Here is a 144,179-nt window from a genome sequence, read left to right as displayed (position 1 = left end):
GACACTCACTCCCTGCACTGACAATCACTCCCTTCCTGCACTGACACGCACTTCCTTCACTGACACTCCCTTCCTGCACTGACACTCCCTTCCTGCACTGACACTCACTCTTTGCACTGATGCTCACTCCCTGCACTGACACTTACTCCCTTTCTACACTGACTGTTGGACAGGCCTCAGGAAGGGCTCGCTCCCTCCCCGCATGACAGAGCCCGGACACCGGCTCTCCAGGTGCTACCCACAGAAGCAACCCGCAACCCGTCCCCTACGGGACGCCTGCCCCCGGACATCTCTGTATCACTTGCCCGGGCCACCGTCAGCACCATTGCCCGGGCCCAGCCGCCATCTTGGACACTGCACCACGAGGCCGTGTGGCCTCAGCTCGACCCCAACCCTGGGCCTGGCCAGGCCCCGACATCCCGGCACCACCATCCACCCAGGAGGTGAACGGACCACTTGGCAGGTCAATGGGAGAGAGGAGTGTCGATGGCTCTCCCCCGCCAGGTGCCGATCGCCCCCAGCCTCCCCGGGCGCTGGCTCCACCCCCCTACTGGGTGTCTGGACTCCCTCATCCCGGACCTCCCGACCTCCAAGTGCGAGGGTCCGGACATCAAAGGGCGCCAGACCTATAACTGAGGCAGCTCCAGAGCAGGAAGGCAGTTGTATCCTGGAGTCGAGAGACACCGTGAAGAACTCATCCTTGACGGACTGCTGGCGTTGCCGCAGCCCTGCCTTGTGAACCGTCGTCCTGCCTGCTGGCGCTGCCGCGGCCTCCTGCAACCTTCATCCTCGTTGGGACCTGCTGGCGCTGCCGCGGCCCTTTGCAACCTACGTCCTCGTCGGGACCTGCTGGCGCTGCCGCGGCCCCTTGCAACCACCATCTTCGTCGGGACCTGCTGGCGCTGCCGCGGCCCGTTGCTACCTACGACCTCCTCGGGACCTGCTGGCGCTGCCGCGGCCCGACCTTCCAGAACGCCGAGCTCGAGGATTGTGAGCTACCCATCATTCCATCTCAATACCAGATTGGTAACAAGACTGTCCCGCTACCCCCTTTCCCTTCCAGAGACTAGAATTGAGAGGATCCTCGTGTCCTGATCTCATTGTACCGTACTACCTTACTTCAAGAACTGCATATAAAAAGCGTTAACCTTATCTTTGTGTGGTGTCCATCTGTGGGGGGGAAGTTACTTGTCTGTACGATCGCTGGAGACGGCTCTCCCCGGAGGCCTCTCCCCTTGTCCTCGGCCGACCCTCCAGGTCCCCGTCTAACATTGGTGGCCAGCGGCGCGATCCGAACCGACGCGTAATCGTACAGAGAGTAACTCACCCCACGACTCAACCACAATGACAATCAAAGAGAGCAGATCCACAGAGAAATTCCAGATGGAAAAACTGGAAGAGTACAGCCATCGAGAGCTAAAACAATTTTGCATAGAACTAGGCATTGCTACCACCGGTCTGAGCACGAAAGAGGACTTCAAACACGCCCTAGAATCTTGGGCAGAAACAGGTGCCACCAGACCCCGGGACCAAAACGTCGAAGCACCAGAGACAAACACCACTCCGACCGAAGAAAGGAGAGCGGGTCTCTCCCGGGAAGAGATCCAAGAACGAGAAAAAAGCAGACTCCACGAATTAGAGTTGGCGCGGCTCAAGTTGGATGGAGAGGTGAAACTGGCGGAACAAAAGATAAACTTGGAACACCTACGGCTCCGAGAAGAGCGGAAAGAAAAGCAAAGACAAAGAGAACTCGAAGAGAAAAGACTGGCATACGAACACGAGCGCAAGCTAGCAGAGATAGAAATGCGGAAACAGAACAAAGAACTAGGGGTGCCCGAGCAATCGCGCACCCCAGGCGCTACAGAACAAAAGGTCCACATCCCCAAAGATGTCGTCCGAGAATATTATCGGAACGACGACATACAACAGTGGTTCAAGGCCTACGAGATCGCCATGACCTCCCACCGGATCGATCGAAGTGACTGGGGAGCCGGTCTATGGGGGAGGTTCGTCAATGAAGGCCGCGATGCCCTGCTACAGCTCCCGGACCATCAGATGACGTCCTATGACCACATGAAGGCCGCCCTCCTCACTCGATATGGGCTCACGCCCGAGATGTACCGCCAGAGGTTCCGCGACTGCACACGGATCCCGGGTACGACTTGGGTAGAATATGTGAACTATTTCAGCCGAGCCTTCGAGGGATGGATCAAGGGTAGCCACGTAACCACCTACGAGCAACTCTTCAACCTCATTGTGTGGGAGCACCTCTCCAACAACTGCTTCGTCGAGCTCAGGCAGCACCTCCTCGACAGTAAATTGACTGACCCTCGGCAGCTCGCCGCTGAGGCTGACCGATGGGAAAGCACCCGAGTGGCCCGGAGTGGGCCCAACGAGCAGAACAGAACCAACCAAGGTCACCATCGTCCCCGAGGAGGAGGAGGAGGCCAGGGCCGGGGCAGAGATGCCGTCCCGGCAGCTCCCGCCAACAACACCCCGCCCCCGGCCGGTTGGGGAAACCCCCCAATGCGCCCAGGGTTCCGAGCCAACGTTACTTGCCACCGGTGCCAGCGAATCGGCCACTATGCCAGCGACCCGAACTGCCCAAAGAACCAGACTCCCGGGCCCCGCCAGGTCGCTGCCGCCGCCCTAGGAGAAGAGCAAATCTCCGAAGAGCATGAAGAGTACGAGCAGGAGCAGCCCGAGTGGGAACCTGCCGCCATGGTCCTGGCTTGCCTAGGGGGAAGAGACATGATCCCGCGGGTCCCCCTACCCACAAGTACCAGAAAATACAGCCAGTGGGTGAACATAAATGGGCGCAAGGCCGAAGCCCTGCGTGACACGGGGGCCAGTGTGACGGCCGTCCGCTGTCACCTGGTGACCCCAGAACAAATCCTGCCAAACGTTCTTTGCCCCGTCCGATCGGCCGACAATTCTGAGAGCCTGTGTCGGATGGCCTGTGTCCCGTTCGAATGGGGAGGAGTGTCCGGCATGCTAAAAGTGACTGTCCGCGATGATTCCCCCATGGACTGCCTCCTGGGAAACGATCTCGAGAGTTCCCCGCGGGCGGCCGTTGAAAGAAGAGAGCACCTGGGGATGTTGGGCCTCCCGGACTGGGCGTGCGTAACAACCCGGTCCATGGCCGCCCGCGCCATCCCCAGACCCGAAGAACCCGAATGGCCAGCACCTCCTCCCCGATCACTCCAGAGGAAGACACCGTCCATACTGACCCCCCAGAACAAACCCAAGAAGGGCCCGCTCAGCCCCTGAAGACCCCTCCAGACGTCTATAAGTACCTCCTGACCCTCCGCAATCAGACCAGGCGATTCAGGGAGATCGCTAAAGCCAATCTTGAGGCCAGTCAGGAGGACATGAAGAAATGGTACGATCAACATGCCTCCTCCATCGAGTTCGAGCCTGGTCAGCAGGTATGGGTGATGTCCCCCATCGAGCCTTGTGCCTTGCAGGACAAATGGACAGGACCCTTCAAGGTGGTCGAGCGCAAGGGTCCCGTCACCTATCTCATCGACATGGAATCCCCCCGGAACCCCCTCCGGGTCCTCCACGCCAACAGACTCAAACCACACTTCGTGCGCTCGGAGCTCAGCCTACTGATGGCTACAGACAGTGGGGCGGAAGAAGACTCCGAGCCCCTCCCTGACCTACTGAGGACCCGTGAAAAAGATGGTTCGGTGGACGGGGTCCGACTCTCCGATGCCCTGACCCCGGAGCAGCGCCAAGACTGTCGGGCCCTCCTGCTGCAATTTGCAAACCTGTTCTCCCTCACCCCCGGGGTCACCCCCTGGTGCCTTCACGACGTGGACACTGGGGACAGTCCCCCTATCCGACACCGGGCGTACCGAGTACCAGATCGGGTGCGCGCCTGCATCCAAGAAGAAGTCTCCAAAATGCTCACGCTCGGAGTCATCGAGCCCTCAGACAGCCCCTGGGCCAGCCCAGTCGTACTGGTCCCCAAAGCTGCTGCCCCGGGCACCACCCCCGAGCTCCGATTCTGCGTCGACTATCGGGGTCTGAACGCTGTCACCCGAACCGACGCTCACCCCATCCCCCGAGCAGATGAACTGGTTGACCGCATGGGGGCTGCCCGCTACCTAAGCATCTTCGACCTGACAGCGGGCTACTGGCAGATCGGCCTCACCCCCAGGGCCCAAGAACGCTCCGCTTTCTCCACCCCGGATGGACACTACCATTTCAAGGTGATGCCATTCGGCATGAAAAACGCTCCAGCCACTTTTCAACGACTTGTGAACCAGGTATTGGCGGGCCTCGAAGAATTCAGCGCCGCCTACCTGGACGATATCGCGGTATACAGCCGCCACTGGTCAGACCACCTCCGCCACCTCCGAGAGGTCCTGCAGGCCCTCCAACAAGCCGGCCTCACAATCAAGGCCAGCAAGTGCCAAATTGGCCAGGGGTCCGTGACCTACCTCGGAAACCAAGTGGGGAGCAGTCTGGTGGCCCCTCTCCAGCTCAAGATCGCTACCATCCAGTCCTGGCAGCCCCCCGTCACCCAAACCGAGGTCCGAGCCTTCTTGGGGCTCACCGGATACTACCGGCGGTTTGTGAAGGACTATGGCAGCATTGTGGGGCCCCTCACGGAACTCACATCCAAGAAACACCCAAAAACAGTCAACTGGACCCCAGACTGTCAAGCGGCCTTCGAGAAGCTGAAGGCCGCCATGTGCACCGCCCCTGTGCTCCAGGCCCCCGACTACAGCCGTGAGTTCATCGTCCAGACTGATGCCTCAGACCATGGCATTGGGGCCGTCCTCTCCCAACTGAACCCCGAGGGAATCGACCAACCAGTGGCCTTCATCAGCCGACGCCTGCTGGCCCGAGAACAGCGCTGGAGTACCATCGAGCGGGAGGCCTTTGCAGTAGTGTGGGCCCTCAAGAAGCTTCGGCCCTACCTCTTCTGTACCCACTTTCGGGTACAAACAGACCATCGCCCCCTGCAATGGTTAATGCAGATGCGGGGGGAGAATCCCAAACTGTTGCGATGGTCCATCTCCCTGCAGGGGATGGACTTCACTGTGGAGCATCGCCCTGGCCAGGACCACGCCAACGCGGATGGCCTGTCACGCTTTTTCCGCCTCGACGAGGAGAGTCCCCAAGAGGATGGGTGACTCTCCCCGCCTTCAGCTGGGGGGGACGCATGTTGGACAGGCCCCAGGAAGGGCTCGCTCCCTCCCCGCATGACAGAGCCCGGACACCGGCTCTCCAGGTGCTACCCACAGAAGCAACCCGCAACCCGTCCCCTACGGGACGCCTGCCCCCGGACATCTCTGTATCACTGGCCCGGGCCACCGTCAGAACCATTGCCCGGGCCCAGCCGCCATCTTGGACACTGCACCACGAGGCCGCGTGGCCTCAGCTCGACCCCAACCCTGCGCCTGGCCAGGCCCCGACATCCCGGCACCACCATCCACCCAGGAGGTGAACGGACCACTTGGCAGGTCAATGGGAGAGAGGAGTGTCGATGGCTCTCCCCCGCCAGATGCCGATCGCCCCCAGCCTCCCCGGGTGCTGGCTCCACCCCCCTGCTGGGTGTCTGGACTCCCTCATCCCGGACCTCCCGACCTCCAAGTGCGAGGGTCCGGACATCAAAGGGCGCCAGACCTATAACTGAGGCAGCTCCAGAGCAGGAAGGCAGTTGTATCCTGGAGTCGAGAGACACCGTGAAGAACTCATCCTTGACGGACTGCTGGCGTTGCCGCAGCCCTGCCTTGTGAACCGTCGTCCTGCCTGCTGGCGCTGCCGCGGCCTCCTGCAACCTTCATCCTCGTTGGAACCTGCTGGTGCTGCCGCGGCCCTTTGCAACCTACGTCCTCGTCGGGACCTGCTGGCGCTGCCGCGGCCCCTTGCAACCACCATCTTCGTCGGGACCTGCTGGCGCTGCCGCGGCCCATTGCTACCTACGACCTCCTCGGGACCTGCTGGCGCTGCCGCGGCCCGACCTTCCAGAACGCCGAGCTCGAGGATTGTGAGCTACCCATCATTCCATCTCAATACCAGATTGGTAACAAGACTGTCCCGCTACCCCCTTTCCCTTCCAGAGACTAGAATTGAGAGGATCCTCGTGTCCTGATCTTATTGTACCGTACTACCTTACTTCAAGAACTGCATATAAAAAGCGTTAACCTTATCTTTGTGTGGTGTCCATCTGTGGGGGGGAAGTTACTTGTCTGTATGATCGCTGGAGACGGCTCTCCCCGGAGGCCTCTCCCCTTGTCCTCGGCCGACCCTCCAGGTCCCCGTCTAACACTGACACTCACTCCCTGCACTGACACTCACTCCCTGCACTGTCACTCACTCCCTGCCCTATCACTGACGCCCTAACAATGTTACTCACTCCCTGCACTGTCGCTCACTCCCTGCACTGTCACTCACTCCCTGCTCTGTCACTCACTCCCTGCACTGTCTCTCACTCCCTGCACTGACACTCACTCCCTGCACTGACACTCACTCCCTGCCCTGTCACTCACTCCCTTCCTGCACTGTCACTCACTCACTCCCTGCACTGACACTCACTCCCTGTACTGTCACTCACTCCGTGCACTTACACTCACTCCCTGCCCTATCACTGATGCCATTACAATGTTACTCACTCCCTGCACTGTCACTCACTCCCTGCACTGACACTCACTCCCTGCCCTGTCACTCACTCCTTTTCTCCACTGACACTCACTCCCTGCACTGTCACTCACTCCCTGCACTGACACTCACTCCCTGCCCTATAACTGACGCCCTAACAATGTTACTCACTACCTGCACTCTCACTCACTCCCTGCACTGTCACTCACTCCCTGCACTGTCACTCCCTCCCTGCACTGACACTCACTCCCTGCACTGACACTCACCCCCTGCCCTGTCACCCACTCCCTTCCTGCACTGTCACTCACTCACTCCCTGCACTGTCACTCACTCCTTGCACTGCCACTCACTCCCTTCCTGCACTGTCACTCACTCTCTGAACTGACACTCACTCCCTGTCCTGTCACTGACGGCCTAATAATGTTACTCACTCCCTGCACTGTCACACCCTCCCTGCACTGACACTCACTCCCTGCACTGACACTCACTCCCTGCCCTGTCACCCACTCCCTTCCTGCACTGTCACTCACTCACTCCCTGCACTGATACTCACTCCCTGTACTGTCACTCACTCCCTGCACTGACACTCACTCCCTGCCCTATCACTGACGCCATAACAATGTTACTCACTCCCTGCACTGTCACTCACTCCCTGCACTGTCACTCACTCCTTGCACTGCCACTCACTCCCTTCCTGCACTGTCACTCACTCCCTGCACTGACACTCACTCCCTGTCCTGTCACTGATGGCCTAATAATGTTACTCACTCCCTGCACTGTCACTCACTCCCTGTACTGTCACTCACTCACTCCCTGCACTGTCACTCACTCCCTCCCTGCACGGTCACTCACTCCCTGCACTGTCACTCACTGCCTGCACTGTCACTCACTCACTCCCTGCACTGTCACTCACTCCCTTCCTGCACTGCCACTCACTCCCTGCACTGTCACTCACTCCCTGCACTGTCACTCACTCCCTGCCCTGTCACTGACGCCCTAACAATGTTACTCACTCCCTGCACTGTCACTCCCTCCCTGCACTGACACTCACTCACTGCACTGACAATCACTCCCTGCACTGACACTCACTCCCTGCACTGACACTCACTCCCTGCACTGACACTCACTCCCTGCACTGACAATCACTCCCTTCCTGCACTGACACGCACTTCCTTCACTGACACTCCCTTCCTGCACTGACACTCACTCCCTGCACTGACACTCACTCCTGCACTGACACTCACTCCCAGCACTGACACTCCCTTCCTGCACTGACACTCACTCTTTGCACTGATGCTCCCTCCCTGCACTGACACCTACTCCCTTTCTACACTGACACTCACTCCCTGCACTGACACTCACTCCCTGCACTGTCACTCACTCCCTGCACTGTCACTCACTCCCTGCACTGACACTCACTCCCTGCACCAACACTCACTCCCTGCACTGTCACTCACTCCTTGCACTGTCACTCACTCCCTGCACTGACACTCACTCCCTGCACTGGCACTTACTCCCTGCACTGTCACTCACTCCCTGCACTGACATTCACTCCCTGAACTGTCACTTACTCCCTGCACTGACACACACTCACTCCCTGCACTGACACTCACTTCCTGCACTGACACTCACTCCCTGCACTGACACTCACTCCCTGCACTGTCACTCACTCCCTGCACTTACACTCACTCCCTGCACTGTCACTCACTCCCTGCACTGACACTCACTCCCTGCACTGACACTCACTCCCTTCCTGCACTGACGCTCACTCCCTGCACTGTCACTCACTCCCGGCACTGTCACTCACTCCCTGCACTGACACTCACTCACTCCCTGCACTGACACTCACTCTCTGTACTGTCACTCACTCCCTGCACTGACACTCACCCCCTGCACTGTCACTCACCCCCTGCACTGTCACTCACTCCCTGCTCTGACACTCACTCCCTGCACCGACACTCACTCCCTTCCTGCACTGACACTCACTCCCTTCCCGCACTGACACTCACTCTCTGCACTGACACTCACTCCCTGCACTGTCACTCACTCCCGTCACTGTCACTCACTCCCGGCACTGTCACTCACTCCCTGCACTGACTCTCACTCCCTGCAGTGACACTCACTCCCTGCACTGTCACTCACTCCCTGCACTGACAATCACTCACTCCCTGCACTGACGCTCACTCCTTGCAGTGACACTCACTCCCGGCACTGTCACTCACTCCCGGCACTGTCACTCACTCCCTGCACTGACACTCACTCACTCCCTGCACTGACACTCACTCCCTGCACTGTCACTCAGTCCCTGCCCTATCACTAGTTGCCCTAACAATGTTACTCACTCCCTGCACTGTCGCTCACTCCCTGCACTGTCACTCACTCCCTGCTCTGTCACTCACTCCCTGCACTGTCTCTCACTCCCTGCACTGACACTCACTCCCTGCACTGACACTCACTCCCTGCCCTGTCACTCAGTCCCTTCCTGCACTGTCACTCACTCACTCCCTGCACTGACACTCACTCCCTGTACTGTCACTCACTCCCTGCACTGACACTCACTCCCTGCCCTATCACTGATGCCATTACAATGTTACTCACTCCCTGCACTGTCACCCACTCCCTGCACTGACACTCACTCCCTGCCCTGTCACTCACTCCTTTTCTCCACTGACACTCACTCCCTGCACTGTCACTCACTCCCTGCACCGACACTCACTCCCTGCCCTATAACTGACGCCCTAACAATGTTACTCACTACCTGCACTGTCACTCACTCCCTGCACTGTCACTCACTCCCTGCACTGTCACTCCCTCCCTGCACTGACACTCACTCCCTGCACTGACACTCACTCCCTGCCCTGTCACCCACTCCCTTCCTGCACTGTCACTCACTCACTCCCTGCACTGTCACTCACTCCTTGCACTGCCACTCACTCCCTTCCTGCACTGTCACTCACTCTCTGCACTGACACTCACTCCCTGTCCTGTCACTGACGGCCTAATAATGTTACTCACTCCCTGCACTGTCACCCACTCCCTTCCTGCACTGTCACTCACTCACTCCCTGCACTGATACTCACTCCCTGTACTGTCACTCACTCCCTGCACTGACACTCACTCCCTGCCCTATCACTGATGCCATAACAATGTTACTCACTCCCTGCACTGTCACTCACTCCCTGCACTGTCACCCACTCCTTGCACTGCCACTCACTCCCTTCCTGCACTGTCACTCACTCCCTGCACTGACACTCACTCCCTGTCCTGTCACTGACGGCCTAATAATGTTACTCACTCCCTGCACTGTCACTCACTCCCTGTACTGTCACTCACTCACTCCCTGCACTGTCACTCACTCCCTTCCTGCACTGTCACTCACTCCATGCACTGTCACTCACTGCCTGCACTGTCACTCACTCACTCCCTTCCTGCACTGCCACTCACTCCCTGCACTGTCACTCACTCCCTGCACTGTCACTCACTCCCTGCCCTGTCACTCACTCCCTGCCCTGTCACTGACGCCCTAACAATGTTACTCACTTCCTGCACTGTCACTCCCTCCCTGCACTGTCACTCACTCCCTGCACTGTCACTCACTCCCTGCACTGACACTCACTCACTGCACTGACAATCACTCCCTGCACTGACACTCACTCCCTGCACTGACACTCACTCCCTGCACTGACACTCACTCCCTGCACTGACAATCACTCCCTTCCTGCACTGACACGCACTTCCTTCACTGACACTCCCTTCCTGCACTGAAACTCACTCCCTGCACTGACACTCACTCCTGCACTGACACTCACTCCCAGCACTGACACTCCCTTCCTGCACTGACACTCACTCTTTGCACTGATGCTCACTCCCTGCACTGACACTTACTCCCTTTCTACACTGACACTCACTCCCTGCACTGACACTCACTCCCTGCACTGTCACTCACTCCCTGCACTGACACTCACTCCCTGCACTGACACTCACTCCCTGCACTGTCACTCACTCCCTGCACCAACACTCACTCCCTGCACTGACACTCACTCCTTGCACTGTCACTCACTCCCTGCACTGACACTCACTCCCTGCACTGGCACTTACTCCCTGCACTGTCACTCACTCCCTGCACTGACATTCACTCCCTGCACTGTCACTTACTCCCTGCACTGACACACACTCACTTCCTGCACTGACACTCACTTCCTGCACTGACACTCACTCCCTGCACTGACACTCACTCCCTGCACTGACACTCACTCCCTGCACTGTCACTCACTCCCTGCATTTACACTCACTCCCTGCACTGACACTCACTCCCTGCACTGACACTCACTCCCTGCACTGACACTCACTCCCTTCCTGCACTGACGCTCACTCCCTGCACTGTCACTCACTCCCGGCACTGTCACTCACTCCCTGCACTGACACTCACTCACTCCCTGCACTGACACTCACTCTCTGTACTGTCACTCACTCCCTGCACTGACACTCACCCTCTGCACTGTCACTCACCCCCTGCACTGTCACTCACTCCCTGCTCTGACACTCACTCCCTGCACCGACACTCACTCCCTTTCTGCACTGACACTCACTCCCTTCCCGCACTGACACTCACTCCCTGCACTGACACTCACTCCCTGCACTGTCACTCACTCCCGGCACTGTCACTCACTCCCGGCACTGTCACTCACTCCCTGCACTGACTCTCACTCCCTGCAGTGACACTCACTCCCTGCACTGTCACTCACTCCCTGCACTGACAATCACTCACTCCCTGCACTGACGCTCACTCCTTGCAGTGACACTCACTCCCGGCACTGTCACTCACTCCCGGCACTGTCACTCACTCCCTGCACTGCCACTCACTCATTCCCTGCACTGACTCTCCCTCCCTGCAGTGACACTCACTCCCTGCACTGTCACTCACTCTCTGCACTGTCACTCAATCCCTGCACTGTCACTCACTCCCTGCACTGTCACTCACTCTCTGCACTGTCACTCACTCTCTGCACTGACACTCACTCCCTGCACTGACACTCACTCCCTGCACTGTAGTAGATCCAGGGCATACGACTGACTTCTTCTGAGCCAACAGTCATTGAGGGAATGTGTTCCCATGCCCCCTTACCTGACCTCCTCCTCAGTTACTGTATCGCCCGAGGTGTGTGAGGTCATGACCAGGGATTGGGTTTTGGAATTGGGAGAGGGGGATTGTTAGACCTGTCAGCCCCAGGGTGGTCTTACCCCGCATTTTTTCCCTTTCTGCCTCTATTTTTACCACTATTTTCTTGTTGGACCGAGGACTCTGGGCGCCTTACTGCTGCTGAACAGTGGTAAGGTGCAGGTGCTCTCTCCGAACAATATGGCTTGCAACGGCCCCTGCTACTGCGGAGTGGCCACTGTCCTATCTGCGCGCTAGTAGTTGGGGACAGGCTGGGACATTGTGACACTCTAACCCGGACCGTCCCGCCTCTTGTCACCAGAAAAGCCACCACAGAGTCCCCAGACCCTTTTGGAATTTTCCAAACCCCCAGGTTGGCGCCAGAACTTTCCGCCTTTTTGCAGGGTCACCTGACCAAGGGGTGTAAAGGTGAGAGAGGGAAAACCTGACAGTTGGTTGGTTCACTACTGAACCTGGGGATCCTCTGCCAGAGTATAGGCTGCTGAGCTGGGGGGAGACTACACTACTGTGGCTGACTGAGCTTAGGTCCTCCTGACCCCAAGATAGCTGAGTGATCCTGCCTGCCTGACTGACCGTGCCCAGTGTGAGGGGAACCAGGGAGACTAACTCCAGTGGGCTTGCCCGGAGCTACCAACCCCCCCACTGCAACTAACCTCTGCAACTATCACCTGCCATCCTCTGCTAGCGCCAAGTCTAGGAAGCGCTGGGACCCCACCCCCAAGGCAAGCGCTGTGTCATCGGAGCACTAGACTGTAAGGACTTGCCACCTGTTGCCAGCGCTGGGGTGCCCAAAAACCGTCACCTGCTGTTAGCGCTATGCCCAGTAAGCACTGGCGGAGAAGGCCGCGCTGGGCCTGGGGCTGCTCGAGCACGCGTTGCCCGGCATCCGGGGTGCCAGCTCCGTTATCGGCCACGCCCCCTCTAAGACGCGCCCTCATTGTCTCCCGCTAGGAAGCTGTGAGCTGATTGGCTCTGGGGCCTCTAGGCGGATAGAGGCCTGGAACTGATTCTGATCGTCACTGGAGGGGCTCTGCTGCCTGTAGGAGCCCCTCGAACTGCTTCTTCGCCAGCGCGAGCGAAAGGAAAGGAGCGGCAGGAGGAGTCTCACCTCCCCCCCAGCAAATTTACCAGCCGGGGAGGGAGGCGAATCCATACCGAGTGATGTGGCTGCGGGGGTGCCGGAGCTGAACAGTAAGGCAGCTCCATGACCGGCCTCAGCCGTCTTCAACCCAGCTTGCTTGAATCCAGTGGCAAAGTGAGCAAGGGACTCACGTCTGAGCATACCCTGCCAACTTATGGCAAACAAAGCGGTACAAAAGGGGGCAGAGTGAGCTAAAGAACGGTTCGGGCTGGACTGTTCCCATGAGGCACAGGGTCAGACTGATTTGCATATGGCCATGTCTGAACTGGGGTGGCAGAGTGGGCTAAAGAACGGTGATGGATTAAACCCTGATCTGTTGACTGGGTGTGAGTGTTTGATTGGTTAGGATGCTCCGTCCATCACCACCCCCTTATGTACCGCTTTGTTTGCCATAAGTTGGCAGGGTATGCTCAGACGTGAGACCCTTGCTCCCTTTGCCACTGAATTCAAGAAAGCAAGGCTGAAGACGGTTGTAATGCCAGAAACCAGTCCTCGGTAGCTTGTTTCCGGTCCAGGGAAGGCATGGCTTGGCAGTTCGGGCTGGACTGTCCCCATGAAGCACAGGGTCAGACTGATTTGCATATGGCCATGTCTGAACTGGGGTGGCAGAGTGGGCTAAATAACAGTGATGGATTAAACCCAGATCTGTTGACTGGGTGTGAGTGTTTGATTGGTTCAGATGCTCCGTCCATCACCACCCCCTTTTGTACCGCTTTGTTTGCCATAAGTTGGCAGGGTATGCTCAGACGTGAGTCCCTTGCTCCCTTTGCCACTAGATTCAAGCAAGCCGGGCTGAAGACGGCTGCAATGCCAGAAACCGGTCCTCTGAAGCTTGTTTCCAGTCCAGGGAAGGCATGGCTTGGCAGTTCGGGCTGGACTGTTCCCATGAGGCACAGGGTCAGGCTGATTTGCATATGGCCATGTCTGAACTAGGGTGGTAGAGTGGGCTAAAGAACGGTGATGGATTAAACCTAGATCTGTTGACTGGGTGTGAGTGTTTGATTGGTTCAGATGCTCCGTCCATCACCACCCCCTTTTGTGCCGCACCAATAGGCTGGCCCTTGGAGTAAGCACACACTCTGATCTTTATATATGGCTCTTACGCTCTTTTGAGTTGGAATAACTTACACTACAGCTTTGCTGAGGAGCTAGGTACATTATTTTCACTTTTTTTGTGCATAGGGTTGGCTCCCCCTCTACTCCTCTGTGATTCTGTGCTTTCCACTACAATATTACATGTATACACCCTTAAGCATTGCATGGCTGAGATATAAGGAGGAGGTGATTTATTCTAAAGGAGTGCAGAAAAGTCTCCTAGAAGAACTTTGTTAACGTTCAGGATATCCCCGTCCTAGAGTCGGTCAACAGGGCCTCAGAAATTACAATCTCTAGCACTGTGTAGCATGCCTTGTTAGCCGTCCATCATTATTATTAACTGAACAAAATCCCTTGGGCATGGATTTCCCCCTAATTCATTCAACCAGGGGGATATTGGTGCATGCATTTGTATCTTGGGTGTTGATATTATTATATTGGCACAACTTTTTATCTTACCTAAGCCTTCCGGTCAAAGGAATGTATATATAAACTTTGTGTCCTTGGTATGCTATACATTCTGTATCCTCGGTATAAGTTGATGTGAAAGAATTTCTGGGGATTCACCTTGATTAAGGAAGGTTACATTTCCTAGCTTTAGGGAACAAATATACAGTGGTCTGTCATCTATAGGAGCTGTAGAATTGGTTCACTTCAATTATACCTTAATAGTTATCTGTATATTCTGAGCTAAGTGGTTTTTACATCAAATCACCACATCGCTTTGGGCATGTACTTTTCTTGTCATTAGTTATGGCAGCTGCAGGGATGAATCAACCTTCCCTGTTTTTAAACTACATTGAGGAACCTAATCTACTGTGGCATAGATGGATACAAATCTTTAATTCCTATTTAATAGCGATAGGAGGGGAAAAAGTTCACTTCTTTGAGAAAGCAACATATTTTACTACTTAATTTGGGAGTTCAAGGCAGGAAAGTGTATGAAGATATTACAGAGAATGACTCGGATGAAGCTAGCGGTGATGACAAGGAAGAGGATGTTTTCCAAACAACGTTAGATACATTAGAATGCCAATGCCAACTGAATTATATTAATTCCTGCTCCTCCTCCCCTGACACGGTGCTTGTGCCCGCTCACACACTTCACGCGCCACACGCCAGGAGAGAGGTGGAGGGCGATCTACAGTCCAGGCTCCCGGTACTTGATGGCTGTTCTCGTGCCTGTACGTGCAGGCTGAAACATGGCCCCTGATGCTTGAACGGGTTGGCTGGGCCAGTGAACGCTGCTAGCCGGAGCCAAGGGCTCTGTAACTGTGACCACTACCGCCATTGCCACGGGCGTTTGTGCGCACTGCTGCCTTGCCTCTGCTCGGCATCACTGTACCTGGCTCACACATGGAGACGGGCAGGTAACGGGTGCACGGCAGGATGGCAGAGGGAGTGAGTAGGGTTGCACGGGTGACCTTGAGGGTTGAGCAGACGTGCAGGTTTGATGATGGCATGGGATGGGAAGGTCCCATGCTCTGCAATGCCATAATGTATGGCCCCCACGTCATACCTGGAACAAGGCCACTGAAGAACATCTCACTGCCTTCCTCAGCACTACCACACTGCATAGCCCTACCAAGACAGAATTAACACCAATGCACACAACAGCAAGAACTCTTTGCCAACATCAAGGAGTTCACCAGGCTCAACAGGGAGACCTCAGACATTACACCCTCCCAAGACCTATGCAACAGACTCAGCACACTCTTCTACCACAAGATCAGGCAAATCTACGACTGCTCCAACACCCAAGACACCATTGCTTGCAACCACGCTGCTCCCCCAACAGATCCTGCTCAACTGGACTCCACTTACTACAGATGATATACTCAATACCATGAAGAGCATGCACTCTGGAGCCCCATCCAATCCTTGCCTGTATCACATCTTCCATAGAGCAGCCACCTCCAGTGCCCCAGAGCTTCGCCGCATCATCAACTGGTCCATCAAAACTGGCACCTTTTCCGACAACTGGAAACATGCTGAGATTAATCCCCTCCTAAATAAGTCATCCACCAGCCCAACAGACCTAAGCTAAAGAGCTTCAGACCCATCTCCCTTCTCCCCTTCCCAGCCAAGGTCATCGAGAAGGTTATCAACGCCCAACTGTCTGAGTTCATCGAGGAGAATCAAGTCCTGGACATCTCTAAATCCGGCTTCTGAAGTAACCACAGCACCGAGACCCCACTCCTCACCACCACTGATGAGATCCACCCTCTCCTCGACCACGGCAAAATGGCAGCTCTCATCCTACTGGACCTCGAAGCCGCCTTCGATGCCGTCTCCCACTGCACCCTAATCACAAGACTCCACGACAACGGCATCCGCAAGAAGGCCCTGGACTGGATCCACACCTTCCTTACTGGTGGAATTCAGAGAGTCAGACTACCTCCATTCCTCTCAGAACCTACAGAAATCAGCTGCAGAGTGCCCCAGGGATCATCCCTGAGCCCACCCTCTTCAACGTTTACATGGCCCTCTTCGTCACCATCATCAGAAACTACGGACTCAACATCGTCTCCTACTCCGACACCCAGCTGATCCTCTACCTCACCCAAGAACCCACAGCCACCAGAATCAACTTTCATAGTGGGATAAAGGCCCTGGCCACCTGGATAAAAGTTACTTACCTCAACCTCAACTCGGACAAGGACCTGCCCCCTCAGCCTGGGACGACTCCTGGTAGCCCACCGCACTGGGAACCAACTCCCACAGACCACACACATAACCTCTGCATCATACTGGATTCCTCGCTCACAATGAACCACCAGATCAACGCTGTATCCTCATCCTGCTTCTTCATGCTCCGCCTGCTTCGAAAGACATTTAGATGGATACCAGCAGACTCGACTACGGCAATGCACTCTACATTGGCATTACCCAGGAACAGCTCAGCAAACTACAGAACATTCAAAAAGCCACAGCCAGACTGGTCCTTAACATCCCCTGCTGCAGCCACATCACACAACACCTCCAACAACTCCACTGGCTCCCAGTCAACAAGAGAATCACCTTCATGCTCCTCACAATATCCTACAAAGCCCTCCACGGTGCAGGATCACCTGAACCACCGCCTCTCACTCTACATACCCGCCAGACAACTTCGCTCCGTACCACTTGTCCTGGCCACCATCCCACGGATTCACAAGACCAGAACATTCCTTGACGACATGCAGCCGGTGTGAAAACACTTGCCAATGGGGACGGTAAAATGGAAGCGGCCAAGGCGCTCCCAGAGACAGTCTGGGCGCAGGGAGAGGCGAGGCTACGCGCGGCCTTACGGGCGCACAGGTCCCTGCTACTGCGTTTCAAGTTATAAACATCTAAAAAGAAATTCCTCCTTGCCCAAAAAGAAAATATTAAGCAACAATAGGACCCCCCAAAGTGATCTAAGTGAGTTTTTCAGCAACAACAACAACAACCCGAGGACATACTCCCACCCCAGCTCGCACGCCAGTAACCTGGGGATCATCAGCAACAAAAAGCTGGACAGGTCTCCCCAGGTCAAGGACGTGTCTGCTTCCACACCCTGAAGATGCTGAAATAACTCTTAAAATGGCTCCTGAGCAACACCAGAAAGCTGTCTCCACTCACTTGGTAATATGGAACACGGTGCAATGGTCACATACCCCCTCATTTATTTAAAACCACTCACAGTGTCAGCAATAAGCAGTGCAGTGTGTGAAAGAGAAACTATATATCCCTCATGGTGTGAGCAAAAAGCAGGGCAAAGTGCACATATGTCTTATAGTGTAAACATCTTTGTACCGTGAGTGATAATCAGTGCACCTTACAGATCTGTTAATACCCCTGACAGGGGTGGGGAATTATGTAAAAAATCTGCTTGTCCAAAGGGCAGATTGATACAGAAATCTACTTGTCCTTTAGATACATCCACTTGTCCTACTTACTACCTAATTAATAGATGGACCATAACAGACACATTCACAGCTCTTTTTGGTAGTAATGTAAATGTAAATGTATAGGCATTTATATAGCGCACTACTTACCGGTAGGGTCCCAAGGCGCTTCGACCGCTGCGAAACCCTGCCTGGCTTCCCTGAGAGATGGTCCCTTAATGGGTATCTCCAGGGTGAGACCAGGCATCCCCGGCGGTCTGGTGGGGCCGTTAGTGAAGATGAGGCAAGCTAATGCCCAGAGTTGCCGAGTGTGATCGCTGATCAGAGTGGGCACCGAGGCGAGAGAATTATCGAGTCCGCTGACCCTGGTCCAAAAACCTGCCGCGCCGGGAATCGAACCCTGGTCCCGGGCCGTCCTCTGCTCTCGGGTCTGCCGCCTCTAACCAGTGAGCCACACTACTTCACTAAACAGGTGTGGAGTTGGGACAGCATGAGAAGGTCTTGGTGCAAACTTGGTTTCATTTAGGAGTACTTTTCAATGTATTTTTATTAAGAATTTATTATTATTGGTACTTGTGATAAAAAGGTAACGCAATCTGTGCAGTATGTGCATTAACCCACTCATACAGGTGGACGGTAGGAACCTGGGACCCCTTAAGTATCTCACTAGAGTTGGAATTGGTAACCCGCAGGAAAATACATGGATCCCTCCAGTTTGCGCATTTACACAGTTTGGTGACTGGAGATTCAAAGCACTAAAGTTGGTTCAAGTATTGGTCCCACTCAACAGCAAACGACACCTATAACTCTTAAAGATTCACATTCACACTTAAATCATATTTTTAGCACTACCAATTCAACTTTTTGGAATTCATAAATAAGGTTCATTCTTTCCCCTTTCCTGCCCTTCTTTTCGAACTCTGGGGAAGAACTAGAACTTCACACGTGACTTTGCTCAGACGTCTGCGGTGTGCCAAGTAGTACCCGACTATTCTGCACAGCGCAGACCTTCTTTTCAGCCAGTGATCCTAAAGATCTCTGTACAAAGAAGAGAGGCCAGGAAGAGTGACTGACAGCCCACAAACATCTGCCAAGACAGACACCCTGCAAAGAGACACACTGCAGACACGCCACATAAAGGCACATACAAAGCCTGCAAAGACAATCCTACCCTAGTCACAGGTACACACACCCAACCTGCAGACACACCTCCTCCTGCAGAGGTACATTAAAAACACAGACACGTAAGTTCCACTGCTTGACAAGCCTGCACCCTGCCAGACCCAAGGTCTGTGCCCACACACACACAATATCTGCAGCAGTTAATGCCACCGGCCAACCTATGCCACAGGAAACTATTGCAGTAATAATAGTAATAGTAATAGGGGCATTTATATAGCGCTGGGTTTTTACGCGCACCGGCGTGTCCCCGCGCTTCGACCGCTGCGAAACCCTTCCTGGCTTCCCTGAGAGATGGTCCCTCAATGGGTATCTCCAGGGTGAGACCAGGCATCCCCGGCGGTCTGATGGGGCCGTTAGTGAAGATAAGGCAAGCTAGTGCCCAGAGTTGCCAAGTGGGATCGCTGATCAGAGTGGGCACCGAGGCGAGAGAATTATCGAGTCCGCTGACCCTGGTCCAGAAACCTGCCGCGTCGGGAATCGAACCCTGGTCCCGGGCCGTCCTCTGCTCTCGGGTCTGCCGCCTCTAACCAGTGAGCCACACTACTTCACTGACTGAAGCCTCTGCCTAGTCTGAGAGATGGAAACATTGGCAAAGGGAGAGAAGAGGCACAGGGTAGCAGGGTAGCCTTGACATTCAACTGACTGCGGGACATACTTCAGACATAAGGATAGGGTTGTGCAAGTCAACAAATTAACAGGAACAGCCGAGCAAAGAGTGCAAAGATTCCACACAGTGCAGTAAGATGCAGCGCAGTGTGTAGATTCCTCACAGTGCAGTAGGATGCAGTGCAGTGTGTAGATTCCTCACAGTGCAGTAAGATGCAGCGCAGTGTGTAGATTCCTCACAGTGCAGTAAGATGCAGTGCAGTGTGTAGATTCCTCACAGTGCAGTAAGATGCAGTGCAGTGTGTAGATTCCTCACAGTGCAGTAAGATGCAGCGCAGTGTGTAGATTCCTCACAGTGCAGTAAGATGCAGTGCAGTGTGTAGATTCCTCATAGTGCAGTAGGATGCAGCGCAGTGTGTAGATTACTCATAGTGCAGTAAGATGCAGCTCAGTGTGTAGATTCCTCACAGTGCAGTAAGATGCAGCGCAGTGTGTAGATTACTCATAGTGCAGTAAGATGCAGTGCAGTGTGTAGGTTCCTCATAGTGCAGTAGGATGCAGCGCAGTGTGTAGATTACTCATAGTGCAGTAAGATGCAGTGCAGTGTGTAGATTCCTCATAGTGCAGTAAGATGCAGTGCAGTGTGTAGATTCCTCACAGTGCAGTAAGATGCAGTGCAGTGTGTAGATTCCTCACAGTGCAGTAAGATGCAGTGCAGTGTGTAGATTCCTCATAGTGCAGTAAGATGCAGCGCAGTGTGTAGATTCCTCACAGTGCAGTAAGATGCAGTGCACAGATCCAGGATTATTCAGACTATTTCTACAAACACAGCAGAAGGTGCTGACAATCTCCTACCTGAGCAGAGACCTGTGCAGACGTGTCCAGCCTCTCTCCTCCCCTGGGGGGCTGGGAGGGGCAGATCTGGGGTCTGAGGGGGGCAAGTTGGGGCTGGGGGGGGCAGAGATGGGGTCTGTGAGGGTCTGCAGATGAAGGTCACTGCTCACCAGACAGGGCTCCTTCCTCCTCTGCAGCAGGCTGCACACACCAGGAGAGGCAGGAAGTGATGTCATCACCGCTGCTGGTGCTGTGTCTGCTGCTGCTGACCCAGAAGAGGAAACCCTTTGTTATGTTTGAGCATTCTAGTAGTCGGGCGTGGGCGTAGTTATGGGGTGGAAGGAAGAGGAGGGGCACGAGCAGGAAAGAGTTAGTTAGAGTAGGGACAGGGATGAAGTAGGAGTACATGAATAAAGCTCCTTTAAATATCAAGTAAGTGTCTGTCATCCCACGACACTACAGCTGGCGACGAGAGTGGGATACAGTGATCCACTATCCCCGCGTGAAGGAGAAGAGCGCGCTGTCCCTAGGCAGCACGAACCGTGGTCGCCGTCGCGACACGTGTGCCCCCAAAGAGATCGTCGCCTGAGGACCCAGGCCAGCGACAACAGAGCCAGCTCTGCGATTCGCTAATCGCGTGGAGCCCTGCCTGGCAAGCGCGATCGAGCGCTGGAAGAGAATTGCCCCGAGCGCTGCTTCGCGCCCAAATTTGGTGAACTCACCCCTGATGCGTGCAAGTCGGCACGGTGGTGAAGGTGACCTGTGAGTGAAGTGGGAGAGTCCGGGAGCCCACCCCGACCCGTCCTGGAGGGTCCAGCAAGTGAGGGTGTGAGGAGAGCCGTTGTTGTGATACCGCCTGCAAAACCGGTGATCCGGTGAGTCCCAGTGATTGCACCGGTGTGAGAGGAATGAATGAAGCCGAGATTTCTCTAGCGGCGGCCATCTTTGAACCAGGCAACCGGCAGGACAAACCCCTGTGCAGTGTGGAGGCGGCCATTTTGAAGTCAGGCAGCACAGGGCCTAAGCAGAATAAATAGTATTATTTCTAAATACTAGAGTATTTTTTCCTTTTAATAATTTTAAAAATTAATAAAACAACTTCACTAAATAAAAATATTTTTTTCTACAATAAATATAAAAAAACACAAATATAATTTAATAATTTTTATACAAAAATTAAAAAAAATAATATAGAAAACATAATACTTGCCTTATAAAGGTACTTACGTTGTAAAGGTACTTGCGTTGTAAAAGCATGCGTTGTAAAAGCAAGCGTTGTAAATCCACTTGCGTTGTAAAAGTTTCATTGTAATGGTAGTGCGTTGAAAAAGTTGCGTTGTAAAGGTTGTTTACCAGAATAAACATTGGTAAATGCAAAAACAAGCATCGGTCAGTGCAAAAACAAGCATTGGTAAATAGAAACAAACATTGGTAAATGGAAACAAACATTGGTAAATGCAAAAACAAGCACTGGCAAATGCAAAACAAGCATTGGAAGATGGAAGCAAGTCTTGGTAAATGCAAAAACAAGCACTGGCAAATGCAGAACAAGCATTGGTAAATGGAAACAAGCCTTAGTAAATGCAAAAGCAAGCACCGGCAAATGCAAATCAAGCATTGATAGACACCAACCATACAGTGGGAAACGCAACCATCATCAGTGAAAAGAGAGGTGACGCCGACAATCACCTGCAGAGATGTCAAATCCACCACAGGAGAATGGTGGCACTGCTACGGTGGCGACCCCGGCTGAGCCTCGAATATCGCACCTGCACCCCTGAACCACTAACGCTGGTGGCTGGTGGAAGCATGGGCCCCCGATGGCAGGAGTGGCTAGAAGATTTTGAGGACTATCTTGAAGGGTCAAATGTCACTGTAGACAGAGAAAAACTTATTGCATTGCGTAATTTGGTTGGCAAGGAAGTCAGCAAAGTGATCAAAGAGCTGCCGACAGACGACAAAGGAATATACGACAAAGTGAAAGAGGCGCTGAATAAAAAATTCATACACAAAAGGAATGTGGACTATGAGACATATGTATTCCATCAGGCTCGTCATGACAAAGAAGAAAGGATGAGCACCTTCATCTCCAGGCTACTTCGGCTATCTCAGTACTGCAATTTTGATGTGTTTTCGACGGAAGACGCTATCCGACTACGAGTGATCGAGGGTTGTTACTCTGAGACACTGCGGAGGAGACTGCTGAGGAAAAGCCACAATCTGGATGAGATAGAAGAAATGACAAGGGTACATGATCAGGGGGAGGAACACGCCAAATTCATGGAGACATAAAGAAGTGAGAGAAAAGAACAAGCATTCTGGACGCAAAACATCAACACTCGCAGGAGATCAGGTGAACAACAGAGAAGGTCCAGACCGGCCTCTCGTCATCAACACAAAGGACGTCGACGCTACGAGACAAGAAGGCCGAACATGCAAGAAAAACAGAACGATGGGTCAACAGTGCCACAAGTGTGGGCGGAAAAAACACTTTGAAGCAATGTGTGGCATATACAACAAAGAAAGAAGAAGTGACACAAACAAGCTGCGGCCTGATCCCAGAAGACATCACGCCAAAGCAGTGCAAGCCAGGGCGATGTCATCCTCCGGATCGTCCCATTCCAGCCGGGATTCTCATGGATCCCATTGGACTAGGAGGTCGCCGAAACGATCACTGTCGAGAGAATCACGATCGACATCCACCGAGTCTGATTACACAGATGAATATGTTTGCATGGTATCAGACCCAGATCCACTAAAAAGATACCCCCCACTGGACATAAGAGTGGGAACCCATGAGACACAATTCATGCTCGACAGTGGGGCATCCCTAAACTACATGCCCGTGACAGAATATAACAAAATGAAATCACCACCTCAACTGAGTCCACCACACGTAAGAGTATTCACCTGGATGGCGAAGAAACCGCTTCCATGTTTGGGCAAGTTTGAAACGACTCTCACCCATGAAGACAAATCTGTGACAGTATACATCCATGTCATTGAAGGTCCTGAGGCTGAGTGCCTCCTCAGTTTGCCGACTGCAGAACTTCTCCGTCTTGTGGAGATCCTCTATAGAGTCAGCGGTGATACAGACATAATCCGTAAATTCCCTAAGCTATTCACTGGGCTCGGAAAGATGAGCAAATGTCAGATCCGTCTGCACATCAACGATAAAGTGCGCCCTGTAGCTCAACACCCCGACGAGTGCCGTTCCATCTTCAGTAAGCGGTGGAAGATGAGATTCAGGAGCTGCTTTGGTTAGTGCCTAGCTGTGTTCTGTACATCTTATACGTACTCTTGTCATGGCTGCTAACCATAAAAATGTCCATAACCTGGGGGAGGGAGTGGTGGGAACAATGGATGCCTTCCTGATTAGGGCGGGATCTGTGCTTCAACGTGAGATATCCTTAGCAGAAAAGCGGCTATCTCAAGGTTTAGCCGAGGCACAGAAAAGGTCCTCTTTGGGTGCAATTAGTAATGCTAGGTCACCCGCAGTGAACCCCCACCCTGTGCCTCTTATCAGTAGGAAGGGCCACGAACAAGGGTCAGGCAGTATACACGATGCTATAAATATATCCTGTGATGACACAAGCGAAGCTGAGCACAGTGGGCTTCCCCCTGCTCCACTAATTCCCTCTTTGGATATAGCTTGTAATCCCCCTCTCAGCCCATTACCGGACTCTCCTAACACTTCACGTTTGTCCAAGACCCCAAGGACTTCCGCAATTACCTCACCTGAGGAAGTCAAACCTAAGTCTACTCCATCTCTGGCAGCAAGACTTCGCTCTTATAGAGCAGCTGCAGAACATAAGGCTCAAGGACACGGCACAAAGAAAAATCGAACAAATCCCACCACCAGGAACAAATCCATCAGTAAGGAAACAGGTGGTGAAAGACCAAAGTCCGCTTATGCCAACATCAGGGGTAAGCAAGGGACCTTAACAGACACCATAGGTACACAAACAGAAAGTGTTATTTCCTCGCTTGACGCAGGGCTGGAGAGAAGGCTTGACACCCTAGAAGCACCACTAAAGGACTCCATAGAATCACTGTTTAGGGGGACAATGGCTGAAATAGAAAAGGATTTGGTAGCAAGCTTATCACAGTTCACTGCGAGAATAGAACACACGTGTAGAAACTTGAGGAACGCGGGAAGAAATCTTAAGTCCCAGGAGAGCAACCCCATTACTACCTACATTAAGAGGAAAGGAAGCAGCATGCCCCTTGCTACTCACAAACCCCTTAGGTAGGGCTGCTAATTCAATAGGAGGGGATAAGGACACAAGCAAGGTGGAACATAACACTGGAAGTGCAGCTAGTTTGTCAGCCCTGGGAAGCCCAAGCAAGGTATTAGGCAAGACCAAAGTCTACAGCCCGAAAGGTACTGACTTGATGCCAAGCTCTGATGTATTGCAACTACCACCGGCATCTTCCCCTTATGTAATCATCTTAACTGGGGTACCTTCACTGAAAAGAAAACAAATCGAATCCTGGCAAAACCTACGAAACAAGGTTGTAGATTGGCTAGCTAAATTTAAAAGGTTTCACCCAGAAAATAGCCAAGATATCCTGATGGTTCGTAGAGTGGGGTGGTTGGGTCACTCTTCAAAGAACATCAGAGGAGACTGTGTGGTTATCAACTTTAGGCGTCCCCAGCAAGCCAGGAGGGTTCTGGAACTCATGGAAGAACCCCAAGGTGAAAATACGCTTATTAGCGTACTTCCCTTGGGTTACTTCTATAACCCAAGGCACACAGGGGCACCAAGACACCAGTTTTCCTTTACCCCCCTAGAGAACAGATTTGAGGGCCTGAATACTCTAGAGGAGGTACACTGACTAACTACTTTAAACATCTCTATACCCTCCCCCACTAATACTAACATGGAGCCCGCTTTGGGCAGAGTGTTAAAGCCTCTGTCTCCTTTAGAAGTGCTAAAAGACCAGGGCAGGACTAACAAAGCCCGTGAGGATGGTACACCAAGAACTATCAATAGTTTTGCCGACGCTTTAATAACTAGTGATAGCAAACATGCAAAAATGGGGACAGGCATAACACCAACTGGTTTAGGGCCCTCTACCACTCAAGTTGGCCAAGTCGATTCGATTTCACCAAAACCAAGTGGGAACCTTGAAATTAAATTGATGTCCTGGAATATCGCAGGCTTATCCAGGAACCTTCGGGACAATATCGGCTGTAATTATCTTGGTGAATACGACATAATATTGTTACAGGAGACTTGGTCTCTGGATATTCCACATAGGTGTGGATACAAAACCTTTTGTTTTGAAGCCATCCCTTCTGGAAGAGGAAGGGCTTCTGGGGGCTTGGTAATTTGGATAAAAATTACTTTGGAAATCAAAGTCACTTCGCTTTCCATTCCATCCCAAGATCGGTTAGGTGTCAAAATAATGACCAGAGAGAAAGAGATAGTCTACCTAATAAATGTATACAATAGGCCTAGCCCACTAAACAAAGAATCCAGGGCGATTGACCAACTTGACTGCTTTCTTAACACACTAGGTCCTAATTTGCAAATTATTATAGGTGCGGATTTTAATTGCAAATATGAGCCAATTTTGGGCCTAGATGGTTTATTTGATGAGCAAGATAAGGCCAACAATATCCCCGCCCTAGACAGTAATGGGGAGGCAAAATGCACGGTTGCGGCAACCCAAATCTTACAACTAACTGTAGGCCACGATTTAAGGGCGTGTAATGGTCGTTTTCAGTCAGATAGACCATCGGCCCCTACATTTTGTAGAGGAAATGCCAAATCTCACATAGACTATATAATGGTCTCTATGTGTTTGTGGCACCTAATCGTAGATTTTAAGGTTGTGCTTAGGACTGAGAGTGATCACTTACCGTTACAACTAATTTTGGACCCTCAGCCCTTTTTAACCGATATATCGAAAGAAGTAGTAACCCAGAGGAATGATGGCGAACCCCAGATAAGCAATAATAGGCGTGCATTAAAATGGCCGTATATCTTAGCCAAGGAAGCAACTATGACATGTATTTATAACATCTTTGCTGATATAGTTGCAACATACCAGGATCTTCCCTTAGCTGATCATGGCGTATTAGACATGCACCATCAGTTGGTCGACGCTCTAACACCCCTCTTGAGTAAAATCTATGAGAAGGAGGATAGATCCCATAATACCAACCTAGAACTTGGCAACCCATGGAATAATAAAGAGTGCCGTGTAGCTAAGTCTCTCCTGATTCAGGCAGTAAAAACAAAGAATTCCAAGGGAATCAGAGATGCTAGACAAACCTACAGAAAAATCCTCTCTCAGTCAAAAGAAGTTTGGGATGAGGAAATCTGGGCTGATCTACTTACGGCAGCCAAAATGAGGGATCAAGGCACCTTTTGGAATTTAATATCCAAAGGGAACAAGTCGGGTAGATCTTCCAAGGACACCTTCCTAGATGAAAATACTTGGATTGACCACTTTTCTAAGTTGTACTCCCTAAGTAAGAAGGGGTTCCCCATAGTAGAACAAGAGGTTGTAATGGCACCAAGGACAGCTAACTTATATTTTAGCTTAGAAGAGACTGTTCAGGCGATACAGGCCATCAACGCAGGGAAAGCCCCAGGACCTGACAAGATTCCTGGCCATTTATTCAAGCATGATACAGAAGTCTGGGGACCGTATATTAATTTTTTATGCAACTCCATAGTAGCAGGTACTCCAATCCCGGAGTCCTGGAAGGTGGCAGAAATCATAACAATTTTCAAAAAAGGGGACCGTTACGACCCAGCAAATTACCGCCCAATCAGTTTAATCGATCTTATCCAAAAAGTGTATGCCAGACACATTTTAAATAGGCTCTTAGAGTGGATGGAAAATTCCCAGATACTATCCAAATATCAGGCAGGATTCAGAGTAAAAGTCAGCACAATAGACCAGGTCTTTAGATTCACATGTATTGTTTGGAAATACATTAATATAAGGAAGGGTAGTCTGTACGTCGCCTTTATGGACTTGAGGGCTGCATTCGACCTTGTACCTCGCACACTTTTATGGGAAACATTAGCAAATATAGGGGTCCCTGGTGAACTACTTATAGAAATAATTAGACTCCACACAGGAAATTACGCCAAAGTAAGATGGGGAAAGGGAGGGGAGGTAACACAGGCCATACCGGTGAGACGGGGCGTACGCCAAGGCTGCGTGTTGGCACCTACGCTCTTCTCACACTATGTTAATGATATTCCCACGTATCTGGGGAACTGGGCTCATGACTCCCCAAAACTTGGAGGTGAACCAATTTCAGCACTACTATTTGCTGACGACACCATCCTCATTTCACAGACCCCAAAGGGACTACAAAATTTGGTGAATTCCTTTCATAGTTACTGTATGGATAAGGGACTGGAAATTAATTCATCAAAAACGAAACACATGTCAATTAACCCTCAAAAAACTTTTAGGAAAAATCTGGCCCTAAACAACCAAAAACTAGAACATGTGAGGAGCTTTAAATATCTGGAAATTATGCTGGATAGCAAGCTATCCTGGAAGGGGCAGCTTGAAAAGAGCAGGATAGTTTTTCGTCAAAATTCAATGCCTGTTCTAAAAGTACATGGTGGCAGTCAATCTAAGGCCATCACTCCAGCACTGGAAGTATTTAAAGCAAAGGCCCAATCAGCCGGACTCTATGGGGATGCCTTCGGGTCACCAGGCGCTCTACAAATCGTTAAATAAATATGGGGCTGAGATTTGGGGGCCATCCTGTAAAAAGAACTTTGAACGGGATGAAAACAATTTCATACAGAGACTTTAAAAAATTCCGTCCAGAACCCCCCTAGTTCCTGTGTTTTTGGATGTTGCCATTAAACGTACAGACCATCAAGCTATTTTAAGGCCCCTACCGTATTGGATCAAGATATGGACCACCCCTGAATTGATCAACTATAGACGTGGCCTGACAGAAATCATGCAAATTGATGGGCACAAAAACATTGCCTGGCTTAATCACATTTCTCTTTGGGCAAACAGACTAGGGCTATCCCATTACTGGGATGTGCCCACGAGTCTGACACCCTCTTGTAAAAAGCTTCTAAAGTCAGCATTTTGGTCTTACGTCAACAACTCATCACTACATAGCTCATCTACTGGTTCATTAACCCAGAAATTTCTAACCTTCAAAGATACTGTCTCCTTTGAACCCTTTATGGACGAGATTGGACCACCGATAGCAAAAACTTTATTCTTGCAGTTTAGACACGGGGTCCTACAGATAAACTCAAACCCATCCTGATGGGGGGAAACACAGGCACTGACCTATGTACTTTTTGCACGCAGAAGGCGAAGGAGGATGACATCCATCTACTCTTTTTTTGCCAGTCATACAAGTTGCCCAGGGTTCGATGGATTAGACCTTAATGCAGGAATATGGGTGTTAGGTCATGTAAAGAAGCCGAACGCATATTGAGGTCAAATTCCACACAGGTGGTGGTGTTCTGTACATCTAGGTTCTTATATAATGTTTTCCTGATGAGAAAGAAGGCTGGGCTAAAATTATAGTGCAATTGTTCTGATTTTATTGACTCTTGATCTGTGTATATTAATTGCTGTGTAATATGTTTTAATAACTGGCTTTTAGATAAATCTTTATTATATTTATGATAGTAGCTCGATGTTTTTAGGGCATATTTTGAAAAGCTGACAAATTGTATATTGCTTCTGCCCCAAATTTTTGTAATCGGCCTATGGAAATAATAGTATGTAATGTTTTACTCTATGCTTTTATGGCTAAAGTTAGCCGAAATAAAGTTGAACCGAGGAGCTGCTACAAACTGACATTATTGAAAAACCAGATGGTCCCACACCATGGGTGTCGCCAGTCGTCATCGTCCCAAAGAAGGGCACTCCGGACAAGGTACGCTTGTGTGTGGACATGAGACTTCCCAACACCCCGGCGATTGTATCTAAAATGTATTCCAATAGCTCTTCTAATTGCTTCCGGTGCCTGCATTATAATCCTGCCAATTGGTCTCATATTATTGCTTTCTGTCCCAAAATAGCATCCTTTTGGGAGGATATCTTTGTTTTTCTTCAAATTTAACAGAAAATCATGATTCCACAGAATGTTAAGTTGATTTTGTTTGGCTTTGATTCAGAGCTGATGTTAACCGGGCAACTAGTCAAACTATTGTATATAGCTATGGCTGTGGCTAGATCATTATTATTTCAGAACTGGCGTTCACAATATTGCCCTACTGTACAAGAATGGCGCCATAAAATGGAAAGAGTTAGAAAATGTGAATAAAATTATGCTCAAAGAATTGGGGCGGTTCGGAAATTTGAGAAAATCTGGGAATCGTATTTTGATTAACGAATATCGGAAATGTTATGGAATGTATTATTATTTATATTATTTTTTCTTGAATTTGTCTGGTTCCGAACTCACTCGGGATATGTTAGTATATTTCTTTGTTGTGGTGCATCCAAGACATCAATAAAAAATATATTTTTTTAAAAATGAGACTTCCCAACACTGCCATAGAGAGGGAGCGCCACCCAGGTCCCCACCTGAGTGACATGATAGCCGCCCTGAATGGAGCCAGAGTATTCTCCAAGCTTGACCTGAATAAAGGCTATCACCAGCTGGAACTCCATGAAAAGTCAAGATATATAACGACTTTCGCTACCCACTTAGGCCTGTTCAGATACAAGAGGCTGAGTTTCAGGCATTTCATCAGCAGCCGAAATATTTCAGGAAATGATTCGTCAAACCATCAGACACATACCCAACTCGCTGAACTACAGTGATGACATTTTGGTATATGGGTCGAATACACAGGAGCACGACAAGGCTCTAGATCGAGTATGCCATGCCCTTCTAGAAGCCAACCTGACCTTAAATAAAGACAAATGTGAGCTCCACCAATCCACTCTCAAGTTCTTTGGCCATGTGTTCGCGGGAGCGGGCATGTGGCCTGACCCGGAAAAAGAGACTGCACTCAATGCGACCCAGAGTCCTCAGGATGTTAGTGACATTCGTTCATTTCTGGGCATGGCGAGCTACTGTGCCAGATACATAAAAGACTACGCCACCACCAGTCAGCGCCTGAGAACGCTCACCAAGCAAGGACAACCGTTTTTGTGGAGCCCCCAGTGTGAGAGGGACTTTCGGGAAATCTAACAGGCCGTGGAGGCTGAGAATAACCTAGCATACTTTAGTCCCAAGAGGAGGACTGAAATAACAGTGGATGCAAGTCCAGTGGGTCTGGGTGCCATCTTAGTCCAGTATGACAAAGACACTGATCAACGGCACATAGTGGCCTATGCCAGTCGCAGCCTATCCGAAACGGAAAGGGCACATTCTCAGCCAGAAAAGGAGAACCTCGCAGTCGTCTGGGCTTGCGAGCACTTTCATGTCTTCATATATGGTAAACATTTCACCATGATAACGGACCACCAGGCGTTGGTCACCATATTTGGCAACCCCAATGCAAAGATGCCACCTAGAATTGAACGATGGGGTCTGCGCCTACAAGAATACACCTACACCATCATACACAAGCCGGGGAAAGGGGAGAACCCTGCGGACTACATGTCCCGACACCCCCAGGCATCTCAGGCTTCGCCTCCGTCAATAGCTGAGGAATACATACACTTTGTAGTAGGATCAGCCCGGCCTCCAGCCATTCCATTAAAGGCTATCCTGGAAGCTACTGCCCAAGATAACATTCTCCAGAAAGTGATGCCCCGGCTGCACTCTCATAGATGGAGGCATGACAGTGAGGAAGAGAATACCGATCCTCAGGTCCGGCAAGAAATGCAAGCGTTTAGGCACGTCAGTGATGAGCTATCTGCCACCTCGGAGGGGCTCCTCCTGAGAGACCATCGGATTGTCATCCCGAGGCTGCTACGACAAGGAGTCATTAACCTGGCTCATGAGGGCCACAGGGGGGGTGGTCGCAACTAAAAGAAATCTCCGTGAGCGAGTCTGGTTCCCGCTGCTTGATTCCATGGTGGAGGTCAGCCTCAAGGATTGCCCCCAGTGTCAACTAGTTAGCCGTGGAACACCCCCGCCCCGCTTCAAATGACTAAGTTACCCAGTGGGATGGAAAGAACTTGCCATGGACTTTTATGGACCCCTTCAATCTGGCAAGTATGTGGTGGCCATCATGGATGAGTACTCGAGGTTTCCGATAGCCCAGTTCGTGCCCTCCACTAATGCTTCTTGCACGATTGCGGTGCTTGATGAGGTGTTCACCGCATGGGGTGTCCCAAAGGAACTCAAAACAGACAATGGTCCTCCTTTCAATGGCCAGGAGTTTCGCGAGTTCGCAAAGCACCTTAATTTTAGACATCGAAAGGTCACGCCTCTGTGGCCACAGGCTAATGGCACCATTGAGCGGTTCATGGCGACTCTGAAGAAAACGTTCAAACAGGCCACGCTCGGGAAGAAAGACTTGCAAGTTGCCCTCAACGAAGTTCTGCGAGCCTACAGAACTAGGCCACATGCTACCACTGGAAAATGCCCGGCCACTCTTATGCTGGGGAGACCCATCCGAACAAGGATTCCGACGTGGGAAGGTGCCCTGCAACCAATGTCTCCGACACAGGTCCACCAAGAAGTGGCCCTGGCTGATCAGACCAGTAAGGACAAAACGAAATTGTATGCGGACACTCGACGGAGAGCCAAGTCTCCCTCACTACAGACAGGGGACTGTGTGGTGGTCAAACAAGAACAATCCTGAAAAACAGATTCTACGTTCAAAGACGAACCCTTGGTTGTCACCCACCAAAAGGGCACCATGGTCACGGCGGCGTCCGAAAATAGACGGATCACCAGGAATGTGTCTCAGTTTCAAAAGTGCACACCTGGGCTGAAAGAGGCGCTTGAACAGGATGAAAAGCCACCGGAAACGCAAGGACCCAATCAAACGGGCACAGCCCAGAGACCTGATCAGAGAACTGAAGCTAAATTGGGTGATGGTGGCATGAACCTGCGACCAAGAAGGAACATTCACAGGCCTCAGAGACTGATCGAAGAGCTCTAATGAAGTCAGTTCATTTCTTTGTTAACAAAGGAGGAGATGTTATGTTTGAGCATTCTAGTAGTCGGGCGTGGGCGGAGTTATGGGGTGGAAGGAAGAGGAGGGGCACGAGCAGGAAAGAGTTAGTTAGAGTCGGAACAGGGACAAAGTAGGAGTACATGAATAAAGCTCCTTTAAATATCAAGTAAGTGTCTGTCATTCTTATGCCCACGATATTACACCCTTCTCCCTTCCATCCACAGACATGGGTGTTTGAGACACTCACAGTCCAAGAACAGGCCTCACCCTTGCATGGTGTGCTCTTAAGGAGCCTCAGATTCAGCCCCTCATGCCAGCTCTGCCCCCTCCCTCAGTGAAATACCAGCAATGTGTTCATTTTTTAAACTTCTGCAAAGGAACAGGCAAGATATTCAGGAGTGAATTGAAATGAGGACTTGTATTTCATTCAATGTGTGCAATGTAGACACAGCTGCTGCAATGAGGCTGAGCAGCGTTTCTAATGTTCCTGTTCCGGGGGTGATTCTTTATATATGACAGGGCCGTGAATCCCCAAACCATAGCTGCCAAGGTTTCAGATTGCTGTGTGTGACATTTTCATAATTTCAGTGAAAGTATTAGGGACCATTTCTCCCTTTTCCGTCTTCATACTGCTTTTCAAACAAGGTTTTTGATTTGTCATTTATAAAAACAGAAGAGTTCAGGTCTTACAAGCAATATTCTGCTTAGGCCGCATGTGGAGAGCAGGGCACATGCACACTCCAGTACGGATGACAGCGCTAGGTCAGGTGTAACATAAAAACGAAGTACAGAACTCCCACGATCGCTTTCAGGTGACCTTGAGACGCCACAATGTACTAAAGAAACAGCCCATGGAAAATAAAATGCATTCGTTTTGACAAAAACGCAGTCATGTAGCTAAGAACCGGAGTACGTGCAAAACAAGAGAGGTTCGGTATTAAATACACTCGTATCACTGCTAAACAATTCCCAAGCAGGCCAGAAGAGGGTTTCGCTGTGAATAAGCAGCACAACCTTTTACTATTTACTACAAACAACTCAGGTCACAAACTGGCACTGAAAGTATTAGGAACGGCAGCACTGGCAGCGCGCTAGCGCTATTAATAAAATGTAAAGTACACTTTGAAGAAAACCGATACCTCTCGAGGAGCAGCAATTATACGGGCCGGACCTCGCCACAATGACTACCTCCGACAATCAACTCTCTCCCGCTGCTTTGCTCCACATCAGGGTTTGCATTTCTCTGCTGCTTTCTTGGTCACCTCCCCCTTCAGGGGCTCACTCATAAAACAAGGAAGGAAGCAGGTTGTGGTCACAATAAAGTCATGAGACAGAACCATCAGGTGTGACCCACACATGGGTCTCTCACTCAGTGGATGGGGTCTGAAGGAGAGGGTATTTCACCCACACAGGGGTCTCTCACTCAGTGGATGGGGTCTGAGGACCGAGGGGGTATTTCACCCACATAGGGGTCTCTCACTCAGTGGATGGGGTCTGAGGATGGAGGGGGTATTTTACCCACACAGGGACGGTGGTGAGGGCGAGGACAAGGTCAGGGGAGCGAAGCTGGCGGTTCGGTGTGTAGAAGCTGAGACGTCGTTAAAGAGCTCTCCAACCCCAACGCCGGAAACAACGACATCACCCCTTCACAAGACCTCTGCAACTCCCTCGCCTCCTACTTCCACAACAAGATTGCGGACATACACAACAGCTTCAGCACTCAACCAACGCACGCCACGACTGAACCACCGCCCCCCACCACCACCCTCCGCGCCTGGACCCCGATCAGCACCGAAGACACTGTCCGCACGATGAACTCCATCCACTCCGGATCTCCGACCGACCCCTGCCCCCACCACGTCTTCAACAAGGCCGACGCTGTCATCGCACCCCACCTGCGGGACATCATCAACACCTACCTCGACACCGCTACCTTCCCGGAGAGCTGGAAGCACGCCAAACTCAGCGCTCTACTAAAGAAGCCATCAGCCGACCCCACCGACCTCAAGAACTACCGCCCCATCTCGCTGCTCCCGTGTCCTGCAAAAGTCATCGAGAAGACCGTCAATAAGCAGCTGGCCGCCTTCCTCGAGATGAACGGATCCCTCAACCTCTCGCAGTCTGGCTTTCGGGCCAACCACAGCACCGAGACCGCCCTGATCGCAGCCACCGATGACATCCGAGTCCTGCTCGACAATGGAGAAACAGCGGCCCTCATCCACCTAGACCTCTCCGCGGCCTTCGACACTGTCTGCCACCGCACCCTAGTGCAGCGCCTCAGCAACGTTGGAATCCAGGAGAAGGTACTGGAATGTATCATCTCCTTCCTCACCGGAAGGACACAGAGAGTCCGCCTCCCCCGTTCAGATCAGAAGCCACCGAAGTCATCTGCGGCGTTCCTCAAGGCTCCTCGCTCAGCCCAACCCTCTTCAACGTCTACATGAGCCCCCTCGCAGCCATCGCACGCCAAAACACAACCTCAACATCATCTCCTACGCCGAAGACACCCAGCTGATCCTCTCCCTCACCAACGACCCCGCCACCGCCAGAGCCAACCTACACAAAGGGATGACAGACGTTGCCAAGTGGATCATGAACAGCCGCCTGAAACTGAACTCGGACAAGACGGAAGTCCTCATCCTGGGATCTTCACCCTCCGCCTGGGAGGACTCCTGGTGGCCCCCCGCCCTGGGCAGCGCACCCAAACCAACAGACCACGCAAGCAACCTGGGCTTCATCCTGGACTCCTCCCTCTCCATGACCAGACAAGTCAACGCCGTCTCCTCGTCGTGCTTCAACATCCTACGCATGCTACGTAAGATCTTCCGGTGGATCCCCACCGAGACCAGGAAGACGGTCACCCAGGCCCTCGTCACCAGCCGTCTGGACTACGGCAACTCCCTCTACGCCGGAACCACCGCCAAACTCCAGAAGAGACTCCAGCGGATTCAGAATGCCTCAGCACGACCCATCCTGGACATCCCCCGTCGCAGCCACATCTCCGGACACCTGAGGGATCTGCACTGGCTCCCGGTCAACAAGAGAATCACCTTCCGTCTCCTCACCCACGCACACAAAGCCCTACACAACCAAGGCCCAGGATACCTCAACTGCCGCCTCAACTTCTACGCTCCCAAACGCCAGCTTCGATCGACCGGCCACGCCCTCGCGGCCGTCCCCCGCATCCGAAGAGCCACCACAGGAGGAAGGTCCTTCTCCTACCTGGCCGCCAAGACTTGGAACTCCCTCCCGACCTACCTCCGCCTGACCCAGGACAACCTTGCCTTCAGGAAGCAGCTCAAGACCTGGCTGTTCGAACAGTAGTGGACCCCCCATCCCCCAGCGCCTTGAGACCCTCCGGGTGAGTAGTGCGCTATATAAATGCTTTGATTGATTGATTGATTGATTGAGACGTCTGCAGAGGTATGCTGGTCCGGTGTTGTGGAGTGCCTTGTATGCGTGGGTGAGGAGCTTGAAGGTGATCCTCTTGTTGAGGGGGAGCCAGTACAGGTCTCTCAGGTGGTATGTGATGTGGCTGTGGCGGGGGATGTCGAGGCTGAGGCGTGCAGAGGCAATCTGTATGCATTGTAGTTGTTTTTGGAGTTTGGCCGAGGTTCCTGCGTAGAGGGCGTTGGCGTAGTCCTGCCTGCTGGTGACGAGGCCTGGGTGACTGTCCTTTTGGTTCCGGTGGGGATCCATCTGTAGATCTTGCGGAGCATGCAGAGAGTGTTGAAGCAGGAGGAGGTTACGGCGTTGACTTGCTGGATCATTGACAGCGATGAGTCCAGGATGGACCCTAGATTGCTCGCGTGGTCAGTGGGAGTTGATGAAGCTCCCAGTGTGGCCGGCCATCAGGTGTTTTCTCAGGCGGACAGGGTGCAGCCGTCTTGTCCGAGTTCAGTTTCAGGCGGCTGTTCTTCATTCATTCGGTGACGGCCTTCATTCCTTCGTGGAGGTTGGTTTTGGCAGTGGTGGGGCCCTTGGTGAGGGAGAGGATCAGCTGGGTGTCGTTGGCATATGAGATGATATTGCGGTCATGCGATCGAGCTATGTGGGTGAGAGGTGCCATGTAGATGTTGAAGAGTGTCGGGCTGAGGGATGATCCTTGGGGTACGCCGCAGATGATCTTGGTGGCTTTAAATCGGAACGGAGGGAGGCGGACACTCTGGGTTCCGCCGGTGACGAAGGAGGTAGTCCAGTCCATGGCTTTGTCGCGGATCCCTGCGTTGTGGAGGCGTGTGCGTAGGGTGTGGTGGCAGACGGTGTTGAAGTCAACCAAAAGGTCCAGGAGTATGAGGGCCGCAGTTTCTCCATTGTCCAACAGTTTACTGATGTCATCGGTGGGGGCGATGAAGGCAGTTTCGATGATGTGGTTGCTGTGGAATCCGGATTGGGATGGGTCCAGGATGTTGTTCTCCTCGAGGAAGAGGGTCAGTTGCCTGTTGACAATCTTCACAATGACTTTTGCTGGGAAAGGGAGTAGGGAGATGGTCCGGAAGTACTTGAGGTTCGCCTTGGATTTCTTGAGTAGGGCGTTGATCTCGGCGTGCTTCCAGCTCTCCGGTAAGGTGGCGGTCTCAAAGGAATTGTTGATGATCTGGCGGAGATGGGGTGCAATGGTGGAGCTTGCTTTGTTGAAGATGTGATGCGGGCAGGGGTCTGATGGTAAGCCGGAGTGGATGGTGTTCATGATTTTGATGGTGTTGTTGTCGTTGACATGGGTACAGGAGAGTAGTTGGTTGTCGTGGCTGGGGGTCGGTGGCTGTTGGGGGGGCCTGGTTGTTGATGCTGTTGTGGATGTCTGCGATCTTACAGTGGAAGAAGGTGGCTAGGGAGTCGCATAGGTCTTGCGATGGCACAATGTTGTCAGGATGTTGTTGGAGTTGGAGCTGGGGTTGGAGAGTTCCTTCATGATGTTGAAGAGCTCTTTGCTGTTGTGTGCGTTGTTGTAAAGCGTTGCTTGAAAGAAGTCCTTTTGGCAGTTCGAATGAGTTGGTGGTGTCTGCGGATGGCACTCTTTTGGGCTGCATTGCTGTCCAGTGTCTGTTCGAGGTGCCACTTCATCTCGACCCTTCAACAGGTCTGCTTGGATGCCTGGAGGTCAGCGGTGAACCAGATGACTTTTCTGTTGGTGCATCTGTTTGAGGGTTTCTTGATCGGGGCGAGAGTGTTGGCACAGTCGTCGATCCATTGCCTGAGGTTGCGGGTAGCAGTATTGGTGTCAGTGGTGTCAGTTGGTGGGTTTCGGGCAAGGGTGGCGTATAGCTGGTCTTTGGTGACATTTGTTCCAGTTTGCTTGTGTGTGGTGGTGCATGGTGGGTTTCTTGAAGGTGAAGTGGATGCAGCAGTGGTCTGTCCAGTGGAGTTTTCTGGTGTGGTTGAAGGTGACATAGTTGCTGGCGGAGAAGATGCTGATGAGCATGTGTCCGGCGGAGTGGGTGGGAGTCGTGACTAGCTGTTACCGTCCGAGGTTGTCGAGCAGGGTGGTAGAGCTGCTGTTGAGGTGGAAGATCAGGTCTCCGAAGCAGATGTAGTCAGTGGATGCAAGGGCGTGCGTGCTGATGAAGTCGGGGATGGAGTCGCTGCACTATGGCCGGGGGGGTCTGTAGATGAGGGTTTCTCTGATGGTGGTATTGGGGTCGATGTGGATCTGGAAGTGCTGGTGTTCGGCGGCGCTGAGAGTGTTGTCGGTGCTGGTCAAGATTCTGAGGGTGTTCCTGTGGATGATGGTAATTCCTCCTCCTTCTCTGTTGGTACGGTCCCTGCAGGTGATCTTGTAGACGACCGGGTTGGCTATGGCGATGTCGGGTGAAGGGGAGGGGTTCATCCAGGTCACCGTCAGGAAGGTATTGTCCGGAGAGAATGAGTCGGGTAGGTCCCAGAGTTCAATGGCATGCTTGTGGGCAGAGCGGGTGTTGAGTAGTATGCATCTGAGGTGGTGGCATATTGGAGGCTGGTGAAGCTGCAGCTCTGGCAGGAGAAGGATCCTTGGGTGTGCTTTGGGGTGGCCAGGAAGCAGGTGTATAATCGGCCGGTGTTGAGTGTGTGGAGGGTGCTGGCGTTGTAGTGGCGTTCGGGGTGGCCAGGAGGTCTGGCGCTGGGTGCGGTCCAGGCACGGACGAGCGCAGGCAGGTTTGCATTTGGCGTGCTTCCGGTACGGCCGCCATTATAAGGGGAGGTGGGAGGGAGCAGCAGGGGAATGCATCAGCGGGAAGGGGAGAGGAAGGCTGGAATGCTGGAGAGCTACAGAGCGAAAAATGGGGACAGAAGCAAAGAATACAAAGAAAAGGAATACAACAGTGGGCACAAAATAATACAGCAGCAGAATACAAAAAAGTAATACAACAGTGGGTAACAGATACCGCAAAAAGTAATACAACAGCAGACAAATAACAGGGAAAAAGGAACAGAGCGAACACACAGATACTTACGGCTCACCACCGGGCCAACAGGGATGAGGCGCAGGAGGGAGCCTGCGGTGGAGGAGGAGCTTGAACTTGCGGCAGCAGTGAGATCAGGGACATGGGCACAGACAGGTAGAGCTGTACGGCGTGGGGAGCGACCTGCCTGGATCAGGGTCAAGGGTCGCTCCTTTATCACACTCTTGATTCATGGCTCTTTAATCCACCACCAGCCACTCTCGGCTCCTTTATCTCACTCTTGGTTCCACCTTATGGCTCTTTAATCCATCCCCAGACACTCCCAGCTCCTTTATCTCAACTTGATACCACCTCATGACTCTTTAATCCACCACCAGACACTCCCAGCTCCTTTATCTCAACTTGATTCCACCTCATGGCTCTTTAATCCATCACCAGCCACTCTCGGCTCCTTTATCTCACTCTTGATTCCACCTCGTGGCTCTTTAATCCACCCCCAGACACTCTCGGCTCCTTTATCTCACTCTTGGTTCCACCTCATGGCTCTTTAATCCACCCCCAGACACTCCCAGCTCCTTTATCTCATCTTGATTCCACCTCATGGCTCTTTAATCCACCCCAGACAATCTGGGCTCCTTTATCTCTTGATTCCACCTCATGGCTCTTTAATCCACCACCAGACACTCTTTAATCCACCCCGAGACACTCTTGGCTCCTTTATCTGACTCTTGATTCCACCTCATGGCTCTTTAATCCACCCCCAGACACTCTCAGCTCCTTTATCTGAATCTTGATTCCACCTCATGGCTCTTTAATCCACTGCAAGACACTCTGGGCTCCTTTATCTCTTGATTCCACCTCATGGCTCTTTAATCCACTGCAAGACACTCTCTGCTCCTTTATCTGACTCTTGATTCCACCTTGTGGCTCTTTAATCCACTGCAAGACACTCTGGGCTCCTTTATCTCTTGATTCCACCTCATGCCTCTTTAATCCACTGCAAGACACTCCCGGCTCCTTTATCTCACTCTTGATTCCACCTCGTGGCTCTTTATCCACCCCAGACACTCTGGGCTCCTTTATCTCTTGATTCCACCTCATGGCTCTTTAATCCACTGCAAGACACTCTTGGCTCCTTTATCTCACTCTTGATTCCACCTCGTGGCTCTTTATCCACCCCCAGACACTCTTTAATACACCCCAGACAATCTTGGCACCTTTATCTCACTCTTGAGTCGATCTCAGAGGGTTACGATGGACCCTTTTGAATCTGAGGATAAAACCCTCCTGTGCGGAGTGCCCCAGGGCTCTGCCTTGAGCCCTTTATTGTTCAATATCTATGTGGCCCCTCTTGCCAAGGTAGTAGAGTCTTGGGGTGTCAGGGTGGTCTCTTATGCTGACGATACTCAGCTTGTTTTTTCCTTTAGAGACCATTCTGACTCCCTTTTTTCCAACTTTAGAAACTGCCTTGGCAATATTTGCACTTGGATGTCAGCCAATCACCTTGCCCTCAACACCGATAAAACGGAGGTTCTCTTTTTCAGCAAGAAATCTCCTCCCCCTGCAATTCTTTGGTGGCCTACCGTTTTGAGTCCTCCTCCCTCTCCTGTACAAGCAGCCCGCAACCTTGGCTTCACCTTTGACAACTCTCTGTCTGGAAGTGTCCAAGTCAACAAAGTTGTAGGGGCTTGTTTTTCCAAATTGCGTATGATCAGGAAAATTTTCCCTTACCTCCCTCAATCATCTCGCAAAACAGTTGTCCAGGCACTTATCACCACCCATCTAGACTATGCTAATAGTCTATATGCAGGTGCCCCCCTATACCTAATTGACCGTCTGCAAATTGTCCAGAACGCGGCAGCTCGGCTCATTGGTAATATCCCTGCTCGCACCTCGGTCAGAGCCTACCGGGATGAGCTTCACTGGCTCCCTATAGCCCGACGGATTGATTTCAAAATACTGACACTGACCTTCCGAGCTATCCATGGAATTGGCCCGGTCTATCTGAGAAAACGTCTCAAGATCTCTTCCTCAGTTAGACACCTGAGATCCAACAGTCTGCGTCTACTGATGGTGCCAAGATTTAGGCTTTCTCGTAGTGGCGGCAGATCTTTCACCGTCACTGCTGCCAGGCTCTGGAATAGCCTTCCTCTTGACCTCAGGTTCACTGAGTCTGAGCCAGCCTTTCGACGCAAACTCAAGACCTGGTTGTTCACTAATCATTAGGTCTTCTGCATTCTCAGGTCTTCAGTATTTCCTTTTCCATCAGTGGGATGTGTTCTTGGTTACTCTCTATGGGGACTCTCATGTAATCTTAGCGCCGGGACACCTCCGCCGGAGGTAGCCGTGCGCTCTACAAGCTTCTAAAATAAAATAAATAGAATTCCACCTCTTGGCTCTGTAGTCCACCCCATACACTCTCTGCATCTTTATCTAACTCCTGTAGGTACCTGCATTCTCCCTTTGGCACTTTTTTCATTTGTCTCTTCCTCTTTCTTCCCGCTCATGTGTTTTTCACTCCCTCGTTATGGGTCAAAGTCTGATGAGGGAAAATAAGTGCCGGCCTCCAAAACGAGAGTGCAGATGGGCCCCTCCTGCGACCACCGGCTCAAACTAAGCTTTAATCAACATCTTACCCCTTGGTTGATAAATGAAAGAATTTAGGGCAATCAGGCGGGGTGAGGGGAAGAAGAAAAACAGGCAGGAAGGAGAAGAATGAAAGGAAAGAAAACACAAAAAAGAGAATGCTAAAGGAAGATAATACACGCAAGTCACTCCATGACCGCATCTCCTCGACCCATCACTGTGGACTTCTGATACAGCAAATGTCTAAGTCTTAGCGGTTGCTTCTTGCTTCAACCTTATGGTGGTCTCATGATCCTACGGGTGGGGTTATCTGGCCTGGCTCATGGTGGTCTCATGATCATACAGGTGAGAGGTAATCTGGCCTGGCTCATCGTGGTCTCATGATCCTACAGGTGGGGGTGTAATCTGGCCTGGCTCATGGTGGTCTCATGATCCTATGGGGCAGTAATCTGGTCTGGCTCATGGTGGTCTCAGGATCCTACGGGTGGGGGGTAATCTGGTCTGGCTCAAGGTGGTCTCATGATCCTACAGGTGGGAGGTAATCTGGCCTGGCTCATGGTGGTCTCAGGATCCTGCGGGTGGGGGTAATCTGGTCTGGCTCATGGTGGTCTTATGATCCTACAGGTGGGAGGTAATCTGGCCTGGCTCATGGTGGTCTCGTGATCCTATGGGGGTAATCTGGCCTGGCTCAGGGTGGTCTCATGGTCCTATGGGTCGGGGGTAATCTGGTCTGGCTCATGATCCTACGGGTGGCCTGGCTCATGGTGTCTCATGATCCTACGGGTGATCAGGCTCATGGTGGTCTCATGATCCTACGGGTGGTGGGGTAATCTGGCCTGGCTCATGGTGGTCTCATGATCCTACGGGTGGTGGGGTAATCTGGCCTGGCTCATAGTGGTTTTATGATCCTATGGGGGTAATCTGACCTGGCTCATGGTGGTCTCAGGATCCTATGGGTCGGGGGTAATCTGGTCAGGCTCATGGTGGTCTCAGGATCCTATGGGTGGGGGGTAATCTGGTCTGGCTCATGGTGGTCTCATGATCCTATGGGTGGGGTAATCTGGTCTGGCTCATGGTAGTCTCATGATCCTACGATGGGGGGGGTTATCTGGCCTGGCTCATGGTGGTCTCATGATCCTATGGGTGGGATAATCTGGTCTAGCTCATGGTGGTCTCATGATCCTACGATGGGGGGGGGGGGTAATCTGGTCTGGCTCATGGTGGTCTCATGATCATACAATGGGGGGGGGGTAATCTGGTCTGGCTCATGATGGTCTCATGATCCTATGAGTGGATTCATCTGGTCTGGCTTTAGGTGGTCTCATGATCCTATGGTGGGGGTAATCTGGTCTGTCTCATGGTCCTACGGTAGGGGGTGAATCTGGTCCGGCTCATGGTGGTCTCATGATCCTATGGGTGGTCTGGCTCATGGTGGTCTCATGATCCTATGGGTGGTCTGGCTCACGGTGGTCTCATGCTCCTACAGGTGGTCTGGCTCTTGGTCGTCTCATGATCCTATGGGTGGGGGGGGGGTAATCTGCTCTGTCTCATGGTGGTCTCATGATCCTACGGGTGGGGGTAATCTGGTCTGGCTCATGGTGGTCTCATGGTCAACGGTAGGGGGTTAATCTGGTCTGGCTCATGGTGGTCTCATGATCCTGTGGGTGGTCTGGCTCATGGTGGTCTCATGATCCTACAGGTGGTCTGGCTCATGGTGGTCTCATGATCCTATGGGTGGGGGGTAATCTGCTCTGGCTCATGGTGGTCTCATGGTCCTACGGTAGGGGGTTAATCTGGTCTGGCTCATGGTGGTCTCATGATCCTATGGGTGGGTGGGGTAATCTGCTCTGGCTCATGGTGGTCTCATGATCCTACCGGTGGGGGGGTAATCTGGTCTGGCTCATGGTGGTCTCATGGTCCTACGGTAGGGGGTGAATCTGGTCTGGCTCATGGTGGTCTCATGATCCTATGGGTGGTCTGGCTCATGGTGGTCTCATGATCCTACGGGTGGTCTGGCTCACGGTGGTCTCATGCTCCTACAGGTGGTCTGGCTCTTGGTCGTCTCATGATCCTATGGGTGGGGGGGGGGTAATCTGCTCTGGCTCATGGTGGTCTCATGATCCTACGGGTGGGGGGGTAATCTGGTCTGGCTCATGGTGGTCTCATGATCCTATGGGTGGTCTGGCTCATGGTGGTCTCATGCTCCTACAGGTGGTCTGGCTCTTGGTCGTCTCATGATCCTATGGGTGGGGGGGGTAATCTGGTCTGGCTCATGGTGGTCTCATGATCCTATGGGTGGTCTGGCTCATGGTGGTCTCATGATCCTACGGGTGGTCTGGCTCACGGTGGTCACATGCTCCTACAGGTGGTCTGGCTCTTGGTCGTCTCATGATCCTATGGGTGGGGGGGGTAATCTGGTCTGGCTCATGGTGGTCTCATGATCCTACGGGTGGGGGGTAATCTGGTCTGGCTCATGGTGGTCTCATGATCCTATGGGTGGTCTGGCTCATGGTGGTCTCATGCTCCTACAGGTGGTCTGGCTCTTGGTCGTCTCATGATCCTATGGGTGGGGGGGTAATCTGGTCTGGCTCATGGTGGTCTCATGATCCTACGGGTGGGGGGTAATCTGGTCTGGCTCATGGTGGTCTCATGATCCTACGGTAGGGGGTTAATCTGGTCTAGCTCATGGTGGTCTCATGATCCTACGGGTGGGGGGTAATCTGGTCTGGCTCATGGTGGTCTCATGATCCTACGGTGGGGGGTTAATCTGGTCTGGCTCATGGTGGTCTCATGGTCAACGGTAGGGGGTAAATCTGGTCTGGCTCATGGTGGTCTCATGATCCTACGGGTGGGCGGTAATCTGGTCTGGCTCATGGTGGTCTCATGATCCTACGGTAGGGGGTTAATCTGGTCTGGCTCATGGTGGTCTCATGATCCTACGGGTGGGGGGTAATCTGGTCTGGCTCATGGTGGTCTCATGATCCTACGGTAGGGGGTTAATCTGGTCTGGCTCATGGTGGTCTCATGGTCAACGGTAGGGGTTTAATCTGGTCTGGCTCATGGTGGTCTCATGATCCTATGGGTGGGTGGGGTAATCTGCTAGATTCTGTGAATAAATGGAATCAAGTGCTATTGTTCTATCTTTGCTTTTTAACTAGATTTCCAAATTGTCGAAGTCATGTCAGCAAATGTCAAAACTGTACATTTCTGGTTAATGGACCGTTCGTGGAGAGCGGCGGCATCCACACAGTCATCGAGTTGGTATTTTTCAGAAATCAGTCTACAGCGAAGCATTGTTACTGGTTACCTGCTGTTCCTCCAGGTTCCTGGTCCACTAGTTTGGGCATACCTTTGTTCTCTTTATTGCATCACTTTGTTTACTGTGCGGTAACATGGGCTTCCCTCCTCCACACCTCCACTAGGCGTTATTGCATGGATTCAGAGGAAAGGAGGGATGGCCAGTTCAGACGTTCAGTGCTTCAGGGTCTTTAACAGCTTTATTCAGCACCGTAATGACTCTTGGTTTGATTCCAGAATCATGCAAGTCTTCCATAACCGTGGTGATTCACAAGAAAGGGGGAGAGACGACCCCTCCAACTATCAGCTAATTTCCTTCATAGGCATCAGGAAAATCTTTGGGAAACTCTTACAGTCACGACTCGAGACATGGACAGAGGAGAACTATATTCTCTCTAACCTTCAGGCCGGATCCTGAAAAGGTCAAAGTAGAATCGACCCGGCTCTGAGGTTGTACATGATCTGTATGAAGTACGTGTCCCTGGAAACTCCCCACTCTTCGTGGTCTTTGGAGACCTAAAAACAGGATTCTATTCTGTCGCCGCTCCGTCCTTCGGAGTCTTCTGGAGGAAGGAAGATCCCAAGCAACTATTTGAGCATCCGAAAGGATCTGCCCCGCGGCAATCATTCCAGAGTAAGATTCAGTGTAAAAGGAGAATGCACAGAGAAGTTTGAAATAAACATTGGCGTTGGGCAGGGTTGTTTACTTGCCCCATCTTTATTCAACATTCACTTCAATGGAATAGATTCTCTCAGGAATCTTGGTCTCCAGGTTCCGATATTGGAGAAGGAGAATATTACGATCCCGCTGGTTGCATATGATGCAGTAATATTAGCGCATACTGAAAAATCAATGCATCAACTTTTGGAAGGCTTCGAGCTATTCTTTAAAGTACAGAAGTTAATAATCAATAAAGAGAAAAATATATGATCATTAATCCTAAATCAAAGTTATTGTTGACATTCAGGATTGATGGTAAACCAACTAAGCTAATTAAAACATGGCTACCTCGGCATACGAATGGATGACCATTTATGTTGGAAAGCTCATCTGGCGAAGTCGGAAACAAACTTGTCGCCACGATTCTACATTTTGCTAACTCAAGCAGAAAGAGAGCATTAAACTAGCACTGACACATTCAAGACAAATGCACGGGTAGCCTGCTCTTATGGTGCAAACTGCGGGATTTTACAAAGGTTCACGCTGTTCAAAAACTGGGAAAATGTTCTTGTGACGTGTACTGATCCTGGGTCCTGGCACCCCAATGACAGTATTAAGAGCTGAGCTGGGGTTCACCGGAGGATCTCACCCTGTAAGACACCAGGTGCGAGTGTGGTCGACTCCAGCTCTTGCCTCATATAGAATGGTCCTGAAGGAACTGCGACGATGCAGGATTACAATAGTTTACCCTGGTTCAAGTACGTTACGAACGTTTAACATACACTAGTTGAGTAGAGCAATAGAATAACCTGGAACTGATGAATAAGGCAACCATAGAACTGGTTAAAAAGAAATATTTCCCAATCATGTGGCGCAAGCAAGAAGCCAGGAAAGGCATCCTTGCGACTAATTACCAGAAAGTAAAATGTGAACCGCGCTGGGAGCAGTTCAAGGACTTGCTGTTCCCTCCTGAGAAAAGGGCTTTATATTTAATGTTCAGATTAGAAACTCTTCTGGTGGGGGCCTTTGCTAAATCATGGAGGCGGATCTAACATGTTTCCCAGTACATAGTCATTTATGTGTTTTATGCTGCTGTGTGATATGTCGTTTAAAATCCAAAGGTACTACCTACGTCCTCTTTTTCTAAAATGTAATATGAGATGCTGCAGTGCAGCACTTTTCTTATGTTATAGAACGGATCGTATGGAGATTTGCCAGGCAGTTGCTTCGTATATGCAGACCTGCTACAGACAGCAGCGAAGGAAGTGAGTGCAAGCCATAAACCAACTGTAGTGATGGTTTTGCCATTTTCCGTTTGTCTCTGGGGGCTGTGGTCGTCCTTTTTTATATCTGCCCTCATAAACTGGAGCGTAGCTCAACTCTGGTATTAAAGGCACTAGGGCACAATGGACGACCTGGAGCCCCTTATTGACTGGACAGAGCATCGAGAGGTATTGTTGCACATTTCTACTCGCACCTGCACTTTATAAAATGCTCGCTTAGGTGTTGGACGTCTATTGGCCCATATCTAAGGGTTCATTTCCATTGAGCAAAACTGTAATTATTTGGTCAACTCCTCGTTTTTGTAACATAATAGATAACGTCTGCGCAGCAGGCTTGTGCTCTTGTTTTTTTCTGTTGTTTGTAAGACAGCTTTAAGGCTTCCTAATAGGTTTAATTGCTCTGAGTAGGCAACAAGCAGACGGAGACGCCGGTGTCTGCACCTCGGTACGCGCTTGTTACTTAGGACGCTTTGTAAGATCTAATGACCGCTCTATCTAACTGATTGGTTTTAATGGTGATGTACGTCATCCGTTTGCACTTGCGCTTCACGTCAGATCATAGATTATGCGCAAAGTGCAGTATTTATATGATCTGTGCTTAAGTCAGAAGACTGAATTTGGATCTGGGAGACTTCATCTTGACCCAGTCTCCCACGTTGACCACTGTTCTCTTCACAGTCCTCCTTTTATCATACAAGATCTTTCTTTTTTTCGTCACCTCTTTTTCTCTTTCCAGTCCTCAATACTGCCCACTGTTAGACCTGGTAGCATTGGCGTGAGACTCCCTTCCACTTCTAGTACTGCCATGTCGACTTGGTAAGTGCAGCCACTGACCAGTCCCTAAACCTTCCCTTTTCTACATGGTAGCCACCCCTAAGGTAGGCCCTAGGGCAGGGTACATTGTATGTGAGCACTGTGCCACTGCTATTCAGTGCCACAGTGCAAGTGCTCCCTATGTTAATTTGATGTCATGGATTAATGACTCCATGATTGGCTTATTTGGTTTACATGTCAGACCCTAGTACAGTGCACTGCGTGTGCCCAGGGCCTGTAAGTCAAATGCTGCTGGTGGGCTTGCCACTGGATTCAAGCAAGCCGGGCTGAAGACGGCTGGAATGCCAGAAACCGGTCTTCGGAAGCTTGTTTCCGGTCCAGGGAAGAGATGGCTTGGCAGTTCGGGCTGGACTGTTCTCATGAGGCACAGGGTCAGACTGATTTGCATATAGCCATGTCTGAACTGGGGTGGCAGAGTGGGCTAAAGAACGGTGATGGATTAAACCCAGATCTTTTGACTGGGTGTGAGTGTTTGAATGATTCAGATGCTCCGTCCATCACCACCCCCTTTTGTACCGCTTTTGGCAGTCATAAGTGTGGCAGGGTATGCTCAGACGTGAGTCCCTTGCTCACTTTGCCACTGGATTCAAGCAAGCCGGACTGAAGTTGGCTGGAATGCCAGAAACCGGTCTTCGGAAGCTTGTTTCCGGTCCAGGGAAGACATGGCTTGGCAGTTCGGGCTTGACTGTTCCCATGAGGTACAGGGTCAGACTGATTTGCATATAGCCATGTCTGAACTGGGGTGGCAGAGTGGGCTAAAGAACGGTGATGGATTAAACCCAGATCTTTTGACTGGGTGTGAGTGTTTGATTGATTCAGATGCTCCGTCCATCATCACCCCCGTTTGTACCGCTTTTGGCCGCCATAAGTGTGGCAGGGTATGCTCAGACGTGAGTCCCTTGCTCACTTTGCCACTGGATTCAAGCAAGCCGGGGTGAAGACGGCTGGAATGCCAGACCCGATCCTCGGAAGCTTGTTTCCGGTCCAGGGAAGACATTGCTTGGCAGTTCGGGCTGGACTGTTCCTAAGAGGCACAGGGTCAGACTGATTTGCATATAGCCATGTCTGAACTGGGGTGGCAGAGTGGGCTAAAGAACGGTGATGGATTAAACCCAGATCTTTTGACTGGGTGTGAGTGTTTGATTGATTCAGATGCTCCGTCCATCACCACCCCCTTTTGTACCGCTTTTGGCGCCATAAGTGTGGCAGGGTATGCTCAGACGTGAGTCCCTTGCTCACTTTGCCACTGGATTCAAACAAGCCGGGCTGAAGATGGCTGGAATGCCAGAAACCGGTCCTCGGAAGCTTGTTTCCGGTGCAGGGAAGACATGGCTTGGCAGTTCGGGCTGGACTGTTCCTAAGAGGCACAGGGTCAGACTGATTTGCATATAGCCATGTCTGAACTGGCGTGGCAGAGTGGGCTAAAGAACGGTGATGGATTAAACCCATATCTTTTGACTGGGTGTGAGTGTTTGATTGATTCAGATGCTCCGTCCATCACCACCCCCTTTTGTACCGCTTTTGGCCGCCATAAGTGTGGCAGGGTATGCTCAGACGTGAGTCCCTTGCTCACTTTGCCACTAGATTCAAGCAAGCCGGGGTGAAGACGGCTGGAATGCCAGACCCGGTCCTCGGAAGCTTGTTTCCGGTCCAGGGAAGACATGGCTTGGCAGTTCGGGCTGGACTGTTCCTAAGAGGCACAGGGTCAGACTGATTTGCATATAGCCATGTCTGAACTGGGGTGGCAGAGTGGGCTAAAGAACGGTGATGGATTAAACCCAGATTTTTTGACTGGGTGTGAGTGTTTGATTGGTTCAGATGCTCAGTCCATCACCACCCCCTTTTGTACCGCTTTAGGCCGCCATAAGTGTGGCAGGGTATGCTCAGACATGAGTCCCTTGCTCACTTTGCCACTGGATTCAAGCAAGCTGGGGTGAAGACGGCTGGAATGCCAGACCCGATCCTCGGAAGCTTGTTTCCGGTCCAGGGAAGACATGGCTTGGCAGTTCGGGCTGGACTGTTCCTAAGAGGCACAGGGTCAGACTGATTTGCATATAGCCATGTCTGAACTGGGGTGGCAGAGTGGGCTAAAGAACGGTGATGGATTAAACCCAGATCTTTTGACTGGGTGTGAGTGTTTGATTGATTCAGATGCTCCGTCCATCACCACCCCCGTTTGTACCGCTTTTGGCCGCCATAAGTGTGGCAGGGTATGCTCACTTTGCCACTGGATTCAAGCAAGCCGGGCTGAAGACGGCTGGAATGCCAGAAACCGGTCCTCGGAAGCTTGTTTCCGGTCCAGGGAAGACATGGCTTGGCAGTTCGGGCTGGACTGTTACCATGAGGCACAGGGTCAGACTGATTTGCATATAGCCATGTCTCAACTGGGGTTGCAGTGTGGGCTAAAGAACGGTGATGGATTAAACCCAGATCTTTTGACTGGGTGTGAGTGTTTGATTGGTTCAGATGCTCAGTCCATCACCACCCCCTTTTGTACCACTTTTGGCGGCATAAGTGTGGCAGGGTATGCTCAGACGTGAGTCCCTTGCTCACTTTGCCACTGGATTCAAACAAGCTGGGCTGAAGACGGCTGGAATGCCAGAAACCGGTCCTCGGAAGCTTGTTTCCGGTGCAGGGAAGACATGGCTTGGCAGTTCGGGCTGGACTGTTCCTAAGAGGCACAGGGTCAGACTGATTTGCATATAGCCATGTCTGAACTGGGGTGGCAGAGTGGGCTAAAGAACGGTGATGGATTAAACCCAGATTTTTTGACTGGGTGTGAGTGTTTGATTGGTTCAGATGCTCAGTCCATCACCACCCCCTTTTGTACCGCTTTTGGCGCCATAAGTTTGGCAGGGTATTCTCAGACGTGAGTCCCTTGCTCCCTTTGCCACTGGATTCAAGCAAGCCGGGCTGAAGACGGCTGGAATGCCAGAAACCGGTCCTTGGAAGCTTGTTTCCGGTCCAGGGAAGACATGGCTTGGCAGTTCGGGCTGGACTGTTCCCATGAGGCACAGGGTCAGACTGATTTGCATATAGCCATGTCTGAACTGGGGTGGCAGAGTGGGCTAAAGAACGGTGATGGATTAAACCCAGATCTTTTGACTGGGTGTTAGTGTTTGAATGATTCAGATGCTCCGTCCATCACCACCACCTTTTGTACCGCTTTAGGCCGCCATAAGTGTGGCAGGGTATGCTCAGACATGAGTCCCTTGCTCACTTTGCCACTGGATTCAAGCAAGCTGGGGTGAAGACGGCTGGAATGCCAGACCCGATCCTCGGAAGCTTGTTTCCGGTCCAGGGAAGACATGGCTTGGCAGTTCGGGCTGGACTGTTCCTAAGAGGCACAGGGTCAGACTGATTTGCATATAGCCATGTCTGAACTGGGGTGGCAGAGTGGGCTAAAGAACGGTGATGGATTAAACCCAGATCTTTTGACTGGGTGTGAGTGTTTGATTGATTTAGATGCTCCGTCCATCACCACCCCCGTTTGTACCGCTTTTGGCCGCCATAAGTGTGGCAGGGTATGCTCAGACGTGAGTCCCTTGCTCACTTTGCCACTGGATTCAAGCAAGCCGGGGTGAAGACGGCTGGAATGCCAGACCCGATCCTCGGAAGCTTGTTTCCGGTCCAGGGAAGACATGGCTTGGCAGTTCGGGCTGGACTGTTCCTAAGAGGCACAGGGTCAGACTGATTTGCATATAGCCATGTCTGAACTGGGGTGGCAGAGTGGGCTAAAGAACGGTGATGGATTAAACCCAGATCTTTTGACTGGGTGTGAGTGTTTGATTGATTCAGATGCTCCGTCCATCACCACCCCCTTTTGTACCGCTTTTGGCCGCCATAAGTGTGGCAGGGTATGCTCAGACGTGAGTCCCTTGCTCACTTTGCCACTGGATTCAAGCAAGCCGGGCTGAAGACGGCTGGAATGCCAGAAACCTGTCCTCGGAAGCTTGTTTCCGGTCCAGGGAAGACATGGCTTGGCAGTTCGGGCTGGACTGTTACCATGAGGCACAGGGTCAGACTGATTTGCATATAGCCATGTCTCAACTGGGGTGGCAGTGTGGGCTAAAGAACGGTGTGGATTAAACCCAGATCTTTTGACTGGGTGTGAGTGTTTGATTGGTTCAGATGCTCAGTCCATCACCACCCCCTTTTGTACCACTTTTGGCGCCATAAGTGTGGCAGGGTATGCTCAGACGTGAGTCCCTTGCTCACTTTGCCACTGGATTCAAACAAGCCGGGCTGAAGACGGCTGGAATGCCAGAAACCGGTCCTCGGAAGCTTGTTTCCGGTCCAGGGAAGACATGGCTTGGCAGTTCGGGCTGAACTGTTCCCATGAGGCACAGGGTGAGACTGATTTGCATATAGCCATGTCTGAACTGGGGTGGCAGTGTGGGCTAAAGAACGGTGATGGATTAAACCCAGATCTTTTGACTGGGTGTTAGTGTTTGAATGATTCAGATGCTCCGTCCATCACCACCCCCTTTTGTACCGCTTTAGGCCGCCATAAGTGTGGCAGGGTATGCTCAGACATGAGTCCCTTGCTCACTTTGCCACTGGATTCAAGCAAGCTGGGGTGAAGACGGCTGGAATGCCAGACCCGATCCTCGGAAGCTTGTTTCCGGTCCAGGGAAGACATGGCTTGGCAGTTCGGGCTGGACTGTTCCCATGAGGCACAGGGTCAGACTGATTTGCATATAGCCATGTCTGAACTGGGGTGGCAGAGTGGGCTAAAGAACGGTGATGGATTAAACCCAGATCTTTTGACTGGGTGTGAGTGTTTGAATGATTCAGATGCTCCGTCCATCACCACCCCCTTTTGTACCGCTTTTGGCCGTCATAAGTGTGGCAGGGTATGCTCAGACGTGAGTCCCTTGCTCACTTTGCCACTGGATTCAAGCAAGCCGGACTGAAGTTGGCTGGAATGCCAGAAACCGGTCTTCGGAAGCTTGTTTCCGGTCCAGGGAAGACATGGCTTGGCAGTTCGGGCTGGACTGTTCCCATGAGGCACAGGGTCAGACTGATTTGCATATAGCCATGTCTGAACTGGGGTGGCAGAGTGGGCTAAAGAACAGTGATGGATTAAACCCAGATCTTTTGACTGGGTGTGAGTGTTTGATTGGTTTAGATGCTCCGTCCATCACCACCCCCTTTTGTACCGCTTTTGGCCGCCATAAGTGTGGCAGGGTATGCTCAGACGTGAGTCCCTTGCTCACTTTGCCACTGGATTCAAACAAGCCGGGCTGAAGACGGCTGGAATGCCAGAAACCGGTCCTCGGAAGCTTGTTTCCGGTCCAGGGAAGACATGGCTTGGCAGTTCGGGCTGGACTGTTCCCATGAGGCACAGGGTCAGACTGATTTGCATATAACCATGTCTGAACTGGGGTGGCAGAGTGGGCTAAAGAACGGTGATGGATTAAACCCAGATCTTTTGACTGGGTGTCAGTGTTTGATTGATTCAGGTGCTCCGTCCATCACCACCCCCGTTTGTACCGCTTTTGGCCGCCATAAGTGTGGCAGGGTATGCTCACTTTGCCACTGGATTCAAGCAAGCCGGGCTGAAGACGGCTGGAATGCCAGAAACCGGTCCTCGGAAGCTTGTTTCCGGTCCAGGGAAGACATGGCTTGGCAGTTCGGGCTGGACTATTACCATGAGGCACAGGGTCAGACTGATTTGCATATAGCCATGTCTCAACTGGGGTGGCAGTGTGGGCTAAAGAACGGTGATGGATTAAACCCAGATCTTTTGACTGGGTGTGAGTGTTTGATTGGTTCAGATGCTCAGTCCATCACCACCCCCTTTTGTACCGCTTTTGGCGCCATAGGTTTGGCAGGGTATGCTCAGATGTGAGTCCCTTGCTCCCTTTGCCACTGGATTCAAGCAAGCCGGGCTGAAGACGGCTGGAATGCCAGAAACCGGTCCTCGGAAGCTTGTTTCCGGTCCAGGGAAGACATGGCTTGGCAGTTCGGGCTGAACTGTTCCCATGAGGCACAGGGTGAGACTGATTTGCATATAGCCATGTCTGAACTGGGGTGGCAGTGTGGGCTAAAGAACGGTGATGGATTAAACCCAGATCTTTTGACTGGGTGTTAGTGTTTGAATGATTCAGATGCTCCGTCCATCACCACCCCCTTTTGTACCGCTTTAGGCCGCCATAAGTGTGGCAGGGTATGCTCAGACATGAGTCCCTTGCTCACTTTGCCACTGGATTCAAGCAAGCTGGGGTGAAGACGGCTGGAATGCCAGACCCGATCCTCGGAAGCTTGTTTCCGGTCCAGGGAAGACATGGCTTGGCAGTTCGGGCTGGACTGTTCCCATGAGGCACAGGGTCAGACTGATTTGCATATAGCCATGTCTGAACTGGGGTGGCAGAGTGGGCTAAAGAACGGTGATGGATTAAACCCAGATCTTTTGACTGGGTGTGAGTGTTTGAATGATTCAGATGCTCCGTCCATCACCACCCCCTTTTGTACCGCTTTTGGCCGTCATAAGTGTGGCAGGGTATGCTCAGACGTGAGTCCCTTGCTCACTTTGCCACTGGATTCAAGCAAGCCGGACTGAAGTTGGCTGGAATGCCAGAAACCGGTCTTCGGAAGCTTGTTTCCGGTCCAGGGAAGACATGGCTTGGCAGTTCGGGCTGGACTGTTCCCATGAGGCACAGGGTCAGACTGATTTGCATATAGCCATGTCTGAACTGGGGTGGCAGAGTGGGCTAAAGAACAGTGATGGATTAAACCCAGATCTTTTGACTGGGTGTGAGTGTTTGATTGGTTTAGATGCTCCGTCCATCACCACCCCCTTTTGTACCGCTTTTGGCCGCCATAAGTGTGGCAGGGTATGCTCAGACGTGAGTCCCTTGCTCACTTTGCCACTGGATTCAAACAAGCCGGGCTGAAGACGGCTGGAATGCCAGAAACCGGTCCTCGGAAGCTTGTTTCCGGTCCAGGGAAGACATGGCTTGGCAGTTCGGGCTGGACTGTTCCCATGAGGCACAGGGTCAGACTGATTTGCATATAACCATGTCTGAACTGGGGTGGCAGAGTGGGCTAAAGAACGGTGATGGATTAAACCCAGATCTTTTGACTGGGTGTCAGTGTTTGATTGATTCAGGTGCTCCATCCATCACCACCCCCGTTTGTACCGCTTTTGGCCGCCATAAGTGTGGCAGGGTATGCTCACTTTGCCACTGGATTCAAGCAAGCCGGGCTGAAGACGGCTGGAATGCCAGAAACCGGTCCTCGGAAGCTTGTTTCCGGTCCAGGGAAGACATGGCTTGGCAGTTCGGGCTGGACTGTTACCATGAGGCACAGGGTCAGACTGATTTGCATATAGCCATGTCTCAACTGGGGTGGCAGTGTGGGCTAAAGAACGGTGATGGATTAAACCCAGATCTTTTGACTGGGTGTGAGTGTTTGATTGGTTCAGATGCTCAGTCCATCACCACCCCCTTTTGTACCGCTTTTGGCGCCATAAGTGTGGCAGGGTATGCTCAGACATGAGTCCCTTGCTCACTTTGCCACTGGATTCAAACAAGCTGGGCTGAAGACGGCTGGAATGCCAGAAAACGGTCCTCGGAAGCTTGTTTCCGGTGCAGGGAAGACATGGCTTGGCAGTTCGGGCTGGACTGTTCCTAAGAGGCACAGGGTCAGACTGATTTGCATATAGCCATGTCTGAACTGGGGTGGCAGAGTGGGCTAAAGAACGGTGATGGATTAAACCCAGATCTTTTGACTGGGTGTGAGTGTTTGATTGATTCAGATGCTCCGTCCATCACCACCCCCTTTTGTACCGCTTTTGGCCGCCATAAGTGTGGCAGGGTATGCTCAGACGTGAGTCCCTTGCTCACTTTGCCACTAGATTCAAGCAAGCCGGGGTGAAGACGGCTGGAATGCCAGACCCGGTCCTCGGAAGCTTGTTTCCGGTCCAGGGAAGACATGGCTTGGCAGTTCGGGCTGGATTGTTCCTAAGAGGCACAGGGTCAGACTGATTTGCATATAGCCATGTCTGAACTGGGGTGGCAGAGTGGGCTAAAGAACGGTGATGGATTAAACCCAGATCTTTTGACTGAGTTTAAGTGTTTGATTGATTCAGATGCTCCGTCCATCACCACCCCCTTTTGTACCGCTTTTGGCCGCCATAAGTGTGGCAGGGTATGCTCAGACGTGAGTCCCTTGCTCACTTTGCCACTGGATTCAAGCAAGCTGGGCTGAAGAAGGCTGGAATGCCAGAAACCGGTTCTTGGAAGCTTGTTTCCGGTCCAGGGAAGACATGACTTGGCAGTTCGGGCTGGACTGTTACCATGAGGCACAGGGTCAGACTGATTTGCATATAGCCATGTCTCAACTGGGGTGGCAGTGTGGGCTAAAGAACGGTGATGGATTAAACCCAGATCTTTTGACTGGGTGTGAGTGTTTGATTGGTTCAGATGCTCAGTCCATCACCACCCCCTTTTGTACCGCTTTTGGCGCCATAGGTTTGGCAGGGTATGCTCAGACGTGAGTCCCTTGCTCCCTTTGCCACTGGATTCAAGCAAGCCGGGCTGAAGACGGCTGGAATGCCAGAAACCGGTCCTCTGAAGCTTGTTTCCGGTCCAGGGAAGACATGGCTTGGCAGTTCGGGCTGGACTGTTACCATGAGGCACAGGGTCAGACTGATTTGCATATAGCCATGTCTCAACTGGGGTGGCAGTGTGGGCTAAAGAACGGTGATGGATTAAACCCAGATCTTTTGACTGGGTGTGAGTGTTTGATTGGTTCAGATGCTCAGTCCATCACCACCCCCTTTTGTACCGCTTTTGGCTTCATAAGTGTGGCAGGGTATGCTCAGACGTGAGTCCCTTGCTCACTTTGCCACTGGATTCAAACAAGCTGAGCTGAAGACGGCTGGAATGCCAGAAACCGGTCCTCGGAAGCTTGTTTCCGGTGCAGGGAAGACATGGCTTGGCAGTTCGGGCTGGACTGTTCCTAAGAGGCACAGGGTCAGACTGATTTGCATATAGCCATGTCTGAACTGGGGTGGCAGAGTGGGCTAAAGAATGGTGATGGATTAAACCCAGATTTTTTGACTGGGTGTGAGTGTTTGATTGGTTCAGATGCTCAGTCCATCACCACCCCCTTTTGTACCGCTTTTGGCGCCATAAGTTTGGCAGGGTATTCTCAGACGTGAGTCCCTTGCTCCCTTTGCCACTGGATTCAAGCAAGCCGGGCTGAAGACGGCTGGAATGCCAGAAACCGGTCCTTGGAAGCTTGTTTCCGGTCCAGGGAAGACATGGCTTGGCAGTTCGGGCTGGACTGTTCCCATGAGGCACAGGGTCAGACTGATTTGCATATAGCCATGTCTGAACTGGGGTGGCAGAGTGGGCTAAAGAACGGTGATGGATTAAACCCAGATCTTTTGACTGGGTGTGAGTGTTTGAATGATTCAGATGCTCCGTCCATCACCACCCCCTTTTGTACCGCTTTAGGCTGCCATAAGTGTGGCAGGGTATGCTCAGACATGAGTCCCTTGCTCACTTTGCCACTGGATTCAAGCAAGCTGGGGTGAAGACGGCTGGAATGCCAGACCCGATCCTCGGAAGCTTGTTTCCGGTCCAGGGAAGACATGGCTTGGCAGTTCGGGCTGGACTGTTCCTAAGAGGCACAGGGTCAGACTGATTTGCATATAGCCATGTCTGAACTGGGGTGGCAGAGTGGGCTAAAGAACGGTGATGGATTAAACCCAGATCTTTTGACTGGGTGTGAGTGTTTGATTGATTTAGATGCTCCGTCCATCACCACCCCCGTTTGTACCGCTTTTGGCCGCCATAAGTGTGGCAGGGTATGCTCAGACGTGAGTCCCTTGCTCACTTTGCCACTGGATTCAAGCAAGCCGGGGTGAAGACGGCTGGAATGCCAGACCCGATCCTCGGAAGCTTGTTTCCGGTCCAGGGAAGACATGGCTTGGCAGTTCGGGCTGGACTGTTCCCATGAGGCACAGGGTCAGACTGATTTGCATATAGCCATGTCTGAACTGGGGTGGCAGAGTGGGCTAAAGAATGGTGATGGATTAAACCCAGATCTTTTGACTGGGTGTGAGTGTTTGAATGATTCAGATGCTCCGTCCATCACCACCCCCTTTTGTACCGCTTTTGGTTGTCATAAGTGTGGCAGGGTATGCTCAGACGTGAGTCCCTTGCTCACTTTGCCACTGGATTCAAGCAAGCCGGACTGAAGTTGGCTGGAATGCCAGAAACCGGTCTTCGGAAGCTTGTTTCCGGTCCAGGGAAGACATGGCTTGGCAGTTCGGGCTGGACTGTTCCCATGAGGCACAGGGTCAGACTGATTTGCATATAGCCATGTCTGAACTGGGGTGGCAGAGTGGGCTAAAGAACAGTGATGGATTAAACCCAGATCTTTTGACTGGGTGTGAGTGTTTGATTGGTTCAGATGCTCCGTCCATCACCACCCCCTTTTGTACCGCTTTTGGCCGCCATAAGTGTGGCAGGGTATGCTCAGACGTGAGTCCCTTGCTCACTTTGCCACTGGATTCAAACAAGCCGGGCTGAAGACGGCTGGAATGCCAGAAACCGGTCCTCGGAAGCTTGTTTCCGGTCCAGGGAAGACATGGCTTGGCAGTTCGGGCTGGACTGTTCCCATGAGGCACAGGGTCAGACTGATTTGCATATAACCATGTCTGAACTGGGGTGGCAGAGTGGGCTAAAGAACGGTGATGGATTAAACCCAGATCTTTTGACTGGGTGTGAGTGTTTGATTGATTCAGGTGCTCCGTCCATCACCACCCCCGTTTGTACCGCTTTTGGCCGCCATAAGTGTGGCAGGGTATGCTCACTTTGCCACTGGATTCAAGCAAGCCGGGCTGAAGACGGCTGGAATGCCAGAAACCGGTCCTCGGAAGCTTGTTTCCGGTCCAGGGAAGACATGGCTTGGCAGTTCGGGCTGGACTGTTACCATGAGGCACAGGGTCAGACTGACTTGCATATAGCCATGTCTCAACTGGGGTGGCAGTGTGGGCTAAAGAACGGTGATGGATTAAACCCAGATCTTTTGACTGGGTGTGAGTGTTTGATTGGTTCAGATGCTCAGTCCATCACCACCCCCTTTTGTACCGCTTTTGGCGCCATAAGTGTGGCAGGGTATGCTCAGACGTGAGTCCCTTGCTCACTTTGCCACTGGATTCAAACAAGCTGGGCTGAAGACGGCTGGAATGCCAGAAAACGGTCCTCGGAAGCTTGTTTCCGGTGCAGGGAAGACATGGCTTGGCAGTTCGGGCTGGACTGTTCCTAAGAGGCACAGGGTCAGACTGATTTGCATATAGCCATGTCTGAACTGGGGTGGCAGAGTGGGCTAAAGAACGGTGATGGATTAAACCCAGATCTTTTGACTGGGTGTGAGTGTTTGATTGATTCAGATGCTCCGTCCATCACCACCCCCTTTTGTACCGCTTTTGGCCGCCATAAGTGTGGCAGGGTATGCTCAGACGTGAGTCCCTTGCTCACTTTGCCACTAGATTCAAGCAAGCCGGGGTGAAGACGGCTGGAATGCCAGACCCGGTCCTCGGAAGCTTGTTTCCGGTCCAGGGAAGACATGGCTTGGCAGTTCGGGCTGGATTGTTCCTAAGAGGCACAGGGTCAGACTGATTTGCATATAGCCATGTCTGAACTGGGGTGGCAGAGTGGGCTAAAGAACGGTGATGGATTAAACCCAGATCTTTTGACTGAGTTTAAGTGTTTGATTGATTCAGATGCTCCGTCCATCACCACCCCCTTTTGTACCGCTTTTGGCCGCCATAAGTGTGGCAGGGTATGCTCAGACGTGAGTCCCTTGCTCACTTTGCCACTGGATTCAAGCAAGCTGGGCTGAAGACGGCTGGAATGCCAGAAACCGGTTCTTGGAAGCTTGTTTCCGGTCCAGGGAAGACATGACTTGGCAGTTCGGGCTGGACTGTTACCATGAGGCACAGGGTCAGACTGATTTGCATATAGCCATGTCTCAACTGGGGTGGCAGTGTGGGCTAAAGAACGGTGATGGATTAAACCCAGATCTTTTGACTGGGTGTGAGTGTTTGATTGGTTCAGATGCTCAGTCCATCACCACCCCCTTTTGTACCGCTTTTGGCGCCATAGATTTGGCAGGGTATTCTCAGACGTGAGTCCCTTGCTCCCTTTGCCACTGGATTCAAGCAAGCCGGGCTGAAGACGGCTGGAATGCCAGAAACCGGTCCTCGGAAGCTTGTTTCCGGTCCAGGGAAGACATGGCTTGGCAGTTCGGGCTGGACTGTTACCATGAGGCACAGGGTCAGACTGATTTGCATATAGCCATGTCTCAACTGGGGTGGCAGTGTGGGCTAAAGAACGGTGATGGATTAAACCCAGATCTTTTGACTGGGTGTGAGTGTTTGATTGGTTCAGATGCTCAGTCCATCACCACCCCCTTTTGTACCGCTTTTGGCGGCATAAGTGTGGCAGGGTATGCTCAGACGTGAGTCCCTTGCTCACTTTGCCACTGGATTCAAACAAGCTGGGCTGAAGACGGCTGGAATGCCAGAAACCGGTCCTCGGAAGCTTGTTTCCGGTGCAGGGAAGACATGGCTTGGCAGTTCGGGCTGGACTGTTCCTAAGAGGCACAGGGTCAGACTGATTTGCATATAGCCATGTCTGAACTGGGGTGGCAGAGTGGGCTAAAGAACGGTGATGGATTAAACCCAGATCTTTTGACTGGGTGTGAGTGTTTGATTGATTCAGATGCTCCGTCCATCACCACCCCCTTTTGTACCGCTTTTGGCGCCATAGGTTTGGCAGGGTATTCTCAGACGTGAGTCCCTTGCTCACTTTGCCACTGGATTCAAGCAAGCCGGGCTGAAGACGGCTGGAATGCCAGAAACCTGTCCTCGGAAGCTTGTTTCTGGTCCAGGGAAGACATGGCTTGGCAGTTCGGGCTGGACTGTTCCCATGAGGCACAGGGTCAGACTGATTTGCATATAGCCATGTCTGAACTGGGGTGGCAGAGTGGGCTAAAGAACGGTGATGGATTAAACCCAGATCTTTTGACTGAGTTTAAGTGTTTGAGTGATTCAGATGCTCCGTCCATCACCCCCCCCTTTTGTACCGCTTTTGGCCGCCATAAGTGTGGCAGGGTATGCTCAGACGTGAGTCCCTTGCTCACTTTGCCACTAGATTCAAGCAAGCCGGGGTGAAGACGGCTGGAATGCCAGACCCGGTCCTCGGAAGCTTGTTTCCGGTCCAGGGAAGACATGGCTTGGCAGTTCGGGCTGGATTGTTCCTAAGAGGCACAGGGTCAGACTGATTTGCATATAGCCATGTCTGAACTGGGGTGGCAGAGTGGGCTAAAGAACGGTGATGGATTAAACCCAGATCTTTTGACTGAGTTTAAGTGTTTGATTGATTCAGATGCTCCGTCCATCACCACCCCCTTTTGTACCGCTTTTGGCCGCCATAAGTGTGGCAGGGTATGCTCAGACGTGAGTCCCTTGCTCACTTTGCCACTGGATTCAAGCAAGCTGGGCTGAAGACGGCTGGAATGCCAGAAACCGGTTCTTGGAAGCTTGTTTCCGGTCCAGGGAAGACATGACTTGGCAGTTCGGGCTGGACTGTTACCATGAGGTACAGGGTCAGACTGATTTGCATATAGCCATGTCTCAACTGGGGTGGCAGTGTGGGCTAAAGAACGGTGATGGATTAAACCCAGATCTTTTGACTGGGTGTGAGTGTTTGATTGGTTCAGATGCTCAGTCCATCACCACCCCCTTTTGTACCGCTTTTGGCGCCATAGGTTTGGCAGGGTATGCTCAGACGTGAGTCCCTTGCTCCCTTTGCCACTGGATTCAAGCAAGCCGGGCTGAAGACGGCTGGAATGCCAGAAACCGGTCCTCGGAAGCTTGTTTCCGGTCCAGGGAAGACATGGCTTGGCAGTTCGGGCTGAACTGTTCCCATGAGGCACAGGGTGAGACTGATTTGCATATAGCCATGTCTGAACTGGGGTGGCAGAGTGGGCTAAAGAACGGTGATGGATTAAACCCAGATCCTTTGACTGGGTGTGAGTGTTTGATTGATTCAGATGCTCCATCCATCACCACCCCCTTTTGTACCGCTTTTGGCCGCCATAAGTGTGGCAGGGTATGCTCAGACGTGAGTCCCTTGCTCACTTTGCCACTAGATTCAAGCAAGCCGGGGTGAAGACGGCTGGAATGCCAGACCCGGTCCTCGGAAGCTTGTTTCCGGTCCAGGGAAGACATGGCTTGGCAGTTCGGGCTGGATTGTTCCTAAGAGGCACAGGGTCAGACTGATTTGCATATAGCCATGTCTGAACTGGGGTGGCAGAGTGGGCTAAAGAACGGTGATGGATTAAACCCAGATCTTTTGACTGAGTTTAAGTGTTTGATTGATTCAGATGCTCCGTCCATCACCACCCCCTTTTGTACCGCTTTTGGCCGCCATAAGTGTGGCAGGGTATGCTCAGACGTGAGTCCCTTGCTCACTTTGCCACTGGATTCAAGCAAGCTGGGCTGAAGACGGCTGGAATGCCAGAAACCGGTTCTTGGAAGCCTGTTTCCGGTCCAGGGAAGACATGACTTGGCAGTTCGGGCTGGACTGTTACCATGAGGCACAGGGTCAGACTGATTTGCATATAGCCATGTCTCAACTGGGGTGGCAGTGTGGGCTAAAGAACGGTGATGGATTAAACCCAGATCTTTTGACTGGGTGTGAGTGTTTGATTGGTTCAGATGCTCAGTCCATCACCACCCCCTTTTGTACCGCTTTTGGCGCCATAGGTTTGGCAGGGTATGCTCAGACGTGAGTCCCTTGCTCCCTTTGCCACTGGATTCAAGCAAGCCGGGCTGAAGACGGCTGGAATGCCAGAAACCGGTCCTCGGAAGCTTGTTTCCGGTCCAGGGAAGACATGGCTTGGCAGTTCGGGCTGAACTGTTCCCATGAGGCACAGGGTGAGACTGATATGCATATAGCCATGTCTGAACTGGGGTGGCAGAGTGGGCTAAAGAACGGTGATGGATTAAACCCAGATCTTTTGACTGGGTGTGAGTGTTTGATTGATTCAGATGCTCCGTCCATCACCACCCCCTTTTGTATCGCTTTTTTGCTGCCATCAGTGTGGCAGGGTTTGCTCAGACGTGAGTCCCTTTCTCACTTTGCCACTGGATTCAAGCAAGCCGGGCTGAAGACGGCTGGAATGCCAGAAACCGGTCCTCGGAAGCTTGTTTCCGGTCCAGGGAAGACATGGCTTGGCAGTTCGGGCTGGACTGTTCCCATGAGGCACAGGGTCAGACTGATTTGCATATAGCCATGTCTGAACTGGGGTGGCAGAGTGGGCTAAAGAACGGTGATGGATTAAACCCAGATCTTTTGACTGGGTGTGAGTGTTTGAATGATTCAGATGCTCCGTCCATCACCACCCCCTTTTGTACCGCTTTTGGCCGTCATAAGTGTGGCAGGGTATGCTCAGACGTGAGTCCCTTGCTCACTTTGCCACTGGATTCAAGCAAGCCGGACTGAAGTTGGCTGGAATGCCAGAAACCGGTCTTCGGAAGCTTGTTTCCGGTCCAGGGAAGACATGGCTTGGCAGTTCGGGCTGGACTGTTCCCATGAGGCACAGGGTCAGACTGATTTGCATATAGCCATGTCTGAACTGGGGTGGCAGAGTGGGCTAAAGAACAGTGATGGATTAAACCCAGATCTTTTGACTGGGTGTGAGTGTTTGATTGGTTCAGATGCTCCGTCCATCACCACCCCCTTTTGTACCGCTTTTGGCCGCCATAAGTGTGGCAGGGTATGCTCAGACGTGAGTCCCTTGCTCTCTTTGCCACTGGATTCAAACAAGCCGGGCTGAAGACGGCTGGAATGCCAGAAACCGGTCCTCGGAAGCTTGTTTCCGGTCCAGGGAAGACATGGCTTGGCAGTTCGGGCTGGACTGTTCCCATGAGGCACAGGGTCAGACTGATTTGCATATAGCCATGTCTGAACTGGGGTGGCAGAGTGGGCTAAAGAACGGTGATGGATTAAACCCAGATCTTTTGACTGGGTGTGAGTGTTTGATTGATTCAGATGCTCCGTCCATCACCACCCCCGTTTGTACCACTTTTGGCCGCCATAAGTGTGGCAGGGTATGCTCACCTTGCCACTGGATTCAAGCAAGCCGGGCTGAAGACGGCTGGAATGCCAGAAACCGGTCCTCGGAAGCTTGTTTCCGGTCCAGGGAAGACATGGCTTGGCAGTTCGGGCTGGACTGTTACCATGAGGCACAGGTTCAGACTGATTTGCATATAGCCATGTCTCAACTGGGGTGGCAGTGTGGGCTAAAGAACGGTGATGGATTAAACCCAGATCTTTTGACTGGGTGTGAGTGTTTGATTGGTTCAGATGCTCAGTCCATCACCACCCCCTTTTGTACCACTTTTGGCGCCATAAGTGTGGCAGGGTATGCTCAGACGTGAGTCCCTTGCTCACTTTGCCACTGGATTCAAACAAGCTGGGCTGAAGACGGCTGGAATGCCAGAAAACGGTCCTCGGAAGCTTGTTTCCGGTGCAGGGAAGACATGGCTTGGCAGTTCGGGCTGGACTGTTCCTAAGAGGCACAGGGTCAGACTGATTTGCATATAGCCATGTCTGAACTGGGGTGGCAGAGTGGGCTAAAGAACGGTGATGGATTAAACCCAGATTTTTTGACTGGGTGTGAGTGTTTGATTGGTTCAGATGCTCAGTCCATCACCACCCCCTTTTGTACCGCTTTTGGCGCCATAAGTTTGGCAGGGTATGCTCAGACGTGAGTCCCTTGCTCCCTTTGCCACTGGATTCAAGCAAGCCGGGCTGAAGACGGCTGGAATGCCAGAAACCGGTCCTTGGAAGCTTGTTTCCGGTCCAGGGAAGACATGGCTTGGCAGTTCGGGCTGGACTGTTCCCATGAGGCACAGGGTCAGACTGATTTGCATATAGCCATGTCTGAACTGGGGTGGCAGAGTGGGCTAAAGAACGGTGATGGATTAAACCCAGATCTTTTGACTGGGTGTGAGTGTTTGAATGATTCAGATGCTCCGTCCATCACCACCCCCTTTTGTACCGCTTTAGGCCGCCATAAGTGTGGCAGGGTATGCTCAGACATGAATCCCTTGCTCACTTTGCCACTGGATTCAAGCAAGCTGGGGTGAAGACGGCTGGAATGCCAGACCCGATCCTCGGAAGCTTGTTTCCGGTCCAGGGAAGACATGGCTTGGCAGTTCGGGCTGGACTGTTCCTAAGAGGCACAGGGTCAGACTGATTTGCATATAGCCATGTCTGAACTGGGGTGGCAGAGTGGGCTAAAGAACGGTGATGGATTAAACCCAGATCTTTTGACTGGGTGTGAGTGTTTGATTGATTTAGATGCTCCGTCCATCACCACCCCCGTTTGTACCGCTTTTGGCCACCATAAGTGTGGCAGGGTATGCTCAGACGTAAGTTCCTTGCTCACTTTGCCACTGGATTCAAGCAAGCCGGGGTGAAGACGGCTGGAATGCCAGACCCGATCCTCGGAAGCTTGTTTCCGGTCCAGGGAAGACATGGCTTGGCAGTTCGGGCTGGACTGTTCCTAAGAGGCACAGGGTCAGACTGATTTGCATATAGCCATGTCTGAACTGGGGTGGCAGAGTGGGCTAAAGAACGGTGATGGATTAAACCCAGATCTTTTGACTGGGTCTGAGTGTTTGATTGATTCAGATGCTCCGTCCATCACCACCCCCTTTTGTACCGCTTTTGGCCGCCATAAGTGTGGCAGGGTATGCTCAGACGTGAGTCCCTTGCTCACTTTGCCACTGGATTCAAGCAAGCCGGGCTGAAGACGGCTGGAATGCCAGAAACCGGTCCTCGGAAGCTTGTTTCCGGTCCAGGGAAGACATGGCTTGGCAGTTCGGGCTGGACTGTTACCATGAGGCACAGGGTCAGACTGATTTGCATATAGCCATGTCTCAACTGGGGTGGCAGTGTGGGCTAAAGAACGGTGTGGATTAAACCCAGATCTTTTGACTGGGTGTGAGTGTTTGATTGGTTCAGATGCTCAGTCCATCACCACCCCCTTTTGTACCACTTTTGGCGCCATAAGTGTGGCAGGGTATGCTCAGACGTGAGTCCCTTGCTCACTTTGCCACTGGATTTAAACAAGCCGGGCTGAAGACGGCTGGAATGCCAGAAACCGGTCCTCGGAAGCTTGCTTCCGGTCCAGGGAAGACATGGCTTGGCAGTACGGGCTGGACTGTTCCAAAGAGGCACAGGGTCACACTGATTTGCATATAGCCATGTCTGAACTGGCGTGGCAGAGTGGGCTAAAGAACGGTGATGGATTAAACCCATATCTTTTGACTGGGTGTGAATCTTTGATTGATTCAGATGCTCCGTCCATCACCACCCCCTTTTGTACCGCTTTTGGCCGCCATAAGTGTGGCAGGGTATGCTCAGACGTGAGTCCCTTGCTCACTTTGCCACTAGATTCAAGCAAGCCGGGGTGAAGACGGCTGGAATGCCAGACCCGGTCCTCTGAAGCTTGTTTCCGGTCCAGGGAAGACATGGCTTGGCAGTTCGGGCTGGACTGTTCCTAAGAGGCACAGGGTCAGACTGATTTGCATATAGCCATGTCTGAACTGGGGTGGCAGAGTGGGCTAAAGAACGGTGATGGATTAAACCCAGATCTTTTGACTGGGTGTGAGTGTTTGATTGGTTCAGGTGCTCAGTCCATCACCACCCCCTTTTGTACCGCTTTTGGCGCCATAAGTGTGGCAGGGTATACTCAGACGTGAGTCCCTTGCTCACTTTGCCACTGGATTCAAGCAAGCCGGGCTGAAGACGGCTGGAATGCCAGAAACCGGTCCTCGGAAGCTTGTTTCCGGTCCAGGGAAGACATGGCTTGGCAGTTCGGGCTGAACTGTTCCCATGAGGCACAGGGGGAGACTGATTTGCATATAGCCATGTCTCAACTGGGGTGGCAGTGTGGGCTAAAGAACGGTGATGGATTAAACCCAGATCTTTTGACTGGGTGTGAGTGTTTGAATGATTCAGATGCTCCGTCCATCACCACCCCCTTTTGTACCGCTTTTGGCCGCCATAAGTGTGGCAGGGTATGCTCAGACGTGAGTCCCTTGCTCACTTTGCCACTGGATTCAAACAAGCCGGGCTGAAGACGGCTGGAATGCCAGAAACCTGTCCTCGGAAGCTTGTTTCCGGTCCAGGGAAGACATGGCTTTGCAGTTCGGGCTGGACTGTTCCTAAGAGGCACAGGGTCAGACTGATTTGCATATAGCCATGTCTGAACTGGGGTGGCAGAGTGGGCTAAAGAACGGTGATGGATTAAACCCAGATCTTTTGACTGGGTGTGACTGTTTGATTGATTCAGATGCTCCGTCCATCACCACCCCCTTTTGTACCGCTTTTGGCCGCCATAAGTGTGGCAGGGTATGCTCAGACGTGAGTCCCTTGCTCACTTTGCCACTAGATTCAAGCAAGCCGGGGTGAAGACGGCTGGAATGCCAGACCCGGTCCTCGGAAGCTTGTTTCCGGTCCAGGGAAGACATGGCTTGGCAGTTCGGGCTGGATTGTTCCTAAGAGGCACAGGGTCAGACTGATTTGCATATAGCCATGTCTGAACTGGGGTGGCAGAGTGGGCTAAAGAACGGTGATGGATTAAACCCAGATCTTTTGACTGAGTTTAAGTGTTTGATTGATTCAGATGCTCCGTCCATCACCACCCCCTTTTGTACCGCTTTTGGCCGCCATAAGTGTGGCAGGGTATGCTCAGACGTGAGTCCCTTGCTCACTTTGCCACTGGATTCAAGCAAGCTGGGCTGAAGACGGCTGGAATGCCAGAAACCGGTTCTTGGAAGCTTGTTTCCGGTCCAGGGAAGACATGACTTGGCAGTTCGGGCTGGACTATTACCATGAGGCACAGGGTCAGACTGATTTGCATATAGCCATGTCTCAACTGGGGTGGCAGTGTGGGCTAAAGAACGGTGATGGATTAAACCCAGATCTTTTGACTGGGTGTGAGTGTTTGATTGGTTCAGATGCTCAGTCCATCACCACCCCCTTTTGTACCGCTTTTGGCGCCATAGGTTTGGCAGGGTATGCTCAGACGTGAGTCCCTTGCTCCCTTTGCCACTGGATTCAAGCAAGCCGGGCTGAAGACGGCTGGAATGCCAGAAACCGGTCCTCGGAAGCTTGTTTCCGGTCCAGGGAAGACATGGCTTGGCAGTTCGGGCTGAACTGTTCCCATGAGGCACAGGGTGAGACTGATTTGCATATAGCCATGTCTGAACTGGGGTGGCAGAGTGGGCTAAAGAACGGTGATGGATTAAACCCAGATCTTTTGACTGGGTGTGAGTGTTTGAATGATTCAGATGCTCCGTCCATCACCACCCCCTTTTGTACCGCTTTTGGCCGTCATAAGTGTGGCAGGGTATGCTCAGACGTAAGTCCCTTGCTCACTTTGCCACTGGATTCAAGCAAGCCGGACTGAAGTTGGCTGGAATGCCAGAAACCGGTCTACGGAAGCTTGTTTCCGGTCCAGGGAAGACATGGCTTGGCAGTTCGGGCTGGACTGTTCCCATGAGGCACAGGGTCAGACTGATTTGCATATAGCCATGTCTGAACTGGGGTGGCAGAGTGGGCTAAAGAACAGTGATGGATTAAACCCAGATCTTTTGACTGGGTGTCAGTGTTTGATTGGTTCAGATGCTCTGTCCATCACCACCTCCTTTTGTACCGCTTTTGGCCGCCATAAGTGTGGCAGGGTATGCTCAGACGTGAGTCCCTTGCTCACTTTGCCACTGGATTCAAACAAGCCGGGCTGAAGACGGCTGGAATGCCAGAAACCGGTCCTCGGAAGCTTGTTTCCGGTCCAGGGAAGACATGGCTTGGCAGTTCGGGCTGAACTGTTCCCATGAGGCACAGGGTGAGACTGATTTGCATATAGCCATGTCTGAACTGGGGTGGCAGAGTGGGCTAAAGAACGGTGATGGATTGAACCCAGATCTTTTGACTGGGTGTGAGTGTTTGATTGATTCAGATGCTCCGTCCATCACCACCCCCTTTTGTATCGCTTTTTTGCTGCCATCAGTGTGGCAGGGTTTGCTCAGACGTGAGTCCCTTTCTCACTTTGCCACTGGATTCAAGCAAGCCGGGCTGAAGACGGCTGGAATGCCAGAAACCGGTCCTCGGAAGCTTGTTTCCGGTCCAGGGAAGACATGGCTTGGCAGTTCGGGCTGGACTGTTCCCATGAGGCACAGGGTCAGACTGATTTGCATATAGCCATGTCTGAACTGGGGTGGCAGAGTGGGCTAAAGAACGGTGATGGATTAAACCCAGATCTTTTGACTGGGTGTGAGTGTTTGAATGATTCAGATGCTCCGTCCATCACCACCCCCTTTTGTACCGCTTTTGGCCGTCATAAGTGTGGCAGGGTATGCTCAGACGTGAGTCCCTTGCTCACTTTGCCACTGGATTCAAGCAAGCCGGACTGAAGTTGGCTGGAATGCCAGAAACCGGTCTTCGGAAGCTTGTTTCCGGTCCAGGGAAGACATGGCTTGGCAGTTCGGGCTGGACTGTTCCCATGAGGCACAGGGTCAGACTGATTTGCATATAGCCATGTCTGAACTGGGTGGCAGAGTGGGCTAAAGAACAGTGATGGATTAAACCCAGATCTTTTGACTGGGTGTGAGTGTTTGATTGGTTCAGATGCTCCGTCCATCACCACCCCCTTTTGTACCGCTTTTGGCCGCCATAAGTGTGGCAGGGTATGCTCAGACGTGAGTCCCTTGCTCACTTTGCCACTGGATTCAAACAAGCCGGGCTGAAGACGGCTGGAATGCCAGAAACCGGTCCTCGGAAACTTTTGTTTCCGGTCCAGGGAAGACATGGCTTGGCAGTTCGGGCTGGACTGTTCCCATGAGGCACAGGGTCAGACTGATTTGCATATAGCCATGTCTGAACTGGGGTGGCAGAGTGGGCTAAAGAACGGTGATGGATTAAACCCAGATCTTTTGACTGGGTGTGATTGTTTGATTGATTCAGATGCTCCGTCCATCACCACCCCCGTTTGTACCGCTTTTGGCCGCCATAAGTGTGGCAGGGTATGCTCAGACGTGAGTTCCTTGCTCACTTTGCCACTGGATTCAAGCAAGCCGGGCTGAAGACGGCTGGAATGCTAGAAACCGGTCCTCAGAAGCTTGTTTCCGGTCCAGGGAAGACATGGCTTGGCAGTTCCGGTTGGACTGTTTCCATGATTTTAGGAAAAACAAGGGGGACCCTAGTATTGGCTATGGACCAAGGGTTTTAATCAATTGCAAGAGGACAGTGGTCCAAAGCAGTTTAGAGATATAACATATTGATATTAAGACAAGCCATGATGAGCCGTTTATTTATTTTTTGGGAAAACCTTTATTATTCGAAATGCATATTACACAGCGCTGAGCTTACAACTCCTCTGGGCCAGCCGTGTTAGTCAATAACCAGAGAAGTTCCATTTGTTGAACACAGCCTCAAGGCCGACAGCCCTGAGGTTCGGCGGCGCATTTCGTTTCATGGCAGCATTTCACATTGTGCACAGTACTTAGTATAATAAACATATAAGTCCGTAGGTTTTCCATTTTTTGTTTTTGTTGTTTTTAACGTAGTACCTTGGTCACCAAACTGCGGTGGTACTTCATGGTGTCGTCATATGAACAATGGCCCTTATCCACTAATTGGTGCAATAGGTAAATTGGTCGGCTGAGTCCGCCTGGCAATAGGGCATGACGTGTCAATATCAGAGGATATAGCATTGCAACATCTTAAGTGAATCGATGTGTGAGTGTCTATGTGGCATGTTAATCCTAGTAGGAGTAACGAGTGCTGGTAATGGTGTCCAGTATGGATCCCTCCGACTTTTGGCTGTTACATTCGGAAGTCCCATAGTGCTATGCGTCTAGGAACAGACCTCAAATATCTCGGTCAGAAAGAAAATAGGACCAATGTAACAATAAAACAACAGAACAATAACGTGGGGAGTATGCATGAATGGGAGGCAGGGGGAGCCTGGGTGGACGTGTCTTTGCGTGTATTGAAAGACGCGTGGTGTCATTGTGTCAGTAGTGCTCTAATGGGCGGGCTTGAGGGTGTAGTGTTCGGTTCGTACATGCATCCACTTGAGAAGGGTTGTATTCCCCGCAGTGAGGGCTTACAGACTATAACTTCCGGGCCCGGGCCATGTGGTGGGCCTTGGTCAGAGCACACACTAGGAGTTATGTACTCGTGGGTGCGGGCGGGCAAGGGGTGTCAAAGGTGTCACCACTAAATGATCAATCGAGCGACATACGTCTGTCAAAACGTGGGTTCAGCACAGGTGGTGGTTAGTGCGGTATGTGGCATGTGATGATGTTGTATACGTGCAGGGGGGCCGGCAACAAGCCATGGGAACAGGGGGGGTCGGCGGGTACATGTGTGCTCCGTATTGTCTCTCGCAGTGGGGGGTACTGGGGTGGGGGCACCACCTCATTTATGTGATCCCCTGTTCCAGGCATGTTTGTCGGAAGGATTCAAGGATATCATCCCATTGTTGTGTAATAGGGAATTTCCTGAGCCCTGCCGTCTCCTCTCAGCGCAAGACCGTGCTCTCCGCTCGCGCCCAGTTCATGAGAGAAAGGCTCCAATGTCGCAAATGTGGGGGTGTGTCGGCTTTCCACCGCTTGGTAAGCAGCCGCTTGGCTGTGATCAGCCCAAGATCCCAGTATCAGGCCTGCACTCTGTTCAACTTTGTGCGTCGATATAGGCCCAGTAGACAGACCTCCCAAGTCCGTGGTACACGTTTGTTAGTACATTGCGTGAGCATCGCAGTCACCCTATCCCAATACTGCTGGAGTTCAGGGCATAGCCAGAGCATATAGAGGAGGTCTGCCCCAACCAGGGAACAGCGTCCACAGGCAGTGTCCGTTACCGAGAAGTATCTGTTGATTTTGTTCGGGGTGAGATATGCGCGGTGCAGTATGTATAGTTGTATAATTTTGAAGCGAGGGTTGCGCGGGACATTAACCTGCCCCACCAGTATCATTGCCCACTCCTTTTCCGTCCAATTCCTCCCTCGGTCCACCGCCCATTTGTTTCTCAGCTGCACCGTAGTGGGTTGGGTGTGGAGAAGAGCCTGTGCCAGCCAGTGTATGATGTGGGAGCCATTGCTCATAACGTGCATGTATTGTATAAAGTGGTGCATAGGCGGCTCTTCGGTCAAGTTACCCCAGGCGACAGTCAGTGTACGGACGAGAGACGCATGCAACAGAAACTGCCCAATCGGGAGAGACGTATCTTCTGCGAGATTCGCAAAGGGGAGGAGAGCACCATCTGAGAACAGGTCTCCCAGCGTGTCCACCCCTGCAGTGGTCCAGCTATCCAGGGCTGTCGTCGTCAGTGTCCCAGTTGCTGTCGGGGTGCCCAGCAAAGGGAGGGTTGGAGCATATGGAACCGTCGCCCGAGTAAGGCGCAGGCAGCGCTGGAAACATCTGCGTGCCACTGCCAGATATAACTGCGAGGGACGGGGACTTCGGGTCAATGGGTGAAACAGCACATGGATCTGCAGCAGAGTCCAGACAGTAGTGTCGTTGGCCGTGTACCCCAGGTTTTTACCACCCAACCACCACGACTCCCACTGCATCTGCGCCGCTAGGTAATATAGCTCCATATTGGGGACTGCCAGTCCTCCTGCCTGCGTCCGGGGGCAGATATAGCTTCGTCAGCGCAATGCGCGGTCGGCCTTTATTCCAGATCAGGTCTCGAAGCAAAGCTTCGAGGTCCCGGAACACCCGGTTAGGGACGTATGTCGGGATATTTGCAAAATAATACAATAGTCTGGGTAGGACTATAATTTTTACCAAGGCTATCCGGCTGGGGACAGTCAGTGGTAGAGTTTTCCAGAACCCTATTTGCGACCGGATGGATGTAATCGCCCGCATCAGGTTCCCCTCTAAGATATCCGGAGGGTTCCGGTAAAAGTGGATACCCAGGTATCTAAATGTCGTGGGATACCACTGTAATCTTTCACCACCCAGGCATATCTCGCACTCGGGCGCATCCGGATCAAAGGAATAGGCCCCCGATTTAGCCCAGTTAACCCTTAATCCCGACATCTCTTCAAAGGTGCGAAAAACGTCCGTAAGGGATGCTGGGACATCAGTTAGATCATGTATATAGAGGAGGAGATCGTCCGCATACAGCGATACCGCATTAAGGCCATCCGCCATTGGTATGCCCCACTCTGCGCTTCTGAACCTAAGTATTGCGGCCAGGGGTTCCACAGCCAGGGAGAATAGCAGGGGCGACAGGGGGGCATCCCTGTCTGGTGCCCCTCTGTACCCAGATGGGGTCAGAGAGCAGTGCTCCCGTACGGACGCGAACTGTGGGTCTACGATAGAGTAGTCCAACCATGGTCTCGTAGTCGTCCCCCAATTCGAATTTGTCCAGGACTGCCCGCAAGTATGGCCATTCCACCGAATCAAATGCTTTCTCCAGATCCAGCACTAGGCAGCCAGCGCATGGCCATTGGAGTGTAGCGTATTCTTGTATGCGGAAGAGGCGATGGATATTATAGGAGGTGTGACGTGTTGGTACAAAACCGTTTTGCACTAAAGTAGGCACCAGGGGGGCCAGTCTTCGGGCCAGCGTGGAAGCAAGTATTTTATAATAAGTATTGAGAAGGGCCAGGGGGCGGTAGGATCCCAGTCGTTAGCCATCTCTATCCGGCTTGAGTAAGGATACGAGGGTGGCTTCATTAAGCGTAGGGGGAAGAGAGAAATCGTCCGTGGCTGCATTGTACATTTTTAACAGTTGGGGAATGAGGATACCGAGCTGGCCTTATAGAATTCGGCTGGCAAGCCATCAGGGCCCGGTGATTTACCATTCGAGAGGTTGAAAATCGCATCTCGAAGTTCCTCGGGATCTAATGGTTCTCCGAGGTCATCCTGCTGCGCAGCCGTTAATACGGGCAGGGGTATGGGCGCGAGATATTCGGCGATGGCAGGCAGCGGGAGACTCAGCCGGGATTGATATAGTTCCGAGTAATGGTTATTGAATGCCTCATGTATGTGGCGCTGTGTATAGAGTAAGTTGCCCCCCTCTGTCTGTATCGCCGAAATGGGTGTTGTGCGGTCCTCACGTGCAATTAACCAGGTTAGCAACTTGCCAGGTCTGTCCCCCTGCCGATGCGTGCGAGCGGAGTCGGCCGCAAAATTAATGTTTCGCAAGCGTTCCAAGAGGCGGTCGTGTTCCGCTCTGGTCGCCGTCAGGCGATCGTCCGCACCTCCCACTGCTTCCCGTTCATGGTCAAGCAATTCAGTCTCCAGTCGCATCAGGTCGTCTTCTAACTTCCGTCGCATGTGTCCCTGTGTGCCCAAACAATGTTATGTTATGTTATGTTATGTTAAGGGGGTGCTTGTAAAGCGCACTGTCACCGTGGGTTTCCTGGCGCTGATTGGATGCTGAGGGCGCAGAGGGATTTTAGCTAGATTGAAGGAAAAGCCAGGTTTTTAATGATTTACGGAATTGGATGAGAGTATTGGAAGTCTTGACTGGGGAAGGGAAAGAGTTCCAGAGTTTAGGGCCAAGGTATGCAAATCTCCGACCACCAGATCTACAAAGTTTGATGGGAGTGACAGCCAGGAGGTGTAGGTGTGATGATCTGAGATTGCGAGGGGACAGTAGGGCCGGATGAGAGATTTCAAGAAAGCAGGACAAGAACCGGAAAGAGATTTGAAAATAAGACAGCCAAGCTTAAAGGCTGCCCTCAGCCTGACAGGGAGCCAGTGCAGTTTGATAAGGAGGGGTTTGGCAGACTGCCATTTCGGTATCCCGAGGGCCAGTCTCGCCGCCTGGTTTTGAATGATTTGCAGCCTATGGATGGAAGATTTAGGCAAACCGTAGTAGATGGAATTTGAGAAATCCAGGCGGGAGAGGACGAGGGCCATGACTTGCAGCAGGGCATCTGGGGTGAGAAGGTAAGCCACCTTCCTGATCCTGCGCAGCTGGAACATACAGGAGGAGACCACCGTCCCCACCTGAGGCCCAAGGGATAGACCGGAGTCAATGGTGACCCCAAGACTTTTCACCGCGGCCACCGGGATAGGAGGGGGGCCAAGTTCTGCCGGCCAGAAATGCGAACCCCAGTGGGCAGAGCTCCTACCAGGAAGGAGGAGCTCCGTCTTTCCTGGGTTCAGTTTTAGTTGGTTCTGGCACATCCACTGAAGGATATGGGACATAACTGCCTGGAAGTTAGAAATAGCAGAGGGGGAGTTTAGAGGAAAGATGAGTTGCAGGTCGTCCGCGTAGTTAAAAACGGTGACGTCCCACTGCCTCAGAGAAAGAAGAAGGGGGCGAAGATAGAGATTGAAAAGAAGAGGGGATAGAGAGGAGCCCTGGGGGACCCCACATGGCAGGTGTTCCCTAGGAGCCCTGAAAGTGCCTAGGCTGAGGGTCTGGGATCTCCCGGTGAGAAAGGATTTGACCTATGCCAGTGCCAGGCCCTGGATGCCGGCCTGCTCGACACGGCGGAGAAGGATGTTGTGATCCACCGTGTCGAAGGCGGCCGACAGATCTAATAATACCAAGGCCTGGGGGGTACCCTTGTCAGCTCCGTCTCTCAAGGCATCTAGGACGGCCAGGATCACAGTCTCCGTAGAGTGGCCGGGACGGAAGCCGGCCTGGTTAGCCTCGAGAAAGTTGGAGCTCTCGATGAACCTTGAGAGACAGGCGGTGACATGGGCTTCCAAAATTTTAGAGAAAAAAGGCAAGAGAGAAATAGGACGGTAGTTCGCCGGGACGGCAGGATCTGCTCCCGGCTTCTTCAACAGAGGCACCAGGACGGCCTCCTTGAAGGAGCTGGGTACCGTCCCGGAAGAGAGAGAAGAGTTCAGCAAAGGAAGGATACAGTCAGGTAAAGAGTGGCAGATGTCCCGGAGTATGGAAGGCGGACAGCGATCGTCAGGAGAACCAGACTTAATGCGGACGGCCAGAGTGCTTAGGGATGTGGGGTCTAAAAGAGGAAATTGAGTGAAGGAAAGAGCGTTGTGAGGGGGAGTGACAGAATCAGCGCCAGGAAAGGTGACCGGAATGGTATCCTTAATCAAAACAATTTTTTGAATAAAGAAAGTGCTAAGTGCATTACAGGATTCCTGTGTGGGGACCTGGGTCGGGAGTGTCCTGGGGTCAGAGGTGAATTCGTCGAGATATCCGCTCACAGTCACATGCTGTAAGAGAAGAGGTGCAGAAGGCACAAGTCACTAGCAAACAGCGTTCACACAGTCCCACCAGGTGGGTGGTCCTAATAGTAGGAAAGGGAGTTCCAGTACCTCTGGTCAAATGTGTAGGATGGGTGCAAGGGATTACTCACTGTGTCTTGTCGATGTCGGCAGCTGTTGAGCAAAGGGATCTCGCCCATACCCCCTCCAAACAAACCTCTAGTAGACAGAGGTGCGTCTGGATCATGATACTGAGGCCAGTCGCCGCAAGGCTTCGAGTGCAGATGTCTCGTGGTCACCCTTCAAGCCAACAGCTCTGCCGTTTGTGGCGTGATGTCTGGGAGATCGGCATATCGTTGAGAGTCCGGCAAACCATAAATGGCTTCATCGTCACTGGGGAAAGCTCGTGGGCTGGTATGCGGTGCGGAGGAGGGTGCTGGGGAGCTGCTGATCTCTGATACTTTGCGCAGTGCGTCCCGTTGTTCCTGTAGTATCTGGTCCGCCGGGGGGGAGCATGCAGTTGCTTCCTGTGAGTGTTGCGGCGTGGGCGATTTGTGTCGACGACGTTGTCTTTGTTCTCTGGCGCGCGGCATCGTGGCAGTGCCTTTGGTCTTCCTGGGCGTCCCCTCCACTCCACCGTCCAGCCAGGCTTCCACCTCTTCGGGATCCGTGAAGAAGTGCATTTTGTGCTGTGCCACCACGCGTAGTCTAGCCGGGAAGAGGAGAGGGTATTTAAGGCCCAATTGCCTCAGCCTGCGCTTCGCCGCCATGAAGGAATGCCTTTGTCTCTGTACCTGAATGGTGTAGTCAGGGAAGAACATCACCGTGGCATTGTCAATCCGAATTTCTCCAAGTTTCCTGGACTCACGCAGGATAGCGCCCCGGTCCCTGTAGTAGAGGACACGGAGGATCAGCGGTCTGGGGTTGGAGCCCGGGGGGAGGGGTCTGGTAGGGACACGTTGCGCTCTCTCCACCACGAAATGAGGTGATAACACACCCTCCGGCAGGAGGCCTTTGAGCCAATCTTCCATGTGCCCGGTGGGGTCCGTCCCCTCCCACTTTTCCGGTATGCCTACGAGTCTTATGTTGTTTCGTCTCGCCCGCCCTTCCGCGTCCTCCACCCGCTCTTCCAGGAATTCCACCCTATTCAGAAGATCGCGGACATGCTTCTCGGTCTGATTCACTCGGGGTTCAAGTGCAGTCATCGAGCTCTCCAGTGTCGTAATACGGTCCTGTAATTTCTTATGATCAGCTCTCAGATGCGTCGGGTCAATCGCCACATTGTCTATCTTAGCCTTCAAGGAGGTACGAGTCTGCTGAAGAGACGTTTCTAGGCGTTCCATTATGGCAAGGACGTTGTCCAATTTCGACGTTACGGTGTCTGAGGCCATCTTAGGTGGTGATTTGGTTTGTTTCCCTTTAAGCGATGCACCACCCGTGCCCGTGCGTGTCCTCACTCCCCCAGACATGAGCAAGACGTGGCAAGAAGGCGTCGTCTATGGCGATGTGGTTAGGCAGAGGGCCTAGTGCCGCAATGGATGCCACTGAGTGGCTAGGGCGCCAGATCACCAACCCTCATGAGGGGCACCAAGCCGTGTCCAGAGGTAGAGCTCGGTGGTGGTATTATCCAAAACCCACCTCTTACACCCCAATTACTCAGTTCTCGCCCCACAGGCAGCCTCACCAGTGATCTTGTCCTAGTGGGTGGGTGGAGATCGGCGGTTCAAACGAGGGAGGCTTGCACCCAGCATTCAGAGAGGCCTGTGTGGTTCTCCACAGGTGTGTTTCCTCAGATGCGAGCCCGCCTCACCCAGCCATCGGAGGAGGCAACCAGGTGGGCTCACCGTGTTTCCAGCGAGTGCCCACCGTTAGCAGGGAGGGGGAGCGCGGGGGAGACCCCCAGGCGGCAGCGCCACTGTGGCAGGGGTCGGTTGTCTGCAATCTTCGCCCCAGCGCCCACCGCCCACGTGTCCAGACTCCTTACTCTCGGAGGATGTCCATGGAGATGGCGGCCGGTAAGGCCGAGGCACCGCCTGCGTCTCACTTCAGTTCCCCACCGCCCAGTTCGAGGGGCGGCCGGAGTCTCTCCCCCACTGGCGCCGCTTCAATGATCGTGTCAAGAAAGCTGGATTGTGTTCCCTCAGCCCCACCGAGGTCGGGGCCCAAGGTAGTCCTCCGCTTCTCACCGGCTGGTCAATGCTCAATCCTCCGAGCGCGGCGTTTCCCCACGGATCCTCCGGCACGTGAGGGCGCCCCTCTGCACCAGCCGTCCCGCAGTAATTTCCAAGGCTATGCGGAGGCAGTGCAGTAGGGGCGAGACAACAAGTGCGAAGTGGCCACTTAGCTATGTCCGACCCGCTGGTGCCGGAATGGATGTGTCATCAGGCCTTTCGCGCCTGCCAAAGCCTCGGCATCGCTTATCTTATCTTATCTTAAGTGCAGTTTATAGAGCGCGCTGACCCCGTAGGCTTCCTGGCGCTTTAAGACAGGAAGGAAGCGTAAGTGGCAGATTTTTAACCAAGGGGAGGTAAGAGGTGGGTTTTAAGTGATTTTCTGAAGTTCAGGAGGGAAGGGGTGGATTTGATGGAGAGAGAAAGGAGATTCCAAAGCCCGGGAGCCAGGTGAGAAAAGCGGCGACTGTCGAATTTCTTGGTTTTCGTTTTGGGAGTGACTAGCAGATGACGGTGGGCTGATCGGAGGTTGCGCGTTGGACGGTGAGGAGAGATAAGAGATTTGAGAAACGCGGGTCCGGAGCAGTGGAGGGCTTTGAATGGGAGGCAAGCCACCTTGAAAGCTGCTCTTTGGCCTATTGGGAGCCAGTGCAGACTGTGGAGTAGAGGTTTGGCCGATTGCCATCTGGGGGTTTTATTAGTTATTCATCCCGGAGAAGGGTCCGCCCAGTGCGGCCGCAGGGACGCAGCCTCTGCCGGTGCGGCTCTCGGCCGGCGAGACGCTTCAAATTTGGTCTAGGTGTCGGTGGGGGCTTTCTCCGGTTCTGCCCACCGCTGTGTCTCATTCGGGATATTATTAACGGAGAAACGGCCTCGGGAAGGGGAGCTCAGAACGGAGCTCTCGCCCTCCACGTCCGTCGCCATTGCGCGCCAAGCCACGCCCGCCATGATGAGCCGCTTATGTACTGCACTGCGTCGTCCAGAAACTTCTCAAGTTTTAACCGTGAATTGTCACCCGTTTTTGCATGAATGCAACCTTACTGCAAATCCGATGAAATGTAATTTTTACAAGAACCTCACTGCGATTCCGAGGAAATGTGTTCCTGTAAATGTGGCGTGCAGCTGACTGTCCTTTTCTCTTGTAAATACGGTCCCAACCAAATCTGAAAACCCTCTTTTTCTCCCCCTGTTATTCCTTCCACAGGCGCATCATTGTTTCCACCAGACATAGTAATTGTATAAAGTCCTGATGATGATCCCACTGTACCTTAGAGCGCGGGATCGAAACGTCGACCTTTTATAGTAGTTATACAGTACAACCATTGTGTACCAATTGCTGTATGTACTACTCTGGCAAAACACTTGCATTGCTGATCTAAAAGTGTCCAGTTTGCTCTTCTTTTTCTTTTGCCTGAAAACCTTTTGTTTTTCACAATCACTTCCTATCCCTCTACCCTTTCTGCTCTGCGGTAAGGCACAGGATTGTGCCCCTTATTTTTTGTAATGTTATTTATGCACTAAACAACTTTATCATTGTCAAAATAAATTCCATGTCCGTCTGGGCTTGGATAAATACATAAGCGGCTCATCATGGCTTGTCTTAATATCAATATGTTATATCTCTAAACTACTTTGGACCACTGTCCTCTTGCAATTGATTAAAACCCTTGGTCCATAGCCAATTATAGGGTCCCCCTTGTTTTTCCTAAAAACTTGAGCGCAATCGCTGGATTGCAGGGGTTAAAACATAACTCCACACCTCGTAATACGAGGAAGAGCCCTCCTACTGCTTTACTACACCTATCTACCTATTTTCTGAGAGATGTCAGCACATGCCCTCCCTCTATACAGAGGACTATATAAAACAACTTTGTTCACGTCCTTCCCTCCTATCGGATACAGTAGACGCCCCCACATTAACTAACACTTCCCTACCAGATCAATTAGAAAAATTAAAAAAGAAACAGGTACGCCTTGAATTAATGATACTTATGCTCACAGACTATTTGAAGGCAGAGATCATTCCAGTTGACCTACAGGTACGCAATATACCGGGGATCTTCACAGATAACCCTAAATACATTTCCAACTTCAGCTATATAGGCACCACATGCTCCAGGCACTGGCTAGTGCTTGGCATCGATATAGCAACTGAAACCCTCAAGGCCCTAGAAGTAGAAATATCAGATCTATTTAAACATATCAAAGACTCAGAACTCACCACCAAGTGCAAAAAATTGCTCGAACAGGTTGACAAAACCGTAGCAGAATTCCACCGTATCTAGCAAAATAAAAAATCCAACAAAGTCAAGAAAGACATAAAAGCCTACAACGTCGAAAACACTTATCCCTATTTACAAAAGGATTTTTTACACTAACAGAGCCTTCGCTAACCCCCAAAACAGAAGACCTTGGGGACGCTATAACAAACGCCAAAACTTAGTAGGTTTTTCTGATACCTCCGCAGATTCCACAGAAAGCTCAGATCAAGGTGAGGAACCTAGCACATCAAGGAGAGGCGGCCTAGCACAATCTAATTTTTTAGGCAGAGGACAGACAAACACCCCCCAGAGAGGAAGGGTCAAAAAACCCCAACGTTGGGTCAACCCCCCGGGAGAACGCAAAACGAGGAACAACTTCTACCAGTGGTAGAGAACAGTGCCTCACCTATTGCCACCATGTGTCTGATTACAGAACACCCACAGGAAATAATCCCCATTTTTAACCTCTCACAACATAACTTGGAACACTCCGAACTAGAACGCCTGAAAAAGGGCCTTTCATTTGTTCCTACCATCCGCCCCAACTTTATGGAGTTACAAACAGAACTACTGAGATTCTTTAGGCTCATATGACTGAAAGCATTCTTTCAAATCCATCCTGCCCCCATCCCTACATCCATCACACCTTTCCGGCCACCTTCTACTTTCCTGCCATCTGCAGGAATGATCCCCTGAGATCATCACATTCGAAAAACTGGTATTAAAAGATCTACACGATTTAGAAAACAAAAAGTTGTTTATTCCTTACAACATCACCCGACAGGAGAAAGATGCCATATGTTCCTTGAAAAGCAACCCCTCTCTTATAATTAAGAGCGCAGACAAAGGGGGTGGAATTGTTCTTCAAAACATTGAATTCTATAAGGCTGAAATCCTGCGACAGCTCAACAACACAGATCATTACCAGAGACTACCAAGGAATCCCACTAAAGAAATTCAGGAAACCATACTCAGACTGACAATTGATGCACTCAATGAAGGGTTCCTGAGTAAAAAAGAATTCATTTATCTAAATGTAAAAACCCCCCGCCTAGCTGTTATCTACACCCTCCCCAAAGTCCACAAAAATCCTACAAATCCCCCTGGCAGACCTATTGTCTCCGCTTGCGGTTCTATTCTCGAACCCCTAGGAGCATACGGTGACTTTTTCATTAAAGAATTTGTGCCTTTCACCGCCTGCTATGTGAGGGATAGCATGGCTATGATAAATCTTGTAGAGCATTTTCCGTTTGACCCATCACAAGACACTCTTTGCACTATGGATGTAGAGTCGCTCTACACTAACATCCCTCAAACAGCGGCCCTCCTAGTGATACAGAAAACTCTTGACTCCCGTCCCCGTCCACATAGGGTACCCACACTGTTCATTTTACAGTTACTAGAGGTATGCCTTTCAAGGAATTTCTTTGTTTTTGACAACACATACTACCAGCAAATCAAAGGCACTTCCATGGGGGCGATTTTTGCCCCCAACCTTGCTATTCTTTTCATGGATGCCCTAGAAATGGGCTCAATCCTTACTGATGAGAACGCCTTCTGCCCTGGTATTAAACTATGGCGTCGTTATATCGATGACATTTTTATCATCTGGACCCTCGATATAGCTACTCTTAACCAATTCTTACATTGGCTCAACAATAACTGTGCTGACCTTAAATTCACCCTGGCTCATGATAAAGAACAAATCGCCTTTTTAGATCTCACCATCTATCACCACGAGGGAGAACTCCTCACTAGGCTCTACAGAACGCAACACACTACTCCGCTATCAGAGTAACCACCCTAGGGCACTCAAAGACTCCCTACCATACTCCCAATTTTTATGGATTAGAAGGAATTGCTCCTCAAAAACAGATTACTTCAAAGAAGCAACCATCCTGGCGAACAAACTTAAAAACCACGGATAAACGCGCAGACTGGCAAAAACAGCAACCAAAAGAGCATGGTATTGCCCACGTGAGGTCCTACTATCATCGAAGACCCGTGAGCAAAACGAAAGGCTAGCCTGTGTCACCACTTTCTCCCCAATATCTAACAGAATTAGAAAATCCATTTTAAAACACTGGCCCACCATAAATGCTGGCACGATCAAACTAGAAAGACCACTGTTTGCTTTCAGGAAGAGCAAGAACCTCAGGGACCACTTAGTCAGGGCTGCCCTTCCAGATTCCTCATCCAAATCAACTATTGAATCCGCTTGGGGCCTTCCACCTGTGATCGGGCATGTCAAATGTGGGGCTTGTAATGTTTGTGATTATACAATTGAAGCACGTGATTTTACACACAATGGCACGACTGTTTAGGACTAAGTGTCTTTTAGGTGAGGCCTTATGTTGTTTATAAAGTGCACCCACTGACCAGTCTCTAAACCATCCCTTTTCTACATGTTAGCCACCCCTAAGGTAGGCCCTAGGGCAGGGTGCATTGTATGTGAAAGGTAGGACATGCACTGATGTGTGTAGCATGTCCTGGTAGTGAATTACAGCCAATTTTGTTTTTTACTACTGCAAGGTTACCTGTCCCCATAGGCCAGAATGGCAGTTTGGTTATAACACCTTATAATCTTAACTATCCCAGGGAACATGGTAGAAAAACAAATTTAATATGCCGGAACTCAGAATGATAAAATACATCTTTTAGTGAAGTTGGTTTTAAACATTCTGTGTTTGAAACTACCACTTTTAGAAATAGGTATTTTCTTGCCTAACCATCCAAACCTGCTTCTGCAAGGCTGTGTATTCCATGTCTGGTTTGTGAGTGACAGGGGCTGACGGGGCTTCAGGGGACAGGGTGAGTCAGCACTGGGCTGAAAAGACCTATCTGCATGTAGAGTGGTGGGGGGAGTAGCACCTGGGCCTGAATAGGGCTGCATCTGCCTTCCACAATGCTGGCTCCACCTCCTGTGGTGTGTCTGTTGACCCGGGCCCACCCTTACAAAGAAAGAAGTTGTGCACTGGCAGGATGCACCCAGAACTGGTTTAGACTAGGTACAGACACTCTCTGCCTTCAGAGACAAAGGATTTGTGTGTATAAAAAGGGGGACCCAGACCCCAGAACTTTAGATCACTTCTGGGAATCAAGGAGAAGAACAAGAGAATCAGCAGGAGTTTTTGACTACCCCAATACCAGTGTGTTGTTTGCTGGGGATGACCTGTAGTGGTTTCTTTATTGCCAAGGAAAGGAGAAAAGACATTTATTGAAACTTTCATCATCTTGCAGAAAATCTCCAAGGGCTAGAATTTAAGCTTGCCTCCGGTCTGAAGTCTCAGGGATACAAATACTTCACCCCATCTGCTTGCCTGCATCTGGAACTTGCTTTTCTGGCTGCTACAGAAGGAAGTTGCAAAACCGATGCCTGCGAGCGAAGCCATAATCTGCATCAAAGCCGTGAGCGCTGCTCTGACTTACAACGTAGACCCCACGCCGGCCGCTGTGCCATATTGAATGAATGAATGAATGAAGCAATTCTTATAGTTGCGCGAACTTAGCCCAGTGGGCGTCAAGGCGCCTAAGTCAAATGCAGAAGCTAGCACCCTACAAAGTCCTATTTTCTCATAGGTAAGCCCTCTTAAAGAAGTAGGTTTTGAGAGCCTTTTTAAAAGACTCGATGGACGGGAGAGTTTTTATTTCAGTGGGAATGGAGTTCCACAGCTGCGGAGCAACTACGGAAAAAGCTCTGGCGCCCCATCTGGCAAGTTTGAAACGTGGAACAACCAGTTGACAGAGTCCCGCAGAGCGGAGGTTTCTTGTGGGGACGTAACGAATAAGAAGAGATCCGATAGCACTAGCAGGACCATCCTTCAATGCTCTATGGGTCAGGCAGAGAATCTTAAAGGCAATTCTGTGCTGCACCGGGAGCCAGTGAAGCTCCTTCCTGGCTGAGGTGGCAGAAGATGCTTTCGGGAGATCCAGAACAAAGCGTGCTGCAGCATTCTGAAGAATCTGCAGACGATGTATCAGGCCTTTGTTGGCTTCCATGTACAGGGAGTTGCAGTAATCCAGCCTTGAGCCAACCAAGGCGACTGCAACCGGTTTGCGCGCCTGGGGGGATAGGTACCCACAGATTTTATTGAGTGTCCTGATCACACCCCAGCAGGTGGCCACGGTCTTGTTGACTTGCAGGGACATAGAGAGCGAGGTGTCAAATAGTACTCCAAGATTTCTGGCAGATGGGGAGGGAGTGGGGCAGATGCCAAGAGAAGAAGGCCACCACTCACTCGACCACAGATTTTGGTCCTTACCAAAAATCAACACCTCAGTTTTTTCGCCGTTTAGTTTGAGGGAGTTTATAGTCATCCAGGCTGCCACAAACTGCATGCATACCCTGAAACTAGCGGCAGATGTGCTAACAGAGGTGTGAGCTAGTGATACCATGATCTGGGTATCATCTGCGTAGGATACCACCTCCATCCCCTGAGATTTAACCAGTCTTGCAAGGGGGGCCACATAGATGTTAAACAGGGTCGGACTCAAGGCCGACCCTTGTGGCACCCCACATTGCAATGACTTGGCAGGGGAGAGGTGGTTCCCAAGCATCACTCTCTGTTCCCTTTCGGTCAAAAAGGAGTTTAAGAGGCTCAGGGCCGATCCTTTGACACCAGCTTCCCTTAGCCGAGATGTAAGAATGGCTGGGGACAGGGTGTCGAACGCGGCCGTGAGGTCTAACAGAACCAGAACAGTGGTTTGGCCAGAGTCCACCTTGCGTCGGATGTTATCGACCACACAGGTAAGGGCGGACTCTGTGCTGTGGTGTTTTCTAAAACCGTGTTGTGTGTTATCCAGGTATTCAGAGGAGTCAAGGAAGGAGGACAGGCGGAAGTTCAAATGTGCCTCGAGCATCTTCGCGGGCGCTGGAAGGAGGGAGATTGGCCTGAAATTTTTCAGCAGGGCTGGATCTAGGGTCGGTTTCTTGAGAAGAGGTTTAACAATTGCTTTCTTCCATATAGGGGGGAAAGATCCTTGAGAAATGGCCTTGTTAAGAACCTGAAGCATGGGAGGAAGGAGGCACTTTCTGCATTCTTTAAGTTTTTTAAGCGGTATCGGATCAAGGGGAGAAGCCGATTTGGTCCTATCCAATAGTATGTTCAATGATTCAAGGGATAATGATGGAAAAGTCGTGAGTAGGCAAGAAGGATCTTTGCCTAATGAATCAAGACTGGATATGTCAAGTGGAATTTTTTGATCAAGAGCACGACAGTGGGCTTCAAGAGAGACATGTATGCCATGGATTTTGCTGTGAAATAAATCAGAAATGTCATTGCAGAGTTGTTGAGAGCTAACTACGGGGTCAGGGAGTTGCAGGGAGCATAAAGAGTCGGCAATTTTAAAAAGCTCCCTAGAAGAGGAGAGAGAGCTGGTCAGATTGGAAAAATATTCCGGTTTCTCAATTATCACTTGCTGTTTATAGGCCCGCAGAGAAGATTTATAAACCTCTCTGTCATTTAGGTCCCAAGATTTTCTCCATTTTCTCTCGTTGCTCCTACAACCTTGTCTCAGGAGCCTCAGCTGATCGGAAAACCAGGGTGCCGTAGGTTTGCGGCGAGCTACATAGCGCAAGGACGCCAACAAGCGACATGGTAACCTGCCACAAGCCCTGAGCGCTGCTCCGACTTTGTGACGTAGGCCCGATGCCAGCTGCTATGCTGCATCGCCTCCAAAGCCGACTTCATTGTGGAGCCGATCCTCGACATGGGTGGTCAAGAATCCATCGACATCGTGACATTGTACGGAACCGTGGTTTCTGCGCTATCGTAAGGAACCAACGCCTCCCCTGCTTTGTGCAAGCATCGAGGACCTGACGCGTCACCTCCCCTGAAGCAAGGAACCGACGCAGCACAGCGCCAACTACGCTGCGAGCTGTCTTTGTTTTCACTTTTCCAAGGTACTATTCTTTGTGGGTCTGTTTTGACTACGCGCTCGAAGCAGCGCACCTCATGGTCGGTGCCGTACTTTGGGATTTCTTTGACCTCGACGTGATAACTTCAGTTGGGGTTATCTGTTGCTAAAAACTGCGTTTAAGTAAATAACCTATTTTTGAGCTACTTCTACCATCTTATTTCTGCTTAGAGTATTGTGGATTTTTGTCGTTTGAGTCTTGTGTTAAGTCTATATTAAGAATACTTATTTTTATAAAACCTGTGTGGTGTACATCTGTAGTGTTTTCCCTGTATTACTGTAAGTGTTCACAAATGCTTCACACACTGCCTCTGAGATAAACCTTACTGCTCGTGCCAAGCTACCACAGGGTTGAGCAGGGGTTATTTTAGGAGTGTCGCCCCCTTATTCTGACTAGAATCAAGGGTCCCTATTTGGACAAAGGTGCAAACCATTGCCGACTAGAGACCCCCAGTTCTAAAACCCACCTTTTCATCCACTAAGGTTCTTTTGATCATTACCCACAACAGAGTGACCTCCTTGTTGGGGACCCTTCCTTTACATAAACAAAAGGGAGTTTCACCAGTGGACGAACAAGAAGTGAGCCTATACTCGCTAACCTACTTCCTCATGGCCAACTCCCAACTTTCACCACAGACAACAGCTTGTTGCCGAGTCTCTTTAACAACCTTGACAAACCTTTCCACCACACCATTGCTTTGTGGATGGTACAGGGACGCCTTCTTATGCTTGATCCCCCTGGAACTCAGAAACTCTTCCATGACTAAGGTTGTGAATTGAACACCATTGTCTGACAAGAGTGTTAACTAGACACCCTCACGTTCAAATAACTCTTCTAGAAACTCAATCACTTCCCCAGACTCAACGGAATTAACCACCTTTGATATCAGGCCAATGGGAAAACATATCAATACACACGATCAAATAGAGATCCTGAGTTTTCAACTTCACAGGTCCCAAAATATCTATAGAAATGTCCACCACGGACCAGTAGCCTGTTCCCTAATAACCATGGGTTGCGTCCTGCACTTCAATATCCTGTCATAACACGCACATTCACGCACCAACCTCTCTACATGTACATCCATGGCAGACCACCAATATTCTTACCTGATACTTTGCTTTGTCTTGGCAATGACTATGTGCGATGTGTTAGCACTCTTTACTAGCTTATCCCTTAGTGCAAGGGGTGCAACCAACTTACTACCACACACGAGGAGACCATCCTCCCCGCCAGATCTTCCCTAACTTCCCAAAAGCCTTCGAAGACCTCCTCACAGTCCTTCTCACACCAACCACCTTTGACCATGGTGAGGACTTTCTGCAAGTCTAAATCGATCATGTAATGTTCCCTCCACTCTCTCTCTGAAATCAACCCTTCGCTAATCACACACAAATTAATTCCTTCCTCCAATTATTCACCTCCAAACCTCTCAACATCATCTGTCATTTCATATTCCACACCACGAGTCTTGACAGACAGTGTGCCAGAACTGTAGAGCCACAACCCACTTCCGTATCCCATGGGAGACAGAGTCAATGCCTTTCTTGGAGAAGACCTCCCTAAGAGGTTTGTGGTCAGTCCGAATTCTGAACCTTTTCCCCCACAAATCCTTTCTCAGCTTGCACACTGCCCAGGAAAAACCCAGAGCTTCTTTCTCCACAACAGAACAGTTGCATTCAGCACCCCTCAAGGGCCTAGAGAGGAAAATAATCAGTTTAACCTCCCCATCAACCTTTTGCAAAAGAACTGCCCCTAACCCCATTGAGCTGGCATCAGTGATGAGATAAGATTCCTTTATGGAGTCAAAACTTCCTAGACAAGGTGCTTCATTCAGATGTTTCTTAATGCACTCAAACTCTTCCTCACAGCCCTTGGACCAAACAAATGTGCCTCCCTTCTTGAGGAGAGACCTCAAACAAGAGGTTTTCCCTGCAAAGTTCAGACGAACTTGTGATCAAATTCAGCCATGCTTAGAAACTTTACAAACTCTTCTTTATTCAATGGGTTGTGCAAATTAAAATGGTGCTTACCAATGAGTGTTTAGGTTTGATGCCTGCATCGGACACAAAATGCCCTAGGTACTCTAATTCTTTGACATCAAATTTGCAATGGTCAATAATAAGGGTGAGGTCAGCATCACATAACTTCTTCAATACTGACCTCAGCCTCCCATTATGTTTCTCAAGATCCACACCAAAGATGAGCACATCATCTGGGTACACCTTGAAACCCTGAAGGCTTCCAGGAATGCCCTCCATCGCCCTCTAAACAAGCACTGGCGTTGCCAATAGGTCTCGCAGTAGGAAAGTTGGAGCTATTACAATTGCAAATAACAATGCCTTTTATTTTTATTTTCATTTTAAAAACATAAAGGGCTTTGTCATTTACAAAACCAATAGCTCCAACTTTCCTACTGCGAGACCTATTGGCAACGCCAGTGCTTGTTATGAAATGGGATGATGACATGGCCGACTCGTAATGAGACCATATATGCGACTTAGGCCCTTCACAATGGTCTAGAGCAGCTTGGCGGTGCTGTCTGAATGTGTAAGGATGGGAGGATGCTGTGAGAACACGTTACAGGATGCAGGGCGCTCGTGGGTTCACAGGAGTAACCACGAGTCGGATTACGAAAAGGATATGGTGTTTGCCAAGGTGCCGAGTAAAACCCTTTCAGTAATAAGAACATCAAACATTGCCACAAAACTGAATTTCTATGTTTATGCCATAATAGCAGGTTTACAACCTCGGAATCTAGATAACAGCTGTCCTCCGGGTAATAGTAAAAGTAACTTGTCATATCTGAAACGACAAGCTCAGAGCAGCAGCGTGTTTAGGAGGTAAAGAGAAATCACATTAATGGCAAAACGAGTGTTCAGGACAGTGAAAGAGGTCCTAGGGCTGAGAACTAAGTGCGAGTCTGAAAGAAGTGCAAGTCAGGTGGTGAAACCCAAGAACAAGAATATTTTTTAAAAACACTGACGTGGCATAAAAATACTCATATAAATAATAATAGTTTTACTATTTATGTCCGCTCAAGGCGCTGGTAACAGTTTTTTTTTATCGTTATCCAATGCAATGATACTCATTTGATCGACCTTGGGAGAGTAAACGGCGGAGCAGCCCCACCGGGATTCAAGTGGCCATGGACTAGCCCCCGGGATCGGCGGGGTGGTCTTTAGGAGGGCGAGTCATTAAGTTAAGCAGAACCACAATACAGGGAGACATGAAGATAAGGAATACCAGAAGATATTGAATGTGGCAAAAGCATGGGAATACCTACTGAGCGTGGACTACCCTATCTATACTCAATCAGCCGGTTCCTACGTTTTTACCAAATATGATAACATTTTAATTATCTTTTGTGCCACGCAGACGGCTTGAACCCCCGTCTAAATTGAGTCAGCAGCACAAATTGGGCTTACTGTGATGACGCACCTCGTGAACACACGCTGAGCAGGTAAACTTGCAATGTAGCTAGTATAAATAAATAAAAAAATGAGTATGAGAGCTCAGAGCCTGTCCAGAAACCAACAGATCGCAGGCTTGTTATATCTTAGCAGGGCCGACTCCGCCTCTCATCATTCTGAAATCTATACAATAAATAGCATTTAAGTGACTAATAGCAACACCTGTTATTCAAGTATCTAGAAACATGATTCCAGTTGTGTGAGGTGGCCTGCCTTGGCAAGAGTCGTTAATATATCGTTCCATGAATGATACCTCCGTGTTTACAGAAGGCCGGTAACATCTCCCTGTATTTCTGTGCAATCGGGCAGTAGAGAACACACATATAGCAGATAACTGTCAACGTTTTTTTTAAGTCCAGATTCCCCAAAAAAGTGTTTAAGGTTTGATAAAAAAAAACAACCCACATGTGCAGTGGAAATAAAAGACAATGAAACTGAAAATAATTGAAACACCACAGTGTTTTATATTTATTTATTGGGAACATCGCGTAGAATAATCAATTCACGTATGTCCAATAACTCCCACAGTTCACAGGTCTGGGGGTCTCTGATACATTTCCGTTTAGTTCATGACATTTACAACAATAACAAGACGGAGGGAAGGCAGAGAAGGGGAGGGGGGAGGAGAAATGCGACACGGCGGGCAGGGGAGGGGGCCGAGCGGGGAGAGCGGGATGAGGGTGTGAAGCAGCAGGGGCCTATGAAGTGAAGCTAAGCTTCACTTCAAAGGTGTGGGAGGAGTGCTGCTACGGCCTGGGGGAAGCTGGCTGGGGAGGGGGAGGAGAAATCCAAGTAAGGCTGTGCGCGGGGACTTTTAATCACTACTAGAACAAGGGTCAAAGCGGGGTAATCTTTGACATATCTGACATATTGGACGAGCATGAACAAGGTCTATGACGTCAGCCCAGGTACTTACGCAGAGGACATCGATGCTGATTTCTAGGCGCTTCGAACTCCAGGAGCCTTGTACAAGCGGCGCTTTAAACTGGACTCCCCACGCACACTCCTGCTTGCACAGGGCTCGCAATACCAGGTGGTGCAGGGTTGACTGCCTTTGCACCCTTCATTAAACTTAGGTAGGGCCAACCGGCTGAAATGTAACAAGGGGAAAGACCTACAATTTACCTCGACACAAGCCATATTATTTGCCACAAACTTGGAATATGTGAAAATGAAGGCGTGCGTTAATTTCCGAACACCTCAGTGCAGCCTTTTGTATGAAATGGGATGATGACATGGCCGACTCGTAATGAGACCATATATGCGACTTAGGCCCTTCACAATGGTCTAGAGCAGCCTGGCGGTGCTGTCTGAATGTGTAAGGTTGGGAGGATGCTGTGAGAACACGTTACAGGATGCAGGGTGCTCGTGGGTTCACAGGAGTAACCATGAGTCGGATTACGAAAAGGATATGGTGTTTGCCAAGGTGCCGAGTAAAACCCTTTCAGTAATAAGAACATCAAACATTGCCACAAAACTGAATTTTTATGTTTATGCCATAATAGCAGGTTTACAACCTCGGAATCTAGATAACAGCTGTCCTCCGGATAATAGTAAAAGTAACTTGTCATATCTGAAACGACAAGTTCAGAGCAGTATTCAGAGCGAAGTCGAAGATCTGGTAACAGAAGAACGGCATGATCCAGGCAGCGTGTTGCTACAAAGAGAACAAGAGGTGTTAAGCGTCCGGGAAACTGAAAGATACGTTAGATTCTGTAAGGACTGTAAGAAGGGGCGGTGCAAGGAAAACAAACTGTGACGGGCTGAAGGAAAACAAACTGCGACGGGTTGAAGGAAGGAGAAAAACAAGCTTTAAGCGTCTGGGAAACTGAAAGCACGGCCGGCCTGCGGCCGGCCATGAATAGTTAGGGGAGGAGAAGCCCTTGCCGGGAAACTGAAAGTAGGCCGTGAATGCGCGTGCTTGTTTGCTCACGTGATTCACGTGAACTTCAAGAAAACCGCAGCAGAAAGCCCTTGGTTTGACGAGGATTTTGGCTACTTGAATTCTCGCTCCCTCAATGCGCTTGCGCGCATTGTAGGTCACGAGACCTAAAAACTGAGGCTGCAGAAATCAGTCGAAAGGCATTCTTAGAAATCTAAAGGTACCAAAGGGTGTTACCCAGGAGGTAAGGTCCTGGGAAGAGGTGTGAATGCTCTGAATGTTCTGAAGAGGAGTGAAGGCCGGCCTGGTGATAGGCAGAGGTCAAGTCAAAGGAAGAAAAATGCCTTGCCCACTCAAGAGAAGACAGCATTTTAGTTATGTGGGTGAAAGCATAATGATCAACAATAACTGCTTTGTTGAGCTCCCTCAAGCTGACACAGAGCCTAGCCTCCCCATTGGCTTTGCGGGCCATAACAACAGGAGAGACCCACTCCGTTGCTTCAACTTCTTGAATGATAAACTTGGCTAAGAGATTGCCTAATTCAACTTTCATGCTCTCCCTTACTTACAGAGGTGCATTTCTGACCTTAGCTGTTTTTGGAACAGAGTTAGATTTGACTTTTATCCAATGTACAGAGTTTTTGAAACAAACACAGTCCACCAGCAAAGACCTCAAGGAATTCCTTGATCCAGTCTCGATTAGCATTACTAACAACCCTAACTGGTGGTAATTCTTTTAGGCAGACAGATCTCATTGGGATAAAGGCAGATATGTAGATCACGTTGATGGAACAACTTATGAGCGAGTCCCGCTTCATCGAGACATAGATTTTACCAGGGATGACTCTCCCTTTGAAGTCAATTGTGCCCCAGAAATAACCCAGCAACTCAATAGTCACCATACCTTAACCTTTTGGTCTAATGTCTGGCTTCAACAGGGTGAGTTTGCCCAGCAGATTACACTCATAAAATGTTTTGGGGATTAGCGGTATCTTGGCCCCAAAGTCGAAGAGCATGCTCACTAGAGCATCACTGATCAAAACTAGCTCCTGAGGGCCATCACTAGCATTACCTGTGACAGGGAGAACATGGATTCCTTCCAAATCTTCTTCATAAAGATAAACTTCCCTGAGTTGCCACACCTGAAGCACTTCCTCTGAAAATTCTTTGTGTTAAAGGGCTTTGAAGTGGTGCTCAATTTGGGTTTAACAAATCTATCCACCACCACCTTGACATTAATGTTCTCCTTTTTATCACCGGTACTGTCTTTGCGTATAATATGAACACACACTTTTGAATGCCCATGACTTTTGGCTATGGTCAGCACTTCTTGAAGCGATGGTGTGTCTTTTTGCCACAGGGCATGTCTCGTTTTGTCGAGGGTGCATCCTAACATGAATTAATCTCTTAAGAGATCCTCTAAAGCGGCACCAAAAGTGCACATGGAAGCCAATTTGCGCAAGGTAGTTATGTACTGTTCGACCGACTCATCCTGCCTTTGCATCCTTCTCCCGAAGTTATATCTTACAAGGACAGTACTCACTTTGGGGAGGTGGTGCAAGTCCAACTTTTTGAAGCAGATCTCGTATTCATTAAGAGTGTCGGAGTCACTATCAGGGAGTTCAGGAAGGTACTCAAAGAATTCTTGTCCCTCAGAGCCCACAATGCATTAACAATGAGGCTTTCCTCTCTGCACTTAAGGAAGTGCCACAGACACGAGCATAATGTGTGGAAACCTTCTTCCACGAGAGAGGAGGAACTTTTGGAGATGTCAATAAGAAGGGAGGGGCAGTGACATTTTGCATGCTGTACGAGCTATGTTTTCACCTAATTACTACTTAAGGGGGATCTTCAGTGATCTGCATACAGTGCACAATATCCACAAACCTTATAAGCTGTGTGCATCAGCGGAACTGCGTGAAACTTCAGCAATTAAAATTTAGGCCAATGCGCACAATGCCAGAAACTGTATTTGCTGTGAGCATTAGTAAAATGATCAGCCCGATTACTGATGGCACATATTTATTCAGGGAGGAGTCACTTTAGTTTGGTGCTCAATTCCATGTGTAGATGTGAGTCTGGTGGTGCTTGATAACTGAAAGGCACACATTTGTTTACATACAATTTCATATATGTCTGATTTATTATTCCTATGACAGTCCCTTCTACCTTGAGAAAGCCCGTCCTAGACCAGTGTGAGGACAAAACCCATGCCGACAAATGAGCCACCTGAAGTGTAATACTGAGAAAAAGTAACCTGGAGGATTGCTGCAAATTAAAGTAAATGAAAAAAAATTAATAAAGAACTACATAACAACAGCTGTGTGACCTGGAAGCCAATTGTTTCTCAATATAGTCCTAGTTTGTGATTACCTTACAGTGCTCACATTATCATCCACGGTAGAAGAGATGGGAGCCTGGGGTGTCTGGTCATAGAAGCTCATTTACATACAAAGGGGGTGACAGGCTGTTCACAACGCACAGCACAACTTGCTTACGTAAAATACTAGTACACAGAACAGGGTAAAGTCTTGTGTCTCTTTTTTCATTTTCTTTAATATATCCTGCACCTTGCTCTGTTCTTCTCTTTCTCTCATTTCAATTAATCATAAATTACTCAAATTCACTATTGCTTTATCAGCACGGCACAAGTCGGGGGGTAGCCACAGTTTGAAGCGGTCCCCCCACTATTATCTAGAAACGGGACTCAGTTCTACATAGCTCCTTTGCCTGCAACTGGTAATTATAATTTGTGCCCAGCACTGCAGACACAGGCCTCTGAGTGTTTGTTTGTGTGAGTGGCGCAAGAGAGGAACAGAGAACTTGACACAATTAGTCCTTCTATTGCTTAATACATTGTAAATGTGAAACACTTTGGGGTTTAGGGGCTGGATAAAGAATAACGTCAGGAAACAAGCGCAAATTAAAAGCATATTTTATTTATTCGCTAAAAACTGTTTAAAAATGTAATTTCCAAGTTCCACATATCTGTTTAAAAATATTTACACTTTCAGTCATTTTTCGAGTTTAGTTACAAACTAATAGTGGGAAAAACACATGATGTATAAAAACTGAAACCAAAAACTTCTTTTTACATTATTTTATGTTTCTTGTTTATTGTTTTTAAAACAGGCCGTCAACCTTTCACGTGAAAATTATAAGGGCCTGACATCACTTCTTGTGATGTCACTACATGTGACGTCACTGTGATTTGCATATGATAATGGGCTCCTTCACTATTTTCCTTACTCGTGCCCTGTTTATTGGCATGACATGGGTCTATAGGTATTAAAAATAAACATTAAATTCACAGGTGTTCAGCCCATTTCTCTGGTGATGTCAGACATTGGAATGTATTCAGCTGCTTCTTCTATTTTTAGATGAGTACAAATAACGTACGTTCCCCCTCCTTCCAATTCGTTCTTTTTCTCCCCCTTTCTTTGTCTCTCTCACTCTCTTTATCTCTCCCCTCTCTATCTCCCACACACTCCTGTTAGCTTTAGCTTCATGAATGTCACTGCCACTTCTGGCATTCATACGACAAATCCTTCCGAACATTTGAGGACAAGGGACAATCAAGTGTGGAAGATGAGTTGCTGGGAGTGCAACTGATTGTCCTGGCACATATATGCTTTTGTTGTGGGATTTCGCTATTTTACCACATTCTTCAAACAAAGTCTACTGCTTACAGTGTGTGTTCGTGTGTGTTCGCTGATGACGTTTTCGGTCTGATATCGGACTAAAGCTCTTCCCACATTCATTGCACTTGAATGGTTTTTCCCCTGTGTGTATTCGCTGATGTTTTTGGAGGTTTGATAAGTGACTAAAGCACTTTGCACATTCACTGCACTTGAATGGTTTTTCCCCTGTGTGTGTTCGCTGATGATACCTTAATGCTGAAGAGTCGTGAAAACTACTGTCACATTCACTACAATTATAGGGTTTTTCCCCGTGTGTGTTTGCTGATGACGTTTGAGGACTAATAAGTGACTAAATCTCTTCCCACATTCATTGCACTTGAATGATTTTTCTACTATGTGTGTTCGCAGATTTGACCTTAATGCTGAAGAGCTGCAAAAACTATCGTCACATTCACTGCACTTGAATAGGTTTTTCCCCTGTGTGTGTTCGCTGATGGCTTTGAAGGTTTGATAACTGACTAAAGCATTTTGCACATTGACTGCACTTGAATGGTTTTTCCCCTGTGTGTATTCGCTGATGTTGTTGGAGGTTTGATAGGTGACTAAAGCACTTTGCACATTCACTGCACTTGAATGGTTTTTCCCCTGTGTGTATTCGCTGATGTTGTTGGAGGTTTGTTAATTGACTAAAGCACTTTGCACATTCACTGCACTTGAATGGTTTTTCCCCTGTGTGTATTCGCTGATGTTTTCGGAGGTGTGATAATTGACTAAAGCACTTTGCACATTCACTGCACTTGAATGGTTTTTCCCCTGTGTGTATTCGCTGATGTTGTTGGAGGTTTGTTAATTGACTAAAGCACTTTGCACATTCACTGCACTTGAATGGTTTTTTCCCTGTGTGTGTTACCTGATGGTACCTCAATGTTGAAGAGTCGCGAAAACTACTGTCACATTCACTACAATAATAAGGTTTTTCCCCCGTGTGTGTTCGCTGATGACGTTTTCGGTCTGATATCTGACTAAAGCTCTTCCCACATTCACTGCACTTGAATGGTTTTTCCCCTGTGTGTATTCGCTGATGTTTTTGGAGGTTTGATAAGTGACTAAAGCACTTTGCACATTCACTGCACTTGAATGGTTTTTTCCCTGTGTGTGTTACCTGATGGTACCTTAATGTTGAAGAGTTGCGAAAACTACTGTTACATTCACTACAATAATAAGGTTTTTCCCCTGTGTGTGTTCGCTGATGACGTTTTCGGTCTGATAACTGACTAAAGCTCTTCCCACATTGATTGCACTTGAATGGTTTTTCCCCTGTGTGTATTCGCTGATGATTTTGGAGGTTTGATAAGTGACTAAAGCACTTTCCACATTCACTGCAATGATATGTCTTTTCCCCCTTGTGTGTACGCTGATGACGTCTTAGGACTAATAACTGACTAAATCTCTTCCCACATTCTTTGCATTTGAATGATTTTTCTACTATGTGTGTTCGCAGATGATACCTTAATGCTGAAGAGCTGCGAAAACTATTGTCACATTCACTGCACTTGAATGGTTTTTCCCCTGTGTGTGTTCGCTGATGGCTTTGAAGGTTTGATAATTGACTAAAGCACTTTGCACATTCACTGCACTTGAATGGTTTTTCCCCTGTGTGTATTCGCTGATGTTTTTGGAGGTTTGATAGGTTACTAAAGCACTTTGCACATTCACTGCACTTGAATGGTTTTTCACCTGTGTGTATTCGCTGATGTTGTTGGAGGTTTGATAAGCGACTAAAGCTCTTTGCACATTCACTGCACTTGAATGGTTTTTCTACTGTGTGTGTTCGCAGATGATCCCTAAATGCTGAAGAGCTGCAAAAACTATTGTCACATTCACTGCACTTGAATGGTTTTTCCCCTGTGTGTATTCGCTGATGTTTTTGAAGTTTTGATAAGTGACTAAAGCACTTTGCACATTCACTGCACTTGAATGGTTTTTCCCCTGTGTGTATTCGCTGATGTTTTTGGAGTTTTGATAATTGACTAAAGCACTTGGCACATTCACTGCAATGATATGGATTTTCCCCCATGTGTGTACGCTGATGTATCTGTAGGGTTGATAACTGACCAAAGCTCTTTACACATTCACTGCACTTGAAAGGTTTTTGTCCCGTGTGTATTCGCTGATGTTGTTGGAGGTTTGAAAAGTAACTAAAGCTCTTTACACATTCACTGCACTTGAATGGTTTTTGTCCTGTGTAGTGTGCTGATGAAGCTTGCTTAGTGATGACAAACTAAAGCTCTTGCTGCATGTGTATGATTCTTCTTTCTTGGTTAGTGTCTGTGGGTCGGGTATATATTTTTCTACATCCCATGACTGCATTTCCTGATGGGCTGACATGGCTGATAAAGCACTTGTGTTTTTCTCACAAACTTTATATGTGTGCAGTAATTTGCGCGTTTGATTTCTGTTTTAACAATAAAATGCGATAGCCACCAAATATTTGCCACACTCCTAATATGTAGAAAGGTGTCTTTGTAGGCGATAGTTCCTTTAGATTGGATTATGGCAATGCACCCCTGCGGGTAAAGATGTATCTTCCTTCTGGCCGGTGCAAATCGGGACAGTCTGTTGTATTGTAGATATAAGAACTCCTCTTTCCTTTACCCGTCAGTTGTCTGGCTCCGCTCTGTTGTGCTCTACTCTGGTTACTGTGGTTTGGCCAGAAAGAGTTTACAATTCACCTAGAGCACGGAATGATGGCTTGTAATCATCTTAGAAAACAGAGCACTGCGGTAATCACATCATACCGATCCCATGATCAAAGCTGATGTTGGACACTTGTTTATACAGGAGGGGGTTTGTTATTGTTGTTGCCTTAATTTTACTAAGGTCATTTCTTCGTCTTGTAGCGTGGAGGTGCACAGCTCAGACTCTTACAATCACTGAACTGCCCTTGAAGCTTCATCCGTGATCTGTCAGTTTGTGTGCAGGTTCCTCTGTCGCCGACTGCGCTGATGTTTTCCTGAATACTGGAGCTCATTATTTCCGCTATTATTGAAGATTTACAGCCTTCGCTTCATTATTGATGGTCATTTCACACATTCAAGGCTTGTTTTCTGTTGGATGTAAAGATATCTAAAATTACTAAATTGAAACATAATGGAATGAGAATTCACAATGTTTAACTGATTGTAACAGACATTTCAGGAGAGATTTACCAAATCTCCACACAATGCAGCTCAGCCCTCCCCCGCGAGGCGCGACAGGAAGGGAACAGGAGAGCACCATATTTTCGAAGATATGGCTCTCTCCTTTCCTTTCCCTTGCGCCGGTACTGATTACAGAGGGCCTGCGCCATGCACACACCTTAGCACCAGAGCACTAGGGTGTGTGTGTCTGTGAGTCCAGCATACGTTTTGTACAGGAAGGACACCCTTCCTGTACAAATTATTATGACTCGACACGAGGGAAAGCTTTTACCATTTTGCATACGTGTTGCACAGTGCAGCACACATGCAAAGTCAGAAAAGGAAGGAGAAAGGAAAGCATTTCTCCTTCCTTGCACCTAGTTTTCTGGTTGCACGGGAACGCCCATGCACCACCCTTGGCAGGCTCCAAGGCACAAAGTAATGCAAAACAATGCTATGCGCAGTGTCACATTACTTTAACGTTATTTCCAGTGTTAAACAAGTTTAGCGCTGGAAAGCAAATTAGGAAAAAAGATTTTGCTCCATTTTGTGCCTCTTTTGTGATGCAAACCGTGCAAAATCTTAGTAAATCTCCCCCTTCTTCTTTATCGCTTTTGAAACTTAGCAAGGAATATTTCATCATACACAGATATTTAACTAAAAGTTCTGTTGATCAGGTGACATCTTATTAATGTCTGGAAAGGAGGTGATTTACCAGTGTTTACAGAGTAACTTAGCAAAGTAAGGGCGCTCACGGAGCACCCAAGTGCTAGAGGTATAGCTTAAGATAGACGCATATGGTCAAGATTTAATTTAAACAACAATAGAGTTTAGAGAAAGAGATGGATCAGGCTGGGCTGTAAAATTTCCAGTAACTCTTTACAAAGTATACAACAAAAATAACTCCATTTACTCACTTTTTCTCATTCTTTCCGATTCACTTAAGATCATCTCAAATACCAAATCCTGTCTTTACTCGCTGTTCATAAGTCACCTTTGACACTTTCAACAGCTCCTTGGTTCAAGCATTTCTGGTTTCTTCTAACCTGGAAGATTGGAACATTATTGTGAGTTGAGGGGGGTTTCCTATCAGCATAACATCTGTCAATCTCCCTGAAACTAGTGCCGCTTACAGAGCCTGGTTCTGGCCCTGAAAGACAACTTTAAAAAGCAGGTCTTTAGTTCTTCCTAAAGTAGATAAAGTTCTGTAAGATGCAGCTCCTTCCGGGGCTTTTGTGTAAAACATAACGAGGGGTTCACTGTAAGCCCCATCCTTTACATTATAAGCACTGATCAGGCAAACAAACATTGATTCATATAATTTAATATTCAATGAGATCAGTCATTTAGTACTTATAGAGAATCCATCACAACCAATAATTTACCTGACATATCCCCGCAGCAGATGTGTGCATATTACTCTTTTCCCCCCTTTTCCAACATTACATGGCATCTGGCATGACGTTGTCCTTTTGGGGCCCAGGAAGCCATTTGTGACCGGATGGGCATTTGGAAGAGCGGGAGGAGGTGTCAGTTATCCACAGGTGATGCAGCATTTCTACCTTTCCATATTTCTCATATTCAAGTTTACCTAATTTAATGTCCTTCGGCCCCCCTACTGCCCTCTGGCTACGCACTCACTCTGTGGCATTCATCAGAAGTCAGATAACTGCCTCATACTCACAAGGCCATGGATCTCACTTCTACAACAATTATTGCAGACAAAGGGCCTAGTTAGGAGTTTGTCCAACAGATTATTGCCTCAAAACTAGGGGTGGGTGAAGAATTCTGCTCTGCCGGCGGAGCTCGCAAAGTTTTACCCACTCCTGGTCCAAAAAACTCCATGTAGAACAGTTCTTTTCTCAAGCGGTTCGCCAACGGTAAGGTGACGAGCGCTTGTGAGAAAATATAGCACGCTAGACCTCCTCCTGGTGAGATTTCTCATTGCGGGAGGTCAAGGCAGGTCGCGACCACTAGAGTGTTAAAATCTGCCATTCTCGTTGATGAAGCTGCCATTCGATTAGGATATCAATTAGAGCGGCAGAAAGCAGCATCGCCCTCTGACACGACGCGTAGTGCTGTTCGTGCTGATTTTACAGTAGGGGTTAAACTGCTGGCACTACAAATCAGTAAGAGCAGTGCAACTTAAACTCTGCCACTAGCGGAAGTCAGCAGAGTGTGGCGGAGTTTCCCTGACACTTCATGGAGTTCTGCGGGGTAAACTCTGCAAACTACATCAAGGCATTAACAAAACGTGACAGATATCCTGTCTGCCTTATTATAATTGCCACAGGATGTAATGCATTTTTGAAGGGGCGGGCAGGATACCTGTCACATTTGTGATGGAATAAACCATCCTCTGAAATATAAATCAGGCATTTGGTGTACATTGCGTCCAGTCTGGCTAGCTGGGCTTGACGGATCTTGTGGTTTGTGGGCCTCACACTCCGTTGAGGTCACCACCAGGCAAATCTTCCGTCAGCTGTGTCCTGTGCAGATCTTCCTTCCAGGCAGGACTTCTGTCAGCTGTGGCCTGTACAGATCTTCCTTCCAGGCAGGGGCTTCTGTCAGCTGTGCCTTGTGCAGATCTTCCTTCCAGTCAGGACTTCTGTCAGCTGAGCCTTGTGCGGATCTTCCTTCCAGGCAGGGGCTTCTGTCAGCTGCGCCTTGTGCAGATCTTCCTTCCAGGCAGGAATTCTGTCAGCTGTGCCTCGTGCAGATCTTCCTTCCAGGCAGGACTTCTGTCAGCTGCGCCCTGTGCAGATCTTCCTTCCAGGCAGGACTTTTGTCAGATGAGTTTTGTGCAGATCTTCCTTCCAGGGTGGACTTCTGTCAGCTGTGCCTCGTGCAGATCTTTCTCCCAGGCAGGGTCTTCTGTCCGCTGCACCTTCTGTGGATCTGCTTTGCAGACAAGGGCTTATTTCCTCAAGGATCAGTTCAGAGGTCGGGAGAGGTAGAACTGGTCTAGGTCATTTCTTTATTGCCGTTCAACTGGTCAAGCCACAGAGCTCGTGCTCTGAGAGGACAGAGAGTCTGGGTTTTCTGAGCTCCATGGAACATTAAGACAGTTCCACCACATCCAGCACATACTACAAGACTCCAAGAGTCAATACTACAAGTGCTGCTCCAAGGTTTAATTCTACCACTGTATCTGAACATCCCCTGGCAAATGCCAACTAGAGACTAAACATCCAGCCTGCACCAGCAGAGGGCAGAAAGCTTTTCAAGCAACTTGAGGTAAATGGACTTTCAATATCTGTCATAACTGAAGATGTTATTCCTTGGTAACATCAATCCCCTTTGGACAAGGTCCTCCATTTTGCTATCAGAATGTAACTCATCCTGCGCAGACACAAACCCTCTAGTCCATATTGCATGAAGCTGGGTGGTTCTCCCCCAGAAGAAGGCCCTCCACAAATTGCTGACATTTTCTTACACCCCCTGGACAGCTGTGGCAACACACAGACCAACTACACCCCCTCAGGGATCACCCGTCCATCTGCCAGGATCAAGACTCAGATCTTTCACCCTTCTCTGTTGCCGTCTTTGGAACGGCCTGTCTCTGGGATTCGTGGAAGCTCCACACTCAGTGAGCTCAGAGTTGCCTTGTAAAACCATCTCATGAGAGTGGGAGAAAAGAACATTAAGTGACAAGCACCGCATAGAAGTGTAAATAACTCTACCATTATCATTCCATGAACCATTGTCCTACTGTTGATGTTTCGACATGGATGTTTTGCCATCTATCACAGCAGCTTCTTCGATTAAAATCTTACTCAACACTTTTGCATCATAACCATTTACCTATGTACTGTTTCTGACCCTACGACATCTCTGGCAGGCATGCTGGGCTGACAGTTGCTACATAAATAGGAAGTAGATTGCTACTGCAGGGAGAGTGCAGTGTCCTTACAGTCAGATGCACTTAATTGGGATAAAAGGTACCATGTTTGTTAGAAAAGCTGCAACTATTAGAATAATAACATATCAAAATCAAATCAAAAAAACATTTATATAGCGCACTACTCACCCGGAGGGTCTCAAGGCGCTTGGGGAGGGGGGGTCCGCTACTGCTCGAACAGCCAGGTCTTGAGCTGCTTCCTGAAAGTAAGGGGGTCTTGGGTCAGGCGGAGGTGGGTCGGGAGGGAGTTCCAAGTCTTGGCGGCCAGGTAGGAGAAGGACCTTCTTCCTGTGGTGGCTCTTCGGATGCGGGGGACGGCGGCGAGGGCGTGGCTGGTCGATAGAAGCTGGCGGGTGGGAGTGTAGAAGTTGAGGCGGCTGTTGAGGTATCTTGGGCCTTGGTTGTGTAGGGCTTTGTGTGCGTGGGTGAGGAGACGGAAGGTGAATCTCTTGTTGACCGGGAGCCAGTGCAGGTCTCTCAGGTGTCCGGAGATGTGGCTGTGTCGGGGGATGTCGAGGATGAGTCTTGCCGAGGCGTTCTGGATCCGCTGGAGTCTCTTCTGGAGCTTGGCGGTGGTTCCGGCGTAGAGGGCGTTGCCATAGTCCAGTCGGCTGGTGACGAGGGCCTGGGTGAACATCTTCCTGGTCTCGGTGGGGATCCACCAGAAGATCTTACGTAGCATGCGCAGGATGTTGAAGCACGACGAGGAGACAGCGTTGACTTGTCTGGTCATGGAGAGGGAGGAGTCCAAGATGAAGCCCAAGTTGCGTGCGTGGTCTGTTGGTTTAGGTGCGCTGCCCAGGGCGGGGGGGCCACCAGGAGTCATCCCAGGCGGCGGGAGAGGAGCCCAGGATGAGAACTTCCGTCTTGTCTGAGTTCAGTTTCAGGCGGCTGGTCATCATCCACATGGCTACGTCTCTCATCCCTTCGTGTAGGTTGGCTCTGGCAGTGGCGGGTCGTTGGTGAGGGAGAGGATCAGCTGGGTGTCGTCGGCGTAGGAGATGATGTTGAGGTTGTGTTGGCGTGCGATGGCCGCAAGGGTGCTCATGTAGACATTGAAGAGGGTGGGGCTGAGCGAGGAGCCTTGAGGGACGCCGCAGATGACTTCGGAGGCTTCTGATCTGAACGGGGGTAGGCGGACTCTCTGTGTCCTACCGGCGAGGAAGGAGATGATCCATTCTAGTGCCTTCTCCTGGATTCCGACGTTGCTGAGGCGCTGCACTAGGGTGCGGTGGCAGACAGTGTCGAACGCCGCGGAGAGGTCCAGGAGGATGCGGGCTGCTGTTTCTCCGTTGTCGAGCAGGGCTCGGATGTCATCAGTGGCTGCGATGAGGGCGGTCTCGGTGCTGTGGTTGGCCCGGAAGCCAGACTGCGAGAGGTCGAGGGATCAGTTCGTCTCGAGAAAGGCGGCCAGATGCTTGTTGACTGTCGTCTCGATGACTTTGTCCGGGAACGGGAGGAGCGAGATGGGGCGGTAGTTTTTAAGTTCGGTGGGGTCCGCTGATGGTTTCTTCAGTAGAGCGCTGAGTTCGGCGTGCTTCCAGCTCTCCGTGAAGGTGGCGGTGTCAAAGGAGGTGTTGATGATGTCCCGCAGATGGGGTGCGATGACAGCGTCGGCCTTGAAGATGTGGTGAGGGCCGGGGTCGGTTGGAGATCCGGAGTGGATGGAGTTCATCGTACGGTGGTGATCGGGTTCCAGGCGCGGACGGTGGTGGTGGGGGGCGTTGCTGCAGTCGTGGGGTGCGTCGGTAGTGTGCTGAAGCTGTTGTGTATGTCTGCGATCTTGTTGTGGAAGTAGGAGGCGAGGGAGTTGCAGAGGTCTTGAGATGGGGTGATGTCGTTGTTTCCGGCGTTGGGGTTGGAGAGCTCTTTGACGATGTTGAAGAGTTCCATGCTGTTGTGTGCGTTGTTGTCCAGCCGTGCCTTGAATGCAGTTTTCTTGGTGGCGTGGATCAGTTGGTGGTGTTTTCGGGTGGCGAGCTTGAGGGTGGTCATGTTGTCTGGTGTTGGGTCTCTGCGCCATGCTTTCTCGAGGGCTCGGCAAATCTAATTGAAACTCTTGAGTTCATCGGTGAACCAGGATGCTTTCTTGCTGCCGGGTCTGCTAGGCGGGGTCCTCAGTGGGGCGAGCTCGTCTGCGCAGTTTCTGATCCACTTCGTGAGGTTGTTGGCGGCCTGGCTGGGGTTCGGTGAGCTGGTGGGTGGGTGCTGGCTCAGGGATGCGGCGAGCTGGTCGGCTGTGATCTTGTTCCAGCTTCTGCGTGCCACCTGTTGCTGATGGTGGTGGATCATGGTTCTTCTGAAGCTGAAGTGGACGCAGCTGTGGTCCGTCCAGTGGAGTCCGGTGGCGTGGCTGAAGACGATGTCCTTGCTGGATGAGAAGACGGCGTCGAGTGTGTGTCCGGCGTAGTGGGTGGGGGTGGTCATACCAAAGCAGCGCACATAATGCAATAACAGACCAGGTACCCGAAAAACGTGACGCAAACAATGCAATAACCCAGGCCAGGAACAAGGAAAATCTGATGTAAACAATGCAATAACATAGGCCAGGCGTTGGGAGAATCTGAAGCAAACAATGTAATAACACAGGTCAGGCACTAGGTGAATCTGATGCAAACAATGCAATTACACTGGCCAGGCACTAGGTGAATCTGATGCACACAATGCAATAACACTTGCCAGGCACTAGGTGAATCTGATGCAAACAATGCAATAACACAGTCCAGGCACAAGGAAAATCCGATGTAACAATGCAGTAATACAGGCCAGGCACAAGGAAAATCTGATGTAAACAGTGCAATAACACAGGCCAGGCACTAGGAGAATCTGACGCAAACAATGCAATAACAAACGCCAGGCACTAGGAGGATCTGATGCAAACAATGCAATCACACAGGCCAGGCACAAGGAGAATCTGACGCAAACAATGCAATTAACACAGGCTGGGCACGAGGAGAATTTGATGTAAACAATGCAATAACACAGGCCAGGCGTTGGGAGAATCTGACGCAAACAATGCTAATAACACAGGTCAGGCACGAGGAGAATCTGTCGCAAACAATGCAATAACACAGGCCAGGCACTAGGAGAATCTCACACAAACAATGCAATAACATAGGCCAGGCACGAGAAGAATCTGACGCAAACAATGCTAATAACACAGGTCAGGCATGAGGAGAATCTGTCGGAAACAATGCTAATAACACAGGCCAGGCACTAGGAGAATCTCACACAAACAATGCAATAACATAGGCCAGGCACAAGAAGAATCTGATGCAAACAATGCATTAACACGGGTCAGGCACTAGGTGAATGTGATGCAAACAATGCAATAACACAGGCCAGGCTCGAGGAGAATCTGATGCAAACAATGCAATAACACAGGCCAGGCCTTGGGAGAATCTGACGCAAACAATGCTAATAACACAGGTCAGGCACGAGGAGAAACAATGCAATTATATTGAAGGTGCTTTGTGCACACTATACTTTCAGTCAATAATCAAACAATCGTTTGAGTGCTGCTCCATTCGTTACACTTGGTCAGAGTGCCTTGAAAATATAGTAACAGATCTGGTTGGGAAAATTCCCGTCCTGATGAAAGTGCGCACTATTTTCAGGGAACTGTTGGTTCCTTATCCATGTCTTTGAAAAATAAAAACGTAGTTGTCTTTTTGATGATTTTATCAATTTCCTTTATTTATATCATTTATTTCATGATATCTTTGTTCTTTCAATAGATTAAATCAGTTTCATGAATTATACCCAATGCATTTCGGGTCACTCATAGGACCCTTCCTCAGGGGTCTACAAAAATGAAAACGAAAAACGAATTAGTCCCAAACAGCAAAATCTACATTAAATTTTAAACACATCCTGTCTATTTCAAGCAATAATCTCTCTTTTCAGATCAAATCCACGTACATGTATTGTTTCAGTATCGTTCATCGAGTTAAATCAAAGAACAGATCAATACACCAGAATGGTCTTTCATGGTATCTCTAAGAAAATTATATGTGAAAAAATTATATACATGACTATACCCATTACTCACAGGGTCTAATTTTACCCTGCTGACAAGTCATGCTCTAAAACAAATCAGTTTTACGCTAGAAATTACAAGACTTACTTGAGTTTCACGAAATTAAACTCTTTCGCACACGCTGCACGTCGTTCTGTGCAAGCGGTAACAAACGCACTACTTTCTTGCGCTGTGTGAATAGCGTCCTGGCGCGATCATGTGTAGTGTTCTGGAGCCTCGTGAAATAGTCATGTGCTTAGTGATTTAAAGTAACCTGCACTATCGAGATGTAACCCGTTTTGTTGAAGTTGATAGAAAATTCTCAAATTGACATGATTATAATTAGGGCTCCCGGTTGTCCGTTTTTACGGATTTTTACATATAAATACAGACGGAAAAGTATTTTTCCTTTGTCTGTATTTATATGTAGAAACGACAAAATACGAGTAAATTTTGCCAGCTGCTGTGCTTCAGAGTTGGAGTGCTACGCTCCTGTTGAAGATGCTTAGAACAACACACTGCCCCCCTCCAGTGGCAGAAAGATAGTAATCTGAAGTTGTACCTATATGACAACCTTGGAGGAGCGCCCAAGCAGCTCCTGCAGCGAATATTTGGCTTAGGCATCACTTTGCATGGCAACAGCTCCCCTGTAAACAGCAGCCAATGTAGGATCGTCAGACGCAGCAAACATCTTGAATCAGCCTTCTTCAATGCTTTTAATACAATTCATGACGTCTGCAGCTCCCACAATGTGTAATCTGAAAGGCTACCCCGAGGCACTATTCATCTGCGTGCTACAAATGTCACATAATTGACTGCTGATCAGTTCAGTCTTCAGCTCTTATTCTCCCCCATCCCCCCCCGTACACCTTCCCCCCTGTCGCGTGGCAGCCCGTGCAGAGACAGCCTCCCGGGCTGGCGACTGTTTTATTGCAGCCGCACTTCACAGATGATTAACTTTTACGCTGCAGGTTAAGTTCTGGGGTTGTACAGTGGGAGGTGTGCCTATGCATTGTGGAGTGGGCGGCATGTACTGGGACGGACAAGGAAGGTGTAAGGATCTTTGCCGGTCAGGTCACTAGGAGAGACAGTCAAGTAATGAGATTCATGTCTGCTGTAGCTCTTGGGACCAAAGGCAGTCTGGCATTTTTGTCATGAAGTACAGCATCAGCAAGATGCTAACTATATAGCAAGACGAAAGGCTAATAAAAAAACGGCCATTCCCCTAGCCGCATCATTTTGTAGGCACCCGCATGCTGCATTACACAGATGGAAAGTTTAAAAAAAGAAAATAGAAGTTCGGCAAAAAAAGTGTTTTTGAAGTGCACCAGCAGTAATTTACTGCCTCTTCCTCGACAAACAAAATAAATGCATTTTTTTAAAAAGACCACACATGGGGGGCGGTGCAGGAACAGGGAGCTAGTGGGAAGGGAGAACCATATGGTTGAGAGCAAGCGCGCTATCACCCATCTATTCAGGCCCCCCTACCCCTCCCCCGTTGTGTGTGCCTGTCCAGGTTGAGACAGCTTCCCTGACATACACACAGACTGGTCTTGAGCGTATCGCAGCTGCACCAGAGTGAATGGTCTTTAAAAGACCATTCACTTGTTAACGAGGCTTTGTTGTTTTTTCCACCCCTACTTACAGTCCCTGCATCTCCACTCTGCCTATTGCGCCACCCCCCTAAATTTTTATTAGCACCCCCCTCCCTGAAATTTGACTCCAGTTGCGGCTCTGGATCAGGGTTAGGTTGAGGTTTCAGCAGGGCTGGCTGTTCCTTTCATCCTTCTAGGGCGGGTGGTTGAGTTGCATTAGTAAGTGTGCCTGCTTGATTTTTCTCAAACAAAGCCACTCAGTCATAAAAATGTGTCTCATAATTTCACTGAAATTATGAAAATGTCACACGTCTTTCTGAACCTTGGCAACTATGGGTTAGTTCACTCCGCTTCCAGTAAAAACAATTGGGCTGACTTAAAGCCACGTTAGAGTTAATGTTTAGCATGGGGCTCGCTCTGTCACAACCAGGATTTATGTCCTATAGCCTCCTTCCTCGGTTGGGGGAGCGTGCATTATGTAGTTTATTTCACTTGGGCCCGGGTTCTGGCGCTGGCAAAAGAAGATATAAATCATTATTGGTAGCCGACTCAACCTGTGCCTTATCCGCGCTCCTGGCTCCTTAATTGGTGATAAGATAATTGCCATCTCCTGCTGACAGTGCTTGTACTACAATGGTAAAGTTTGTATTGTGTTGACCAATAACAACCAGGCGCATGCATTGTCAATTTAAATAAATGTGGAAAAATACTAGCTGTCGCATCATCTTTTGCATGTCGCAAAAATAAATGTGGATAAATACAGATAAAATAGACAAAAAATAAATATGGATAAATACAGACGGAAATAGCAAAAAAATAAATACCATAAAACCGGGAGCCCTAATTATAATTGAAATCGATAGGTAGATTGAATCAGTAGTTAAATCATGTGTTAAAGTGAAAATAGAACAATGCTAGATAGTAATGGTATTATGAATTAGGGACAACTCTGCAGTAAGTTATCAAGTCAAAATCCTAAATAACAGTATGATCTGAAAAAACGTTCTGTGTGACATTATAAAAAACAAGATAATTCAATACGGTCATTCAACCCAAACGGCTGTAAAGTATTCAACTTTTTGATCCAAAGGAATTCAGCCTTTAGTAATTGTTTATGTGGGTCTGTACCCAGATCTTTTCTCACTGCTTCTAGTACAGTGTATCTTAATTGTGAAACATTGTGTCCAACTACATGCCAATGCATAGCCACCGTTGATTTGACATTCTTCAGTCTTATATTACTTTTATGTTCCGTGATTCGAACCTCTATCTTCCTTTCGGTGATACCTACATATATCTTGCCACACGGGCACTTAATGGCATACACCACATTCTTCGATTCACGAGTGCTAGTGTGTTTCAACTCAATTGTAAAACCTTTTGAGGGGTGAGTTAGTTGTTTCCCTCTGATGACATTGTTGCAATGCGTGCAATTACCACACATTTGCATCCCTTTGAATTTCGTGGTAGTATTTTCAGTGGTTTTCTTAGATAACAACTCCTTTAGATTGCGGGATCATTGAAAAGCAAAAATAACTTTCTTTTTGTTGATGCATTCTAGATCAGTTTCGTTTTCAATCAGATGCCAGTGTTTTTTGATTATGTTTTTTATTTTGTTTGCTTCAGTCGAATATTTCAAAACACACATATGTTGAAATGCTTCTCCACTTTTTCTTGTTGTCCTAACAGAGTTGATCTTTCCATCATTTGTACTTTTTGTTTTGATTCGTTAATTAAAGTTTCAGGATATCCTCTTTTTATGAACTTTTCAGCAAACTGATCAATGGTTTGATTGGCTACCTCCTCTGTGTTAGTGATGCGTTTCAAACGTAAAACTTGTGAAAAAGGTAATTGTCTTTTCAACGCTAGTTGATGAAAGCTGTTAAAATGTAAACCACTATTTCGATCTGTAGGTTTTGTGTACACGTTTGTTTTGATGGTGTAATCCTTGATTTGTACCAGCACATCCAGGAAATTAATACAATTTTTGTTGATGGTGTTTGTGAATTTGATGTGAGGGTGAAAATCATTCAACTTCTGGATGTTTTCAATGAGCTGAGTTTCTTCTCCGTTCCAAAAAAATATCATCTATATATGGTTTAAATGATACTAGATGTTCGGTCCAGGTTGATTCTTGGAAAATATGCTCTTGCTCGAATTTTGACATAAACATCGTCGCATATGTGGGGGCTCCAGCAAAGCCCATAGAAGTTCCATTGCATTGAGCGTAAAAAGTGTTTCCCACTCAAAATAACTATGGTACAGAGCAAAATGCATCAATTCTAACAAGAAAACTTTATTGGCTCCAGCACACTCGTTGTTCAGCAAAAACCACTCTATAGCTTCTATACCCTCGTTATGAGGGATTGAAGTATAAAATGAAGTTACATCTAATGTGCATAGTAACCAGTCCATCATGTCTTCTTTTGGAAGAGTTTCCAAATGGTTAAAAAAAGATGTAGTATCTTTAATGTAGGTCTTCCAATCCTGTACCATCGGCTGTAAAAAATGATCTACATATTGACCCAATGACTCAGAAATAGACCCACATGCTGACACTATGGGTCTAAACGGCGGTCATGTTAAACATTTATGTACCTTTGACAGCATGTAAAATTGTGGACGTCTAGGATATTGGTTATCCAAAAATTGATATGTCTTTTGGCTGATCCATCCCATGTCTAAGGCTCTTTTTAGAATTTCTCTCAGAATCTTTTGAAAATCTTCAGTGGGGTCTTTTTCCAGTTTCATATATATTCCTTGATCTTGTACGTGTTGCAACACACTGTTGTGATAGAAATCAAAGTCCATTACAACTAGGGCGCCGCCCTTATCTGCCTTTTGAAAGGTGATATTAGAGTTCCTCGCCAAATTCTTAAGGATAGTCCATTCCTTTTTGTAAAATTGGATTTCTTCGGTTTTCCAAAATTGATTTTATTGCAATCTGTTTTAACCAAGCGTTCAAAAATATCGATGGTTTTGTGGGAGGAAGGTGCGCAGAAAGTACTCTTTCTTTTGAATTCAACATACTCTAAGTTCATACTGTTTTCTTCTGAGATGGGTAAGATGCTGAAAAAGTATTTGAGTCTTAATGTACGTAGAAATTTGAAAATGGCAATTTCAGTTTCAGCAATATTGCTGCTGTATGTAGGACAAAATGATATTCCTTTGTTGAGAACTTGAATTTGGTCATGTGTAAGTTCTTGACTTGATATGTTGATAATTAAGTCATCTTGACTGTGCTCCTCAATGATCTCTTTGCTTTTTCGGATTCTGTTGATTTGCCCCGACGGGTTTTTCTATGTTTGTTGCATTGTTCGCTGCCGGGCTTGTGGATAAAAAAGTCGCCTTTCCTCCTTTTGTACCTTGTGTGCTGCTCCCTTTTGCAGATGTACTTGCTTCTTCATGCAGTGGTGGTCTGTTTTGGGCTACATCAGAATCTGAGACTACGCTTTCTTGTGATGAGCTTCTTTGTGTCTTCTGTTGCCATTTTCTTTGGCTATATACTTCCGCCCAAGTATAAACTTCTGCAAGTTTATAATCAATTGTATCTCTGCAATACTTTTTGATCTTCCTTTCATGTATCTCCCTTTCATATTTCTTTAGTTTTTATTGATATCATCCAACATTTCTTGTAAATTCTCATGTTTAGTTAAATCTTTGTTGATGACTGTCAATTCTTCTTCCAGGTTTTTCAAAATATGAGATAGTTCCTCCACAATTAATAAAATAAGATCCAAAGAGCACTTATTTAATATTTGGTACCACTTCTCTCTGAATTTTTTGTTGTTACGGCACAGCATATGTGCAATAACACAGGCCAGGCACTAGGTGAATCTGATGGAAACAATGCAATAACACTGGCCAGGCACTAGGTGAATCTGACGCAAACACTACAATAACACAGACCAGGCACAAGTAAAATCTGATGTAAACAATGCAATAACACAGGCCAGGCACAAGGAACATCTGATGTAAACAATGCAATAACACAGGCCGTGCAAGGGGAAAAATCTGATGTAAACAATGCAATAACACAGGCCATGCACTGGAAGAACCTGATGCAAACAATGTAATAACAAAGGCCAGGCACGGGGAGAATCTGAAGCAAACAATGCAATAACACAGGCCATGCACTGGAAGAATCTGATGCAAACAATGTAATAACACAGGCCAGGCACCAGGAGAATTTGATGCAAACAATGTAATAACACAGGTCAGGCACTAGGTGAATCTGATCGAAACAATGCAATAACACTGGCTAGGCACTAGGTGAATCTGACGCAAACACTGCAATAACACAGGCCAGGTACAAGTAAAATCTGATGTAAACAATGCAATAACACAGGCCATGTGATGAAGGGTTAAAATCACGCTCTACCATCCGATCACCAAAAAGAGCATCTCTTATCTACCTTGGTAGTATAAAAGTGCTATATGGCCCCACCCAGGAGAATCTGAAAAATGCTTTAAAACCCTCACCTTTTGCTATGTATGATCAGCAAATTAAATTCCACAAATCCCCAGAATTCTGGGGTTATAGACCCAAGGCAAAGGCCAAAAAGACATGCCGTAGGCTTACAAAATGCACTAGGCCCACAATAATGTTAAACATGCATTTCTGGTTCACTGAAAACAACGTGGTAAATTGGCCTAACACGAAGTACAGTAATTTTCCACAGCATCAAAACCAACGCCCACACACGTACACAAACCCAGCTGGTACAAGTTGGCACATCTTGGACTTTTTACTGAAATAGTTTTGAAACTTAGCTTGCCGAAATATAAGCCGCAACATCTTGCAATACGAGCACCTGGCGTAAGTTCCGCTCCCACATACATTTTTTGAAATATGTACAGGACAAGATGTTCTTTGTTTATGTTCTGCGGTCAAGCATGGCCAACCAACCGTTAGGACACCTGACCGCCCCCCACTGTCCTAGGACAATGCGGTCAAGCCACCTGCGTCAGAAAATACGTCAGGACAGTGTCAGTTCTGCAATTTCAGGTATAAAAAATTCAGCATCACAATCAGAAGACAGAACTCTCCAGCTGACTTTGGCGAGATTCTACGGTCGACCGTTTATCTGATTTGGGACTGCCAAGCCTATTCTATCAGGTGATGCCTTCCCAGATAAGATAATACCTCTATCTATCTTAGAATTCTTGACTTTACCTAGGATTTTTTCCATCCACACCCAATCCCTTATATTCTTAAGGTATCTTAGCAGCATTAGATCTTGTAGGGTTACTCTTCCTAGTTAGGTGCTTTAAGGCACTAGGCCTGATAAAAATTTATTCTGTATAACTCAGCTAAATTCAATTATGCCTCTTAAGGATCTTAACCTCTGGTATTTGTTCTTTCTGAAAAGCTTAAACTTGCTAAAATGATTCTCTCCAGGAGACTTGTGTGACAACGAAATATTGTCTTGAACTGGTTTTCAATGTTTTCTTAAAGTTTCAAGTTAATCAAATCTCGCATTTTAATAATTAATCACTTCTGTTTGCCTCGCAGCATTTTACAAGCAATCTTCATCTAGCATGTACCCATGGCAGAGTGAAGCCAGGTTTTCTTAAGCGTGTTCTTTAGCAATACATTTTATTGAAATACATATGTTTTTGTGTAATAAAGTGCCACTCCAACGTGAAATATCGTCATCTCACTTCATTGTTCCTCTTTTATCAGTGCATTATTGAGACGGTACTCCAGATCACAGTACATGTGACCACACCCTCAAAGGGGGCTCAGAAGGGCCTCCAGTTTCCCCTCTGTCAGCTGGCGCCCAACGTGAAATCCTACTACGTACTGTTTGGAGCGGATCAGGTGTACATCCACGACAGGTCCATGAGAGTCCGGCCTCCGCTCCTTTGCGGCATAAACTACGGGTAAGACAAGGTTTTTGTTTTTCCCTAGAATCTCCTGGGTCTCTGCTGCCTGGGGGTGCAACAGACTCTTCCTGGACTGTCTCTGGCTGCCACCCGTCCCCCTGCAGCACTGTCTCTGGTCACGATTTGAACCCTCTCTCTCTCTCAATCTTTGTGGTCACGAGTTTGCTCGTTCTTCTTACATACAATGATCCACCTCTTGTGTACTTTCACTACTCCCATGTGTCTCTTGTGCCTTCAGGGAACGTGGCTTTGTGGTTTTTCTGTTTTGCCCTGCCGGCTGTAGCCCGGATGGAATGTGGCTTTGTGGTTTTTCTGTTTTGCCCTGCCGGTTGTAGCCCGGAGAGAATGGTTGACATTTGAGAAGGGTCCTGGTCCTATATACCTATGATCCCGCAGTTCTACACCCTCAGCATCTCTGGTCAGTGCATGGGGTCTAGAATTCTCCTCCCCCCCGCATGCACGGGGTCTGAGCTTCATTCTCAGACAGATTCTAGATTAATACTCCCTCAGCACTTCAGGGTTTTGCATGGGGTCTGGGTTCAATTCCCCGACATATTCTACATTTCACTTCTTTCTTGCTTCATTTTGCATGCGTCCAACATTGTGTCTCCTTATTAAGAGTATTAGCCGCTGCATTTCTCTGCCTTACATTATGCTTTCAGATTGACTTCCATGTCATTTACTCTTTTCGTTATGATTTATATTGTGCCTTGAAATTGCATTTCATTTTCTTTCACTTCAAACTACTTTATGAGGACTGCCTTTCCGTCCTCCACTCTTTTCCTTCCTTCTCTTCATGATTTATTTCTACATGGATTGGGTGTTATTGTTTATCTTGCACTTCCACTTGTCATTAAGCAGTGCCGACAGCCTTTGACAGCACGTCCTCTGCGCGCACAAAAAGAGGAAGTGCCCTGTGCTATTTGCAGAACAGCTTCTGCTACAGTCCCTCATTTCCTGCCATGGCGCCCCACCCCTCCCTCTTCCACAGACGCTACTGAACGCATGCCTCGCACCCCCTCCTCCTCCTGACCACCTTTTTCTCTTGGGTTCTTCATCCCTCTATCCTACTCTCTCTCTCTTAACACCTCCCTCCCACTTCCACCTCCTCCACCCCCTCTCTACTCTCTATCGGCACACTTGCCTCCCGACCACCTCTCCTCCTCCCATTTTTCAAAGATCCCACAATACCTCTATTACGTTCCTCCGCTACAGCATCTCCATCATTCCACTTTCTTTTTAGGATACCGCGTCTGTATCATTGCTTCTTTATTCTAGGATGCATCCTTTTTACCTGATCAGCATTTATTGCTCTTTCTGTATTTGCGTTTAAAACATATATTTTTTCACTGTTTTTGTTTCCTGTTCAGTGTTACTGTGTCGTGCTTTGTGTCATCAGTCTCATTGCTTCTGCTTTTTGATAACATTGCTTGTGCTTTTGATAACATCTGTGCCACTGCCCACCCCCCACGCCACCAATAGCTCCTTGTCCCCCGCCCACCCCCCCCGGTGGGTTGCATACTTACCAATATTTCCTTTTATTTTTGTACCCCCTGCCAGGTAACATAGCCTTCTCCTACTCCACTCCCTACTCTTGCATCGCGTTTTTCCTCCCTGCTATCCTCCTGTTTTTGTCTATCATTTGCTCGCGCAATTGATTGCCAAATAGAGGGGGAGAATTTGTATTTTCTCCTACCCCCTTGCTCTTCTGCCCCTCCCTACACCAGTTATGCTCTGCCTCCCCCTATATCTGTGATGTTCAATGCCCCACCACGCCTTATCCATTGTAATATCCAGTTTATTACCGGTATTCCTGAGGCTGTTCATAATACCACCACTGACCAAACGAGTTCCGAGAAATACTGACAGCCGCCTCGGCGATTTTACACATCAACTTCACTCAAAACACCCAAGTTCGCATCTCTGCGATTTCTCTGAACGACATATATAACGCCCTCCCAGATATACCTCTCACCCCGCCATCTCCAGACACTACCCGCCCTGACCTGCTGTACGCAGAAGAAGCCTCTAATTCCTCCACCCTATCTGCCCCCCCCTTGCTACCCCGTGAATACCTAGGTTACCCTAACAATCCTGTCAACTCACCCATCTTTATCCCTGACGACGATTCCTCTGTAGATTCCATACAGTCAGCTGCTCTATCTCAAGCAGCGTCCATCCACCTCTGGAAGGTGAAGGTCCTGACTCCCCTACACCCTCAGTCTCCGACGCTAATTCTTTCCACTCACAGTCTGAGGACGATACAACACCTCTTCTAAGAGCACTATTGTCGGATTACTTGCAAGACCCAGCAGGGCCTGCATCCTTACCTAACCTTGACAACTTACCCCATTGCTCCAACTTCATGTAGGGGAATGAACGATAATACCCGTGACAATATCACAATATTTCTGATCAACAATAACGTTGTGGGCATTTCTGACGGCCGTCCGTCTTGCTTTATTCATTTGACACCCCTCACCAGCACGGTTCTTCTCACAATACTTCAAGCATTCAACATTGACTATAGCCACACCAGACAGGTTACTCTATCTATCGCACCAGCATTTTCCTGCCCCCTTGAGCCAGCACCAAATACCTTCAAAAACAGACGCAAATAGTACACCCTCATTCAGGTGCACACTTCATTCTATTACAAGCCTAATGCGGGCGCTTCAGGCACTATTTGACAAAAGAATAGTAGGCGCATCATCGCTCAAAACACCAGAGTGGATACACATATATATCCGTCTATTATCCCCAGGCTTAGAAATCCCCGCCACCTTTACTTCCTCTCGGCCCCAAAACCCTATACAGAGTAAAATTATCCTTGCCCTCGCCCGCCACAATCTTGAATTTCCTGACTTCTCAGCTACAGGTATATATCGGGGACCTGACGAATTGGACTTAAGGCTAATACTTACGCACATTGTTTTCTGTGAATTAGGAGACAAACTCATAAAAGATCGATTCCCCAACCTCCCCGGTGTTTAGGGTGACAGTACATAGGTGAAGACACCCACCCTTCTGTACAGAACACACAGCATCGCCAATACGTTAGTGACCCCATGAACAGGATACTGAGTTCCACTACATACCAAACACCTGCTGGGTTTTATATATATTTTATCCTAGACATTGAAGGGTGGGGAGGACCGACAGTCCTATCAAGCGTTTTTTCCAGACACCCACACCTCTCTAAAATAGCTGACGCCTGCTTTGGGGGCCAGCTTCTTTTTCCTGGGTGCACTCCCTCCCAAAATATTGAACTACAGACCGCCATATATGACCGTATCCTTGAGGCAGTAGCAGGTGAACTAGTACCCGATCTATAGAACAGCACAGACCGCACCGGCCCCCACTGAAGGGTCTAACTTCCGTTCACAGAACACACGCCTCCGGAGAGACTCAAGTATCTCATCATGGCGACCCCACTCCAGCATGTCGTGAAAATGTTTGGTGGTTAGGAACAACGCATACTCAAACATTGTAGGGAGCTTCAAAAGATGACCAGAAACATGAATTATCCATGGCACTCCGAAGGAAGCTTTGACGTAACTACCCTTGAGCACGCCACCACCTTCTTAAACGCCAAATATTCCGGCAATAAATTACAACAAGCATTTGCAATGCAATGGTCTCGGCATCATTAAAGGTAGAGCTATTGGCATTGCTCATGCCATTTCTTTTTTTTCTTTAAATCATAAATAAATGGCATTGTCATTTACATTGCCAATACACACCACTCTGCACCTGCACTCACTACTCTGCACTCACTACTCTGCACTCACTACTCTGCATTCTGCACACTCACTCTGCACTCACTACTCTGCACTCTGCACTCACTACTCACTACTCTGCACTCTCTACTCACTACTCTGCACTCTCTACTCACTACTCTGCACTCTCTACTCTGCACTCACTACTCTGCACTCACTACTCTGCACTCACTACTCTGCACTCACTACTCTGCACTCACTACTCTGCACTCACTACTCTGCACTCACTACTCTGCACTCACTACTCTGCACTCTGCACTCACTACTCACTACTCTGCACTCACTACTCACTACCCTGCACTCACTACTCTGCACTCACTACTCACTACTCTGCACTCACTACTCACTACTCTGCACTCACTACTCACTACCCTGCACTCACTACTCTGCACTCACTACTCACTACTCTGCACTCACTACTCACTACTCTGCACTCAATACTCACTACTCTGCACTCACTACTCACTACTCTGCACTCACTACTCACTACTCTGCACTCACTACTCACTACTCTGCACTCACTACTCACTACTCTGCACTCACTACTCTGCACTCACTACTCACTACTCTGCACTCACTACTCACTACTCTGCACTCACTACTCTGCACTCACTACTCTGCACTCACTACTCTGCACTCACTACTCTGCACTCACTACTCTGCACTCACTACTCTGCACTCACTACTCTGCACTCACTACTCTGCATTCTGCACACTCACTCTGCACTCACTACTCTGCACTCACTACTCACTACTCACTCTACTCTAGTGAGTGCAGAGTAGTGAGTGCAGAGTAGTGAGTGCAGAGTAGCGAGTGCAGAGTAGTGAGTGCAGAGTAGTGAGTAGCGAGTGCAGAGTAGTGAGTAGCGAGTGCAGAGTAGTGAGTAGTGAGTGCAGAGTAGTGAGTAGTGAGTGCAGAGTAGTGAGTGCAGAGTAGTGAGTAGTGAGTGCAGAGTAGTGAGTGCAGAGTAGTGAGTGCAGAGTAGTGAGTGCAGAGTAGTGAGCGCAGAGTAGTGAGCGCAGAGTAGTGAGTGCAGAGTAGTGAGTGCAGAGTACTCACTACTCTGCACTCACTACTCTGCACTCACTACTCACTACTCTGCACTCACTACTCTGCACTCACTACTCTGCACTCACTACTCACTACTCTGTACTCACTACTCACTACTCTGCACTCACTACTCTGCACTCACTACTCACTACTCTGCACTCACTACTCACTACTCACTCTACTCTAGTGAGTGCAGAGTAGTGAGTGCAGAGTAGTGAGTGCAGAGTAGTGAGTAGCGAGTGCAGAGTAGTGAGTAGCGAGTGCAGAGTAGTGAGTAGTGAGTACAGAGTAGTGAGTAGTGAGTGCAGAGTAGTGAGTAGTGAGTGCAGAGTAGTGAGTGCAGAGTAGTGAGTAGTGAGTGCAGAGTAGTGAGTGCAGAGTAGTGAGTGCAGAGTAGTGAGCGCAGAGTAGTGAGCGCAGAGTAGTGAGTGCAGAGTAGTGAGTGCAGAGTACTCACTACTCTGCACTCACTACTCTGCACTCACTACTCACTACTCTGCACTCACTACTCTGCACTCACTACTCTGCACTCACTACTCACTACTCTGTACTCACTACTCACTACTCTGCACTCACTACTCTGCACTCACTACTCACTACTCTGCACTCACTACTCACTACTCTGCACTCACTACTCACTACTCTGCACTCACTACTCTGCACTCACTACTCTGCACTCACTACTCTGCACTCACTACTCTGCACTCACTACTCTGCACTCACTACTCTGCACTCACTACTCTGCACTCACTACTCACTACTCTGCACTCACTACTCACTACTCTGCACTCACTACTCTGCACTCACTACTCTGCACTCACTACTCTGCACTCACTACTCTGCACTCACTACTCTGCACTCACTACTCACTACTCTGCACTCACTACTCACTACTCTGCACTCACTACTCTGCACTCACTACTCTGCACTCACTACTCACTACTCTGCACTCACTACTCTGCACTCACTACTCACTACTCTGCACTCACTACTCACTACTCTGCACTCACTACTCACTACTCTGCACTCACTACTCTGCACTCACTACTCACTACTTTGCACTCACTACTCTGCACTCACTACTCACTACCCTGCACTCACTACTCTGCACTCACTACTCTGCACTCACTACTCTGCACTCACTACTCTGCACTCACTACTCACTACTCTGCACTCACTACTCACTACTCTGCACTCACTACTCACTACTCTGCACTCACTACTCTGCACTCGCGATGGACGACAGAGGCAACGCGCAGAGATTACGTCACCAGTGCACAAACTGGATAATCCAGGGAGTGTCCCGGCCTTCAGGTATGCGAGTCCATCCGTCCTTGCTGTTATATTTCACATCAGAATCCTGGTCTCACATGAGCACTTCCTTACCCAGCGCCCTTTCAGGAAAGGCATGCAATAATCAGAAGCCCCTGACACTGACCTGTCCGCTGGGATGCGTGTGGCCAGCAGCAGCGGCATAGCTGAAAATGATGCCCCCTGCACAATGTGATGAGGGGTTCACGAGCCTCTCATATCTTACAGATATTGTTTGGCCCTAAGCTGAATGGGGGCGCCCTTGAGGGGGTCGTGGCCCCGTGGAGTGCTGGGGCCCTTCTGAGCCACAGGGACTGCAGCAGCCTTTGTTACCCCTGGCCAGCAGAACTTTTCCAGACACCTCATGTCTCACTCATCGAGCGTGACTCTCACTCCATCCATCTAGCAGTCTTACTGTTGGCGAGTCTCATTGCACCATGGAATAGAGTCTGGCACCTAACAGTAAACTTTTTTCTGTTAAAACATTAATTTTCCATCCTAACTTTCACATCTCACTTTGGTGCACTCTTGGACATTCTGTGCGCACATATACCAGAGAAGAGCGTGTCACGCTGCAGCTGGTGTGAGATTTGTGATTATAACTCAAGCAGTGGTCTTTTTTCACATTTGTGGTGACCGCACGCAACCCTAACCACTCAGTTTAAGTGTGCAAAGTTTGCAATACTAGAAGCACCGAGAAAATCCTGATAACTCTCACAGGTGCACGAGTATGAGGTAATCTCTTTCTTTGCTCCTCTCAGGGACTGAAACCTGTCAGAAAGGTCTTCTAATTGAATGTCGAAAACCCGTAATGCAATTAAACGCCACCGAGGTAGGTTACCACTTAATGCGTTTATGAGAGATTTGTATCTGCTTAATTGTGCACGTCCACTGGAATAGATTACAAAGTAGCTCCATCAATACACTTTACATTTCAGATGAACTGTGAACAATCTCGCGGATACTGCGATTAAGGAATGGGGTCATAAACGCTGCAATGTATTGAAAGAAAACTTTCTTTTGCGCGCTAAATATTTATAATCATTAGCCGACGTTCAAGCTTTATTGTTGTTTAGACTGGAGCAGGATAGCTACAGAAGGGGCCCACAAAGGGGAAACTCGCCTGTCATTGTTCCACATCTTTGAGAGATGTTTGCCTTTGCCTGACAACGTCACTTTTATAGAAACCCTTCATTTAGGTTGTCACATTATTCTGAGTTATTGTTTGATTGGGGAAAGCTAGCAAGTGTGGGCCCCTCGGGGGATTCGGGTGCACACATATTAATCATAGGGGGTCAAATCCGTCGCTAGGGGGCTGAGGAGTGGTGCCTGTTACACACATGCCCTGTTGGTGTTCCAGTTCTGCGTGTGGCTGGGGCGCAGCTGCGGCAATATTTCCCTATTATGCATGCATGTCATTCCCGAACTCAGTGAGCGCAGGTAGGACGGGAAGTCAGGCAAAGTCGCCTGTGACGGGGGCGGGGCTGCGTACGTAACCGGAAGAGAAGGCGGAGTGAAAGCGTCTCGCGAGTCGCGACGCCAGAAGGAGAGCGGAGTCCCTCAGAATTGATCTGGTAAGTTACATGGGGCTGGGGGGGGGCTTGGTTCCCTCGTTGTGTGTGTATGCATGTGTGCGACGGCGGGGGAGAGGGGGGGGTGCACTCGTGTGTGTGTGTGTGTGTGTGCGCGCGCATGTGTGTATGTCTGCGGAGGGGGGGTGGGTGTCTCTGTATGTATGTGCGTGGGCGCTTGTGTGTGTGTGTATGCGCATGCGTGTGTGGTGCTTGCGCTTCCCAGGAGACAGCGCCTGGCCACAGCGCGCGTTCCAGTTACAAATCGCCTGGAAGGATGCGCGTGGCCAGGACTGTCTCCTGGGAAGCATAGTCGCTGACAAAAGATCTCCGGTGGAGACGCGTTTCCGCGCGTTGACGCCGAGACCTAAAAAAGGAAAGCCACCCTGGACCTTTGGCGTATCTTTAAAGACAACACGCAAGAGCACACTGCTACCCTGCCCACTGCCCCTTCCGCGCCCCCACCATACCACGCCTATGGCATGTATCCCGCAATTGCATCCGCCGAAATAAAGAACTAGACCTACAGCGTACGACTAATAACATGCCAACTGTTGGATACAGTCAACTCCCAAGTGACCTCTTTACCACTTCCGAACACCCTCAACCTGTCGTTCAAGGTAGTGCTGCCCCATCGGCACCACCCGGCACCAGCAGTGGCCCACCTATACCGGTCACAGTGCCGGCACCCATTCCCGTCACAGTGCCGGCACCCATTCCCGTCACAGTGCCAGCCCCCACACCCGTCACAGTGCCAGCCCCAGACATTCCCCCACCAGTAAAACCTATCACTGGTACTAGTCCAACACTGCACGCCACGGTGCCAGGTTTACCAGGACAAATAAATGCACAGTTTACGCTACAACTGAACCCCACTTCTGTCGCAGTCCTGCCTGTTGAGGAGGAAGAGGAAGATTCTGGCAATGTGTCCCTTGCACCATCAAACAACTCACGCATGTCATCTCACCACTCATCTGCCTCGCTTCGCCATGCACTGCCCCACTACCCTGATCTCAACGGCCTCCGTGATGCCAATGCTCCACAACTCCAGGAGCAGGAGGCCGCCCCCCGAGAACACATGCCATTTTGCGGCACAAACGCAGGGGAACCACTGATCACATTCTCCTCTGCCCAAAAACATAATAGGGACAGGGAGTTACAGGGCCCTCCGGCACCGTATCTAGTCCACTATGACACATGGAGAATGGCCGCAGACTTCAATAAAAGCTTAGAGTGCAGTCAAAATGGGGATACCTGAACAGACATGTTCATCAGAGAAATGCCACGCAACCCCGAACACGACGACATATCTCAGGTAGTCCGACGTGCCTCATTAAAGTTAGAACAAATGAGTGACAGATTATCTGAGACCCTCAAGATTGCCCACCTTAAACCATCCAGTACCCAAACAATAATGAACACTTCACCACAACTTACTGTACAGACAAATCCTTTTGAAAATACAGGAGGTACTGGGGAACATGGCCGTAGTAAACAGCAGACAGCCTACTTCCCATCCACACCTTTGCCAAGCTCAGGTCCCTCTCGGGACATGGGAGACAACGAAGAACTGATGGAAGTACTGTGCCACAGCGCCCATTCCCCTTGCCCTCAGACAACTGCACCAGACCACACCCATGCGACTACCACGACAGCACAGGTCCACTCCACAAACCCAGAGCCGCCACCACGACATACTGCACCTGTGGTGGATCCGTTTGCCCCACCATCCGCCACAGCCATGGTAGACTCATCCAGCCAGCCACGCGCCCCAAATGCGACAAACCCATTCTACGAACATCAGGAATTCACAAATTCAGGGGATACAGGGAGGAGAAGGAGGACTAGGACAACAGAGGTAGAAAGACTTACGGTGTTGGGAACACACGGACGCCCAGAGGACATCCACTATGATGTCGCTGGCACCGCTTGCATGCGCAACACTCGAGCGAAAAAGGGTAATGGCATGTTCCTCAGCAGACCATGTGCCCTGCGGGACGATGGCCTGACTCCCAACAAAATAGTGACAAAAGGAGAGGATTCAGATTATGCGGTCAACCCTTTCACAGACGATCTGTCCGGATGGACAGAGTCTTTGGCCCCGCAGATGATCCCCTGGCCAAGAGAAGGGTCTTTCGAACCTCAGCACATGGCCACAGTCCCCTAGCGTCTTTAACAAAGTTGTCAAAGAAGACTTATCAAATTTCCAATGTGACAGCACTCTGCTGCAATATGTCGACAACATTTTACTCTGCAGCACCACAGAACAGCAGTGCAGAACAGACACCATCTCTCTGCTCACCACCTTAGCTCACAGAGGCTATAAAGTGGACAAAAGCAAACTTCAGTACTGCCAAACAGAGGTACACTACGTAGGCCAGGTACTATCAGCATCAGGGAGACGAGTAACACCAGGCAGAGTTGAAGCCATAAGAAACACCCCAGAGCCCCAAACTGTGAAAGAAATGCAAAAATTCCTTGGACTCATTAATTATGTCCATCAATGGGTTTTTGAGTTCTCCACGATAACTGCCCCCTTGCTAAAGGCAGTCAAAGCAGCCAAGGACAAACGTAACAAAATAGACTGGATACCTAAAATGACAGCATCCTTTAAGCAGCTCGAAGATGAAATAACAAACGCACCAGTGTTAGGCACACCTGACTACACAAAAGAATTTACCTGTTCACCCACTGCAATAGTCAGGTCATGACTGCTGTCCTTACTCAGAGATACCCCATGGGCCACAGCCTATTGCCTACTTCAGCGGCATGCTAGATTCAGTCATGAAAGGCCATTACCCCTGCGAACAAGCTCTCGCTGCTGCAGCCTTTGCTGTAAATAAAAGCACCCCCATTGTCATGGGATCCTCGCTCACAATGTACACAGAGCACGCTGTCTTTGCTATAATTCAGAAAGCCAAGACAACATTAACTACACAAAGAGTGTCAGGTTACGAAGTCATACTGTCATTGCCCTCTCTGAAAGTTGTCAAATGTCACACAGTCAACCCTGCCACTTTCTTTGCCCATCCCATTGCAGCCTCAGATGACGACACCCATGACTGTGCCACATACTCTCCAGATGAGTCAGGAGCTGCAAAAGAGGACCCCCTGCCAGGCAGCACTGTATACTTTGTTGATGGATCCTCTACCATTGACCAGGAGACAGGGATTAGATACACAGGAGCTGCAGTAGTCAGGGCCCAACAGCATGACTCCTCTGATTCCCTAGACATTGTACAGCAAATTACATTGCCTCCACACTACTCAGCCCAAGCTGCCGAATTAGTGGCACTAATTTCCGCTTTGTACCACGGGACTGATGACCGCATCACAGTGTACTCAGACTCTGCTTATGTCACCACAACGACACACTCAAGCATCCTGAGCTGGAAGAGGCGCGGCTTTCTCAAATCAGATGGAACACCTGTGTGCCACAAACAATTGCTGGAACACTTAAATTGAGGCCCTCACACTTCCAACTGAGGTAGCGGTTGGCAAATGTGCGGCGCACACTAATGGACAGATTGGGCAGCCAAAGCGGCAGCCGCTCCCCTGTGCCTTTCATTACACCTGAGGACTTTGTCTCCAGAGGTAACGCTCTGGCAGATTGGCCAGACAGAGCGGCGGCCAGACCCCCGTGCCTTTCATTACACCTGAGGACTTTGTCTCCAGAGGTAACGCTCTGGCAGAGGTAACGCTCTGGCAGATTGGGCAGCCAAAGCGGCAGCCGCACCCCCCGTACCTTTGATCACGCCAGATCCCCGGAACACCCCAATTTTACTCGCCCAAGGTGTAACTCCAGCAGACCAGACAAACACGAATGAAGATAGTGTAGCACCAGCACAGCACGCAGACAACAAGTACACTCTTGACACAAATGCTTCCTGCCCAATGGATAACACACAGCAATACGATTCCATTGCCCAACTGCATCTCAGAGAAATACAAGAAAATGCACCACATCAAGAGAAAGCTTTGGAAGAAGAGGGGAGTACAGCAGGACCCTGCTGATTTCATTTAAAGGCAAACAATGTCTGGGAAGCCTGTCATGCCACAAGCCTTACTGCAGGTGGCACTGGACCAACTCCACCTTCCCTACATGTCCCCCGAGATAAAATGTCCACAAACTAATACAACTCTTTGTTAACAAATGCCTTATTTGCCAACAGTACTCACCAAACCCAACACTCAAAACAGTCACTTCCACCATCCCCAAACCATCTGGCCCCTTCAAATAACTCCACCTCGACTATGTCGACATGATTGATCGGTGCCAAAATTACCGATATCTCATTGTGGTGGTATGCCCATTCTCGCGCTGGATCGAAGCTGGACCTTGCGTCCACTGCAATGCCAAAGCAGCAGCCACATTCCTACTCCGTGACGTCATTTCACGCTTTGGAATTACAGACGCCATTAGGACAGACAAGTGAAGTCATTTTTCAAATGCCATCTTCTCCTCTCTGACCACAATGCTAGGCATCAGACACAAACTAACATCTGCCTACCATCCCCAAAGCAATGGCATTTGTGAACGCCTCAATGGCTTGCACAAAAATAAAATAAGCAAAATTAGCGCCACCATCGGTAAAAAATGGCTCTATTGCCTCCCACTTGCCCTCTACTCACTAAGAAACTCCCCAAGCTCGGATCACCACCTCACGCCCCACCAACTTGTTACCGGACGATCCATAAATGTAACCGTACACTCCACCAGGCCCAAAACAGATAGCGAATCATCCTCTGAAATTATTAAAGCTGAGCTCTATGATTTTTTGTGCACACTAACCCGCGCTACGCAGTTCCTTTCTGCCCAGGTGTCCAAAAGGAAGGAGAAGAGGTCCATCGATCCAGAACTTCCACCTATTCGTCCTGGGACTCTGATTTTCGTCCGGAGGCACGTCAGGCGCTGGAAGGACCCCAAGTTTGACGGATCCTTTGCAGTGACTGATTCCTCTCCAACTGCCGTCCCGATAGCCGAGAGGAAGGCATGGATCCATCGGAAGGACGTCCGCCCCAATCCTGCGCCTCCGCAGCAACAAACAATGGACTGAGAGAGGAAAGTGACATGCCCATGGTCCCCCTGAATGAAGACAGTGGTTTCCCATCCACTTCAGAAGAAGAAGAAGACACCCCGAGCTGTTCCGTGAATACAGCAGCCGTGATGCGAAGGTAATGGCTCTGTCTCTGTTGGGCGTAACATAGACTGTAACACAACTATCTTCAATTTCGACATGCAGTTTGGCACCTATGCATTATTGGACTACTACTGGGCTTGTGGAGAACGCCTATATCTCCACCTACCTCCTCAGTGGCTCGAACTGTGCTCTTTGGTGACTCTGCATGAAGTACATCTGGTTGTGCCAGCATCGAATGCCTCCCACATACTGTCACACCCCATGTCAGGCGACGTGACATTCTTTCACCGCCACCGTCGAACAGCGGAGTACTTCGCAGCAGAAGCCCTTGGTAAAGTTCCAGAAGAATTCTGCCTCTTCAAGGAAGCACAGGTTTTTTTCGGAGGGGTAGTTCCAATATTCCAAACGAATGCAAATGCCCGTTGGCTGGAAGTAACTCGCTATGAGGTCATGAAAGCCATTAACAGCACCAGAGACGGACTAAATGCAATCAGGGAAGAACTGCGCCCCTTGAGACTAATGGTTTTGGAACATTGCTACTTCCTCGACATGCTGACTGCCAAAGATGGTGGGTTGTGTCACCAAATCGGAAAATCCTGCTGCACTTTCATACCAGGAAACAATGAGGATAACGGATCAATAGTGAGGGCCATTGAGGAGTTGACAAACTTGGGAAAAGAAATGACCGATGAAGGAGGTGCCCCTGCGGACATTATTCCAACGGACTGGTTCGATTTTGACTGGATGCCTTCATGGCTAACAGCAATTTTGAAATTAATGATACCCATAGTTGGAATTTTGATAATTCTATGTTGCGTCTTTCAGATTGGGAGTCACTGTATTAAAAGGTTAAGTACCAAAGCTGTAGTGATGAATTATGCGAGCACAGGGATCTACCAGGTAGCGAAGTATGAAGACATGGATCGGGTTTCTGGGGATGGGACTGGAATGCAATTAGAAATGAGCGAATTAGCAGCACCTGGCACTCACTATAGCATACCAACAGCTCCTCCACTTCCCCCAGTTAGGGACATCCTGAGCAAGAGCCCTGCAGCAGCCCAATACAAACGCCTGCTGAATGAATCAGGTGCAGAATATGCCGAAATACTTGTTAGGCCAGATGGAAAAAGAGCCAAGAAACAAGAGCAATTCCAAGGCAGCTTTAAGTATCATGTTAACGACATGCCCTTGGTACCCCCACTGGCTAAAGGGTCACCGAGATACTCAGTTAAGAGTGTGTTCATAAATGAACAAGAGGGGGGAGATGATGAAGGGTTAAAATCCTCTACCATCTGATCACCAAAAAGAGCATCTCTTATCTACCTTGGTAGTATAAAAGTGCTATATGGCCACACCCAGGAGAAACTGAAAAATGCTTTAAAACCCTCACCTTTTGCTATGTATGATCAGCAAATTAAATTCCACAAATCCCCTGAATTCTGGGGTTATAGACCCAAGGCAAAGGCCAAAAAGACATGCCTTACGATAACAAAATGCACTAGGCCCACAATAATGTTAAAGATGCATTTCTGGTTCACTGAAAACAACGTGGTAAATTGGGCTATCACGAAGTACAGCAATTTTCCACAGCATCAAAACCAACGCCCACACACGTGCACAAACCCAGCTGGTATAAGCCGCAACATCTTGCAATACTAGCACCTGGCGTACGTTCCGCTCTCACATACATTTTTAGAAATTTGTACAGGACAAGATGTTCTTAGTTTATGTTCTGCGGTCAAGCATGGCCAACCAACCGTTAGGACACCTGACCGCCCCCCACTGTTCTAGGACAATGCGGTCAAGCCACCTGTGTCAGAAAATACGTCAGGACAGTGTCAGTTCTGCAATTTCAGGTATAAAAGATTCAGCATCACAATCAGAAGACAGAACTCTCCAGCTGACTTTGGCGAGATTCTCCGGTCGACCGATTATCTGATTTGGGACTGCCAAGCCTATTCTATCAGGTGATGCCTTCCCAGATAAGATAATACCTCTAGCTCTCTTAGAATTCTTGACTTTACCTAGGATTTTTCCATCCACACCCAATCCCTTATATTCTTAAGGTATCTTAGCAGCATTATATCTTGTAGGGTTACTCTTCCTAGTTAGGTGCTTTAAGGCACTAGGCCTGATAAAAATGTATTCTGTATAACTCAGCTAAATTCAATTATGCCTCTTAAGGATCTTAGCCTCTGGTATTTGTTCTTTCTGAAATGTTTAAACTTGCAAAAATGATTCTCTCCAAGAGACTTGTGTGACAACGAAATATTGTCTTGAACTGGTTTTCAATGTCTTCTTAAAGTTTCAAGTTAATCAAATCTCACATTTTAATAATTAATCACTTCTGTTTGCCTCGCAGCATTTTACAAGCAATCTTCATCTAGCATGTACCCATGACAGAGTGAAGCCAGGTTTTCTTAAGCGTGTTCTTTAGCAATACATTTGATTGAAATACATATGTTTTTGTGTAATAAAGTGCCACTCCAACGTGAAATATCGTCATCTCACTTCATTGTTCCTCTTTTATCAGTGCATTATTGAGACGGTACTCCAGATCACAGTAAACGTGACCACACCCTCAAAGGGGGCTCAGAAGGGCCTCCAGTTTCCCCTCTGTCACAGGCACGAGGAAAATCTGATGTAAACAATGCAATAACACAGGCCAGGCACCAGGAGAATTTTATGCAAACAATGCAATAACACTTGCCAGGCGCTAGGAGAATCTGATGCAGGTGAGCATGTAATACCTGGCGGGATCTAGTGTACTGTGTGGACAAGAGGGTGGGAGGACAAAGACTGGTTTCATATGGACTGAAGCATGGGCAAATTGAGCAATATTTTAAGGAAGTATTACCATATAGTAAATCATGCAGAGTAAGTTTTTTTTTTTTGGGGCCAGGTATGGGATATTACGTACCAAGGGGTGTCCGAGATATTATAATCTCTCCTACAAGGGTCATCTGCTTTACAAAGAATTTCAATACAAGGAGTGACTCTAAAAAGCAGCGACGGGGCATGCAGTGAGAGGAGAGGATGCAGAGTATCACTAACGTTATGGAACAGCACACAACTTTAGAGGCTACTTAGATACAGGGAGACACCTGAAATGGGTTCTGCACCTCACTTGAATCCAGAACACGAAAGGGGCTTTACACACAGACCAAACATCCTAGGAGGGGCCGAGGGGAGGCATAACATCTAATCCCGGCTTTACCACTTTACCTAAAGATGCTGGAAAAAAACACCAAATGTTACTTCTCGACAGGGCCACTATACAGGTCCTTATCCTGGGATTGTAGTCCCTCGGCCTCTCCCTCACGATCTCCACCACCTCATGTGTGGTTTACTGCACTAGGAAACTGTGCAACCAGGAGACTGTGTTTAACCCTATTTTCACAGAACAAGGGAAAACCCAAAAGGAATAACACTAGGGTCCTTGGGCAGTAGTATATTTTACAGAACAGAGGACCCTAGTAATTTAGGGATCAACGGAATGATAGACATATACTAGATAGTATATATGACTTCTGTCCAGCCGGACAGAGTTTTTTTTATTTTTCAATTCTTCAGTTTAAGAGTGTAAATATAATATTTATACAAAAGTGGGCACAGCCTGTGACCCACAAAGGACATTTGTGCCCAGGTGTGAGAGATTATGGTAATGTCTGCTCACATCGCCTTCGCCGGTAATTTTATACTGGGAATTAGAGTAATAGAGCAGTGCTCATGTTCTCGGCGATTCTGTAATCCATAATAGGGTTTAGTTCGGGCTTTGCTTGATTGCAGGACAGGTGGGTTCTGGCGGGGAAGCGATCCCCGCCAGAACCCACACCACACCTGGGCACAAATTGACAGATAGCTTTTGGCTCTCCACAGCTTTTAACCGCTATGACAGTACCCCCAGGACTGCTATTATGCTTACATAAGGGGTAATGAAATTGAAAAAACTCTCAAGACAAACTTGACACACCAGTTTTTGTCCTGATGATGATGCATGTATTTAGTAATTGCATTGAAACGCCGTCGACCTTATTGCACCATATGTTTGTTGGAATTCACGTACTGTGTAAAACAATGGGTTGCTACGATTTAATTCTAGTCTGTAAAACAGATTAATAGTACAGACCACTTTTGTGCGCTTTTACATAATTGTTTTGTCATATGTTTTGTCTTGTCCTTTGTGGGTCACAGGCTGTGCCCACTTTTGTATAAATATTATATTTACACTCTTAAACTGAAGAATTGAAAAATAAAAAAAACTCTGTCCGGCTGGACAGAAGTCATATATACTATCTAGTATATGTCTATCATTCCGTTGATCCCTAAATTACTGTGTTTAACCCTGACTTACCAATTTGTAAAATATTGAGCTTCAGGAATCACTAAGTAAATTTATGCCCCCCCCCCATTTATGTCCAAGATCGGGGGTATTTACAACCATCCTAAAGTTGTAAGTAAAACTGTGCTTTTAAAAATGGGCCCAGACTGTGGTGATGCGTCTTTAACTAAAGATTCCTTCCAGCGGCTCCTGGAATGTTGTTGTTGATGCGTTGCCAGGAGTGTTCCAGGCCGTTACGTTCCTGGTGCAGTTGGGTGAGTGGTGAATAAATCTTACCCTTAGCCTACCGATGACACGAGAGTTTGATTACCACATAGACATTGCCTCTGGTGGGGGGGAGGGGTACACAGCACCCACTCTCATGGACTATTCACCAGAATGTAACGTGGCCAAGTAATATCCTTTGGAAAAAGTAGTCCTGTGTTCATCAGACTTACACTGTTTAGTACTAGGCGAATCCTACTCTTTCTGTGCCTCTGTCCCCTTAACTGACAATGTATGTACCTCGAAGGAGGCTGGATGGAAGAAATAAACATGAAAGGCACGATCCCAGCTCAAACCACCAGCATGGATTTCATTCACTCGTTCAGAGCTGCTTAACTGCAGGTCTCCGCACTGCATATCAGCATCTCTAAAGGCAAACACTGTCGAAGCAAAGGGAGGGGGAGAGCCCTGTGATCCTCTAGAGCCTAGGCCACTCACTAGAAAACGACGACGAAGGACAGCACTCTAACAGGATACACTGATCAAACTCAAATATGAGGTCAATGTAATATTTATCGCCTAATGGTGCAAAAGTCACTCTGGAATTAAATCAATACTATTCGAATAATCAATGTTCGATTTATAATAGAGGCATTGCTTGCTGCAATAAAAGAATTCAGCGGCGGGGCAAGATGGCCGCGGACCGGTCTGCTGAGTGAGACGCCGAGTCATCCCTCTCCCTGAGAATGAATTTTGAGGGAAAGTAATGCAGAGGCCTATGCGGTTGGAAATAAGAAACCGAGGAGCGAGAGTATTGGTATCGCTGCAGCTGGAGCAAAGGGCATTTCGCAGAGTCCTTCAAATTATACAGCTTCTAGAGGAGTTCACGCTGTCGGTCTGGTCAGGTGCGCCATTGATTCGAAGCAGGATGTCTCTACGCGGCGCGAAGCAGGGGGTGAAACAAAAAAAACACCAGTAACACAGACCACCGCCAGGAACCAAGTGGTAAAAAGCAAGAAACCAGAGTTAGATGCTGATATGGACCCGGCATCCAGGAAAAAGGAGTTAAGGAGAAAGGAAAAGGTGAGGGATGCCGATACTAGAGCTGAGCAAAGAGCTGAACGTAAGGCGATAATGGCAGCAGCGGCCGCAGAGAGAGCGGGGAAAAAAGCATTGAAAGCAGAAGCTGCATTAAGGAAAGAGACAACCCCTAAAACTGGGAGAGGGGTGCTACGGCAACCTACCTTAGCGGAGTCCTTTGCGGGCACATCAATGAATATCAATAGCGAGTCGCCACTGGAGCGGGGTCAGGACCTGGTGAATTTAGAGGCTGACTCAGTGTCGCTCATGGTACCGGCATTACGAGAAACAGCCCCTGCAGACATGGCGTTACCGGCGGAGGGAGAGTCAGCCGAGGTGGTAGCGACAGAACAAGCAACAGGAGTGGGAGCACTGAGTAGGACGTACGCGGAGAGCTGCTCGACGGATCCAAAGCCAGGAGGAATAGCAGAGCATCAGCCGGAGGGTCTGGAGCAGGAGCAGTGCCTACGTGAGACCATAGTTTTGTCCAAGGAGCCGCTGGGCGCGGATGGAGGTCGGGAGGCTGAGTTGGGACTAGCGTACGGCGAGGAGCACCTAGGCGAGCTGTCTCCCGCCCCTATCAAGGTATGGTCAGTTAACGTGACTCTTGGGTCTGGCGGGTCTGACGGCAGTGTCCTACTACCAACCGAGGCAACGGTAGCGATCACCGGCCCAACCAGTTCATCGGAGGGGACTGTAGGGCCGAACTATCAAAGGGTCTGAGCCTGAGCGGAGAAGTCAGCTCCTTGGATATGAAAGGTAGCGGGCAGGGAGATAAAGAGCTGGGGCAACAGCGGCTGGAGGGGCTACAGGCGCTGCCAGGCACTCAGCTCAATACTCTTCTGGGCAATCCAGCCACAGGCAGGTGACACCACAAGGAACTTAAATTTAAATAAGAACATGCTAGGAAATGGGTCGGCAGGGGCAATGTCGATACTAAACATAGCCAAGACAGGGGGTGCCGGCACCTCTACTGCTAATTCTATTGCTTCTGGCACCGATGGAGTTTCTGTCTCAGGCACGATACCAGACACGATACCAGGCACACCAAGCTAAGAGTTTTTTTATTCGGTAAATGATGAAACGGTTGAAACAGATAGGGCTTCTGTAATGTCTAAAAGTGGGGAGTCAGAATCAGAGACTGAATCAGACGAATTTGATGGGAGTTCAGTGCTCAGGGGATCATCTATCTCAGACCAAGACTTAGAGCCTGGCCAAACTCAGTCCTCTCCAGACGACACATCGCAACGACCTACTGTAATTCGGAAGAAACTGCATTATACCAGAAAACAGCAAAGTAGGATTAGCCCTATGCAGATGGAGATGCCCAAAAAGCTGGTTTGGGATTATTCGTCAACCTCTAAACTATACCAAGAGGAAGGGGGAAGGAGGGTCCAACATCCTGGTTCGACCGGCTCACAAAATCAAGGCCAGGGTCCCACAATGGGGACACTCTATGCAACCCTTAGACAGATGCAGGGGGAAGCTAGAGCAGAGACTAAAAGGTCTAAACGAGTGAGCAAGAATATTGAGGGCTCTTTGAGTAAAATGAATAAATTATACGCAGAAATGGCTGGTCGTGTGACTGAAGTCGAAGAAAGAACAGGACATTTAGAGGATGAAGTATCTCAATGGAAAGAGTTTAAGGCTGCACAGGAGAAGTTTAACGAGGACCTGCAGTGAAAGGCTGAGGATGCAGAGAACAGGCAAAGGCATAATAATATTAGATTATTGGGTATACCGGAGGGGATCGAGGAGCAAAATCCGAGAACTTTTGTGGTCACCTTGTGGAAAGAGGCATTTCCAGAGATTACTACATGGAATTGGGACGTTGAGGTTCAGCGGGCACATAGGTACCCCTTGACAATTAAAACATCTTATGGGGCCCCACAGAATGTAAAACCAAGAGCAATGCTTATATATGTAGGGAACTTCCTGGCTAGACAGGAGATAATGGATAATGCTAGGCCACAGGATCGCCGTTCCTTCAAAGGGACATCTTTCTTTGCTCGACCCGACTTTTGCCACGTCACGGTGGAAAGGAGATGGAGACTGAGGTAAAAAATGATAGACCCCTTTCAGAAAATAGGATGTGAGGCCTATCTCCTGTTCCCTGCAAGACTAAAAGTAATTTCAGACGGGCACACAAGAATGTTCTTCTCAGAAGTTAAAGCGCAGAGTTTTTTGACTGAATTAAAGGAGAATAGAAGGCATGGGGTCAGTAGACCAGGCCTCGAATGAACTTGAATGAACATGGACTAAATAATTCAGCAATGACGGTTATCTATTTAAAACACGTTGTTTGGTTTGGCTGGTTATGTGGTGGAGGGATTAAGGAGGGGATTATTGCGGGGGTAATTACCGTGGCTCAAGGGTAAAGCTAAAGCTTTACCTATTTGAAGTAGGTGAGGTGGACTATGGAGTTGGTTTCACTGGTTTTATTATTGGGTAGTTGTCCTTTGTTATCGGCACTCTGCAAACAAGGAGAGGCAAGAGGGGAAAGGGAGGGTGGCGGCACTCAAGGGGCTGGGAAACAGTCATACGCCGGTCAGGATTGACCTAGTTGCCTGTGATGGGGGGGTGGGGTTCTTGGGGTGGGGGAAGCACTGGACAGAAGGGAGCAGTTTTGATTTCACAGGAAAAGGAAGGGAATTACGGCAGCTGGAAACGGCAAGGGAGGGAGAAACAGAAAGAACTGAAGGTAAACAGTAATAAGAAATATGGCAATCAGCATAGGTGCAAGAGATTCAGACCTGTAAGGGGTCATTTAGGGTTAATAAATGTGGGAATCATTGAAGACTATCTATGAGTGCAAGTATTAGAATAGTTACTATGAATGTATGTGGACTGAACGACAGAATAAAGAGACAGAGGGCAGCTTTATTGCTGAAGAACACTCAAGCTGATTTTATTTGCCTCCAGAAACCCATATAGAGGGGAACAAACCATTATGCTGGAACAACTGGGGTTTCGCTTGCTGGCCCACTCAAAACAGGGGGCTAAAATTAGGGGGGTCGCTATTCTAACGAAACACTTAGACATAAGAACAAGAAACAAATTCGAAGATCAATGGGGGAGATGTGCTCTGATTGAATGCTTTATAGGTAGGGCTCCTGGTTTTATGGTATTTATTTTTTCTACATTTCCATCTGTATTTATCCATATTTATTTTTTGCCAATTTTTTCTGTATTTATCCATTTCTATTTTGTGTTTTCTGTATAAATGAAGCTGCCATGGGTATTTTTCCACATTTATTTGACGGATAAATGTATACTCACCTTTGGATGCCCAAAAGGTTTCAGCAGTATATCGTGCAATAGCATTATCTGAAAACACTAGCATTGTAGAATAGCTTCAAGAACTGTAAATCTGCACTTAATTAAGCTTAACTAGGAAATCTGTTGCCTTTTTTTCATTTCCCCTAACTCTCAATCTGTACACCTACTGACCTGGCACTCTTGATTGACAGCAGAAAAAAACATCCAAAGAAGACATATTTTCCATATTTTTCTGTATTTAAAAATAAATACAGACAGGAAAAAAATAGTTTTCTGTCTGTATTTATCTGTAAAAATCAGTAAAAACGGAAACCTGGGAGCCCTATTTATAGGAGAGGAATGGGTCACTATCGGCTCTATTTACGGGTCTACAGAGGATGACCCAGAGCTATTTGAGTTTTTAGATATCGAATTATCTTCATGGGCATCAAGAGTTATCTTAGCTGGGGACTTTAACATTAATGGGGCCACAGGTCTGGGTTTGGATGCTATGGGACAATATCAAGGCAGGAAGAGGAGGGTATGTAGAGCAATCTTGAGTATGGCTAGGAATAATGCATTGGTAGACGTATGGGGGGCACAGAAATTTTTGGATCCCGGTTTTACATTTTTTTCGGCACCACATCGTAAATGTGTCCGGCTGGACTATTTTTTTACATCAAGGTCATTACTAGCTAATATGAAAATAGAAAGACTGCCACGTATCCTGTCGGATCATAATCTCCTAAAGCTTATCGTGGAAGGTAGTGGGTTTAGGAGGCGGGCAAAATTATGGACGTTTGAAAAAGAGTTATTGAAAGATGAAGATTATATCACACACATGCATTCATGGATTAAAGATTTTTGGGACATTAACAGGGGGGAGTACTAGCACTGGGAATGACTGGGACACGTTCAAGGCAGGGGTTAGAGGGGAGACACTCAGTTATAGTATAGCTAAGCAGAGAAAAGAAAAGATAAGGAATGACCTGCTAAATACTGCCCTGTTAGAAGCGGAAGCAAGATTGGTTCAGGCCACGCTAGATCATCAGGAGTTTGCTCAACGGTTATTGGAGGTAACGATAGCTAAGACAGAGGCGAGATAAGTTACCACCCTCGATGCAGCAATGGCTGGCTAGGCTATTACATATGCATAAACTTGAAAAGGCTATTTATGCTAGGAGGGGGAAGAAAGGTAGAGCACTAGGCGCACAGATTTGGAAGCCAATTGTAGACTGGAAAAACAGGATGGTGAATGTATAGGAATTGTAGAAATTGGATAAAAATGTACATGTATTTCTTATTTCTTCTTACTTTTTTGTTCTTATTTGGTGTGGATTGCTAGTATATTATTGAAACTTTTATTTAGTGGTATCATATGTAAAAGTCATGTAAGGTATACTTAGGTGTTGCTAATCTTTTTCCTGTGTTTGTATTGTCAGGTGCAGGGAGGTGGGGGGGGGGGGTAAATATGTTGCAAAAATTGCTTTATAAAAATAAAAAAATTAAAAATAAATAAATAAGAAGAAAAAAGAAAAAAAAAAGAAAACTGCGACGAAGGACAGGACAGGACTCTAACAGGACAAACTGATCCAACTCAAATATGAGGTCAAGGTATTATTTATCGCCTTAATGGTGCAAAAGTCACTCTGGAATGAAATCAATACTATTCGAATAATCCATGTTCGATTTATAATAGAGGCTTTGCTGTGCTGTAATAAAGGAAATCAGCGGCAAAAATAGCTATTCTCACAACAAAGTGTTCTTATTTCAAGTTTGGTTTGCATATTTTACAAGAAGGGGATCAAGCGACAACTGATAGACAACATTATAAAGCTTACCGACTTGTCTTATAAAGGTTACTGATACTTTTAAAACAACACAAAGGTTAAGGAAAAGCAGAGGTATCAAGGTAGACAGAGTATCCGCAATGGCGGACAATAAACCCTTATTAATAGTGACCACATAACAACCGTCTCCAGGTAGGATCGCCTAATTATAAAAGACCTGCTAATACAAAGAACGGCTACAGCGCCTCAAACTGTGACTATGACATTGGTCTATCAAAACATTTGAATTCTGCGTTTGTTCCTCTCGTTAGGGGTTGATCCTGGAAGATGTAGGCTGATGGATTTCGGGCTTGTGCTTTATGCACGCTTCAGGAATTTGCGGAACGAATGTCACCCAAACATCGCACCATGTTGAGGAGGACATTGGGGTGAGAGTTGGTCGCTTAAAATGGAGCGCCACAATAAATGAACTGTTCGAAGAAGCTCTGGGGTTACCAGCTTCTCAAAAGGGCATGTCCTCTGTTTAGATAGCTGTCCAGAGGGCTAGAGACCTGGGTGGGGCCATCAATGTAAGCAATGGCCCGGAGACGTCATGGCTAACTTGTAACTTCTGGGTCAGTTTGCTTGTTTGGTGGCAGCAAAGAATCGTAGTATGCTGATATAATTATTTTTAAGATTACTGTGAGGGTGTTATCAGTACTTCTTTAATGTAGTATTTTCATGGAAACCTTAAAAAAAGGTTAACACTAGCTACAGTTTGATTGCGGTTACTAAAAATTTAACATCTGATAGCACAGTAACAATTTACACGTTTTCTCTTTTTGCAAATTATGCTCGACTGATCTTATACTCTGTACAGCCCATCCTATAATTTGTGTAGCCTATATTATACTGTGGTGAATTCTTTCTTTAAACTATTGGCTTTCCAATTCAAAGTGCTGTCTCTCACGGGCAGACATCACAGCACTGCTCAAATATACAAGTCTTCCTAGGCCTTAGAAAAAGAACCTTCCCTATAAATTATTGCAGTTTATGTTAGTCCTGGCGCGGCGTAGGGTGGCCATTACATGGATAGGGCGGAGGGCCCCGGAGATTGCCACGTGGCTGAAGGATGTTCGGGAGTGGTCTCTGGCGGAGGAGACTCATATGCAATACGCGCGCAGGGATGAGAGACTGCAGGAAGACTTACTGGCATGGAGAATCATGTGTGCTGCCAGTCTGACCTTGAGTGATTCTGAGGGGACTAGTGAAGAACTGTTCATGTCTGAGGGGTCGGGAGCTGATGGGGACTTTTAGATCTGCGTTGTCGGTGGCACTCGGCTGCTACCTCATGTCCACTCTCGCTATCTCCTGTTTGCAATATATGGATTTTTATTATATCCCTTATGACCATTTCTTGCCCAGTGATACCTGTGCCCCTACAGTGCCTTAATGAGGTTATTGTTCTGTATGCAACAGTTTTTGTATGGTGCCGCACTTGGGGGGTGGGGGGGCTGTTATTGTTTTATTCCATAACAAAAAATAAAGTTGAAAAAAAAAAAGATTAAAAAAAATATATAAATACAAGTCACTATTTCCTAGTGCACCAACCAGGATAAAAATTAGCGACCATCCAGTTTGAGACGCAGACATCAGACATTATAACACTAAGCCCAGTGCCCCAGGCGATGTGAATGGCGTCTGTGTTGAGCCCATTTACGTAAACGCAGGCCACAGGCTGTGTGTCCAGCAGCTTCATACATGATCTCAAACTCCCTGACATACCAAGCCGCCTAAACGTCTCGATCATAAAAGGCTACTCCAGGAAGTCAAACGCCTTATCGGCATCAGCTGACTTCATGTTTGGGTTTACCTGATGCAGCACTGCAAATACTGCGAATACCGTCCGTAGATGAACCGCTGTGGATTTATGTGGGACAAATCCTAACTGTACAGGGGAGACTATTTTCTCTAGTAGGAAGGCTAGCCGAGTCGCATCACCTCAGGCAGGACTTTATTATCACTGTTACGCAGTGGCAGAGGGCGATAAGATGTACACTTACAGGGTTTCTTCCAGGCTTAGAGGGCACTGATATGACTGCATCACTTACAGACGCCAGCGACACACTGCCCTTCAATCCCTCGGCATAGACCTCCTGGATAGGCCGCACCACCACTGCACCCCCGGCCCAGGACAGGCATCAACTTCTCTGTACCCCCTGAACAGGTCTCATCTCCTCAGCACAGTACAGACCTTACCTCTTCTGCACTCCCTGGACAGGTGTCAGGGTGCAGGAAAAAGGAATCAAACCTCTTCTTTGTCTCGCAGTATCTGCCATTGAACCGGCATTGCAAAGATCACCCTCTCGCAAAAGGTTGCGGGCCATTATAGCGCGCAACCAGACATTCTCTCCTGTACTACCAACAGGGAGGACCACGGTGGAAGTTGCCGGTCTATTCCTGAGTTCCTGGACACGGGCGTGAGGTCTAGACCTGCTGTGGAGTGCGCCGGTTGATTTTAGAACCAAATGCACTTCACCAACGGATTTTCAGAGATTAGTCACGTTCTTTCTGTAGTCTAGTTAGATAGAAATAGTGCAATTTTGTTCCAGGCTTAGGCAGGTTAGAGCACTTCGATGCGTCGGTTAGTTAGTTCGGTAATTTAGAACTAGAGAGAAATACCAATTTAAAGTAAATAGGAAAAAATAAATATAAAGAGAAGAATTAATACTTACCCATTGAATACTTCAGTTCCTGATTTCTTTGTTGCTTGGTTGACGCCGGAGGCTCCAGAAGGTTCCTAAGTGAGAAGTAAGAAAAATTCAGAAGATAAGAAAGTAAGGCAGAGAGTGAATGAACGAATGAGTTAAAAAGAATAAATGAACTCACAGAGTTAAAGGGTGCTAAAATGTTGTTTATAATGCAGGTTACCAAAAAATAAAATACTTATATTGAAGAATAGATGAGAAGCAAAAGCCATAGGCACTCTGGGTAATGAAATAGAGAGAAAGAGAGTAAGAAAGTGGAAAAGGAATTGAAGGAAATTAGTAATGGTGTGCTTTTCTTTTACAGTCATTTCCACTCATGCTTGAAGATAGAGAGGGAGTAAGAACGGCATAAAATCGAGCACAGCAGAAAGGAAGAAGTAGAGTGGAAGAGCCAGAAGGTCAGGCAGTCTCTTCTCTGTCCCATTCCCCTTTCCCCCAGCTGGGTTCGCACGGCCACTAGTTAACTCTTCAGTTGGTGGCTGTGAGAAAACCAGTGGTGGAATTTGGAAAATCTCATCGTTCTGCTCCTGGGAGTGTCGGCACTGTGAGTAAACACAACCCTTGACAACAGGCCTCCCCTGCACCCACTGGACAGGCCTCTCCTCCTCTGCACCCCCTTGGACAGGCCTCACCTGCTCTGTACCTCTGGACAGGCCTCACCTGCTCTGTACCTCTGGACAGGCCTCGCTTCCTCTGCACCCCTGGACAGGCCTTACCTCACCTGCCCCTCCTCTTGACAGGCCTCTCGGTGAAGGATTCTCTTTAAGGACAGAGGAGCCAAGAGTTCATTCCACCCCATACAGCGCCTCTGACTCTGCCCCGAGCCTAGGGGCGCTATGCACAGGCCTCGAAGAGAGACACTGCTCCTCTGTACGGGCCTCACCTCCTCTGGACCCCTGGACAGGTCTCACCTCCTCTGCACCCCTGGACAGGCCTCACCTCCTCAGGACAGACCTCACCTCCTCTGACCCCTTCACAGGCCTCACCTCCTCTGACCCCTGGACAGGCCTCACCTCCTCTGACCCCTGGACAGGCCTCGCTTCCTCTGCACCCCTGGACAGGCCTCTCCTCCTCTGCCCCCCTGAACAGGCCTCTCCTCCTCTGCCCCCCTGAACTGGCCTCTCCTCCTCTGCCCCCCTGAACTGGTCTCTCCTCCTCCGCCCCCTGGACAGGCCTCTTCTCCTCTCCTCCTCTGGACAGTCCTCTCCTCCTCTGCACCCCTGGACAGGCCTCACCTTCTCTGCCCAGTGGACAGGCCTCACCTCCTCTGCACCCCTGGACGGGCCTCGCCTCCTCAGCACCCCTGGACACGACTTACCTCCTCTGCACCCCTGGACACGCCTCACCTCCTCTGACCCCTGGACAGGCCTCTCCTCCACTGACCACCGGACAGGCCTCACCTCCTCTGCACCCATGGACAGGCCTAACCTCCTCTGCACTCCTGGACAAGCGTCGCCTCCTCTGCACCCCTGGACAGGCCTCACCTCCTATGCACCCCTGGACAGGCCTCACCTCCTCTGCACCCCTGCGCAAACCTCACCTTCTCTGCACCCCTGGACAGGCCTCAACTACGCTGCACCCCTGGGCAGGCCTCTCCTCCTCTGGACAGGCCTTTCCTCTTCTGCACCCCTGGACAGGCCTCTCCTCCTCTCCTCTCTGGACAGGCCTCACCTCCTCTGCACCCCTGGACAGGCCTCTCCTCCTCTGCACCTCCTCTGGGCAGGTCTCACCTCCTCTGCACCCCTGGACAGGCCTTTCCTCCTCTGGACAGGCCTCTCCTCCTCTTCCCCTCCTCTGGGCAGACCTCACCTCATCTGCACCCCTGGACAGGCCTCTCCTCTCATCCTATGGACAAGCCTCACCTCCTCTGCACCCCTGGACAGGTCTCTCCTTCTCTGCACCCCTGGACAGGCCTCTCCTCCTCTTCTCCTCTGGACAGGCCTCACCTCCTCTGCACCCCTGGACGGCCTCTCCTCCTCTGCACCCCTGGACAGGCCTCTCCTCCTCTGCACCCCTGGACAGGCCTCCCCTCCTCTGCACCTCCTCTGGGCAGGCCTCACCTCCTCTGCACCCCTGGACAGGCCTTTCCTCCTCTACTCCTCTGGACAGGCCTCTCCTCCTCTCCCCCTCCTCTGGACAGGCCTCTCGGTCAAGGATTCTCATGAAGGACAGAGGAGCTCAGAGTTCTTTCCACCCCATACAGCGCCTCTGACTCTGCATTGGGCTACGGGTGCTATGCACAGGCTCCGAAGGGAGACACTGCTCCCCTGGACAGGCCTCACCTCCTCTGACCCCCTGGACAGGCCTCGCCTCCTCTGCACCCCTAGATAGGCTTCTCCTCCTCTGAACCCCTGGACAGGGCTCCCCTTCTCTGCACCCCTGGACAGGCCTCACCTCCTCTGCACCCATGGACAGGCCTTTCCTCCTCTGGACAGGCCTCACCTCCTCTCCCCCTGGACAGGCCTCTCTTCCACTGCCCCTCCTTTGGACAGACCTCTCCTCCTCTGCACCCCTGGACAGGCCTCTCTCCTCTGCACCCCTGGACAGGCCTCACCTGCTCTGTACCTCTGGACAGGCCTCGCTTTCGCTGCACCCCTGGACAGGCATCTCTTCCTCTGCCCCTCCTATGTACAAGCCTCTCCTCCTCTGCCCCTCCTGGACAGGCCTCTTGGTGAAAGATTCTCATTAAGGACAGAGGAGCCGAGAGTTCATCCCACCCCATCCAGCGCCTCTGACTCCGCCCTAAGCCTCGGGGCGCTATGCACAGACCCCGAAGAGAGACACTGCTCCCCTGGACAGGCCTCAACTCCTCTGCACTCCTGGACAGGCCTCTCCTCCTCTGCACCCCTGGACAGGCCTCACCTCCTCTGCACCCCTGGACAGGCCTCACCTCCTCTGCACCTCCTCTGGGTAGGCCTCACCTCCTCTGCACCCCTGGACAGGCCTTTCCTCCTCTCCTCCTCTGGACAGGCCTCTCCTCCTCTGCCCCTCCTCTGGGCAGGCCTCACCTCCTCTGCACCCCTGGACAGGCCTCTCCTCCTCTGCGCCCCTGGACAGGCCTCCCCTCCTCTGGACAGGCCTCACCTCCTCAGCACCCCTGGACGGCCTCTCATCCTCTGCACCCCTGGACAGGCCTCTCCTCCTCTGCACCCCTGGACAGGCCTCACCTCCTCTGGGCAGGCCTCTCCTCCTCTGCACCCCTGGACAGGCCTCACCTCCTCTGCACCTCCTCTGGACAGGCCTCTCCTCCTCCTCTGTACAGGCCTCTCGGTGAAGGATTCACATGAAGGACAGAGGAGCCCAGAGTTCTTTCCACCCCATACAGCGCCTTTGACTCTGCACTGGGCCTCGGGCACTATGCACAGGCCCCGAAGAGAGACACTGCTCCCCTGGACAGGCCTCACCTCCTCTGCACCCCTGGATAGGCCTCTCCTTCTCTGCACCCCTGGACAGGGCTCCGCTTCTCTGCACCCCTGGACAGGCCTCCCCTCCTCTGCCCCTCCTCTGGACAGGCCTCTCAGTGAGGAATTCTCATTAAGGACAGAGAAGCTCAGAGTTCACCCCACCCCATACAGCGCCTCTGACTCTTCCCTGGGCCTCGAGGTGCTATGCACAGGCCCCGAAGAGAGAAACTGCACCCCTGATCAGGCCTCTCCTCCTCTGCACCCATGGACAGGCCTCACCTCCTCTGGACAGGCCTCACCTCCTATGCACCCCTGGACAGGCCTGTCCTCCTCTGCCCCTCCTCTGGACAGGCCTCACCTACTCTGCCACTACACTGGACAGGCCTCTCGGTGAAGGATTCTCATTAAGGGCAGAGGAGCCCAGAGTTCATTCTACTCCATCCAGCGCCCCCGATTCCGCCCTGAGCCTCGGGGCGCTATGCACAGGCCCCGAAGAGAGACACTGCTCCCCTGGACAGGCCTCAACTCCTCTGCACTCCTGGACAGGCCTCTCCTCCTCTGCATCCCTGGACAGGCCTCTCCTCCTCTGCACCCCTGGACAGGCCTCTCCTCCTCTGCACCCCTGGACAGGCCTCTCCTCCTCTGCACCCCTGGACAGGCCTCACCTCCTCTGCACCTCCTCTGGGCAGGCCTCACCTCCTCTGCACCCCTGTACAGGC

The 144,179-nt window shown here is 49.5% G+C and overlaps 1 protein-coding gene across 2 annotated transcripts; it reads right to left on the bottom strand.

Annotated features, from left to right (window-relative positions):
- Window positions 1–94,477: 94,477 nt before the first annotated feature.
- LOC147659514 (uncharacterized) lies at window positions 94,478–140,372 on the bottom strand. 2 transcript variants are annotated; one of them, XM_086951684.1, is made up of 4 exons: window positions 99,297–99,423; window positions 97,459–98,307; window positions 95,812–97,375; window positions 94,486–95,475 (listed from the first exon to the last, which is right to left on the bottom strand). In XM_086951684.1, exons 2-4 carry the CDS (start codon window positions 97,586–97,588, stop codon window positions 95,238–95,240), a joined length of 1,932 nt encoding a protein of 643 aa, XP_086807810.1. In that variant the 5' UTR covers window positions 97,589–98,307; window positions 99,297–99,423; the 3' UTR covers window positions 94,486–95,237. The 2 variants fall into 2 exon arrangements, with proteins under 2 accessions (XP_086807809.1, XP_086807810.1); XM_086951683.1 differs by adding an exon at window positions 140,024–140,372 and having other exon boundaries at window positions 94,478–98,307; window positions 99,297–99,425.
- Between the last annotated feature and the right edge of the window lie 3,807 nt (window positions 140,373–144,179).

Source organism: Lissotriton vulgaris, unplaced genomic scaffold (assembly GCF_964263255.1).
Source record: "Lissotriton vulgaris unplaced genomic scaffold, aLisVul1.2 SCAFFOLD_3378, whole genome shotgun sequence".
NCBI classification, from domain to species: Eukaryota; Metazoa; Chordata; class Amphibia; order Caudata; family Salamandridae; genus Lissotriton; species Lissotriton vulgaris.
Note: the sequence above shows the minus strand (reverse complement) of the source record. Positions and strands in the feature narration are given on the sequence as shown.

Coding starts and splice junctions, on each gene's coding strand:
- LOC147659514 (XM_086951684.1), bottom strand. CDS start 97,588: ATGTCAGCCCATCAGGAAATGCAGTCATGGGATGTAGAAAAATATATA. Junction 97,376..97,458: donor GTCATCACTAAGCAAGCTTC/ATCAGCACACTA, acceptor ACCTCCAACAAC/ATCAGCGAATACACACGGGA. Junction 95,476..95,811: donor AAGTGCAGTGAATGTGCAAA/GTGCTTTAGTCA, acceptor TGAATGTGACAG/TAGTTTTCACGACTCTTCAG.